The sequence below is a fragment of the Coturnix japonica genome, chromosome 2 (assembly GCF_054131305.1).
Source record: "Coturnix japonica strain WE chromosome 2, WE-NBRP24, whole genome shotgun sequence".
Classification (NCBI taxonomy): Eukaryota; Metazoa; Chordata; class Aves; order Galliformes; family Phasianidae; genus Coturnix; species Coturnix japonica.
In genome coordinates this window covers 34,550,196-34,662,659 of record NC_140664.1, presented here as the reverse complement: position 1 = coordinate 34,662,659, position 112,464 = coordinate 34,550,196, and the positions used below count along the sequence as shown (strand labels likewise).

Sequence of the window (112,464 nt, the reverse complement as noted above, 5' to 3'; positions counted from 1 at the left end):
GATCCTCAAAAGGTTTCTGACCTCTCCGCTCCTTCTGACCTTCCTTGTGACCTTAGGAGGAGGTACGACTGTTTACTAGGGTGGATAGTGATAGGACAAGGGGGAATGGTTTTAAGCTCAGATGGGAGGTTTAGGTTAGATATCAGGAGGAAGTTTTTCACACAGAGTGTGATGATGCACTGGAACAGGTTGCCCAAGGAGGCTGTGGATGCCCCATCCCTGGAGGCATTCAAGGCCAGGCTGGATGTGGCTCTGGGCAGCCTGGTCTGGTGGTTGGCGACCCTGCACATAGCAGGGGGTTGAATCCAGATGATCATTGTGGTCCTTTTCAACCCAGGCCATTCTATGAAAGAATCCACATTTACTTCATTATCAGCTATTCCAATTTCCTGAGGAAATTTTCCATCCTACAAGCATTCTATATTTGTCACTCTTAAGTGCATAACCACACACTGACCACACTGAAACACTTAATTTTCCAGTAATTCAAATGGTTCTCAATCAGCCGTCTTGCTATGCTGTTTAATTGCAGCTTCGATGAATGTTAGTACAGAACTGTATTTCCTAATAAACTGATAAAATATTAAGTAGCTTAGTGCCAAGAACTAATTCTAGTGGGATTCAATTAGAAAGACATCTGTCCAATTCCTTACAACACAGACCTGTAGCCTTGGTTTTTATTTACCTGCAACATGGCTATTTAGTTTTGTTTTTACCTGGGAATGCTACAAAATTGACAGTAAACTCCTGATTTTTTTCCTTTCTTCTGCTTTTATATATATGTGTGTGTGTATATATGTATGTATATATATATATATATATGTATGTATGTATTGGCACAACCTCAGCTTTCTGTTAGACTTCTTTTTTTTTTTTGGTTGGTTTTTTTTTTTTTTTTTTGTTGGTTTTTTTTTTGAGCTTCCCCAGATTTCTCAAAGCTTATGGAAAATCCACATTAACAGCACTCAAGTCTCCTTTGCCAGCTCTTAAAATTCTTGGACGCCAGCTATCTGGAGCTGCTGATTTAAAAAACGTCTTCCTTTAGTTGCTATGTTTAAGGCTTTCCTTAGTTATTGTCAGAGCTTTGTGATATTTGTTGTTTTTCTCCCCTCCTCATTCCCTTCTCCCCCCACCCCCCCAAAAAAACCCCACCCAACAAGTAGAACAGCAATTTATATAAAATTTGTGCATTCTCTGCCATACATTAGCTAAGAAAAGAATAAAAATTATTCCTTCCAGCTTCTTCACACAGGTAAGTAAATATCCATTATCAAAATAACTTTTTGCTTGCCTTCTCTCAGCAGTTCTTAGCTCCCAGTTCACGTGTTGTACTACACCTATTTCTCTTCTATTAAAACCCATTAAATTCAAGTTATACTTCCAAATCAATAATTCAGTTGCTCCTGTTAATTAACTATTTAGGAGTTGGGAGTAGTTTTCTTGCCATCAGTCGTGGTCCTCTGCTTAATTTTAGCTTGAACATCTCTAATTTGTGATGCCATCCTATTTTTTAGCTGTTTGTTGCCATTGAATTTAATCTTGCCAGGTTTTGCCTTGGAAGATTTTCCAGGTGACTGGGTCTAAATCATAGACTTTTATCCAAAAAAAAAAAAAAATGATGTTCCAGTATTCTACAAATCTAAATCCCTTTAGTCTAGACATCTGCTGACCTTCTGTTTTCCTTTGCTCATGTGACAGAAAGAATCTTTGAGGAGACTTCCTATATGTCCGACCCAGAGCTAGGGTGGTCACAGCTCTAGTGTGTGTCCACCTACACGACTGAACAAGCAGCATGTGCTGGCTCTCAGCACACTCTGAAGGACTACAGTGACTGCTATTGAAGCAAACGTTTGTGCTGCCTTCTGGTAAGTGCTGATCTCTGAAGTCCAACTTCACTTTTGAGTGGTTCAAAGGACAGATATACTCGGCAGGTTCTGTAGATTGGCTTGTTAACGCCACTGCTCCTGTGGTTTAGATTTATTCTAATGTCATGCCCCTTCTGACAGCGTGCACAGTAGCTTCCTTAAATTTGCTGTGTTGTTTTTCATAGTGATGATATGATGCTGGCAGCTCACTAGAGACAGGGCCTGGATTACGCCTGCCTAAGCCTGTAGTCTTCACTTTCAGTGGTGATAAACACATTGCCAAAATATATTCATATTTACTTTGAAAATCATAGAACGGTTTAGGTTGGAAGGGACCTTTAAAATCATATAGTTCCAGTCCCCTGCTACAGGCAGGGACAACTCCCTCTAGACCAGGTTGCTCACAGCCCCATCCAGCCTGGCCTTGAGCGCTGGTGAAAGCATGGATCTGGCTATGGCTTTGTCCTGAATGTCCCCCTGCCCATACCCCTATAATGGGGTGGATCAGCAGGAACGTGCAGTGTGCAATAGGGAGAATACTTCCTTTCAAGTTAACTTCTTTTCTCTTGCTAATCCCTTGGTTACTGTTTAAGCTGGGTGATCATTGTCTTAAACAAACTTTGTTATTGTCAGATTCCCCTTAGCGTTATCAGTTTTTGGACAAACAACCTCTCAGAAGGGCCAGATTTGGGTATCTGTTCACACGCACTATTGACACTTGCATTCCTGCCATGCCATCTGTTGTTATCCAGGCCACGCTACCACGAGGCAGGGAGCCATGCAGTTCCTGTACAAAAACCCCTAGCACCCAGTTCAGTAAAAGCAGATCTAGTGGACACAAACAAAACTGCTGATTCTGCACCCAGTTTTCATTTTAGAAATCTCCAGAGAAGACTTAGTGTGCAGAAAGGTTAATCAAGTATGAAAACAATATTCCAAACAACACAGTTCTTTTCAATTCTGCTTCTGCTACTTCAGGCTCTACTATTTGGCACTGCTTGTCACGATCTAAGACTCTGAAAAAACAGACCATGCAGGAGGACTGCAGTGGTTTGCAGCACAACATGAAGAGCTGCACCTATGTACCTTAAACTGATGTGATCTCAGCAAGCTGCTCTAACTGAACTGGAAGTGGCTTCCATCACAGGTGTTGATTTGCTGCTTTTCTGCAGGTTCTGTACTCAGAAGACTGAGGAATTAGCACTGTGTATACAAGCTCCCACAGTGCATTTTGTGCTAATAAAATACTGTAGCAGTTGTCTTTCATCCTGATGTCTGTGGAAAGCTACCAATGGCAGGGGATTTACCTGGTTAATGTGTGTCTCTGAGGAAAAAAACAATGTAGTAACTATGTTTACTAATATATATAGCACTCATACATTTTGCTGGTGATGTCTCTTGTTATGAAGTCACCGATTACAGTTTTTTCTCTCAAAGACCAGTTTAATCTAATTTAATTCTTTGTCGAGACAGAGTAGGAGGGAATAGTTTCACAGTTCTTGTGCTGCCTCACTGTCACAGAGCATGGATAATGTAAGGAATGATTTTGACCTCACATTGCATTATGATTCAAGGGCTGATATCAAATGCATTGCCGCATCATGTTTTCTATGTTGATTTTTTTTCCTCTAAAGTGTTTTCTTCCTCATCACTTCAAGATTAGTTTCCTTCCTGCAATATTCTTGAGCCACCTGGTCTTCAGATGATGAATGTTCACAAGCACCAGGAAAAAACTGTAAATCCTTGCTATAGATGACAAAATGGGAAATCATCATCTTGATGGTCCAAGACTGTTAAATCAGGAGACTTGTTGCATCTCACATTTTTATTGAGGTTATGTTCCATTGTGAGGCTGAGTTCTGTGGGACTTGTGAAGAGATGCCCTTCCCAGCCCTCCCATCTGTAAGGGAAAACAAAAGGCAGTACAGTTATGCATCTTCCATTGTGGCCTGACCCTGTGTGAATTAGCAAAGGTAAATTACTCAAAAACTGTCAGAAACAAGAGTAATAACATAAAACCTAGAATCTGGAACAAAATGGGATACTTTGGTCTTGGAGTTGTTCTTTAGAAACAGGAATTAGTAGCTACTGAGGAAATCATTGCACTGTGATTGTTCAGAACAGATGGTCAGATCCACAACGTAACATGAAAGTGATCCAAGAGGCATCAATGATTAAGAAGTTTTGGTTTCAAAGGGCTTGCTAACTTCTCAGAAAGCTAATGTGGCAGAGTGGCAGCTGCAGCCTACTGCTTAGACATTATAAGGTTGTGACTGGGGCAGGAACAACTGAAGAGTTTATAATGTTCCATAGAAGAATCAGTTCTGCTGAGAACTTAAGGTAGCCAAAGGGAAGTCTATTGAACATGTCCTCAACCTAAATACACAGCAGAAGTTCCTGATTGCCTTATAATGAAAATGTAGGCTGTACATTTCCTTTCATATTAGTGTGTTAAACATCATCATTACAAACAAAGAATATAGTTTTGTTGGTGTCCCAGGAAATGTACTATTAAAAGCACTAGAAAGTAAAATAATAATAATTTTTAAAAAATGGTATTTTCCCTTGCAGCAAAAGCTTAAATTGTTCTAAAAGCAACTATACTTGGGTGCACATGACTGCAGAATCATAGAGTGGTTTGAGTTAGAAGGAACATTAAAGATCATCTAGTTCTATCCCCCTGCCATGGGCAGGACTGCCAAGATCCCACCATATCAGGCTGCCCAGGGTCCCATCCAACCTGGCCTTAAGTGCCTCCAGGGATGGGTCATCCACAGCTTCTGTGTGGGCCTGTGCCAGTACCTCACCAATCTCTGAGTAAAGAATTTCCTCGTATGTCCCTTCTTGTACTTTAAAACCATTCCCCCTTGTCCTTTTACTATATGCCTGTAACAATCAGAAAGACCAACTTGTTAGAATAGTAGTAATACAAGAGGTGTAAATGCCAAATGTACTACTGCAATAGAAATGCATTATAAAGGATGGAAAAAGGACTGCTCACCTGCTTCCAAAGACATAAGCTCACAGGGGAAAACTCCACAAAGGAGAAACCTCCAGAAAAAGATCCTTCCCCACTGGCAGTCTAATGGTGTCTAAGAGAGGTACCAGCCAGGCTCCACCCCTTCCAGTCACACAGCTGAATTGCCTTCACCTGTGCTCCCAGGGCTGACCAGGTCCTTTCCCCAGGTGCTCAATCAGTGGTTCAGGCCCTTACTTAACAGTTGCCATGCAGTGCCTAAGTAAAAAGTCCTTCTCCATAGGGATGATCTCAGTGAGCTTTTCTCTCCGTCAGTACACATATCTGAGATTGCCCTGTCCCACCTGCAACACCTTGCACTTGGCTTTCTTGAACCTCATGAAATTGAGATGGACCCACTTTACCAGCTAGTCGAGGTCCCTGTGGGTGGTTTCCCTTCCTTCTGTCAATCACTCATCTGTTCCAAACAACCATTTCTGTGTGGAGTAATAACACTAGCAATAGGTTTTTTATCTGTGGAACAAGGGGAGCAGTATTATCTACCTGTAGAAAACTGAGGAATAGACAGCATAACATCAGAGGACTATGGTCAAGTATATTCAGTTTTTATGCAGCAAAAGTTAAATTTTGTCCTATACATAGAAGGGGGTTTTGAGTATTGCAGCCATCCTGCCTGCAAAGCATTAAATAAATATCAATACCTGCAGTTTTTTCAGCATTATGATCTCATGTTTTTATTTTAAGTATAAAATATTACAACATAATCTTTCAATAACTATGACTGTTTGAAGACAGTTCTGAGACCACCCAGCCTCTACTTATTTCTATCAATGGCTCTCTTTCCATAAACTTGCATCAGGTATATTTCCTTTTTGAGAGTCCCCGACGTGTTCAGAGGAAAAACTGTTTCAAATACACTCTTGTGTAATATTCCTGGTGTGAGGTAAAGCCAATCACTTTGTTCTGGCTGGCACAAATGTATATGCTAATGCCTATAGGGACTGCTTCTGTTTCCTGAAAAAAAAAACCCAAAACAAACCAACACACCTTTGATGCAGAAATTGAACTCTTTACTCTCTTCTGTATATAAATTTCTTTTTCAGTGATGAATCCACTATTATTGATGTGCTTGTATACACTGCTAAGCTATTTATCACCTCAAAGCATAGCAGTAATTTGTCATACCAAGTAGCTCATAGTGAAGTCATCAAGGAAAGAAAGAAAAAGATCTCTCAGGTAGCTTGGGGCTTGGTACTGGTAGGCAGAATGAGTCCAGTTGCTCACTTCTTTGTTGTGATGATCTAGGGCAGTAGGGTTTGGAGGTTTGGGGGTGAGGGGGAGGCTGTGCTGCTTTCAGCTGAACCAGACTGCTGTAGCCCGTGGTCGCCAGTGACCTCTGAGCTGAGTTTGTGGGCTTGCTCAGTTTTAAGCATGGCTTCAAATCTCTTAGATCCAGTGATATAGGGTCCTGCTGGTCCATTCAGCAGGCACCTCTAGGATACAAGACAGAAGTTCAAGCACCATCATTGTGTGCCCCGGTGGCGCAGTGGTAGGAATGCCGCTTTGCAACACCGGGGCCTGGGTTCCAATCCCCCTGTGGCGCAAGTGGTAGAAGTGCCGCTCTGCTACACAGAAGGCTCGAATCCCGGGGGTTGGACTCAATGATCTCTAAGGTCCCTTCCAACCCGCACGAGACTATGACTATGATACTATGATGATAATATGTTGTTTCAGTAAGAACCTCACTGTCTGTAGCTTGTAGGAAATCACTTGTTTAGTTGCCTCCTCCAGCCACCCCTCGCTCAGCACAAATGGCTCTTTCATACCGCCCTCATCACGGCTTTGTCAGGTTGTGCTCATCTTTATTGTTACGGCACTTTCACAAATGCTGTTTGCAATTCAACACGTGACTTTTCAACACACAAACAAAAGCAATATTAAAGTACACAAGGCTAAAAAATAATTTCAAAAGCAATCAAAGATATGGGTTTCTTCTGAAAGTCAGCCACTGAGGGGACTCAAGCAACTCCTTTTTAAGAACATCCATTTGCTCCCCTTTAAGTCTGAAAACAACTTACAGCAGTCATTTCATTCCTCAGAGGTCCACAGGGAATGACAGCTGTAGGTGTCTGGAGGTCTGGAGAAGTTCTGCCACTTTATGTGCAAAGAGAAGCTCAGGGGACCTGAGCTGTGATATATTCCTTTGAACGCCCTGTGTGTGGCTTTCGTGTTGTCTGCAAATCATTTTAATGAAACTCTTGGATTAGAAAAACGAGGAGGAGGCCAGAGCGTATGGTGTCTGTCTGTCTAAACTTGCTGTATTACATGATACACATTATGAACTGCCACTAAAAAAAAAAAAATACAGCCTGCCCAGTGTATCAACTGCCGTATTTATACTCAGCTATTTTAATACCCCAGTTAAGGTGCAGCTTTCCTTACTTGTCTCTGGGGCCAGTTCCACTGGCGGCACGTGAATCAAAAGCCTTTCACCATTTTTGAAGTGGCTGAAAACAACACATGGCTTGAAAATAAAACTGCCTTTCCTTCCGCCCTTTTTGCGGGGGGGTAACTTAAAAAGAGAGGGGCATTTACATTTCCAATATTCAGCCTACTTCACTCTTTGTAGCCTGGCACATATGCAGGAGAATATTTATTAAGTTATGAATTACCCTATTATCCCAGGTGCCCTGCAAAGGCAAATGCAGTCACCTCCCTGCTCTGCCGAACACTCGGGCTATTGAACTTCAGTCTGGGTAGGGAGCACAGCAGCTCAGCCTCGTGCACTGGCAAGTCCAGGTCCAATGGTGCCTCTGCTATCAAATTGTCCCGTGGTATCCTGAGCTGATGGCATACTGGGACAGAAGCCAGAAGGCTTTTTGTTGTTGTTGTTCCGTTTTCTTTCTTCAATTGGTTTTAAGGCTGCTCGTTTGACAGGCAGACAAATATTTGGCAGCTGGGCTAACTGAAATATAGAAAGAGGCTCTTTGAACACTGTGTAAGATATCTGTAGCAGATGAATGGCTAAAATAAAGTATAATATTCAATGTATAGTTCATTTTTAAACACGGTCATTTTCTACCGCTGTTTTTGTCTTTGCTCCAGAGGAGGAATTTGTAAACATAGGTAAGAGTGGTGGGAAAAAGAACAAGACAAGTCAAATGTGAAGCATCCACTTAAGCTGTATTGAATTCACAAATAGTTGTGGTGTGCTGTAAAGCAGTTTTTTCGTTTTCTTTGCTGCAGAGAATAAAACTGGGTGCCTGTGTTTGTATTATAATCATAGAAGGTAAAAATAGAGAGCTAAAAGAAACTGGATCATGAGTACTGAAATGGTTTGCATTTGAGTTCTCTGATAAGTGAAATGCAGTGCAGTTCACATTATAAAGGTCCAGAACTTCAGAAGAAGCCTCAAAGGAAAGAGAAGCAAACGACACAAGCTATATAAAGGTGAAATAAATAACCATCGCTGCTTAATTAGCAAATGTGCTTAATAGCAATGCTCCCACCTCCACCCTGCCAGAAAAAAAGTAAAACATAAAGCACTACTTCCATCCTCTCTCTTTTCTTTTCTCATTCTTCCTAGGAATTGTTCATTACAATTGCATGCTGCCTGTGCTTCCATCCATTTTTCTTGCCTTTAAATCCAATTGCTAAAGGAACTGTCAGATCTTAGAGCTTCACAGAGCTCAAGAGAGCACATGGAAGTTGCTTTTCATCATGGACAAAAGTATTTGATTTTGATCTAAAACCACTTCAGTACTCCCTACTACTGGCTGTTGTGAAGACTGAGTTCAAATTAGATAAATCTAGATAAAATTCTGAAATCACAGAATCATACAGGTTGGAAGAAACTACTAAGAAGAACATCCAGTCCAACTGTCAGCCAACCCCTACAGTGCCCACTAACTATATCCCTCAGTGCCACACCTCCATGGTTCTTGAATGCCTGCAGGGACAGTGACCACCACTCCCTGGGCAGCTTGTGCCAATGCCTCAGCACTCTTTCTGAGAAGAAACATTTCCTAATATGCAACCTGAACCTTTCCTGGTGCAACTTGAGGTTATTACATCTCGTCCTGTTGCTGTTATCAGCATGAGGAGGCTGATACCCTCCTTGCCACAACCAAGGAGGTTTCCTTTCAAGTCGTGGTAGAGAGCTACAAGGCCTCCCTTTAGTGTTCTCCTCTCCAGACTAAACAGTCCAGTTCCCTGCGCTGCATCAACTATATCAAACTTAGTTGATGGTAAGACATGAGAGATCTGGCATTTACCAATTGGGACAAATGAGGCTTTATTCCTTCTGAAAAGCGCAGCCCAGATGCTGCAGCCACTCTTGCTGGAGGAGGTCTGGCCCACTCTTAGTATCGCTTTTACACTGAACAGAGCACACTGGCTGGCAGATGGCTGGAGGGCAGAGCCCACGGGTACACTGCAGTACCAGTGATGCTGCATTATCTGAACCCATGCAATACTGAGCCCCATACTTCCAAATCTGCAAGACCCTACAGAGCTGATCAGGACAAGAATGCTTGTCCAGCCTTTCAAGCTCATTATATCTTCATATATACCCTGCTGAGGCATTTAGTGCACAGATTGAAAAACTGGTGTTCCATTTTATGTTTTGCATCATGGCAAACGCTGCTATCAGCACCCTCCTTCCACCAAAAGCAATAATAAAACAGAAAAAAATTCTCCAACCTTCTTTGACCTCTGCCTCCCAAACTGAAAGTGAAAGGATCATCAGTACTGGTTTAATAAATATATCATGCTCAGTAACTACAAAAAGAAGTTGATAAACTACAATTACCTGGTTGTAGCACTTTCTCCAGGTCTTCAATAGAACCTATGTTTAGGTTCATCAGCTGCTGGCAGTCAGCTTCAGGAATGCAGAAAATAAACCAGGGGTGAGGAGCCCTTAAGATTTATCCTGACGTACAACCATAAGTGTGGTTTGAATTTGCAACAATCCTATGTGAAGTAAGCAGTTGGACTCAATGATCCTCATGGATGACTGTCCCACTCTACTCTGCCCTCACGAGGGCCCATTTGGAGTACTGCACTCAGGCCCAGGGCCCCCAGCACAAGAAGGATGTGGAGCAGTTGCAGCAGGTTCAGCACAGGGCCATGATGAGGATCAGAGGATTGGACAACCTCTCCTATGAAAACAGGCTGAGAGAGATGGGCTTGTTCAGTCTGGAGATGAGGAGGATCCAAGGAGAACTTATTGTATCTTTCTAGTATTTAAAAGGAGATTCTGAACAGGAGGGAGACCACTTTTTTACTTGGGCATATAGTAAAAGGACACAGGAAAATGATTTTAAAGTACAAGAGGGGAGATTTAAATTAGATGTTAGAAAGAAATTACTTACTCAGAGACTGGTGAGGCACTGGCCCATAGAGAAGCTGTGGGATCCCCACCCCTGGGTGCCCAGGGCCAGGTTGGATGGGGCCCTGGGCAGCTTGGTGTGGTGTTGGCCCACAGATCCCAAACACATCTCTTCAGCTCTGAGCTGAACGGAATAATCACATCTGTTGATCTTCTGGAGGAGCTCAAAATGCCCTCCACGGTGCAGCCCAAGATGCTGTTGGCCTTCTTCGCCACAAGGGCGCATTGCTAGTTCACGTTCAACTTGGGATCTGGAACTCTGGGTCCTTTCCTGCACATCTGCTTCCTGGACAATTGGCCGTGAGCCTGTAATGGTGTCTAGGTCTCTTTTTGCTCAGTCGCTGGACTTCACATTTCCCTTTGCTGATCCCCATTGATGGATTTCTCCAGCCTGGCCAGACTCCACTGAATAGCAGCAAAACCATTTGCTTAATCAACCACTCTAACCCATTCAGTATCACCTGCAGACTTGCTGATGGTACTCACACTCCAGTCATCCACATTACTAACAGAGATTTTAAAGTGTACTATCCCCAGGATTAGCATTCAGCATACACCACTGGTGAGTGACCTCCAGCTGGTCTCCATAAATCCATGCTGACTACACCTGATTACTTTCTTGTCCTTCATGTGCTTGGAATTGTTCCCAGGATCAGTTGTTTCACCACTTCAGGAAGTGATGTTAACTGTCTTATAGGTTTCCTAGGTCCTCATTATTGATGATCTGCAGTTAGCAGTGACATTACTCTCTGCGAGTCTGGCAGAGCCTCTCTCACCTGCCATGTCCTTTCAAGATTGGCATGGCCTAACAGTGACATCAGCCAGATCCCTTGGCACATGTGTATGCACTCAAGGCCCATGGACTTGTGTGTGACATTTGAATGTTCCCTAACCTGTTCCTTCCTACACCAAGTGATCCTTGCTCTGTATTTCCCATTGGTCCCAGTGGTACCTAAGATTCCTTAATGCAGGTCTTTGCATCAAGAACTGAAGTGAAGAAACAATAGGTGAATACCTTGTCCTTCTCCCAGGGTTTTGTTTCTTTTTTCTTTCTAATTTTTGTCACCAGCTCCCTTGCCCCAGTCACCAGTGGGCCCAGATTCAACCTACTGTTCCTTTTGCTGTTGATGTACCTATAAAAACCTTCACATTGCTCTTCACAAACCTCACCAGATTCAACCCAAGATGGGCTTTCGCTTCTCTAACCCAGCTCTGCATGCTCTAACAGATCCTTCTATTCCTTCTGGGAAAACCCCATTATTTAAAAAGAAATAAAGCATCCCCACTGTTATGACATCACATTACAAAGTACCCATATATTAAGTAGCATGCAGAGTTCTTAGTCTAACCCGAAAGAAAATCCACTGCAGCTTAAAGTTAATGTGAGATGCACCCATGGCTTCATCTGACAATTTATTTTACGTGCCCTCGGCTAAATCATTTTGAAGAGGAATTGGCTCATTATAACAACTCCTGTAAGATAGTGACTGTTCATCATCAAGAGAAGTTATGCAACATGTGAAACAAGTTCTGGTTTTATAGCATGATTATTTTGACAGGAAAAACAAAGAAAATTACAACGTAGTTCTAGAAGCCATTTCACAACTCTTTTAGGAGGGACAGGAAAGAAAGAAACAGTTAAGCTTAGCTCTGCTTTTCAAAGCATGAATTTCAAGGAAAAACCCAAACACCATAAAGACCTATAGAATCATCTCAAATGTACATAGTTGCTCCTTCCCAGGCTTTCACAGGGCTGAGAACAGATGCATGTCAGAAACCAGGAAAATGGCTCAATGCCTTTGGGATTTTTTCTTTTTTCTTTCTTTCTTTTTCTTCCCCTCCAGAATGGAAGAAATGGTGAGGAAAGGGAAAGAAAAACAATTGGACCCAAACTTCACTCTTGCTCTCTTATGAAGTATAGTTTCTGAGAATGACAGTATCTGCTACAGCAGACAGATTTTTATAGTTCCAGCTAAGGGCCAAGATCTAGACAGATCTATAATGACTAGTTTTGATAAATGAAAAACCAGAGCTCTCTGTCTCTAGTATTGCCTAGAGCAGTTCCTCTCCCAGACACGTTACAACCAGATTAGGAAAGACATTAGATAAGAAACAGCGCAATCACAAGCAGAGGTTTGTACAACAACGTACATTTCAAGCACTAGCTAAGTATTATTATTACTTCTTTAAGCAACCTTCCTTTTCAGTCTCTTTGGTATCTTATCTGGTACTGACCCACATATTAAGAAAAAAGAGTGATTTCTTGCACTCCTTCCCCAGTTTGAGGTTTCTGTATCTCTCTGTCAGCTCATATTATCTTTTTTTTTTTTAAATCTATTCTATCTCCAAGATCTAGGAACTTTCTGTTCCACACAAGATGCTTTTGTGATCCTTCAGATACTGCAGTTTACAATATACCAGCTAGCGAGTTCCAACAAACACCCAGTAGCACAGAAAGACTGGAAACTTGGAAAAGAACAGCTTGTTAGGATGTTCATCATCTTGTCAAACAGAAGCTATTAAATGTAAGAAGGTTCCTCCTTTCAACAGAGAGATAAGGTATTTTACATTTTCCACTCTGGAAACAACATACTTACATCTGAGAACAGGAAAAGAATAGATGACTACAAACACTGGTACTCCGTATTCAGATATGAAAATCTCATATGCCCAGGCCTAGTTAATCTAACAAGATTAATCAAGAACTACATTTGTCTCATATGTGGAAATACCAGACAATATTATATACAAAACGCTATCCAGAAGCAGCACTCTTTTGTACTTGAAAACAATTTTTCTTTGTCCCCAGCTTTTCCTCTAAGTGATGGAGCTCACCAGAGATAACTAAAAAAGAGCCACTAAAAAAAAAGTAAGCTATATATATTCTCACCAACACCTGGATCCTTGCCTCTCCATCCCCTCTGTAATTTAAAAACCAAATTCGTTCAATTTCTTTATTTATTTTCTTATAACAAAACATCCTTTTTTTTTTTTTTAAATATAAAATATATCAAAGAAGCCACAGTCATTATTTTTGAAGAAAAAGTGGAGGGGAAAAAGATGAGAGTAACCTTGAGCTCCTTTAGAGGTTCCCCTTCAGGGCCCTGAGGCTGGGGAGCAGCTGGGCCGCGCTGAGGCGCTCCTCTACGTCAGCCTTCCAGCAGCAGCTGATGATGCTCTGAAGCCTTTGGCCCATTGGTGACTCATGGAAGATGGCGGCCGACAAAGAAGGGCGCAAGTTGTAGGCTACCACAGCATAGAGCACGTACTGCCGCTCGCCCAGGTAGGGCTGCTCCCGCATGATGATCTGCCAGAGTGTGATGGCAAAGGAGTAGATGTCTGCTTTGGCAGTGACCCTCTCACCCTTGAGGAGCTCAGGCGCACGGTGGGTGTATGTGCCCCCTTGCTGGCAAACATGGTGGCTCTGGGACAAGCCTTCCTCCAGTCTCTGGGAGCAGCCAAAGTCTCCGATCTTGCATACTCCATGCTCAGTGATGAGGATATTGGCAGGCTTCAGGTCGAGGTGCACGATGCCCTGCGAGTGAAGGAAGGCTAAGCCAGTCACAATGTCACACGAGTAGCACACAGCCTCCTCCATGCTCAGAGCCTTCCTCCCACATCCTCCTTCTTCCTCCTCGCCCTGCCTCCATGCATCTTGAGTGCCATAGATGACATGGTGCAGGGTGATGTTGCCAACATATTCCATGATGATGGTGCCCAGGCTGTTCTGGCTGGCAGGGGCACACGTGCTGGCAGCCACCACACGCACCACATTATCATGCTGCAGTCGGGCTACATTCAGCTCAGCCCAGAAGCTCTGTCGGGACGCCAGACGGTTTTTGCTGCTCTTCTTCACCTGCTTCACAGCCACAGTCACACCATGGTAGGTGGCTTTGTAGACAGCCCCAAAGCCTCCAGATCCCAAGGGCTGCAGAAGGCAGAGTCGGTCCCAGTCAATGGAGCACCAAGCCAAACGTGGGGGCAGGCGGCGTGTCCTGGGTGAGGGGGTCCCTCCTAGGAAGGCTTTTCCATCTTTGCCAGGGATAACTACAGGGCTGCTGCAAGGTCTCAAGTCTGCAGATGGGGAGAGCTCTAAAGGAAGAAAGCTATTAAAAGGAATAGGTGATGGCATAATAAGATGCCAGAAACAGTTAGGAGGACAAGAGACTGGAAAGCTTCCTTGTGGCATTTTCCAAAGGCTCTTTTATCCTCTCTGCACAATTTTCCCCTCCTACCCCCTAATGATCTGCATCTGTCTCAATGAGCTAACCCCATAATCAGGTTCATCTGAGAACATTCTTCTTCCACCCTTATGTAAATCTCTAGAAGGTAAAGGTCTATGGATTTAAAACTAAAACAGATTAGTTTGTGTATATTTTGCATGATTTTTAATCACAAGAGATAAGAAAGATACTTTGCTCAGTGAATATCTCTAGCAAAATGCCCTGGTAGTAAATAAAGTGAGTGCATTTTGCTGGGGTTGTAGGAAAATGATAATTGTCAGATGCATTAGAGAACCTGGGGTCATTCTCAGAGGACACAGCTGAGTAGTAACCACTAACATTTGATAGGCCTATGGCAGGCATAACTAAATGTAAAAGTGAGTTTAAAGGGACCTGCAACTTGTGTTTGACAGGAGGAGGTGTCAACAGAAGAATGAGAATGGGAAACCTGGATTATCACCCAGTGATGTGAAACAGATTGGCTAGGGGAGATTTAGATAAATAGGTGTTAATGTGTGGTAGGAGTTGCTATCAAGGTAGAGGTTGGAGAGAGGTCTCATAGGGGCAGGGTCCAGCTCTGACATCAGCTATGCTGGGACACCTGGGGGCATTGGAAGACACCAACAAGGAACCTCTCTGCAGTTTTAAATATGCTGCAAAGCAACCAGTACAGACAACAGGTTGCAGCAGTGCTGGGGTTGTATACCTGTGTGGTGGCTCCACTTAAAATCTTCAGAAGGTGAGCTGTGACGATAACAGAAAGCTGCAATAAGTAAATCCATCTATACTGCAGATGGAAATGACAGCTGCTTCCCTTGAGACACAACCACTGCAGGACGTCCTTGCCACACCTCCCAGCTGCGTTCAGCTCCACTATCCCTGCTCAGAAGCAGGGTGCTGGGCTGGCAGCCCCACTCATCCCAGTGCCTTCGCCAGGAGAGCCCACACTGGGCACCCAGGAAGGCCTTCAGCTCTGCTGTTCCCATGTCGCTGCTATTCCCACAGCAATATAAGGAAAAAGGAAGCTGTGTGAACCAGTGCTTACCGGCAGGGAACTTTAGCATGTCTTGAGCTCTGGCTGCTGCAAGTGTCATTAAGAGCAAGCACGTAATAAGAACTTTTAGAAGTAATAACAGCAAAGCATGCAGCCTGTGTCCTGAGGGCTGCAACATGAGGCAGTGCCAATAACTTGTGGCAGGATCCTGATATTCCCAGCTTCTGTGACACACTTTTACAGTAAAATGTACGTCTGATGCTGCAGTAGCTTCCCAGCCTCAGCTATGCTTCAAGCTGAGGAGCACAGCATCACCCATGGGCATCTCAGCTGTACTCCAGGAACTCCATCTGCCAGTACTGTTAGCTACTACCACTGTTCATAGACTTGCAAAACAGAGCCTGTCCTGCAAACATCTTCAGGGATGGGGCACCCACCACCTCTCTGGGCAACATATTCCAGTGCCTCACCACCCTTATCGTAACAAACTTTTCACTTATATCCAGTCTAAATCTCTTTTCATTCTGCCTGAAACCATTTCCCTCTGTGCTATCACAACAGTTCCTGCTAAAGAGTCTGTCCCCTTTGTTCTTAAAGCATATGGTTAAATTCTTCTCCACGACCATTAGTTTATTTATTTGTGCATCTGCTCAGTGAAAAAAGCACCCCTTTTAGGCCTGTGTGTTCAGTGTCTTCTAAGAAGTGCTTTCTAGTATTAAGGTAGCACTGTTTCTTTTAAATTCCTGCATTTTTCTCCTAAGTACTTATTCTGCTCTAAAAACAACATGGCTCCTTAGCCTGTACCTTTGTGACTTCTGAATTTTCTTTACCCTTTCTAAAGCAAAGCTTTCTTTTTTTCCGCTTGCTGTCAGTCTCTGTGATCTCACTTTGGGGTTTGATGACAAACTGACGTTCCTTCTCACTTCTATCCTCATTTCACAGTGCAAGTGTTGCTTCCAGTCACACTTCATAGACCTCTTAACGGTATTCTAAGTTGCATGAAAGCAGTTCTGATAAAATCAATTGTGCAGGCGTAAGCGACATCATCATTTGAAGCCAGTCCATACACACAGCCTGCTCTGAGGATGGGCCACAGACGACTGTTTATTTTAACTGCAAGGACGAGCCAGAAGTGAATAGTTTGTATTTTGGAGTTATGGTTGCTTTGCAAATGACACCTTGTAGTAGCAAATGTAGACAAGTTTTCATTAAAGCGCTGAGAGGTAAACCTTAATGCCAAGAACAAGCGCATCCGCGGGAGTTGCAATGCGATCTTACAGCCCTTCTTTAGAAAAGAGCCATAATAATAAACATTTTAAAAGGTTAAATCCTGGTTTATAAATAATAAGATCAAGTTTCAAACACACACTGCCAAACAGTCGCTCCATATTTTTTTATTTTCATCCCCAAAAGGTTACTGTGTTTCAGAGCAGCAAGCAGAGGCTCTCCCTGCTGCAATGCTCTGAGGTGTTACCTGGAGGCAGCTGGAGGAAAGCAGGGGGGGGTCTCATGGCCCATTCACTATGAACACAATTGGACCAGGGATAACAACTTGGAACCTGGTGCTGTGGGTTAATATCACAGTTGCAGAAGAGCACCCTTGAGACGAGATGGTCTAAATATAGGTGTGAGGGTGATAAAGGTGAAACTCTGGACCGCAGAACACTTTCAGGTGACACAGAGATGGGTGCCTCTCCCTGTGGGATTACTGCTGTATAAGGCAGGCACATCATGCAGTGCTTCCAGCCACATTGGCCAAGAGTGTTTTTGCAGTCCTGCCCCTGTAGCGCAGCTAACAAACAGCTTTGCTGGGTTGTGGGGTGATAACAAAGAGCATTGGTGGAATTTGAGAGTTGTAGGTCAGGGAATAGAAAATGGCTTCTGTGCTTAATGAGCAATGTGAATCAGCCGCAGCAAAGGGCCAACGGGACAGCATTAGTGCTACGCAACCACTAGGTGATAGATGATTTCCCAGGCACAGCAGATGTAATGCTGATGCTTGGGACTGAACCCTTGCTGTTGCAGGTGATGTGTGGAAGGGTCAGTGATCCCAGCATCCCACAAAACCCCTGACCACTGATAACACCCAGTTCCATGATCGTAATGATCGCTAGGCTGCAGCAGGACAGAATTCACTGAGTTTGGCAAGTTAGTCTATGCTTACTTGTCCTCAGTGTTAGATAACTCCTGCTCCTACGTTAGAGTTTAAAGGTTGCTCCTTTATCTTATGTCCTCTTAGTCGTATAGCATCTATATTTTCATTTTCAGTGTAAGTACTTGCAAGAGAAACTTAAGGATGTACCCATGACCACATGTGCAATCATTTAATAAAAAGGCAATAAACCAGAGGTGAGCTTAAATTCAAAGGCGCTGCCAACAAGGACTCTTCTACTGAATATCTATCTAATGCTACACAGGGGTAGCTGACAAACACCTTCCTCACAGGAGGCTGTGCACCCTGCAGATAAGCTGCTGCCTCTCGTAGATAAATCGAGGAATTGGGAGAAACTCTTCCAATGTGTCTGGGAAACCAAGCACTGTGTTAAGTGGGAGATACCTTTACCAATAGCGTGATTCACTTTGGACTTGAAAAACGCTGAAGTTCCATACTTACATTTTTTGAAGTGAAACAAAATGTATTTCTCAACTTTGGAAAGTTTCCCCATGCATGCACACATGTACACACACACACACACACACACACCACACACACGCTTTTGTATATATATATAGTATATTTGTATATATATATAGTATATATAATTATATATATATATAGTTAGTGTGCCCCGGTGGCGCAGTGGTAGGAATGCCGCGTTGCAACACCGGGGCCCGGGTTTGAATCCCCTGTGGCGCAAGTGGTAGAAGTGCCGCTCTGCTACACAGAGGCTTGAATCCCGGGGGTTGGACTCGATGATCTCTAAGGTCCCTTCCAACCCACACGAGACTGTGATACTATGATACGATGATATTTATACTCAAAAGTTTAGGCAATATACTGATTTCAGATTAATCAGAAATTGTGATTAACAGGAGCTCAGGGGCACAGGTTTAGATTTCTCTGTCAAAAAAAAAACCCAAACATTCTGTATGTTAGGGTACACTTATTAAATGGAAGAAAAGAAGGGAAAGCAAAGGGACAAAGTATAACAGATCTTTTTCTTCCATTCCTTTCTTCTACACCTTTCAAGCAAATCTGGACAAGAAGCAGTTGAAGACAGGTACCACCTCTTCCTCCATCTGTAGAGCTGTTGACTCTTACCATGGCCAACTCTCTCAAGTCAGTTAGAAACCTGTGACACAGAAGTGACAAGTCAGTTCAGAGGCGACAGCTGGGAGTCGCAAGAAAGCAAAAGTGTCTGTATGACACAGTTAGTGACTCTGGAAAGATCCTTTCTTTCAGACTGGTGAACAGGAGAAAATCTAAAAATTAAAGAATTGGAAGAGCAGGGCATTAGTAATATACATTTTGAAGAGCAAGGAAATGCAAATTTGAAGCAGCTTAACAGCAAACGCTAATTCTTTTCCTTTCCTGGCAAACAATTCATGCTAGGAAAATGGCTACATGGAAAAAGAGCACTTTCTTCTGCAGCTTTCTGCAACTGTGGGTAGGCTGCTGGTTTCGTGGTACTTCTTCACTTAGTGCATTAGTCAGACTTGTTAGCGAGGCTTCCACAGCAGTGTCACAGGCAGACGGGAGGTGTGTGGTATCAAAACAGTGAAGTTTCTCCTGGAAGCGTGTCAAGAGAGGCAACCCACACACTGTGCCTGGAACACATGCCACAGTCTCACAGTTTATCCTACGATCTATGACAACAAAAATAAATCACTTGCATTCATCTGAAGTGATGGAGAGAATCGCTCACCCATTTCTCCCACGAGACCCCCAAACTCACCTTCCAGCTTCTCAAAAGGGCAGCTTGATGGCAAATGCGACTGCTTGCTTCTATTAGGATCTGTCTTGTCACAGACACAGTAGCATCATCCAGTCTGTTCCTTGGTAAAATCATGAAAGGCAGAAACTTCTGCTCATTAGAGTTGCTGCAAAACTGACATTTTACCAGTCATCAGTCAGGAACACAGTTACACCTTTGCTAAATCAGAATAACTACACCCAGGAAAACTGGATGTATGTAAAATCACTCCTTGCAATCCCAAGCATGCAGACCGAGATTATCTATTGAAATGCCAGGCATAAGTTATTCATTAACTAAAACCATTCTGTAATTTTATTGATATATTTTGTGGAGTTCACATATTTTTGTACAGCAAACATAACACTGTAGGCCACAAGAAGCTGCAGCACTATTGTTTAATAGCAGCAAGGTATATTTTATAATCAGGGTATGTGGACAATAAATAGTCTGTTTCTTTGGATGTGAATGTTTAAAATGAAGTTCTGCTGCAGCTTCATAATGTGATTGCTATTTTACAGAGCTTATACACAAAAATATATACGCAATCTTTTTGTCTATATTTTATACAAATACAACAGTAGTTTGTGAATACATTTTAAAGTACATATACATGATAAGCAACTCAATTTCCCATATCACAGGATAGCAAATTTTAAATGCAAGAAACATACACAAATTCTGTCTGGAATGCAGGGTTTTCTGTGTTCTTTTTTTTTTTTTTTTTTTTCTCTGTTTTCGACTCAAAAATTTGATCATTCAAACATTTTAGCATTCGAGTCCAAACGATTTTCCCACTATCTATAAAATAGAATTTCAGCAATCCAAGCCAGGTTTGGGTGTGTCATCATTCCCCAATATACTCTTTCCCAGTTTTTGTCTAAATTCAGAAGCTTTTAGTAATATATAGTATGTTCTTCACTCCACACCATATAAAAAGCCCACGTTTAATTGTAACTAAATCATCTATTTTTTTTATCTTTTTTTTATGTGAACAAGAGCTGGGCTTGTCAGCGTTTAAATTTGCATGTCCAACATTTTAATTCTGCAAGTGCATATGAATACATTGTGGTGTTGTACAAAGTTCATTAATGACAAATTAAGTCACAGTATAAAAATATATCATACAACTATAGGTCTAGTATAGTCCTTTTTTTCTATGGGTAAAAATACATCTGAATGAGACAGGGAGGTTTGTAGCACCATGAGAGGAGTTGTATCCCAAGTTACATTAGCAGCATGATCCAATATAACAATATTGCAGGAGTGTTTCTGAGGAGATAAACATTCACTCTGGTTCAACTGTACCACTGAAGCTTATACTGAAAAGTGTTTACATATGATTAGCAATAGTTCTGTGTCACTTCCAGGGCTAGATAACTGTTATCAAAAGACACTGCCTTCCAACAAAGTAAGACACCCTTATTACATAAAGCTTTGGGACAATCCAAACACATTTTTGAACCACTGTGGCATTGTTTGTATGCTGAGTGTAATGCTAATGCCTATGGTTTTAATTGTACACTGGGAAGATGCAGAATGGGCAGCAAAGTCTATACAGTTTACTACATACCAGGTAAGTACATTTATTTCGGAGGCTTATCTATAGACTGAGAAGAATATAGGATGAGCTGCTAAACCAGTGTATGAGACAGACATAACGAAGGATGCAGCCCTGCTCCCCTTGACGTTTACGGATGCAGGATCAGGCCCTTAGTTAACTTCAGACAGCAGCATAGCGTTGAGAGCATATGTTAAAAAAATCTGCATCAAATACTGCGTGTTAAATATTTTTGCAATAGTTACCACCCAGAACTCCAGAGGACACAATTTACAATTGGTGATTGAGGACAAACTCTTTTTCTTTTTTCTTTTTCTTTTTTCCTTTTTTTTTTCTTTTTTTCTTTTTTTTTTTCTTTTTTTTTGGACTGGTATTCAAAATGGCAGTAGAAGACAGTGTAGTTTGAAACATGTAAACCTAGTAAAAACCATTGTAAAACCCTTAAGAAAGACACACTGGTTCTGTGCAATATAGCAAATTGATAAGAAAACACTGTAAAAATGTACCTGTTTAAAATTACAATGTCTACCATTTTGTACACAAAGCATTATACCAAAGGCCTACATATATGTCATCTAATGGCACTTGAAACAAATTATAATAAAAAGGTTTTATAATAAAAAGCATAACCTGTAAGAAACTTTCTTAAAAGGTTTAGGTTTTTCTTTTGAAAGTGCTATATCTTGTAATATGTGTAACATAGAGGTTGACCAAGCTTTATTTTAAAAAATATTGGCCTATAATACATGTTTAGCTCACTAGGCAAATGATCCTGAAAATATGTACTCTTAACATTCATTATTAGCTTAATAAAGCAATCAGCTCTGGCTCATGTTTCAGTCAGTATATGGTTTTAAAAAACCGCTACTGCCAAATTAACAATAAATCACTCTATTCCACAATTTACTACTAAATTAAGCACAAGCAACAAGTACACAAAAAATATATATTTAAAAAAAAAACAAAAACAAAAAAACACAACAAAACAGAACAAAAAGAAGGAAAAAAAAAAGAAAAACAACAACAAAAAACCAACAAACCTCGCTAGAAGTTTCCAAGTTGCACAAAGAGTGGTGCACAATCAGCCAGCCCTCCCCACCCCCCTCCAAAAACCAATCTGAAACCTAGAAAACAGGGTTTAAAAAACCAATTTTTTAATAGTGGCCAATACTGACTCTGCCTAAATAATATCCAAAAGCACTAATGTGTTAATATTGCTTACAGTGTCACATCTGCTTCCATACTGTCCTACATCCTAGCTCAGCGGCACAGGCCCAGCGCAGCTGCTGGCTGCAGCCCTGACTGAATGAGGTTCAATACCTTGTCTGAGGTCCCTGCTCCTCCACTGAAATGTACGTCTATCTCTTAAGTGAAATGTCAACCCCTTCTCGGGAAGCTAAGGCACTAACCAAGTAGTAAGGACTCCGGCTAAGTACTAAGAACTGGGTGTTGGCCAAGTGTTTGTTGGAGTTTTTTAATCGAGTCTGATCAGCAGCTGGGACTGATAAGCAGGTGGCGCTGTCCTGTGCTGAGTGTCAGATGTGCCACATTGAGTCACCTCCGCGAGCAGCCTGGACAAGTTATCTGGTAGTGGCCGAGGAGACTGAACTTATTTGTGACACTCAACCAAGGAACTCCCTCCAGGCCATCCAAAAACTGCTCACAGTGATGAAGCTCCCAAGACCTGTGTGCCAGGAAGAAGAGCGTGGCCTACCCACTCCACAGCGGCTGCCAGAGCTGAGCGTCACGGCATCCCTCTGCTCACAAGGGAACAGAGCTCACAGGAGCAAGGGAGGCCGTCTCTTCATCCCCAATGGTCTGAAAAGACTCAGAAGAAAGCCAAGTTGTCCCTACGTGCATTGTGATTGCTGATTTCTAACCAGAAATACATTCTGTGGTGTTCACCTTGTGCTCTGTTCACCTGTGTTTTTCTTTCTTTTAGAAAGGTGATGAGAAAGAAAAAAATAAAAAATAATAAAAAAAGCAATATTGAACAAATCATTCAACTAAAGATGTAAGTAAGCAAGCGATCTGTTTCATAGAAACCAGAGGAAGCAGTCATGAAGCAGAGCTAAAAGCCCACTTTGAGATAGCAAGCTCCTAAACCCAAAATCTAGGAGCAGTTTGTAGAATTTCAAAAGGTATTTTCCTTATTAATACATCCTTATTTTAATGCCTTTGGAACACGAACACGTTTATAAAAATGTTATCTTTCAGTAATAAAATTTAAATACATATATGTATAAAATAGTAAAACTACACCTGCATATTGCTCCTGGGATTAAAAAAAAACAAGTAGGAGCTACTGATAAAACATTTGGAGCACGAGCTCCTTAAATGGGAGCAACTTTTGTTTCTGTGAAGTATATTTAGTTTAACCACTTAAAACCTCATATGAGTCCTCATTGTTGTTTGGGAGATACTAATGTACTCAGTTTCTAGTTTTTAATTCCTTGTACACAAATGACAAGGAAAAAGCGTCTTATTGTTGAATTACAGCAACTCGAGTTTGCTTTCATGCATCACAGGTTTGTTTTTGTGGTTGTTTTTTTTTTTTTTGTGGGTTTTTTTTTTTTCTTTTTTTCCTCTTTTGGTTAGTAGGGGTTGGGGAATAGAAAATATTGCATTAGGCAAAAGTGGTGTAAGCAATATGCTTTTACTTCACTCCTAAGAGTCCTGTCTTTAAATCTTGGCAGTGGGCAAGAAGTCCCTAACCAAGTACCCAGGTGTAGAAAGTATGATTAACATCTAACTGGTTCCTTAGGAGGACATAACACACCATGTAACATGACTGAAAAGTTCATTCCGATAAAAAAACAAAACAAAACAAAAAACCCAAAAATGGTATTTGTAAATTTACATTCACTCTGACTGCACACTAATATTGAATTGAAAATAGATACACACTTTCTGGCTGGACTTGATCCACCCTTTGATGGTGGCAGCTGGGAGAAGACTGATGCCTACAAACGTCAGTACACTATTGGAAGATTCCTATGCAGTACTCTTTCTATGCTACTAAAGAGAAAACAAACAAGGAAACAAACAAACAAACAAACAGCAAGTTAAGAATTAAAAACTGCGGCAAAATATTCTGCGTTACTAAATTACAACACTTTTCTATTTCAAGATCAGCCATTAAATTTGCTTGTTTTCCTCTACCAGAGTCATGAAAGCGCAACACAGTTCCAAATTCAACTTGAAACTTTTGTCAGTTAGGCAAGCAGAGATTCCCTGTTGAAGTTCCGTTCAGCCACGATTTTAGAAAATTAAACTGTATTTCTTTTTTTTTCTCTTCCAATATTCATAACAAGCCACAAAAATTTAAGCCAGAAAACGGCAAAATTCTTAACACCTTTTATAATGACTTCAATATAAGTCAAACTGTATATATATATATATACACACATATATATATGTATATATACATGTACATGTGTATATATGGGCTTCTATATATACACATCCAAATTTTCAGAAAAATCTGAATCTTTATTTAAAAATTAAAATTTGTCATTATAAAACAGATCAGATGTCACCATTTGGGAAGAGAAAAGGGACCAGAGAAACTTCCTCCCCAATCTTCAGGAACCTTTGTGATTACACGTTTGAATCGGATCCTTTGCAAATGTTGTGAAAGGTTAAAATGGTGGTTCCGCCACTGTCATCAATAGAACAGAGTGGCTGTAAAGGTTGAAGAAGGTTTATAAAAAGGGATGCGCGTTGAACGCTTGCTTGGGATGACTTTCTAGTGGACATTTTAAATGTGTCATTTGGCAGTGAAAATGAAAACAATACAAGGAGACTTTAAAAAAAAAAAAAACAACAACAAAACAAAACAAAAAAAAACCCCAAACAATGAAGTAAACACAGCTGAGAATAAACACTTTCAAAACATGTTTAAAAATTTAACTTTCTTACTGGCTTCATGAGATTGGTACTGTACAAAAGCAGAGAACTGATAATGTCTTATAGTAGGCACTAAGTTAAAAATGGTCACCTAAGGCATTTCTACAAATAGACAGTAACAAGCCAGCTTTGTACATCCTATTGGAAAGCTTGATGAAATCGCGGTAGGGTGGTGGTTGTGCTTAGACTGCTCGTGAAAGCTGCTGACAATGAGTGCAGAGACCCAAGACCTATACTATTGCTAGGATCTTGTGGATCCTGTGTCTGTGGTGGAAGTTGAGTCATAGAAGAATGTGCCTCCTCCTGTGTGTAACTCATTCCAAGGTTTCCCACTGAAACAGAAGGATTATAGGGAGGGCCGTTGATGGGTATGAAGTTGAACAGCTGAGAAAAGTCCAATGACGGGGTGTTTAGAGGTTCACTAATAGGAACGGAGCCCTTGGAAAGGGAAACCTCCCCAGACCCATCATCTAGTGGCCCTACTTGTGGATCCAGCCCTAGTTTTGACGAAGACGCTTGAGAATCCTGGGACGAAGAAGGCATACCACTTTGCAACTCCATTAAGTAACTTTCGATTTCCCCTTTCAAAGGCTGTTCCTTTTCAGGCATAGAAACTGCATATGAGGTAGAACTGAGCGGATATTTCAATGATAGCTGGTGCGAAGGGTGGACAGACTCCATATCTATTGGACAAGGCATTCCCAATGGTAACGATGTGGCAACCATTTGGTGTGCAGATGCAGAACTCTGCATGGACTGAATCTGAGTGTTGTAGAGATTTAATTGCAAAGTGTTTGTAAATGGCTTTGATGTCAGTTCACTGGAAGGTAACGACATCACTGGAAGCAGCTCATCCTTGATAGGCACAGAAACGTTGCAGGTAAAGGGATCTAGAAGGTCCATTGGCTCTGTTTTGACCTTCAAAAGTTCTTGGTTGTGACTTTTCTTCATGTGGCGCGTTAGGTGATCCTTCCGCCCAAATCTCTGTGCACAGTACTGACAGAGGAAGTCCTTTCTTCCAGTGTGCACTACCATGTGTCTACGGACATCCTTTCGGGTGTAGAACCGACGATCACAGTGTTCACACTGGTGTTTTTTCTCCTTCACTCCACCCGATGACTTGCCTGCATGAGTTTTTAGGTGCTCCAGCAGCACTCCTGTGCTTTCGAAAGTCTGCAAACATACCTTACAGGTGAGGTCACCGCTTGTTGCAGCGTGCAAAGCCAGGTGACGTTTGAACCCAAGCTTGGTATTGTAGTTCTTTCCACATTCTTCACACTTAAAGGCCTCTTTGTTGGGATTGTGTGTATGTAGGTGATTCTTTAGGTGATCTTTTCGGTGAAACATTTTCTCACAATAATTACACTTGTGGGTTTTCTCAGGAGAATGAGTAGCCATATGCCTTTAAACACAGATATATTCTGTAAGTAATTATTTTGATCAAAAAACACACGTGCTCATTTCTTTTTTAATGGCAGCTAAATACTACACTAAGGTTGCTTTTCAACAGAACCTTTTAACTGAAAGCATGACACTACAAAGACAGTTTGACAAATTAAAATATAGCAAAACACGAGCCATTTCTCTTAAATCGACACTTTAGTTTTGGTGGGTTTTAGCTACTGTAACAGGGGTATATGGGCAAGTATGAAAGTACTTGTGTAAAAGTCCATAGCCAAAAATTTTCAGTCCATACTCTTTTCTTGTGACAATTCCTTATACAAATGAAAATTCTATTCTCATTAAGAAAACAAACAAACAGAAAACAAAAACAGAAAACAAATTAAGAAACAAAATCAAAGACAATAGCTTGCAAACTTATGTAATTTAGATTTCTAGAAACAATCCAATGGCTACTTTTAATTAACACATCCTCTCTGCAATCAGCTGAAGGCGTACACAAATATATACTTTTACACGGCTTAACACGGCCAACATAAAATAGATAATATAATCTGAAAGATAAATAGAGTTTAATACCTTAGTAATTTGTACTTAGAAACAAAGGCCTTGGTGCAGTCTTGTTGTGTGCACTTGTAGGGCCTCTCTCCTGTGTGAGAGTATGAGTGAACCTTTAATTTCTCAACACTGTTAAAGGCCTTGTCACACAGTTGGCAAGGAAAGTTTTTTCTTGGTTTGGTTTCACCACGCTTACGTTTCCCTGAAGGGACTTTCTGGGTATCTCTTACTTCTGACAAATCACCAGGAATGACAGTGGCCATCGCAGCCTAAACCAGGCCTTCTTGTTGGACACTTGGGAATTGCCCAACTCCACTAAATGATTTAGCTTTAGATGGCTTCTCAAGTTTCATGTGGTCGTAAAAGAAAGCAAAAGGGGACTGGAAAAAAAAAATAAGAAACAACTAGTTTGTAACTAAACTTAAATTCTGAAGTTTACTTGCTATGTGATGCTTCTGAATAAAAGTTAAAAATAAAATTAGGTTCAGCTGGTCTAATGTAATACCTATAGGTTTCTTTACACTATTTGCTGCAATTCTTATAATGCATTGCTCAGGATGAACAGATCCACATATGCCCTGAAATTACACCTCACAACCTTCCCCTCAGGCATTGATGGAGAACAGCAAAGTTTCTGTCAGGTTTCGGGAGGCATCAGACAAAGAACTCACTTCAGAACGTATGAAGAAGGCTTTTGGCAGCTTCAGGTTTCAAAGGAATTAAAGTTGTGCCTGTGGTGTTTGTACAGACATACACACACATGCACGCACACATGCACATACACGGTTATCAAAATGAAAATCTGTACATCTTGAAATGCAACTGGGAGTTTGAAAACCTACATGAAAAGCAGCTTTTTGGCAGTTCAAGGTGGGTGGGGGGGAGGGGGTGCGAAGCTCACACTCTCTGGTAAACTGGCTAATTTTGGTTACTGTTTGTGTGTCTATTCTAGCAAAAAATGCAAACATTTCCAATAATTTCTAATGCCAAGGGAAATTCTCCTCTGTTATTGGAGATGTGATATGTCAGTAACAGATACTTCATGGATTAGGCTTTTTATCAGCCCAGCATGGGAAACCTGCATTTTCCTCACACTACCCTGCAAGGTGCAAGGTGATGAGGTTGAGGTTAGCTTGGGGTGAAGGCTCTTGGTCCTCCAGGAGGAACCTAGACCCTCCTGATGCATTGCAAACCGTGAATGAAACCAGCAGCCTTTGGCTACAGGAGGTGTGCGATGCTCACATCTGATCTGTTGGCAAGGATGACTTTAAATTCATGATCTGGTAACGTATAGTAGCAACTGGGTGCCTGCGACTACAGGGCACTCAACGATCCTCTGTTGTCAGAAGTCACCGACAGAATCATCGGAGCACAGTTGCTACGTTAGATACCCAAACCAGCTCTATCCATCGCGGGAAGGGCCAAATGTGAGGTCTACAGCAGCATGGACAGAGAGGAGGGCTGCGCTCAATGCAAACAGTGGGCAGGGCTGAAAAGCCCCATGTTAGGCCTTTCTCCCACAACAGTGGCAATTCCCCCCCACCCTGGTGTCACAGCCCTGCAGCTGCCATCCAGCCCGGCCTCCACCAGCACAGCTGTGCAAGAACAGGCTGGGCTGGGCCGGACTGCAGCAAGGCTGGGGGCAGAGGCTGAGCCGGGGGCCTGGTGGCCGGCTGTCCCCATGTCTGCTTCCAGCGGGGCCAGGAAAGCCAGCAGCTGCTGGGACAGGTGGAGCAGAGCAGCCAGGAATCAGGCAGGGAGCAGCAGGCAGCAGCTGCTCCGGCCTCGTGCCACCTCCCCAGTAAGCAAAGCAAACTCATCCCAACCAGCAGCAGGGGAGGCCTGGTAGGTTCTGAGGTCCCTGCCACAGCCCAGCGCCGTGCTGGAAGAAAGCGAGGAAGGAAGGCCTGTGTTTTCATCAGGCTGTGACAGGACAGGAGGGCTGTGTCAGCAGGGAGGTAGAGAAGAAGGGAATGTGCCTTTTTAAAACCTGCATGTGCATTTTTGTGAATGCCTCAGCTTTGAGATTTCCATTTGAAACACATATACAGAGTAACGTCTTTGTCTATGCCTCTTCCTCCCTCCTTCCCATAACTTCTCCCTTGTCTTTGTAAAAGGAAAGAAACACTGGCAGACCAAGATGGCTACTTTTCAACCCTATAGTCTTTGAACAGCAGATCAAGCTGTACCAACCTCCTAAAGCAAGAAGTTTTCTAAGACCACCTTTCCTCCCCCCCAGATCTACATGGAACCACTAACCTCTTTAAAGATACCCAGCAACAGTAAAGGTGTTTCTTTAAGGACTCTTATTTGCCTCTGACTCATTCTCACTCATGGGATGAAGCCTGGGGACAACAATTCCATGACTGGGAATGTGCAGAGGGCTTCAAAGAATCAGCTTAATTTCAGTTTCTGTCTCATAAGCAATTTTCTAGCTTAAAAGAAAAGAAATTGAAGAGTTGTTTGGAGACTTGAAATCAAAGAACTTCATCAAGGGTAAATGAAGACCAATTCCAAAGACTTCAATGGAGCTGCTAATGTAATGAAGAAGAGAATCTCATTCACACGATGAATTTGTAGGTCAAAAGATTTTTCAATATACACTTTAATCATGATCTGGTATTATAATTTACTGTGCCTTCCCATAAACAAACACACTGGTCTTCTATGTACATTGGCCTGAAGATAGAATGAAACTTGTTCTACCCACTTTCACAGAATCACAGAACTGTAAGGGCTGGAAGGGACCGCTAGAGATCATCTAATCCTCCTGACAGATGAAGTTCTGGGGAAGGAAAAGATAACAGCACCCTCTATATAGTATTTTCAGATCTTGTGGGCAACTACATGGCTTTACTGCACAGCAGCATCTTCAGGAGTGTCCTGAAGCATCTGCTTCCTTGATGTGGGCCACCGCTCCTCTACAAAATCCCCACCTAGCCTGGGAAGGGCAGGCAGCATTAGTACAAATAGCGAAGGGAACTACCTCTACTGCTTGCTGTAGGGGAGCATGATTAATTTGACCCTGCTGAAACACAGCAGCAGGTGGCCTCCATGTGACAAGGGAAAAAGCAGGCAGGGCTGGTGGGATGCAGGGAAGGTTAGCTGCTGGGTGAAGAGTGAACAAAACCTTGAGGCATGGGGCACTGACAGTTGTGGGGAGCACTGCATATGGGTAGGAGCATCCAAGGACAAGACAATGGGGTAATCTGGTAATGCTGAGGGGCACATGGTGGGGAGCTGAACATGCGTCAAGCTGGAGAGACTCAGAACATTATTAGGTCATGCAAAGGGCGATGCGCAGGATCTGATGCAAAGCCATGCTTATGGTGGAACAGCACATGAAGTTTAACTCCTAATGTAAACAGCACTGACAACATCTCACTTGTGTTCTAACTGCAAGGATCACATCCCAGGCTTGAGGCCATCCTATATTCAGGCCAATATTATGTTACTTTGATCTTCTCCAAAACCCCAGGTAACTTAGTTGCCATACCAGATGTAACTCAGCACATCTGTGTGAATGAAGAATTCAAGTTTTGTTTCTCTACGATCAAAACTAATTAAGCTGATTTTGAACTGTGTTTAAGCGTCCTTAAAAATGCATTATTAGAACAAATATAGTATGGATTCAATCTTTGGCAATGACAGTGTTTTATTAAAAAAAAAAAACACACCATGTAAGCACTCTTTATCTCAGTATCGTTTCTCAACAGATGAGGCAATTAAGAACTTCAGTATTGATTTCTGAATAGTAAATCATCACCTTTTTCTTTCTTTTCTTGTGGATATATAGACTGAGCAATGGTGATACAACTTAAAAAACCACTGATCCTCAAATATTACACTTTCCAAAGACCAGCTGAAAGAATTTTTTTGAGTAATATTGCCTGTTTGTGTCTCAACATAATTATCACTTAACACCCTCATTCTTACTGGTGCTTTCACAACTGCAGGATGAATGATTATATGCAGTATCAAATATAACAAACACATCACACAAAAGCTCATACGTAATACTATTTTTAAAGAAGCATATACTTAAAGCAGGAATAAAGTAGCTTCTGTTCAATGCACACCTGATGTTTGCCCACTAAAGTCCTCAGATTTTGGTCTTAACCAGTTCCGCTGACTCTTCTTGGAGGAAACCAGAATCCAGTACTTCCCATTTTTACTGGTCTGAAAAAGAAAAGGAAGAACGGACTAGACTCCAGCTAAACCAGGATATTCAGAAAGGCTGGAATGTGGCAAGACTGGGAGTTGGAAAGAATCAGAAAGGAAAAGTTAAAAGGGATAGAGCCAATCCATGCACTGAACATTATTTACTGTTAATTATAAACTGTATGAATCAATTGCTCTTGCAGTATCAGTAGCATTTATGCACTTCAATTTCCAATATACTTACATCATTTCAACTAACGCTATGCTGGACAGCAATACAGAGAGATTATTAGACAAAAGCATAGAAGTTTTCAATCAAGTTAAAAACAAAAAAACCCACAGACCATAAATAATTTAGAAATAACAGTAAAACATGTAAAACACTGGGCCCGGACTTGAGTTTCTTACTTAGAAAAGACTGAATAAGAGAAGATTTCTGGATTAGGCCCAACTCTACTAGAACCTAATGCCTTCATTCTGCTTAATTATACAGGAAATAGCAGCTTAAAAGGTGACCTGCAAAGGAAAATAAAATTAATTTTAAAAATAATAAAGCATCTTAATGATGTACATGCTACAGGTAAATCCCAATAGAGGGCAAGTCTAGGTGTGCCTGAGCTAATCCAGAGGGCCTTTCTGGAATTTCCCTTACATCTCCCTTTTCCCTGCCACTACCCTTTTATGAAATTGCAGTACATCTCCCATTTCCTGCTAGAAGGCCTCCTGGATGATGTAGGAATATACTGGAAACACGCTCAGCACCTCATTCTAAGGGATAGGCTTACCCCCTCCAACTTATCCAGGTATGCAGGGGAAAAGCTCTGTATAGCACACGTACACTTGGTCTTATATTAGGCTGAAGGTACCCAGTAGGAGCTGTGGCATCATGCAACATTGCCCCCTGTACAATTTGCTCATCCCATTTTCCATTCTCTCTGCTACAGTTTTCTTTTTGGGTACCAAGTTCAGCTTTGCGCCACCCCGACTTCCTCTGCTGGTAATGGATGTGAGTGAATAAGTGTGCTTGAAAGCCTAGCAAAGGTGAAAGTGCTTTTCAGTAACCCACCAAAGCTTTCTGGCAGACAACGGGAGTTTATCTGGGGTTTTTTACATGCAGGTATGGGGTAGAAACAGGTCCAGTACCCAAACCCAAACAGAAAGCCTTGTTTTTAACTAACAAGAAAGTGTGGGGACACAACTCTCATCAAAATCACTTCGTTTTGGGGAGAAAATGCTGATGACTCCTTGCGTATTCTCTCAGCACGACCATTACTCTATGACTCTATGATTATAATCTAGATACCCTATGATGCCTACCTCGATATCTCCCACTCTGTCACAGCAGAAAGTGCTTCGTAATCCAAAAGTTTCTACTATAGCAGTTCATAATAAGCAGACAGCAATTCAGACAGTTCCAAACATTTAATGAACTATGTCTTAAGGGACTTAGCCCATTCACTATTGGTATTTACAGACTATTTCCAGTAATATAATGCCTCCTCAACTCTTAAATGATTATTGTGTTGAACTTTCATATCTGAAGGAACTCTAGCAAAAAGCAGATGGCTTCAGGGACCGGTCATCAGAGGCACGGGAAGACTATCAAAGCAGGTGAAACTGGAGCAACTGGAATACGTAAATAAGGAAAGTAAATGCCAGATGTACTTGAAATGCTGAACTGAATGAAGGAGGAAAGTCAGGTACTCTTATTCATTGTCTTACAAACAAAGCACAATTGCAATGCAGTGGATCCAGATGTGGGCGATTCTGTACCTACAATTAGCTGGGATCTCAGATTCTACAAGACCAATGCCTAGTCAAAGAGCTTAGATATAAATTCTATATTCTACAGCAGTAAATCTACTAAGAGACTTTCTTATGCACAGAATGCCAAAGTTGCCCACCACAATGCTCATTTTTAGACCACCTTCCTCAGAATCTTCCGGTGCTAGAAAATCTCTAAGGTAAAATAGTGAACAAAGATGCACCATTCTTCTTGTACCTGCCTGTGGTGTTACTAAGTTCTCAATCAGATGAGATAAGAACCAGTTTTTAATCAATACTAAAGTTTAAATTATCCATGTGAGGCAGAAAGCACCACACTGCAAAATGTGCCTGAAATCCACGTAGGAACTTAAAAGACTTCTGTAATTTGCCACATTATAATTCTAGGAATTTTTCAGATCTTCTGGTATCTGCCCGGCCTTAACTTTGCTGACCCATCCAGATCATTGTCAGTTAGACTATACTTGAATGTACAGCATCTAAAGGGTCAAAGGTCTTTCAAAACAGGGTTATAATGTGAGCACAGTATTGACAACACAGTATCTGTCAGGAAGTGTCATTACACTTCACATATAGAACAGTGCATGGAGTTCCGATTCTTGAAACTAATCTGTCTGTGAAGCAGAAAAAGGGTCCTAAAATATTAGTTGTGATAATGAGAGAATAAAAGATTTAAGGGTAATACATGGTCATCTTGGGTTTTAAATATTTCTTGAAGCGAACAGAATGAAAAGGGGTTATTTACCCTGTGAATGGTGTGATTCCTTAAGAAGGGCTGTCCACACAGATCCCAGGTGAGCATGTACTCACATGAACAGGATCAAGTTCTCTGAAGACACTTACATCCCTCCAGGCTGGGCCTGTGAACCCTCACAACCGCTGCCATGAGTGGTATAAGGGAAACAACTCCCCAGCTGCGCTGTGCCCATCACTATTACACCTAGTGTAAGATGGAAGTATGTGGGCAGAAGTTGATGCTGGAATCTACCGCCTTCGGACATCCCCCGGATCATCAAAGGACCATCACGCCTACTGCAGGCTTATAGTGACTGTGGGACAAATGGTAGGTTTCACTCCCTGAATCATGTAGAAAAATGCTGCAGTTTTGCAGCAGGACAAACATCCTAAAGTAGCTGCAGAAGGTCTAGCCTCCAACCTCAGTCTTCCTGAGACAGATGCTACTGACAGTGACCTTATGTTATGGGGAGATCTCAGCTTGAAGAGTTGACCAATGAAAAAGGTCAAGCTTGCAACCAAAATTCATGTTTAACTGGCAAAGATGCTGAAGTATTGATGATTTTGGGGCTGCCTTTCTCGGTGTCCAATTAAAATCAGTCTTCTGACAGATGCAGGTGTCTACATCACTATTTGTTCTTGGCAGGTGATCCGATACACACTTATTTGAACAGCATGTCACTTCTTAAAGGCATCAGATAGCAAAGCCTGCTCACCTTTGCTGCCAGTATTTAGAAGGACAAGGATAGGAAGATGGATGCTGATTCTCCCCAGTTTGTTCTTGTGAGATTTATAACCAGAAGTTGGTTTAATCAGGGTGCCACCCTATACCAGAAGGGCTCGCGCCTGCAGTTCCACAAGATTATACTTCATTTAATTTTCTGTCTGCTTTATTGTGTAATTTGGAAGAGATGTGAACAGCGAGCAACATGTATACACATGTTTCACCCCTAAGCAAAGAAGACACCTGGCACGACTGTCTATAAACACGGCACTGCCAAATGGCGGGATGGACGGATTTCAAAGCCCAGAGCACTGCCTTCGGCCATTGTGCAGGATGGCACTGAGAGGAAGAGAGCTAACAGGTATGTTATCTTGTACTAGCAGAGAACTGGTTAAGGTTTTTTATGTTGCTCTTCTCTCATAAGCCTAAAGAATGATGTGAAAAAACCAAAGAACACATACGGAGGCCCCAGTGGGTGATGAGATGACACTGAGAGGTGGGTGGCCACTTGGCCTTCTACAGGTTTGGATAAGAGATACTGTAAATAGCTGTTCAAAGATGTAGGCACTGGCCCAACTTTAAAGAAGCATTTCATGTAAGAGAAGCATGTGTACATACACAAACTCATCACAAAAGAAACAACGATGTTTTGAGTTTTTGTTTTGTTTTGTGTTTTTTAATACAAGGCTGTATTTATCTTATCATGAAATTCAGGGCTTTCCCTTTTTATCAGGAAGCCGATATCAGAAGAATCTTTTAGCTTGAATTCACATTCCAGTCTATCCCCTGTGCAGGGATAGCTGAAGGACCATGGCAGCAAGAGCACATGCAGACTGCAGGAAGACAAAACAAAACCCAAGCACGCAGCAGGAGAAAAGCTACCGCAGGAGAATGGAATGATGTGGGCAAAACAACGAAACTATCTATCTGGTGATCTTGGGTATAAACATAAGAGTGACTTGAAATAATAATGCATAGGACTTCACCCTTGGGGGAAACAGTCTAGTAGCTAAAACATAACACATTAGCATAAGCACTGAAACTAATGTGAGGCAATCACCTTAGTCTACTGTCAGTGATAGCACATTGCTAATGCCTATCACAGAATGGCTTGGGTTGGAAGGGACCTCAAGGATCACTTAGTTCTAACAGCCCTACCATAAGCAATATTGCCAGCTGCTACATCAAGCACTGGCTCACACTGCCCTTGGCCCCATCCAACCTGGCCTTGAGCGCCTCCAGGGATGGGGCACCTACAGCTTCTCTGAGGTGAGCAAGGTGAACAGATGTCCCAGCCTATTATTTTTTCTCACCAGTAAAGATCTGATAGACATATGTCATCTTAAGAAATCTATCCATTATTATTTTAAACTTACTAAAGCAAACTCCCTGGGGCAAAACATCTCTAAGTTGCTCGGGATAATTAATGGCAATTATGCGGAGATGAGCATTTATCTTGATGCAACTGCTATATACACCAGTTTTTTTCCTCGATTATAAAACTAGCTGCAACTCTACAAGGCTGTACCACAGCCATCAACTGTGAACAACTAGCTTCTTAATTTTAGACAACAACTCATTCTTATACTATGCAACACTAGTAAGAGTATTACATAAAATCCTGTTGTGTTTGGCTGCTTTTTTTCCTCCTTAAGTTTCTGGAAAAGTAGAACATGATTTTACCAAAGTTGATTTCATTGTGACTTAATGGTCTGTAACTTCAAAACAACAACAACAACAAACTATCACAACACTACCCAGCATCTCTCTGTGGGCTTCCATCTTTTAAGTTGCTTATGTTCACTTCAAATCTTGAGAGCTTAGTTTTGGTTACTAAATATTCCTAAGGATTCCTGCTTACGTAATAAATCAAGGAAAGCAAGAACTGACCAGAGATAACCCATCTGATGCTCAAGGTTTTTATATGCTTTAAGAATTTCTAAAACACTGCACAGATATTTTCCTAAAACCTTTGGAAAGGCTGTGATGCAAACAGTGCTGATGTTGTAATTACTTTTAGAATGTTTTAAACGTGTAAAAGTCCCTTTATGTATTTTAGAGCTAAAAAAAAAAAAACACAAAAAAACAAACAAATAAAAACACACACAAAAACCCCCAAACCCTAAAACCTGCCAGGAACAATCTGCATTCATCCTTAAACTGATGAAAGCAAACTCTGTGTAGAAATCAACCTTGCATACAGGACCATGGCATTCTAACAGTAAACTCTAATCAAAAGCAAATCCCATACGTGTACCAGTAAACACAAACACATACCCAAAGAGTATCTATGAGGTCCTACACTAATACAATTAAGAATTAATTCATGTTCATAAGTAGTTACTTTTGTTTGTCCCAGGAGTAAAACAAGACACTCAGACTTCTTAAGATGAGAGTTAAGTGTGTGAGACAAATTAATGGTACATCCTCTCCAGCATTCTCTCTCAGGAAATAGCCAAAACAGGTGATGAATGTGTGATATCTCCCACCAGCACTCCTCTGGCTTCCAACTACCTTGATGTCAAGGACTTCCTAAACCACTACATGGTTCCTATTTTAGCAATTTTCAGTACATTCTCCTTTCAAGCCCTTTCCGTTCAGCCTCCCCTTAGAAATCATACCCATTTTTAATATCCACTGCACTGATGTTAGTGGGAGATATCATCTCACAGGTCTCTCCACTACCAGTTTTATGGAGATTCTCTTACTTTCAAAGGCTTGGAAGTGGCCTTCACTCTTAGCTTGGTATGTTCTTGTTCTAAAAGACAGTGGCTCTTTCCTAATATCTCCTATCAGTCAAGTTGTGCTTTGGTGATCAATTATTCAGAATCATCCCCAAGTCTTACACATTTGTGATAACACTGAGATCAAACTCATAATCATGTATGAGCTCCTCAGTTATTGTCATTTATCTATATTGAATTTCATCTCTCATTTTGTTTCAGTCTTCAGAACTTTCAGTGTCCTTCTACTGTCCTTCACAGACGCTTCCCTTCTTGACAGCAAACATGCTAATCCACTTGCTCATCCCTTGCTTATATCATTTATGAACGCAAGGAATGGCATAGACCTCTGTGGAACTCAACTGGGATACATCTTTAATAGAGAATTTTCTTTTCATTTCTACCCTTTGGTCTCACCTTCTAATTTGTTATTCATCTGTGCAAAGACCTACAAGCATCCCCTCTTACACTGCAACTTTTTAGCTTCCTCAAAAAGCTTTTGGTACATTTTACCTGGAGTTTCAAACCAGAACATCTTTAAGTCTTGCTGATGCCTTCAAAGAACAGGACCCTAAGACACGGTTCTCTTAAAAACATCACTCTGACTCCTCCAGGATAATCATGGTCAGCAAGGTGACCATCAATTCTGTGCTTAATTATGGCTTCAACCAAAATTAACCAAGCGCAAACCAAGTAAAGAAGTTTCTGGTGCTTGGTTTGCAAGGTGGGATTCACAAGGATACTGCTGAACTGAAGATAAACTCCACTCATGTTTATCACCGTGCAACATAATCTTGTGCAGTTCAGACAGAGAGGGATGGTGCTATTTCAATTAAAACCTTGATCATGTCTGCCCTTTCTCCTCCGCATCTTTTATCCCAGCCCCAGTTAAAGATGAAAACTAAGAAAGAGCGTACAATTTCCAAGCAGCAGCAAATCCTCCAAGATACCTCACAGCCGAGGAAGCACTGCTCTATCTGAAAAGAAAATAACTTAATAGATTACTGTAACTTTACATTAAACGAAGCGTCACTTACATTTAGTCAAGATGGCCTTGCTACTACCGCTATAGCTCTGATGTTGGATGATCGTATCACAAAACCTTATGAGATAAAACACAAAAGCCTTAGGAAAGAGTAACTGAAGAAGCAAAATACTTAGGGTACACATAGCACATACATTCTTAGAGATGCAATAAGTTACGCTGCTTTATGTCTCGGGCAATACTCCATTGCCAGGTGTACGTGAATGACTTCAGAGAGCACAGAACAAGGGATAATTTGAAGCAACAAAGCAGATCTCTCTCCAAACTGGTCAGTTGCCTACAACAAACTGCCATCAAAGAGCCATTCAGAGCCTGCCCAAATCAGGCACTGAAGGTAATTTTGGTTTGGTTCCTCTATACCAGCTTAATCTAAGCAGTGACACTAGCATATACACAACCAGCTTGCTCTACTTACACAGAATTCAGTGTTTGCCTGCTGTTTTGTTAAGAGAGCATCTCTGTTAATGAGACAAGGGCATAGCTCTGCATTTATGCACAAGTGAATTGGTAAGAATTCTGAGATTTGATGTCAGATTAGGGAATAATTTTAAATAATAGTAATAATAATGCACAATTTAGACCTAAACCACTGAAAGCAGTGAGGGGAAATGAAGCCAAGCACTTAGCATCCAGAGTAGTCACCTGGACAGTGATTTTTGGAATAAGGTGATTGGCAGCTGCTACAGATTTCAAGTAAGAAAGGCAGAAGTTCCCCAAAGTCCATATAAAGTCTACCCTGGAGCTGCACCAACAGCAAGCTAATCTGGGAGCTCCTATCAGCCTGATGAAATGTCATCAGCACGCAACCACCAAACAGCTTTACAATTAATCATTAGATAATTGGCTCATTACCGGCAGGGCAACCAAGCCAGTAAGGCTCCCAAGCAGCATGAAGAGGCTGTTCCGTGTCACATCAGTGCACAGCAGGTCACATATAGGGACAGGGATCCTCACTGGTACGGAAGCAGGTGATGAGACACATACCTGTTACCCTGCTCTACCTCCACCTCTCAGACACACAGGCTTAAGACAAGCACATTCCTTCACATTCTGCCAGACACAGCTGACCACAGTAAGCATTCACCAGTATCAGTACTGAGTGGTCTGTGACGAAAGATGTGTCACGTTTGCTCTCCGCAGTCCAAGACACACCAGAGTGCAGAGTTTTGTTTGTTTGGCTTTTAAAGCAACACAGTTTAGACACTGCCTCCCTGATTTCCAAACCTACATTAAGCGATGGGAAAAAAACATACGCGAGACTTTGCCTCGAACAGCTGCAGACTGCCAACAGGGCAGGCTTCCAGAAAGGTGGAAGGAAGACGGTGACAAAAAAGGATGGAATAAAAACAGTCTTCTGACTGTATGGTATGCAGCAATATTTCATGCACATTATGGGAAAAAACCCTGGAGGGCAGATGGAAACATGGAGATGCTTTTGTGAGTCCCAGAGAGTTCATTCTTCTAATGTGCTCTCCAACGAGACGCTTGAGCTCCTTTCCTGCTGTGGGAAAGTAGCTGTAGATTAGAGAACAATTTGCAATCGAGAAGGTTTTAGTTTAATTTTATTTTTAAAATGTGAAGGGATAAGTTTTACATTGGTCATGTATTCAGTTCATGTTTCAGACCGGTACTCAGAACTTAGTTACTGATACAGATGATGGTGCTTTTTCAAAGCTGGAAAAACAAAAAGACCTTAAAAACAAAGTAGGTACTGCAAGGAGTGCTCCTCTAGATGACACACACGGTTCCAAACACTGTCAGAAAATACTACTACTTAATCCAGCTAATAAAGCAGTCTTAACATGGAACATCTCTATGTATTGCTGGGTGCTTGGAGGTAGAGGTGAAGCACGTGACCAGTGTTGTGTTATAACTGTTTATGTTTAGCACCTTTGTATTGCCCGTTTCTTGTCCCCTTCCAGAATTGCACAATCCATTTCAATCTTCTTGGGAGTTCTGCAGGAGACCCTCCTTTCACCACTCTGCCTTTGCAACCTCCTGCTGAGCTGACAATTTCAAGGTTCAGATCCACCTTTCATTTATCTTCCGAAATCTGACGGCTATCTTTTAGCTAATAATTCCCCTCTTCATATGGGCTGCAGCTTTTTATGTGCTAAGAGAAATCAGAAAAAAACAAAAGACGTTACTACACACCCCACTCATCACAAACTGCTTTAATAACACTAACTAGCTTCCTCCCTCAACCACATTCAGATTCTTTTCCCCCAACATTTCTTTTCACCACGTCCTGTTCAAAACTGCAGGATGCTTTTCAGATTGCTTTCATGTACTATATATGCTCTTATAGGTTCTCCTGGGGCACACGTGATGGGGTAAGTTGGTCGCTATTGTTTCCATTCTCAAAATCATCAGACTCTGTTGGATGGGCATTTGAAAATAAAGGGATTTTGGTTGTATTAAGGATAAAAAAAGACATTAGGCGTTATATCTGTGACTGCACACATGTGCAACCAGCCTTCCTTGTGCTGAAGGATACTGGGAGATTTAAGGGTTTCATTTCTACAAAAGGTAAGCTGAGATAACACACTGTAAGGCTGCCTATTAACAAGCTCCATCCTCGACTAGTAGATGTGCATTTCCTAGAAGGAAGGGGTTAAGAAAAAAGAAAGGAAAAGAAAAGAAAGAAAGAAAGCAAAAAAAAAGGAACTCCTTTACCTTGCAACATTTGTATTAAACCTCCCTCCCACAGCCTCATTGTGGCTCCTACAAGTTACTGTAAAGCACACTGCAAAATTAAGACAAATCTGCACTAGTAGTTACATATACACAAGTCCGCTATGCTAAATAAAGTTTTAGGAAAGCAAAGCAGTTTGAAATTCCTTGAGTGCTTCGCCCTCAGCAGAGATTGAGCTCGCTAACGAAACTCAGCGACAGCACGGCTTCATATTTGAGGCTGCATTCAGATTTATAAACACTCTGAGCATGACTAAGGTCTGGAGCAGGGGGGCAGCATAACCAAAGCTGGGAAAGGCTGCGATTAGCAAGGAGGAAATGAGAAAAGATCAGATCAGCTGAGAGAGGAGGCAGAAAAGCGCAGCTCACATCTGGGACCTGGCACAGCAAAGAAATGAGCTGACTGAAACACAGACTGAGGAGGGGGGATGCTGTTTTGATTGATGGAGGGGGCAAGAGAAAGAAAACCACACAGCGTGAAAAATGCGTAAGCATCAAGAAGTGTGATCAAGAACTCTTCTATTTGTGATGTCTGGTACCAAAGAGTGAACGCTAATAAATCCCACGTCAACAGTGCAGATTTGTCACAGACGACACTGAGGAGTACGGAGGTGAGGGGTGCAGCCAGGAGGAGGAAACACAGAGAGTCCCACATAACATCGTCCATCCACTGCATCTGTGCCTCCCCTACAACAACCAACCCCTTCCCTCCAGCCTCTGAACCCTCTACTCCTTCTACCCAGGCGAGGAGCTGAGATGCCAGGGAGCATGAAGGAGAGCTGTGCCACGGCTCTAGCTCAGCAGGGAAGTATTTGCTCCTTGCTGTGTCTAGCCTTGAGCCCTCTCTACAGCACCCTGGCTCCCCTATGCAGGCAGAGAGAGAGAGCCATGAGCTCCTGAGATCAAAAGCAGAGTCACCTCTCTGGTCCTTCTAGTGATCTCTAGACTTCCCAAACAAGGTAGGGAACTATGGGATGGGCTGTAGAGACTTGGGAACTTCATTATGGGGTGGGTCTCTTACACAGAGGGTAGGGAGCAAAGATAACAAGGGGAAGGAGAAGAAGGAGGTACAGGGAAACTGACAGTAAAGTTTCCAAGTAGTAATTCAGCAAACCAGGGCTAGTAATTTAGGCAAGGTTAGCTGAGTGACGGCTGTGTGGCATTTACTGTGTTTGACATCAAATAATTTGAGATGGGAAAGGAGTACCAATAGTAAAGTTGTTATTCTTCAGGTGAGAGGATAAGAGAAGCAAAGACACGTAGGAATCACAGCTGGAGCACAGAAGGTTGGAGGTGGCCAGTGAGCAAGAGCATGTATGTGTGGGTGAGGAACCCACGGCTAATAAATAAAGACATGCCTGACCTGCATTTGAGAACTGCCAAGTGGAATTGCAAGTGGAAGGCCGCTACCTGAGCCAGAGCTCTCCACTCCAGAAAAAGTAGTTCAAACCCTACTGTGAAATTATTGTGCAATTGGGCATGCAGTACTTACTGGATCGGCTTCATCCTCCAGCCTCTGCGGGATCCTGTGGTTGTTTCTTGGGTATTGCTCGCATCTGATGAGTCAGTGCTTCCAGCAAGCCCAGGCCAGGCTGGACAGTATGGCATAGGTGAGGCTACTGACCTTTACTGCTGGGCTTTTACCTGGCTGCCTCAGGCCTCTGCTGTGGCACTGTGCACCATCCGGGGAAAAAAATAAATAGGTCACTCCTGGATCTGGTGGCAATGTCACGGGCAGAACCCCAGCACAAAGAATTTCTGAGGGCGTGTAGCGCAAATCTCTTTACGCCTCCTTGTCATCTGACAGATCCACTACAGCCTTTTTTGTTGATTCATCCCTGAGGCCAGCTCCAGGTGCACCCTCTGGCTTTAATTTCTGTGGGCACTGGCCTGTATCTGTACATCCCGACATGATTTTCATCTGAGTAGCATCAGACATGAACAAACCAGAGGACACACAATACCAGAGACTACGCAGACCCTTCATAACCAATAAATCACCACAACCAACCTGTTCGTTATCATAAGCAAGTGCCAACATGTATAGAGCATTTACCTCTAATCAGGATGATCCTGGAGTAAAGAAGGGCATGGGTAGGGAGCCAGGTGGGAAGAAACACAGTGCAGAGAACAAACTAGCACTCTATAACCAGTAACTCAAAGACACCTTAGAGAGGAATCTTAACTCACTGCAGCGTGCATTTACTGCACCTACTGCAGCAAGTAGCCCTTGTCTGACACAACTTGCAGGATTCAGTTCAGCACGGACACACGATGCCACGAGGGGAACTAACATGTTCAAAGTAGCAGCCTACTGTAGACGAAACCATGGTAAATAGGATGTCTAGACTGCTGATCACAAAGGCTTTCTCACTACCTCTGTTCTAAGGTTGACAAAACGGACAGTTCTACCCATTATTTGCTTGAGTGAATCCTATGTTTCCGTACATAGAAAAGCCTAACAGAAGTAAAAGAAACGCAGTAATTTTTTTTCATGCGCTTTCTGCTTGTTAGGGCAAATCTTTATTACAACATACAGGAGGTAAAAGCAGATCATTTCTCATCCTCTAAGAGCCTGCTCTAGCACATGGCAGAAATGGGTTTAGGCAGCTGTTTTTGAGCACTGAGATGCCCAAAGTCAAGTCAGGTAGATGTACATTTCAAATCAGGCAAATCCTGGTCCCTTCTCTCTCATACTTTTCTGTAACTCCAAGTGAAAGGGGCCCATATGTCCTGCCTATCAGCTGGTGCATTTTTACCAGCTTCCATCCGTTGCTTAAATAAAGAAACAAAACCACTTAAATAAATCCAGCCCACCTTTCTGTCAAGGATCCCCTTCCCATGCAACCTGACCTGACAATCCCACTGGGCTCCTGCAGATTCTCCAGCACAGTGCTACCGCCATTCTGCAAAGATTTCACCTCTTTAATGGCAAAACATACGAACCTCTGCAGCTCTGAGCTGCAGGTCACTCTGCACTATGAAACAACTGTTTGACTTTTCTCTTAGATATCCAGGCTGCTCTTTATTTAAAAAGCCTGGATGTTGAGATCACACCACCACAAACAAAAACATGTATTTATTTACAGATACCATTAGTGATTTGCAAGAAAACATAATAAGCAGATCACATATGAACATGGGTTTGAAAACATCTGAGCCACTCATCGCTTCAGCTGCTGATATTTCAGCCATCTTTATTAACTTCAGCATTGCATCCAATGCTGTACGACAACGACAGATTACTAATGCCGAGTTAGTCATTTTCAGTAACAGTTCTCATGGAATTTTTCCCTTCTAAATAATCAAAACAATTGGTCATTGGACCTTATAAGGAAAAGTGCCATACCAAACAGAACTGCACAAAATGCAACTGCTTTAACTTCACCGTTCCCTCCAGCACCTGAATCTGGGGACTATGTTAAATAATAAAACAAAAACAACAACAAACAAACAAGCCAAATGAATAAAGAACAACAACCCAAGACCACAAGTGAATACTATTAAAACAGCAGTAGACTGACTTGGTGACACAGTTTCAGCTGCTCTTACAACGGTGAGAGATGCCCATTAACACCACAGCATAGCAAATTTTTAACTAATAAGCACAAATATCTTATTTTTAACAGCAATTAGCCTGTGAGATGCAGTGCCAGGAGGCAGCACACAGTTATGCAGACAACACTCATCTCTAACACGATCATCTAGAATTGTATCGCGATTTTAAGAAGGCTTCAGAGAAAAATAATAGTGGCTTCTTTTTCCAGAACAGAATCCAAACCAGCAGAGAGTTAAAAGAGGATTTTCTCCTCTCTGTCTTACGGTTATGCCACCCCTCGAAGCGTCTGATAGAAGTTAATACCAAGATCAACTACAGGACTAGACAGAACAGTAGTCAGGATTCTTGTTGCGTAAGATCTAGGGAGGATAACACCTTTGTGAACTCCCAGAAGCCTCCCATTGCTCCAGAGCGTCTCTTGAAACACGGAGCTGAGCTTGCCTCGAGTATAGCAATGTATATGTTCTGAGACCTCAGGCGCTGGGATACCTGCCAAGTCACAACAAATATGTACACACAATCTAATCTACTTAAATTTTGAGTGGAAACTCTGTGCCCTTTAGATATATCCCTCAAGGCTACGAATAGCTTACTTGTTGGACAGGATGAAGTTTTCCTATGTAAGTAATAACCAAGCCCGTCTGGCATACAACCACGTCTCCCAGCTCCTTCCAAAACCAAAGACTGTGAAGGGAGGAGAGATGGGGATGAAGGTGAGAAGATGACGAGATAGGCTCAAAATAGAGAAAGGAAGGGAAAGCAAATTATAGGTGGATAAGGAACAGTTATAAGGAAGCAATCTCTTCCATACCCTTTGTTTGGCAGATGACAAGTTGGTTAAGAAAATGAAACAAAACAAACTGAATAATGTGACGAGGAAAGGGGGCCCCAAAAAGCAAAGTGCAGTGAAGCAGAGGCAAGAAAGCAAAGTGTAAATGCAAGGCAATGCTTGCTGTTTGACAGATCTCAACACAGAGAGGTTTATTCACAGCCCTGGTATGATCACCCTTTCTTAGGAAAAGAAGCGTGCAGAAAGCAAGCCAGTGATATCTTCAGGTGCCCGTGCTGGCTTCTGCAGCTCAAAATAAAACTAACAAAGGAATAATCCAAACAGTGCAGCATACAGATGGATGCGAATGAGCAGAGGCATATCGTGACAGCACAACACAGAAGTTAAATAACTGTGTTGCTTTCTGAAATGAGCTAATGCTCCTGTTTTCCTTTAAAAGCAGGTGACCACTGGGTTTGAAATTTCATTCAACACTTGTTTCTGTGACCTATGAACCTTCTGCTAAGAGAAGCAAAACAGCTAGATATATTTTAATAAGGGATCTTTGCATTTGGATGCTCAGAGAAAAATTTCATTTCCTACCACAGACCAATCTCTTATAACAGCTATTAATAGTTTAAAAAGCTCTAATTGCACACAGGAGTAGAGAGACTTATCTGAAGTACAGCCGGTGTAATTTACACTGCTTGCTTTAGTAGGATTTACTCTACTCTTAAGAGATAACGTTACGAGTACAAATTTCACAGTGCTCTGCATACACAAATCTGAACAGCAGAGGACTCGTGCCCGTGCCACACTGTTTGTACCCACACAAACCTGCAGCCCTTCAGGAAATAGGAACACAGTGCTTGTGAGCATGGAGTGTGGACTCCTGACAGCGAGCGCTGGGTAATCCGGTCTGACAGCACGGCACCCGCCCAAGCTTTCCGTCATCAACAACACATGAGAAAGTAACACACAGAGACTTGGCTGTAGAAATTCAACTTCTTTCCCGCCTCCTATCAGATCGCAGAAATCTGCAGAAGTTAATGAAAGGTATGCATCCCCTTCTCCTGCAGAGAGAGCTGGAAGCTCATCTTACTAAACCACGCGTGCTACATATTATCGACCACACACAAGAAGCTTATTTCTGACCCCTGGTGATGAAAATCTTCCTCCCTCATCCCAAGCACACGGCTCTCCCTGCCTGGCCAGGCTGCAACGGGTGCTGGGGGCCAACATCTGCTGGCAGGATGAATATGAAGTGGCCAGAAAGGGCTACGGTAAGGAGCGACTGCACCAAAGCAAGCACCTTGCTCCCTGGGCCAGCTGTGGGCACAGGACATGGTGCCCAGCTCATGCTGCAGGTCGGCCGTGGGCCACCTCCTGGCTGCAAGTCAGTGCCAGCAGCACCGGGCTCAGGGGACCCCCAGCAGACATAAGACAGTGCTAACAGCTCCTGTGCTGCTCCCAGAGTGATAGCCAAGGGGCTGGGACAGACCAGTGTCTGCACAGCTGTCCCACTGAGTGAAGCAGGATGATACATCTCTGCAATTTTGAAGAGACTTAGGCACTGAAACACATCAGTGGTGCTCCCTCCTGCCTCGCTTCCCTTCTCACACTGGTGCTCATCTGACCACACACAGTACTGGGACAGAGAGTTAAGGCAGTCCAATGAATTGCAGGAAAAAGCAGTTCATTCCCATACAGGTTTGGCCTTTGGAGGGGGCTTACTGCCAGCTGGAGGGAAGATGAGAGAATAGCCTCTCAGGTAAAGCACCCCATCTCCGATTGGGATTCCTGCTGTTCTTGCTGTGGACCACCACCAAACCACACCTAGAGATTCCATGTGGCAACTCGACATCAAGGAACAGCAGAAGTTTTAGCACCTGCCAAACGAGCAGTTTTGGCACCACCCCCACCCCGCAGGCATGAAGGCCCCAACCCCTGCAAAGCAGATGGAGCACAGAGAACTGACCGGGCACCACGGCCCAGCGAGGTGCCTGGCCTCAGCAGGGGTGACAAGTGGCACTAAGTGGCTAAATCCCTGCCACTGCAGGCATCTCCCTGAATGAACTTGGCCAGAACTAAGCTTGCCAAACATCCACAGCAATTACTAACACCAAGGAGAAGCAACAGCAACTGTTTCAATTTGCTACTCCCACTACAGAGAAAACAAGATAAAGACTTAACAGCCCTACACTCTAGAGGCTGTGCCAGCCTCACAGACGGGCACAGAGGCTTCTGAAAGATGAATTAAGTGAAAGCGTCTAGCATACAAACAGAGCACTGCCTCCCGTATTTCAGGACCATCATCTGATTTAACTGGAAGCAACACTGCCACATGATGAGATGGAAGAGTCTCAGAACAGCATCAGATCCAAAAAGTTTCTGTCTCATTTCAGCATTAAGGAAAGGTGGAAAAAAACCTATCTGGCCTCACAGTACCTGATGATAGCACAGCTTCTTGCTTGGATCACATTTTGGATGAAAGAATGAAAACATGAAGGTAAAGAGAAAATACAATAAAATATAACATGGTTTTTAAAAGCTGAAACCGTGTCAAACATCCAACTTTCCTTCAACATGACAAAATATTCTTTATAGAAAGGAAGCTCAACAGCTCCGGTCCAACTCAGTCAGACATCTGATATACCACCACCTGAGAAGAAGTTTGCTGAGCCGAGAGGAGAGGGGTTAGTTCCAGAATTGCAAAGCAGGAAAAGCAGAAGATCAAGAGGAGATGAAAACAGTTTTCTTTCTGAAAGGAGGAAGGGTGTTATTCATGGAATTCTGCCAACACTACCTGTCAGTCTTTTCTGATTCAACGTTTTCCTCTATATTTCTTGTTACACCTTTACATGAGCACTACCAACATTTGTTTACAATACAAACCTAAGGGGTACTACAAGTACTGTGCAGTCTGAAACAACCCGCAAGAGAAGCTGTGCCAAATCTTAAGGACAGCTGCGACAGAAATGGGATGAAAAGTAACAGCAAAGGACAGAATATCGCACTTAGAGACCAGTGATTCATTACTTGGAAGTAGCAGAGATGCAAAACATCTGTGTACGACCATCATATAAGTAGCTACTAAAACTCACTGAAGAGAGCTGTCGGAGAAGAAAAAAAACTACTATTATGCATAAAAGCATCTCTACTTCCAGGGAAGAAAGAGACATACAGATACCATTACAGCGGATTACCACATTCTCGCTAGGAACACTGTGTATAGATCTGGTAATACATATTAACAAAACAATCTATTTGGGGTAGCAAAACAAAACATCTGACCAAAAAAATAATACCAACCTCCATTATTTCTCTTAATTCTCAATAACTTTGCTCATCCTTTATCAACGCTGTGGATGCCCCACCTCTGAAGGCATTCAAGACCAGGTCAGATGGGGCCCTGGGCAGCCTGACCTGTTGGGAGGCCACCCTGCCCATGACAGGGGGGTTGGAACCTGAGGTGCTTTAAGGTCCCTTTTAACCTAAGCCGTGCAAGGCTTCTATGTCACTCATTACACCTTTATGATCCTCTGTCTGTGATATGGAACCTGTATTGCATTCTCTCTGTAGTAGTCTCTCGTTAGGCTGAAGAATCTAAGGCCTAAGAACTCACGCCTTCTTTGTGTGGAAGCTGTTTCACTACTTTGTTCATATTCGTCACCGTCTGCATTTTCTCCCTTTCACACATACCTCTTGTTTGGTATTCAAGACAAATACACCACAGGTTGCTGCCTGTTTTATTCCATTCTTAATAATTCAGAGCATTCACTGAAATACTTCAGAAGAGTAAGATTAAGCCTTAAATCAGGCAAACTAGCAGAAGATTAAGCTAACAATGAGTGTCCGGGAGGACAAGGAAACCAAGCTCCACAAAGCAAGTGGAATCAGTAAACATAGGTGAGAGAGATGCAACTGAAATGGCACATAGGTATATCTGCACTGAAATGGCTAGAGAACAAGAGGGGAATCTGGACAGACTGGTAGGTAGTGCCTTTACCAAGGAAAGAGCTGGAGACATGACATGGAATCACCAGGACATAGGCTCAAGAAGGAAGCATATGTGTTCTTCACATCTTTGCTGTGGAACTTCTTGCTGCAGAGTGTTTAGGCACTTAAGGTACTGAATGAAGAGGTCACAGGAAAATGGTCATGGAAAAGTCTAGTAAATATAAAAACACTGTGTCTGGCTCAGGAAGCCTTTGACTAGTGAATTACTGGCAACTAGAATACATGGGAAAAGCTATCATGACATGCCTCCTGCCAAGCCTGCCCTCGCACATTTGGTTTTACAACTGGCAGATGCAGATTCTGAGCTTTGATATGCACACAAGTATAATCATTTTCACTAAACAACATCTGATCGCCATTTTATCACATTGATTTAAAGTTGTATTTTTCATCTTGGGCCTTAATTTGGCTGGTAAGACCAGAGATATGGTCACTTACCAAGTCATTACTTAAAGCAAGACCATTCTGTTAATCCACATAAGAACTGACTGCTGTCAGTAGGTACAAATGCTAACTCAAATCCAACATGTTTCACTAGTGCAGAATTCCTAGTATCACATTTCACTACGCTGCCAAACACATGCCATTATAAGACAAACTTCTCTATATAAGACAAGAGGTGACTTTGCCAAACTACCATTGTTTGGGCTGAGATTTTACAAGTTAGTGTCTGCTTTGGTATTTTTTATTTATTTTTTCTCATTCAAGACCTTAGAGCCATTATTAAAAACAAAAAAAAAAAAAAGGAAGGGAAAAAAAAAGTTTTTCCTTCATCAAAAAGTCCTGGCAGACTTCTCCCACTTATCCTTTTCCTACAGTTTTGAACCCCCGTCCTTTGGAATGGAGATGTGAAATTAGACAGAAATAGTGGTCTAGCTGTCGTTCCTGTGAACTCTACCCAAATTTGGCTAGTTTCTTGATTACTTTTTCCACAACCCCTTTAGTCATTCAGAAACCAGTCCTTCTGAATCAGATAATTGAATGCTGTCATACAGAGCTAAGAATCTACTAGAGATCTCCGTCATTTAAACTATATAAACACTATAAAAGCAATCACTAATTTTCCAGGACCTTGGCAGGTATGTCCAAGGGTTGATTTGCAGAAATACCTAACGCCTGCAGTTGCAGTGGAAGGCAGTGAAAGACATGCCCTCAAGAGATTATTAAGACCGTGGTTTTGAATAAAACTAGGCCTAGTCACCTCAAAACAGGTTATCCCGAAAAATGCCACAAAACCTGATCCTTAATAAATGACCCTTATTATATTTTCACACTGGATTTTACCCTGGGACCGCATTGCAAGCTGACTGGCTTTGATATTCAGCTGCCCACCATACAAGTCCTATGGTCTAGGCTGGGCACCACAGGAGCCAGATTCACAAGGGTGCAGACTGAGGCTGCAGGCAGGATTTCTGAAAGCATCCAGAGCCTGAGGCAAAACATCAAATGTGCTAGAGAGCATACCAGAACACTGTATAAATATGTTCCATTGTCAAGATCCATGTATAAGTTTCCAGCCAGCCAACTGGCTTGTGAACTCCCATCTGTGCGATCCATACAGCTCTGTGAACTAGCGTCCCACTGGTAAGCGACTTCAGATATAGGGCCTGAAATGTGAGCGGAGCCCAGGAGTGCACATGGCTGTATATCTTTACTTTGTGCAAACGGGGGACAGCCAACTTTACTTCTTGATTTAAAAAACGTCATGTCAGCCACCACTGCTAAGTTGACAAACAAATTTAAACAGCAAACATATATACACAACTGTGAGTGCTTTAACTGTTTCCGTCCCTTCCGCTCTCCTCTGAGCCTGTCAGAGGAGGGACAGACTCCCGCTGTGTTTCCCTTTTCAGTCTCTAGAACATATATTTTGTTTTTATCACATTAACAAAGCAACGCAACTCCTAAAGCCTCCTTTAGTTCTAGTTATTCTTACATGGTCATCAGCACTTAGAAACAAACATTCTTCATGTCCACAGCTCTCCTGTGAAAGCCCACAGTATCTATAGTTACTGGAGAAGAGTGTTCCAGCTATCTAGGCTCTGCTTCTTCCCATGCTTTACTTTTGAGCTTGCCCCAGAAGGCTTTCTTACACAGAGGATATCAGAACCATGATTTCACTCTTTTTGAAGGCAGCAACAGCAACTCTAGCTCTAAGAGCAGAGCACAGGCAGAGAAAAAAAAGAAATATATATATTTATATAAATAAATACATCAAAAAACAGCCACCAACTTCTCCCAGCCCGTTTTCTTTTCTTCTTCAGTTGTAGGCCTTCCTGTCGAAGGAAAGCATAGTGGGTAGGTGGCACACACCACCGCAGTAACACTGCGAAATTCTCACTGCAGGACAGAAATAGCATCAGGAACAGCACCTCCACTTCCTTCAGAGCATCCATGATTTACTCACAGCCCTGAGAAGCCAACACCACAATGATTCTGCTTTTAAGAATGGAGTGGCAGGAAGGTGTGAGGGGAGAAGGACAATATGAAGCCAGATGCTTTCCTGCTCCCACATTCCTTAAACTATGCCTTTTTACAGAAGGTGACCTCACACAAATATGAGACACTTCTGACTGATTTTGCTGGGCTGTACCCCATGGCCATCTAAAGTTAAAATTTATCAAGAACATATAGTATTTCTAGCCAGAAGTAGCTTAAGAGAATTCCTCCTTCTGAGAGGGCACAGCCTTTTGTTTCAGTAGGGCAGCAGAAATTTGTCCCCTGCAAAATTTTGTGAGCCTATGTGTAAGAAGTAAACAACCCAGGTCTTGTTCAGGCAAATATCCTCTCAGGACAGCTGTTTGCTTGATCCTTCCAGTGATGCAAAAGGTGCTCTGAGCAAACACAGCATGCTGCAGGACAGGGAAGCAGCCCCGTGCAATCTGTGTGCTGCAGCAGTTCTTTGGCATGAGAGAGGTCAGAGCACAGGGGACCAGTGCTGTGGGCAGCGCAGGACAGCAGAGCTCAGAACTCAAAACTCTCCTGGAAGATGGATGTTTCTGGTGGCTCACCTCAAGGAAAGCACACAAGAATCCACGAATGCATATGAGTGGTTGCTGCTTTTCAGAGGACTGATGCATTCTGCAGGTATATGTTTAGCCACAGTCTCCTCACATGGCAACTCTAAGCTCCTTACTGACAGACAGGTACCCCCTCTGTTTGCTCATGCTCCAGTGCCACAGAGCACCATCCAACTAAGCAGTGAAGAAATAAGAACACACACTTTCTTTTTGCAACTGATGAGTAACATGTGACAAAAAAAAAAAAAAAAAAAATGATGACAGCAATTTGATATGGGAAAATAGTACGTGAAAAAAAATAGTAACCAGAAGAGGGCGAATCAAAACTAATCTAAAAAGAAACCAAACCAAAAAGCAAAAAAAAAAAACCCAAAACAACCAATATAGAGTGCCTATAAATCACAGGTTTCAAGACACTGAACTGTAAGAGACTTCATTACAGAGAAATAATCAACATATGCACAGATAAAAGGACTGTATCAACGAGGAGCTGCACACTGTTATTAAAGGGAAGGTGATACACTGTGCCTGATACACTGACAACTTCAGGCAATTTTATATGATGTTCTACATTGTTATTACAGATGTAAATCAAAACTTGCTGAGAAACAGTCACAAACTTGCAGAGAACGTGAAAGAGAGAAACAAATAGGAAAACAGTCATTTCTAAACAGGAAAAGGAAAAGCAGAAATCAGAAAACCTGAAGCAGACCAAAAAAAAACCAATCAGTTGATAGTATTTAAAGGCAGCAGGATGCAGTGGTGATGGTTAGGAACACATGTCTGGTCCTCTTTTACTATAATGAATTGATCAAGAGCTTGACCTCTCGTCCACCTGGTCTTTTCAAACACAAAAACTCCTCTTCGGTAAATAAATTCTCATCTGTAAGACATAATAATGGCCCAAATGTTGATGCTAAAAACGGTGCTAAGGAGCTTCATATTTGTGTCTTATTGATTTCTGTATCAGTTTACTGGATTGCAACCATCATGTGCATGACCGCTGGTCCTCAAGACTGAAAGGAGTTCTTGGGAGGTTTAGTCTTGCAGCGGTATTTGACAGGGCAACAACTTTGAGTTTACATCCATAAACGATATATTAAACACCTACGTGTAACTGTAAATATGTATCCATAAAAGACAAAGCATTCACAAATGTTTTTGTAACTTCCTAGCAAAAAGCATCTGAGTTTAAAAAAAAAAAAAGAAAAAGAAAAAGAAAGGGAAAAAAAAAATTGAAAAAAACCCACCAAAATAACACAAAAAGAACATGTATTCCACTAATCCATACTGGCATGCCAGGAAAACTTAAAGACAATTTGGAACAAACTTCACAAATTCTTACAATTAGGAAATACATGAGGAATAACATCATGAATAAGTCTTCAAATTAGCAAGCGACCAAGAAGTGCACGCTTTGCCAATTTCAGTTCAAATCAAAATACTTTGAGATACAAGCATATTTTTAGTACTCTTACAAATAAAGGATTTCTTTGGAATAAGATTCTTCACTCGCTAACATTTTCATTTTTTCCTGCCTTGTCAGGATCAGCCATTCCAAGATGACTTTTACATATCTGCAAACTTAAAGGGACAACAGATACATAATGACGTATGAAGTTGACGTGTTGGGGGGGTGGGGGGAGAAGAAGACAAAAATCTTTAAAACAGAAACCTTGAGAAATGTTTCTTCACTCTAAAGACCATCTGAAAGGACCGCTGAGGTAACCTTATGATACATTTATTTACTATCCTTTATGCCCGTTATTCAGTTGTTGGCAGTAACACAACTTCATTTAGCAATAGCTTGGACACCCCCCCCCCCCCCCAAGGGAATGTGTACATAGTAGCTCTCTAATCTTGCTGCCCAGCTGCTAAGACAGTCACATGAGTCACTTGCTGCCTTTAGAGCAACACACACCACTTGCTGAATTTAGAGACATTCTCTGTTTCTGCGCTGGCCGTACGCATGCACACAGTAATACCTATCCTAATCACGCACAAGAATATCTCGGTGGTGGTGGGTTTTCGTTTGTTTGTTTGCACTCAAAATGGTGACCCAAAGAATGTTTTTTACTAGTACAGTTAACAACCCAGATCCACAAAGTGATTTATGTCCTGTTTTGCAGCCATTCGAGTTAGGCTAACTCCAGGAATTAGCTCAAAGGTAGGTGACTGCATCTAACTGTCCAGCAAGAATACAGCCTTAGAGGAATAAGAACTACCTGCCGGGATGACTAAGCATACAGCTTTGGAACAAAACCATTCACAATGATTCCTTCCTTATCAGGTTTTCAAACTGCGGCTGTTTGGAACGCCGTCCTTTCAACAGTCTACTTAAAAAACACTTTATGTAAAGACCGGCATAGTTACTTCTGTGCAGCACTACAGAATTCCTTGTTGAAAGCATTACAATCACCAACAAACTATACGCACTCTATAGGAAGTATTTCCACACAGGAACAGTAGACAGACATACAGCAATCCACGGTTCCTTAGTTCCTTGGGCTGTCTCTGCACACTTGGTGTAGGCCCTACAATGTCTCACTTACCCTACACCACATGCCACCTTCTTTCCCATATTCTCCCTTCCTCTCCTTATTCATCCTGTCTCTCATGTATCTTCCCATCTCACTGCTCTTTGCAATGGCTGCACAGCACAGAGTATTGTGCTACGGCTGCACGTGTAACTACTTCTGTAACAACAACAAAAACAACAACCACCAAGCCATACTTCAAGTTACAGAGCTAATCCCATCAGAAACGAGGAATCGTTTACATTATATAATACTATATACTTCTCCAGCTCAAAAATATATTGGCCGAAAATGCCAATATATTCAGCGAGCCCTACTGAGCTCTGCTAGTTTTAAGCACAGCCAAGCTTCTCTGAAAATGTTCTTTATAGATTACTTGCCTATAGGAAATCACAGCAACATCCCAGCTCACCAGTCAGACAGCAGCAAATTTTCAAGCACCCTGATCTGACAGACAAAATCAAATAGAGTTCTATCACTAGCCAGAGCAGATTCTTTTAGTTAGTTATTACTACTTGATATCCTGTGTTGTACCGCTCTGACTTAGCATTTGTAAAGCAAAATGAAATTGTCACTGCTAAGCTTTCTCAGCAAATTTTATATATCTAAGCAGAAGCAAATTCTTTTAGTATTTAACAATTAAAGAAGCTGCAGTAAACCCATAGCTGAATTTCCATCTCACACACCTACCTACTGTTCTTACAAGTGTAACACCCAGGATTCCTGAATTCAGAAGTTAAGACAGTTTACTTTTCAGCCTTATTTTGTGCGCTTTACACATGTAACTGCAAAGTCAGTACTGCTGTTTCCAACCTTTGCGCACCTCTCCGTGGGGATGATATAGAATTACAAAGATCGAATGAGGAAAATGCAACTTTGAAAAACAAAGGGTCAGAAGAACTTGGGCAAGATTAGCGACCAGAATTCAGATGCGTTTCCCAGTCTCCAATCCATCTGGCACAAATTTTCATCGTTCTTTATCTTTCATGTAATCAGGAAAGCATTCCACTCAGATATTTGGCTATCACAATGCAATATCCTACATTCAAATTAGGAATTGTTAACACCCCCTCGCTGAGAAAAGCTTTTAACAAGTGCCGCCTTAAATCATCAATTTGTCTCAAAATAGCCAGAATGCCCTAAAACAGGCCAAACAACACTGACACGTAAAACAATTCCTGGAAAAAGAAAGGCTGCTATTTGATGATGCCCACATCACAGAATCTATTAAAGAAGCCTCTCTCGGGTTTATGGGTGTATTTCTGCAATAACCTGAAACCTTTCAGATGGACTCTGGTAAGAGACAGCTGCCTGGCATAAAAACACTCCCTGCAGAATGATGTACGATGGCTTAATGGATTAGCATGTTAAAAGCATAATCTCTTTCGACACAGCTATTTTTAAGCTGTTAAAAAAATACGAGATATTAATTCTGTTTTCCAACAAACATAACTTTTGATCTGCTGAGTCAGAGGTGTTATGCATAATCATCTCAGCAGGAGGACAAGGCGACGTGTGTTCATTTGAAGGAAAAATATGAGCCCGACTCTGAGCAAATAATAATAACAAAATTACAGAGCAGAATTTGATTACGAGCAAATAAACCAGAGGGAAATAGTAATTCTGACAAAGCAAAATGCTCTTACTCTTAGGAACACCCCACAGCACTAGGAAGAGAAGTCCAAAGCCACATAATGTTTACACTCATCTTTTGTAAAACACACTCTGATCACTGGACTAAAATACCAGGTTGTACCGAAGTCAGTATCATAAAGTCACATCTCATGTTTAATTCCGAACTCTAAGACCCAGAGCCAAGAAATTCAGGAACCTCCGAAAGCACAGGACTATATGCTATATATATGCTAGCTGAGTGTAGAGGAGCTTTGTGTTTGTACAGCTCCTACATATGAGGGCAGAGCTCTGAAAACCTGTGCAACCTGGGTGCCTAACCTCTCCACCTCAGAGAAATCTTATGGATATATACAGATACAACCTTTTTTCCCCATCAAGTTCTGATGGCTTTGTTACAGAAAACACTATTCCTTCACGCATACATTACGTATTATCTTTTATAAATCTACCACTGTAATACACATTCCCTTACTGAAGGTTTCAAACTGTTGCTAAACTAAACCCAATGACATCTGCACATTATCTACTCGGCTAAAAAATACCATCAGCTTACTACAGTGGTCATTTTTCTTTGCTTTCAATACAGTTAACACTTCTCCAAGATTTTTATCGGGAGGATTTCTGTCCTTTTCAAACACTCTGATTTCATATGTGGTTACACATACTTGCTCTTCCAAGTCAGCAGACTTGTAAAAATTATCCTGAAGTGTCCATTTATGATACCGTAGGAAAAAAAAGGAAAGTGTGAGCGAGCGAAGGATCTTATTCCAGAGATTCATTTATTTGTAAAAGCCAGAGTAAAGCGGTTCCCTGTTCACGCTGTAGAAAGAGACCGTTCCTTCACTGCAAAGTCCACTCCTCCCAAATTCAGGACATTGCAGTGCCATCATTAAGCAGCATCCCCTGCTGAGAAGCACATGACTCTACTGTTCCATAATATACCCTGAATGGCCACTGGTTTCCAAATGATGCTTAAGTAAATACTAACTTTAACCTATAAAATCCTGAGCAGCTTGATTCTCGGCAACCTGAAAGATCACCCCTTTTCATGAATGCCACCTGAAACGATCTCAAATGCATGTTAGAATAATAATAAAAATGATGGGAAAACACCACTTGCTCCCTGAGAAGCGTGTCAGCTTTAACATAAATCTCTTGTCCCGCAGAGGGCTCAAACAGGCTTATACAGACAGTACAGTTACTACTCCGTGTTTACCAGTGATGCAGCTAGAATGAGACAGACGGAAATCAAGATATCAGGAGAGAATGAAGTAGAGGTTGAATAACTTGGGAGACTGCTGTGAAGAAGAGTTGTCAGCATTGAACTGTGTTTTAAGCTCCACCAGAGGAATCTGGGACATGAGTTTTTATGGACTTTTTGTTCAACTTCATTTACTTTGATTTATAGCAAAGCACTGCTGAAGAGGCCAAGGAATCACGCAAATAAATCTGGTCGGAATCAGAAGGAAAAAAGTTTCCCTCTTCCATCCTCAAATTGTGTCGTTCAGAATTGGTCGTTTAATAACTTTGCCAACCACTATAATATACTTCTCAAAAGCCCCATGAAGAAATAGACTTCTTAAACAACCAAAGAATGCAACAGGTGGAAAGAAATAAAAAACACAAATTTTTCCTCCACAGAACAAGCCCGAACATCCACTGTAAGGAGGCAGAACAGCTGAAGCTCTGCACCCAGCTTTGACTGAGTGTAGCTTTGACTCAGCTATTCCCCCAAACATGAAATCCTACAATGAATTTGCAAAGTTCCTAAACAGCATAAGAGGGATGCAAACATCCATAAAGGGATGCAAACATCATCTCCATCTATGAGACCTCTCCTATTTCTTACAAAGGCCTAAGTTACAAGAAGGCTGGATGCGCACATTTTACACGTACCACAGATACCGCTGTTAGCAGCAAAAATGGTGGCAAGCGTTTATTTGTATTTGGGGCAGAATTAAGGCATGAGTTAAAGCTCCATCTTCTCCAAACTACAAGTCTTCCTATCTCAATGAAACAAGTATCATTGAAATACCACCACACAACAGTTTCAGAGCGCTTGTGAACTGATAGCTGATTTCTGCTGCCTTTAAGGTCTTTTGTTAACCTATCTACAGAAAACCTTTATGATAAAACCACCACAGGATATCAAACTGCTGCCTTGCTGATAAAGGCTGAAAGCCTAGGAGGAAAGAATATTTTACCTTCAAGAACAGTTTAACAACTAAAACTATACGAGGAATAGCCCCAAAGAGAGGTTTAGGACATCTCCAAAGTCTTTGAGAGTTTGCTCCAAGAAGGGTGACTTTCTAAGGCTTCATTCCTGGTGAAAACTTTACACACACTGGGAAAAGAAAAACCAGCACACTACTGAAGCACTTCCTGAGACAAAACCTTTCGGGTCTGTCTAACAACAAACTCTGAGGTTCACCTCACGATTGCCGAACATATTACGATTTTCAAGGTTGCAACCTGACTGTACCACTGACACCGTGAATTCATAGGACTCAAATATTTACTGAGACTGAGGGCCAGCAATTCCAGCCATCAAAGCCCCTTCTTGACCACATCTCTCTTTTCACTTGGGGCTTGAGAAAAGATCCTTACATCCACTGTCTTTACTAGGCTTAACAACTACAGAAAAATGGAAATTAACATTGCACGCTCAACCCCCCCAACCCAAAGCACCTTTCTGCTCCAATCAAATGCACGACTAATCAACACAGTTAAAGCTTCTCGAACACACTTCTTTCAGTACAAATATTTCAGTACAGTGAGGACATGAAGTTTGCTTTACACAAGGCACAGATAGAAACTGTACCAGAAACTGAAATTATTGCTCAAAGCAGACTTAACTTTCTTGTCCTCAAATACTCTGCACTGGTCAAGTTCTCGAAGGTGAAATAACATTACACTACAGGGGATACCTCTATAAACAGCATTTTTCAAAGAAACTGACTTCATAGCTTCCCATTTCTGAAAGCATGATCTAGATTCCTGTTTGCCTCCTATGATTCATGCTAGCAGAGTGTTTGAGCATTTCTTATGATACCATTCATCACCAATTCGATTAGTGTTACGAGGCTGCAGAACTGAGCATCTCTTCCTCACAGGTCAGTTCAACATTCATTCAGTCTGTTCATTCATCCTCATCATTCAGACACCACCATGATTAAGTTTTCCACGTCATTCTACGCTTCAGTTTTTACACTTGCAGCATCACCAGCAGAAGTTCATTTCACAGCCCTCCTCAACACTATTTTTGTAGCACAAAAATGATCGATATCAACACTTTGTGAGACACAGATTCATCTCAGCAGAATGGATGAGTTTAAAACAGATGAATGAACTGGATTTTCAGACCAAAAGGAAAGGATCTGCTTGCACAGGTAAGACAGAACCTCTTTAAAAAGTTACAACTGGGAAACGTATGTTTTACAAGTAATGAGAAATTAAACTAGTTTGATAGAAATATTTCACATATACTTTTTAAAGCTATTTCAACACATATTAAAAACAGCCCAAATCATTAGGATAATTAATATATTATGATTCTCAGTAACTTTTTAAAGTAACAAATAATGTAACTTTGTTATTTAGGAATGGAACTGATTTCATTGTACTGGTATGCTTATAACCATACTTAAACACCATTTAAAATAGCATGTAGCAACACCATCCTTTGGCATATGCAATAATATTTTTATTACTTTTTCTGAAACTGATTAAAATATAGCCATAAGCAATATGTTTGTGCTGGGGTATAATTAGAAGTGGTTTAGCCTAAACACAATCCCAGCATTCAGAAGAATCAAAGAAAACTGTCAAGTAACAGAGGGGGGGGAAAAAAAACAACCTAGATTCAAATTAACTGGCATCTATTGTGATCAGCTATGCCGAGGCTCTTCCCTAAGCTACGAGGCTCACAGCTTCTTAGCATCCTAGATGAAACAAATTATGCTCGTATTGACCACAATAGCTTCCAGAGAACAAAATAAGCTCGAACAATGTCTACATTTGGCTTTTAAGCAAAGTACAGAACCTCACAAGGATTTTATATTGGTTTTATTTCAGTTTCATACTCATTCTGTCTTGTGAGGACAAGAGCACCAGCAACTGATAACAGGTAGTTTAACACCAGAAATGCACACCTTTGCAGTGTATCATTTTATGGGAACATCAAAATAGCAATAGGTGATTTCTAGTTTTATATACTTGTACCTCATCTGTACTTCAATGTGACAAGTACAGACTGACTGTGAAGCTGTGAATGTAGGCAGCTGCACAAAATGGACAATTAGTATAAATGAAAATTCCACACATGACAGTAAGAGTTTGAAGAAAATTAACATTTACAAACTCGTAAACGTTTTATTACTAACTATACAGGCTTGATTGAAATTTAATAGTAAGCTGCCAGAATCTTTCCTTCTGGTCTTTTCTATTTCTTTTTTTTTTCCTATTTTTTTTTCTATTTTTTTTTCTTTTATTTGTAATAAGATCGCTGGTTTCTTTTCAAAAATGCCTCTTTTCAATAACAAAAATTCCTATATTACAATTGATTCAAAAGACATGACATTCCTCCCCACCAGCCAGATGTTTCCTTCAAATATCCACACATATTTGAAGGAAACATCGCACAACAGCCTGATGGGAAGTGACAAGCACTTGGTCCAGCAACATCTCATTTACATAGAGGGTTTTTCTGCTGTTCAAACATTTAGTGTAATGAGATCTCATTAATTCAGAATCAGATGACTTGCAGGGCTTTTTAAAGTACTCAGGCACTAGTAAATCTGATATCCCGTAGTATACAAATACATACTCAATGAGTGAAGAGGGAAGATAAGCTTTCTTTTTTTTTTTCCTTGCTGTTTGATAGGTGCATGAGACAAAATCAACCACCTACACCTCGATTCTTGAGGGATACTTCAGATTTGGCACTCTCAATGGTGTAAAGTGACCGCAACCACAGAGAAGCTTTCAGGGTGAAATTAGTGCCAGTGTCGGGCTGCCAGGTAAATTACCTGTACTGTACATAGCAAAGTTACAGTCTGCATGCAATCCACACGATTAAATGATAGGAAATAAAGTTAAATCAATAAAATAGAGGCACGGAGGAGATTATTATTAGTTATCTTAACTTCAGTAAAAAAAAATAAAAAAAATTAAAAAAAACCCCAACACTTTGACTAATAATTCCCTTTAAACACTTTCTAATCTGATTTCTAGGGATATTTTCCTCTGAGAGAGGAATTTAGCACATTAAGTGCAAAAGAAGATTATAACAATTCAGTTTACTGTAACAGACGCTTCTTGCATTTTTCCAACTTCCATTACACCGTTATTTCTTAATTGCATTTGATGGCAATTCGAGGTTTTACTTTCCTGATTCCCACTTGGCTCCTCAAAGCTGATTGGAGCTATTTTAACTCAGAGTTTTGAGTTACTGCTCTGTGGATTATAGCCACACTTGTCTATGCTGATTTGTTCTATCTGTCTCACTTTTTGGTTTTACACTGGTTCAGCCCTGGATAGACAGATTATAGATATATTTTTTACATTTTCTTGCCTTTAAACAAACAAACAAACAAAGAAGAATGCTACACATCAGGATGCATTCTGCTCTCTTCTGGCCCCTACAAGCCTACAAAACTGCCAGGGCTGAGCATGTGCAACTGAGCCCACCAGTCTGTCCATGGTTTTTGATGTATTTGACAAGGTATCTCTACAACCTGAGCAGCCAATGAGTTAGAAAAGGAACAGAAGTTATAATGAAGAAGACTAGCATATAAATGGATTTATTCCTTCGATACAAGAAGAACTATTTCAGCTTTCCCACTCTTTGCTGTCAGCTCTGTACAAATGCTGTCCTCTCAACTCACTGCCACATACTGCAATGCCATGACCCTAAAATAACCATTTATAAGACACACGGGGTCCATTTTAATACTAACAATTTTAATACACTCTGTGAGAAGGCCCCATCACTGATAACTTACAACTTTTCTCCTAAAGCACGTTATGTCCCGTAAAAAAATCTTTTAAATATAATTCGGTTAATTTCGGCCAATTCATCCCTATAGGACAACAACAAAGAAACACCAACACTGAAAGCAGACAAGGAATAGCTCAACAAGCCTGTTTAAACCAAACTCAGCCTCACAGTAATGGTCACTGGTTGCATTTAGCCTTAAGTTCTCAGAACTCTGCACACAATCTGAGTTTTTCACATTTGATGTTTGGTGGAAAACGGTTCACCTAATATTCATCAGTAATTGGCAGCTGCCCCAATGCAGGCAGAGGGCTGCTATGCTCCTTGGGAAGTTAAGAATAAAATATAGGCAGCTGCGCAAATGGTTCTGCCGAGGGCTAATCAATATGGTTCACATCCGAGTTACAAGTTTGCACAATTTAGAAAAATCAATATAAATTTAATTAAATTCTGGACGTGATTTTTTGATGCTCAGGAATGACACACAATTCCTTATCATCAAAATGCTCAGGTGAAAGCAAGAAAAAAGCCCCCCCAACGCTTCAGAAATTTAAACATTTTACATTTGATCGACAGAAAAATGTTGCTTCGCTCTCATATTCGAATTAGTTTTAAACAGTTTTTTAAGGCTACCTAAACATTTGGTAATTGGATAAAGATGCTGAGCAGCTCAGCAGACAGATCCTGCACCTTTCCTTCAAGTGCCATACAAGCTAAAGCCTCCCTAGTTGCAGGTAACTGGAGTAGCCCTCCTTGAAGCAAGCACTCTGTCCCTGTGCTAGAGGTGGCTGCTAGCTCTTTTTAGCTCTACACTGCATTGAGAATGGGCTCGGTGCTGCAACATACTTCACATTTTCCAGCATATTTTCCCTTGGTAAACAGATAAACTTGTTTAAGAACCCTCCCTAGAGGTGTTTGCCTGCTCACAGGTACCAGTTTTCAATACACCAGAGGTTACTGACAAACTGCAGAAACTTTGTTTTAGAGTGAAACAAAACATCCCTTTTAACAAAACAACCTGAAACAGTTACAAACAGTGGTTTATTTAGGGTGGGAGTAGTGCCCCCTTTAACCCTTTACGTTTAAAACACACTGGCTGCCCTCAAAGGAGGGGATTGAAGGGCACCATTTTGACTGCCTACGTGTGCAGATGGACGACCATTAGGAGCGGCTGCACTTGGGATATGGGGACTTTTGGAATTCCACATGCTTTTCCAAAGTTTTTTGTAAGTTTTAAATCTCAAAGTTCTACGTTGAAAAACTCATTTTTTTTTTTCAGAATAATTACAATGTAAAACATAGGCATCAAGAAATAGGCTTGAACCAAGTGCTCAAGAGAAGTTCAATACGTGTCAGTTCACATTCCTGTATTTGCTGCACTGCTGTAGAATACTGAAGTTATTAACTTTTAAACACTACTGAATAGGATTGATAAATAGCTAAGTAGGACTTCAATACATTTCCAGCTCTCCACTTCCCCAGCAGGAACTCGGGTAGTTTTACCCATAACTGCCCCATAGTATTGGTTCCTTCGGGTGATTTAATTTCAAAAAATTATGAAAAAATGAAGGAAATTACATACAACCAAAGCAACTCACAATAGAGAAGATTAGCTCAACTCTTACAAGTAAAGGAGCTTGGAAATTACTTCTGTTTTTATTAGAACATCCCCATCATCCCTGTGAGAATTCAGCTTTCTACAAAAAGAGAGTGATTCCATTTGTAAAATAACATTGATCTGCTTCTATTGCCCTCATCATCTGGATTACAGCTTAAAAGTAAATCCATTTCAGAAGAGCATCACAGTCTGTGAGAACACCCTTCCTCCTTCCTATGTCCTGAGTTTTGTGCTACAGCTGGATACACTGAATTTACTCTGTAATGCATAGCTGTAGGTCAAGAGCCATCCCCCACGACATGTGTTTCTGTCCTATTGCTAGGATGGGAGCCTATACCTATCCTCAGCATCACCAAATTGATGATTCAGGAGCCCTGAAGGAGGTGAAAAGGCTGTAACATCTTTAATGCTTCGCACTGACTGTCACAGATGTGCTGTTTTAAGAGCTCTTAAATACAGCTCTCAGCACCACCATTGAGTTCCCTGCACTTGGTTCTGTGCAGCCACTGCTCCCTGCCATGGTACATTAAAAATAACCAAACACCACCATGCAGTGTACTGCTATTAATTTATCAGCTTCCTACAAACTTCAGGACAAAGTACCCTCACAGCCTATAAAAAGAAGAGATGGGTGTGGAAAAAAAAAAAAGAAAGAAAAAAAAAAAAAAGAGTTTGGGAAGGAATTTTGAAGCACGAACAAAAAAAGATCTCTCACCCACAAAAGACAGCTGTGGAAATACGTTCAGTTTCATTCCTTTACACAAACTGATTAATCTTCCTTTCCTTAACGAGCTCCTTTTTGAGCCTAGGAGTAGCCGATGTGATTTAATTTTCACAACTGTGACTCAGTGGAAAACTTGGAGCTTTCTTCCAAAAATCTCCGACCACAAGGCTGCCCCAGTCAACAGCCACTGTACAACAGCTCTTTGGTCACACTTGCGAGGAAGGTACGGACCATTTGCGAACACATGCCATCAAACACAAAGGGCTGCCACAACTGATATTCAAATTCCAGAGGTTCAAAGCAAACATTTGCTCCAGCAGCCTCCCTACCAGCTGAGCGCACCATCTTCCCTCATCCAATACCCCATACCTGTGTTCAGCTTCTAACCTGATAGCCAACATGGAGCGCGAGAGCAAAGCGCGTGCAAAGGCAACGCTGCAACTCCGCGCACAGACACCCAACCGCCACCCAACCGCCACCGCCAGAGGTGATGCTGATTTCCTTCAAATAGCTTGTTTTCCTGAAAATCAGAACCCACAGGCGACCATCCAAAGAAGCAGAGCTCACCTTTTCAACGTTTTCAAGTTAAAAACTGAGTGAAAGACCCATAGCAGCCCGAACGGACGTGAAAAGTACGCGTGCACACTCAGATGCACACATACACACACCATGAAACCAGACCTCGGTTAGGATAATTTTTCCTTTCCTTAACCAAAGCCAGAGGCGATTCTCCCAAGTGATGTGATTACATGGCCAAGGTGTACTTGTAAGAAAAAGAAAGCCCCTCATTCGGCCAATTAAAGCCTACAGTTCTTTGCACCATTCTCAAAACCTTTTGGAACTGCTCAGATGGTTTTGGCGTACAACACGGGCCGCAATGCTGCTCAACAAACTCAGGTGTCCCCAACGACACTGAAGTTACTTGCAGTAAAAATAATGCACTTTGCAGCTCCTATGAAAGAGCCACAAAACAGCGCTGCGCACATAGGTCTCCTCCCAGGGAGCTCGCAGATAGCACAGCAAGGTCAGGTTTTAATGGAACAACGTGGGACTCCTCCATTCCTGCAACACCCACTCCAAAAAGAGCTCTCCAAAACACAGCCTTCTCCTGAACACACCAAGAAAAGCCTCGTGACGCGCAACCGAACCGCTTCGATCCGAACGAATCTGGGCATTTCCCCCTGTTATCTATGGTTACTTTTTCAGACCAGGGCTGATTTGATACCTTTCCATTAAAAAAAAAAAACCCTCAACCAACGAACCGTCCCTCTGCCACGGGCAGAGGTGCTGAGAACCATAGGAAAAGTGAAGCTGTCTCTTTAAAATGCCCTGATCCCACGTGGAACCAACATCAGCAGCACTTTCGCATCAACTTCAACGTGAGGCGAGATGAGGCATCCTCATTTCATATAAACACAACGAGGGGAGCGCAGAACGCCCGCCTGGTGGGACGCAGACAGGTGAAGGGACGTGGCAGGCAGGGCAACGGGCAGAGCAGGAGGGGTGACTGTGTGGAGCACAGAGCCTTCCCCGTGGAGCATTACCTCAGCCCCACACTGCTCCGCAGGATCCAGTTTAAAAAGAGAGGAGGGGAGCCACCAGGAAAAGTCGAGATTGAAAGGCAACGAAAACGCACTTCATAAACCGGAAAGGTTTACACTTTGCCTCACACATCCTAATTAGATCAGGAAAGTGACACTACAAAGGCACTGCATTCCGCCCCGAAAAAAATCATCACAAAAAGGATAGAAAAAGAAGGCAGAAAAAAGGAGAGAAGCCCCCCACCTCCAACCCCACCCCCCCACAACTCCGACCCCCCCCCAAACACCCGAAAAGCATTAAAAAGGGAAGTTATCCAGCAGCACATGCAGCATTTATCTTATCTGGGATCGCTGCGCATTGCCCCAAAGTTGTGCACTTTCTGCACTCCCCATCTCCCCCTACCTCTGCCTCCCGAAAGGGATTTGCACGTTTCCCCATTGTCGGTGGCGACTGAGAGGAGGCTTTTGCCTTCCCAAAGAATTCATCAACAGAAAAAAAAAATAATAAATATTAACTCCTTGCTCCCTGAAACCCGAAAACGGCCTCGGGAAGCCCCGGGTTTTATTCTGTCACCTCGAGGGGGAAAAGGGGGAGCAGCCCCGATTTTTAGGTATTTTTTGGCATTTTTTTCTGATTTTTATTTTGTTATATGCCTCAGTTCTCCCTCCATTTTGGTTGTTTATGATACTGACAACAAGCTGTCCCTGCTCTCTCTCTCTCTCTCTCTCTCTCCGGATCTCTCCTGCTTTCAGTTAGCGATCCCCCTCCCCAGCGCGAGCCCGGCTCGGCGCTCCTCGGCTCCGCAACTGTGCTCCCAACACGAGCCGATGGGGCAGGGAAAGGCTCCCGGGCCACCCGGAGGGGGAGAGCGGGCAAATTCGTTGCTTTACCCCGAAAAAAAAAACCACTTTTGTCCAAAAAGCCGAAGGGAAGGGGGGGGGCGAGCGCCCCAAAGTCGCTCCGGATACCCCCTAAAGCGGCGGCCGCCGGGGCCGGGGGACCCCCTCCGGATAGCCGGGTCCGCGGGGGAAATTTCTGTGCGAAATTCGGCCGCTTTGAAGCGGGGGGCGAATTTATATTAATTTTTTCCCTCATTTTTCGGCACCGCCGCCTCTAATGTCTTCCGCTCCCTCTCGCCGCTCTCGCCGCTGTCACTGCCTTCGCAGCACAGGCTCCGCTCGGGCGAGGAGGGGAGGGGGGCGGCCGCGCGGCTCCCGCTCCTGCCCCGGCCCCGGCCCCGGCGGGGGTCCGCGCCGGGCACCCCGCGCCCTCCCTCCTTCCCTCCCGCCGGCCCCGGGCAGCGCGCTGCCTCGCCCGCTCTCTCGCGAACCACCAGAGCGCCGCGGGGAGGGAGGGGAGGAGTGGAGGAAACTCCTGAGAGAGGTTTTGCCGAAAATCATCGCTTTCTCCCTCCGAGGGAGGAGGGCGGGGGGCAGCGCGAGCCTCCCCTCCCCTGTTTTTTTTTCACCCCCCTCCGGGGCGAGGTTGGGGGGGGGGGAGGCAGTTAGGGGGTTGGGGGGGTGGGGGTCCGGCGCGGGGCGGCGGGGGGCTGAGGGCGGCGGGGGGAGAAGGATGGACGCGGGGATGATTAACACCAACTTTTCCTCGCCGCTCGCCGCTCCTCGCTCCTCTCCCCCCTCCTTCTCCTCCTCCCCCTTCATAATTTAAATAACCCTGATATTTCCCTGCTAAACCCCGGCGCCTGCCCCCCAAACCCGCAGCAGACTCACCGCGGGAGCCTCAGCATCCCCTCTGCGCCCCGTTTCCACCCTTTACAGTGTTCTCCGATTTTTCTGTAATTTTTTCCCCATATTTCGGGCTGGACGCGGCGGGCCTGGAAATTGTTTGCTTTCCCGTCCTTCCAGCAGCCATTGTAGTGTATGCGCTGCGGTGCAGCCCAGCCTGCCGCACACGCCGCGCCCACACCGCCCGCCGCCCACACGCACCGCGGGTTGGACGCCTCCCCCCGTCACTCAGCCCCACGGCCGCGCCCCGCCGCCGGCGCCTGCGGCCCGCTCAGCCCGCCCCGTTGGTGGAAGGAGGCGCCGCTCAAGGCCGGGGCGGGCCCGGAGCCGCCGCCATTGGCCGCCCGTCCCCGCCACTCAGCTCCGCCGGGGCGTGGGCGGCGGCGGCGCTGGGCCGGGGGGAGCCGCGAGGCCGGGAGCGGGGTAGGCTGCGCCCGTACTTAAGCGCTCTGCCCGAGCCGCTGACGTCTTTCGAATTGGAGACGGGGCTGTCCCCCCTCCCGCCTCGGGCTCCCGCGGACGCGGCCGGGGACGGAGGTGAGTGCCGCCGGCGGGACGGGCCGCCCGTCGCCCCCCGTTCTCGGGGGCTCGTTCGGTTCCGCTGGGTGACGGCCGAGCGGCGCCGGGGTCGGGCGCTCCGCTCTGCTCAGGCGGCAGGTGGGGCCGGGGCTGCCCGCGGGGCGCCGCGCTGAGGCCCCGCCGCTCCTCGGGCCCCGCCGCTGCCCGCGCCCTCAGCGCCGTCCCAGCCTACGGCCCCTCGTTGCGGCTGGAGCCTCCCGCCCGGTGTTACGGCGCTTTGTCGAGTGCGGGCTTTGCGTGCGAGCTTCGCTCCGCGCCGTGCTGCTTCAGAACCGTGCTGCGTGTGGTGAAGAGAATAGCGCGGAGGTATCCCGGTGGGCTGACAGAGCTCTAGGGTTAAACAGCACCGGCGACGAGTAACTTTCTGCCTGGCGTGACATTAGAGCCGCAGCGCAGGGGCTGCTGGCTGTGTCTGTGCTCGGCCCCGCATACAGCACGGGATGGCGGTGGGGGGCGGCTTCCTGCCCGGCTGCCGCTTCGGGTGAAGGCGGCTTTCCGGTGTGAGCCGCCTGCCCTGCCCGGCTGAGAGCGCTGGAGAGAGGGGGAGAGTGTGGGGGAGCCTGAGCTGAGTGATTGTGGAGTGGGTACGGTGCGCTTCGCTGCCCCGTGTGGGGACGGGCTCTGGCGGTGTGGTTAAAGTGAAGGTGGTGACGGCTGTGAGCTCGGTGAGGTGTGCTGGGCTGAGGTCGGTCTGGCTCCGAACGCTTTCAGAAGTACTTGCTTTGGTTGTGTTTTTACGGAGCTGTGCTACGTGTGTGCAGTTCCTTTTCAGACAGAGGTTTCTCATCCGAATCCTTTAGTGCTCACAGAAGTTAGTGTTTGCCTGGCTTGTTAAGGCACCTCAGACCCCAGGCAAGATCTTTATGGAATGTTGGAGGTGCTACTGATGCTGTTTTCTGTGTAGCACAGAAAATACTTCAAGTACCTTGTGAATGTAATTCCACAGGAGATAGAAATCTAAGGCTTGTTCCTGTGGAATATCTTCCTTCTTCACCAAGAATCTCCATTTAAAGTACTGTGTGAGTTCATGAGAGTATTTGCCTTGTTGGGTTTATGTTTTGGAACTGATATCAAGCAAAGGTGGATTTTCTCTGTAGATGTGTCCGTCTCCAACGTGAACAGAAAGAAGCTTGAGCTCAAACTGCAACTGTATCTCTAAGCTAAATAAGTTTGAACAAGAGTATCTGTACTTCAGTTCGTTTGCAAAGGTGTTTCTTCCTCAGTCCTGTATTTCTGCTTGCATTGGCTCAAGTAAACACTTGATCAAGATACTTTGTATTTCTGCTTAGAACTGTTCTATCTGGAACAAATACTTGCATGGTCACATCTGTGCTGGAGGCAATGCATGGGGAGCAATAAGGAGGGTCTGCTGCTCTTATTGATGCCTTCGTATTGGATCCCTGTAGGTTACTGGTGCTGCAATCTCTTCAGCTTACAGTTCCTAGAGCCTGTGTCAAAGCAGTGGATTGGTGAAAATGTGATTTGAGCTGACCTGCCTGCCATAGGGAAATCTGGTCCTCCTTACAATGGATTAATTTCTTTGTTAATTTGCCTGATGCAGCAGGAAGGCTGGGCACTTCTGTGCATGTGGGTATGTGTGATGGGATTCAGCTAAGGAGCAGGCACAGATCTGTTCCCTTGCTGTGTTCATTGAGGTTTCTCAAGTGTATTGGTTTGAAGAGTTTCCACAAAACTGTTTCTCCCAGATGTTTGCTTTCTCAGTGTGATAGTCTAGTAAAAGAGTGGTTCCATTCGCTGAAGGAACTTATCTAGGAGCAAGCAGTCCTGGTGACAGGCTAAACTTGCCTGAGCCGTCTCGTTGTTGGAGCTTTGGAATTTCACTAAAGAAGCTCACTTAAAGAAGAACAAACAGAAAAAATCTTGTAAGAAACCAACCCACAAAACCTGTTTGTGTGCACTGCTGACGTCTTTTACTAGATGCCGAAGCTCAAACTTAATATTCTGTCACTGTTAAAAGCTGATACTTAACTCATTTCTCTTCTGTTTCTAGCCAGGGTGCGAGTGTCTAGAATGCCCAAGTATGCACAGCAGCTTAGAGATCATGACAGAAATCCTTGCATAGCGGTAAGATCATCAAATTGGGATTTCTGTTTGTGTGGTTTTAGGTCAAAATGCAAGAATAATTCCTCTAGAAATTACATTGATAGCACTCCTCCATTGGAAGTATGCATTGAATGTTTCTTAGAGCCTGAAAAAGGGGGAAAACTGAAAAACATGCATTGTAAAATATGTATGAAATAATGATCTGTAGTTACTTACAAATGGGTGTGATACAACTTACTGCTTTATTGCTCTGTCCATGAAACCAGTCCGAAATCCCAGTTAGACCAAGTTGATGGATAATCTTAATATTCTTTTATGGGTTATTCTGTGGATCTCTATAAAGAACTACTTTGTGGATGCTCTTCTTACTATTTAAGGAGTACTAATGTTTGCTACAGTCTCCCATTGCTTGAGGATTACTGATTATCTGTTTTGGTAGATGTTCCCTTTGATACAGTTCTTTCATCTGAGAAGCCATCCACTATTTTCATAGATAATCTGAGACTTGTTAGAATATTTTTAGACCCCGAGTACAGTCACTTCTCTCAGCTCTGAAGCTTGTTTTTCCTATTAAAGGAAACAGATGCCTCTAGAAAATGTATGGATGACAACAACTATAAAAAGGATATGTGTACTGATTATTTTTTGAAGTACAAAAACTGCAGGAAATTCTGGGTAAGCAGGTTTTCTTAAGCACCATAGATACTATTTTCTCCTCAATTTTACTCCTTATCTTGTTTTAAGTATATTATTTCTGACAGTGCCTTCTGAACACTTGGGACTGTGGCACTTTCTACTGCTGTTCTTATGCTCACGTGGAGATGTTAGATTCCTAAATACTTAGTATGTGCTGCAGGAAGACTTAAGCTTTACCCTCCAACATTGTGAGTCGGTGTTCTTGCAGTGTATTCCCTTCTAAGTTAGTCAGATATTTTTTGTCATTAAGTTGTGTTAAATCTGTGTAAAGAAAGTGAGGCAAGCCAAGTTGATCTGGTTTTGTTGTTTCGGCTCGTCTTTGCCTCAACCTAAGATAACCCTCAGGAAGAGTTCAATATTTGGTGGTGATCTTAGTGTTTTCTTGTCCTATATTGTGGTGGGAAAGGGTTATGGGGAACTGGGCATTTCTGGTGCTCATGTGTACAGGTGACATGATCCCATGCAATTCAGCTGTTGTCTGCTGTCTTTAGTCCTTATGCCACTGTAATTGTCTTTTAGCTTATGCCTTTAAATACTTGTATAAACCTTAAAAAAAAAATCCCACCTGTTTACAGACAATTGCATAGTAGTCTGTGTCATGGGAATGCTGTAACGTGAAGCTGCAAGGTGAGTTATCAGATAGCTGCAGTTAAATACTAGTACGTTTAGTTGTCAGCTAATCAGATCTAGAATATCAGGCTCCTTGTATATAAGAGGACTTCTGTTGAAGGATCTTATTCAGTAGGAGCTCAGGGGCAGAAACTTTTGAGAACACAGATTTCTCATGCTTACTTTCTTCTATTTTCAGCATGACATTATGATGCAAAGGAAAAGAAGCGGTGTGAAACCGGAGATGCCCTCAGCAGAGGAGAGAAAGAAAATCTTGGAATCTGTGGAGAAGCCGTACTGACTACAAACTGGCTTTGTTTTACTGTTGTCACTGTACATACGAAGACTTGTCAGCATCTGGTTGCCCTTTTGTAAACTGGACTTCAACGTTGCCATATCTTGGATTAAAGTAAGCTCTTACGTTTTGAAGCGTATGAGCTTTCTACTATAGGACTGGATTCTATTTGTATTCTTCCTCATTGGTACTTAGTGTCTCAATAAAAGACATGGGTACCAACACAGCTTGTCCAGAGACCTTGGAAGTAGAAGCTAACGTGCTGTGAAATACTAACGGCTCCTAAGATTTGCAATTCTAAGTTCTAACTCTTCTGATAGTTGTAAGTTTTAAGGGCTGAGTAAATTTAGACTAGTAAAGGACTAGTATGTGGAGAATCTCTTGTATATAGCTACTCTGACTAGTATTCTAAGCTTATCATGGGTAGTCCTATCACTGTTTTCACGAGTTGTTTGCGGTGTCCCTTCTTTAAATAACACTATCCATGAACTAAAATCCCCAATCCAACAAGCTGTCATTAAGCTTACAGCACTTCATCAGTGTATAGCAGAAGGTTGCTATAAATCAGATGTGCAGGCTTTGCTTGGTACAAGGTTAGAGAGGTTGGTGAAGAGGGAAATGAACTTGTCTCAGCTGAATAGTACCTTTGGTGGATAGTAAATAGATACTTGGCTGCTGGAGGAGGTTGGGGACTTTGTAGGCATGTAAACATGCACTTGGAGTGACATAGCAGGTTTAACTATAGTACAACTATCTAAGACTCTGGACAGCTGAAGCCCTGGGTTTGGAAATGCTTACTCATACGACACTACAAAGCTCAGTTTGAATAGGTACTCCAGTCTTGAGACTGATTCCTTATCTAAACTGGGCAGCTATTAAGTGTAATCAGATTGCTGTCTAGAAATGCTTGTTTTCTTTACCTTTGGTATTTTCTGGTGTCCTGGCTTAAAGAAATCACACCCTTTGGTAAAATGGAAAAACGACTATCATGAGCTCAAGTTCCATGTGAAAACCTTTTGAGACATACTGCGATTAAGTTGGCAGAACTCTGGCTGACCTCTTGGAAGATGGTGTAAAAGTGTTGTCTCTCTATTTAGACTGTTTTGGAAAGACTTCATAGCTTCCTGTTTTTCTCTCTGTCTGGCTTGTCTCATTGCTTTCTACTCAAGGCCTATTTCTATGTTAGCAGCAGTTTTATGCTATTTTTCACCTTCCCCCTCACCATCTGACCAACTAGTAACTAATGGGAGCTACTTTGACTCCTGTCTTTCTGGCTGCTCTCCTTTTATACCTGAGTTTTGAAGCGAGTTGATCGTGCCCTTTTTGTTACTGGAAAGAGTGTAACTCTATGCCTCTTGAGCGCGCAGTTCTCTGAGAATAGCTGTCTGGCCTCCAAACCATGTCATAAGTTCTCTTGTGTGTTCCTGGCAAGCGAAGTAGACCTTCTTCAGGGAAGATCATGAGATTCTTTATTTTGGATTATTTTGACTCCACTTAAAATTCAGCCTTTGCAGTCAGTGATTGTGTTTTTGTTTGGTGCGGAGGAGAAGCTTCCATACTAGATTCAAGGGCTCTACCTTGCCCACCGCTTCTAAATTGTTTCAATACCGTCCCATTTAGCAGCTTTTTCCAGTTTGGCACAAATTCTTCTGTTTAGTAGTTTGAACGTTTTTAGTCTGTTCCAATTCCAACATTTTTCTAGTAACTTTGTTCTTTCTCTGCCCCAATGATCTAGTTCTGCAATGACTTTCTAATACAGCTCTTCCTGAAGATCCTGTGTTCTTCGTCTGAGTGGAGAATTCCTTGCTTTCATTAGTTAGGCTTAATGGTGCTACTTCTTCATTGGCCATGTCTCTATTTAATCCTCCTGCTCTCTGAGTTTTGGTTAGCTGGTTCTTTGATTATATCTGGACTTTTCTGGTCTTGCTGCTTTGCTTGTGTGAGCTTACCTTCTCTCCCCCTTGGCACAGGTTTGTCATTTGGCAACTTTGCTACATCTTTAGGCATGGTGTCTTTGCTTTTATGGCTTTACTTACTATTCTAGTGCTTGCTGTTTGTGCTACACTCCAGTACTGGACTTGCACTTAAATCTGTTTTCTTTCATGAGTTCAAGTTTCTTAAAGCTGTCTCACTTATCCTGAGCTTTTCTTTCAGATGTGGGTGTAAGAATAGCCATATTCCTAGTGGTTTTTTTACATTTCCACTCTTTTCCTGCTACTGTTTCCTGGGGAAGTTTCTGCTCCTCTCCTCTGAAAGGATGGTTGGCGTGTGGCAGTTCAGGGTATGTGCTATCCTGTGTCTAGAGAACTAGGACTTGAATTCAGGATGTTAGAGGAAGAGCTGTATTCCCTGCTGAAACTATTTCACAGTGCAAAAATATGGGATTGCAGGGCAAATTTAAGGCATCGGTGGACATACAAGGTAAGTTCCTTTCAGGTTTTATGGCAAGCCTGATCTTTTTTGATGAAGAAGCGACGTCGGTGTAAGCAGTGACTTTAAGCATTTCATTCAAATAACATTCATCTGCTGTGGGGGATGTTGCTTACTCGGTTATGTATATTCACGTGCCTTATTATACTTCGTTCTAGAAGAAATCTGGAGAAGCAAGAAGTTTTGTCATAATGCCTTTCATTGTAATCCATTAATTAAGTCTGAGTCTTTGTTTTCTACCATTCGCTTCAGGTTATTGTTCCTAGTTTCATTTCTGAGGCTGAGGAGCGGTAAATTATGACAGTAAAAACATAAGCTGTTATTTATGAAACAGGTTATTTTGGTTAGTTTTTGTAGTGTGGTTAACTGTCTTTGGTTGTGAGCCAAAGGTAATGGTCTCAGAGCTGATATTCTACACATCAAGCACTGAGGTAAGTAGTAGACTGCCAGACTTAGCAGGCAGAAACAAATTGGGTTGGACTCCTTGCTTCACTAAAGCAAGTATACAATCTTATGTGTTAACACAGGAACAAAACATAAAGGACCAATGCAATTCATGTGGAAGGGGGAAGGCTTCTTGTGGGTTTTGTTCACCAGTTTTAACTCTTAATTTTTGGTGGTACAAAACTAAATCTGGATCGTGCTGGTGAATTGTTTCATTTTTTTGTTTGACAGCTGGATGGTGCTGTTGTACAACAGAGACTGTGTGAAAACAACATCGCTAACCACTGCTGTCTTTCTAGGGTTTTTCTGAGCCTCTTCCACAGATGTAAAACAAGAAATTCATTCAGGAGAAAGGAAGGTTGGGTGTTGCCTCTACACTATTAAGAGAAGAGGAAGATGAGGGTCTAGAATCTAGAATGCTGGAGATAAGAAGTTTGCGTAGCCTCAGAAGCCTTCAAGTATGGTACTCCAGAGTATTTTCTTGTTTTCACTGAAGTTTCTTGCTCAGAGCTGAGCACTGAACCAGCAGTAGCTCTGGGCTCTCTGCCAGGCCCAGGTGAATGTCCAGATGTCCTTGTTTTACTGTCTTGTGGCTCCTGTGATCCTACAGTGCAAAACTGCTGTGATGCGTTCTGTTCCCATGGTGGGTATGACTTAGTGCTCCTGTAGGTGTTAGTAATTTAGCTCCAGAGTCCTGGAAACCTCTTCAGGTTTGGTAGGTAAAGTTCTGACAGGGAGGGGGTTGTATGTGCTGCAGCTCTGGGTGTTCTTGGTCTTCTCTGACTAGTTCCTTAAGTATGGAAAGAAATAGATCTGACTACTTCAAATGTGTATATTTAAAATTGTTATTGCTACCTATTGGATAGCAAACTGTAGAATTACTACATTTATACCCACTAAATGCAGTGGACTAGTAAGGCTTCAGTATGTTTCTCTGTCTCTATACATAACTAAGACTCATCAGATTTGGAATAAATTGTCCTTTGGGGCTCTGTCTTGATACCTTCTTTGTCCTTTTGTGAGTGACTGCAGTTCTAACACATTAATACAGTTGAAGTCTTTAAATCACATCTGTACTTCCCACTTGACACTCAAGATGCTGAACTAAATGCAATTGACCTGAAACTTTTAAAATTGGCCTGCCTTCCTATCAGCATTCTATTGAATAATGTCAGCCTCTTACCTTGCACTAGTGCCAGTCCTGCCCTTAGATTCCCATTTTCCTTTGACTTCACTTTTGTGGATTTTTCCTCATCTCCTGACTTGCATCTTGCTTTTTTGCTTTTTATTAATTGATTTGCTTCTTAGTTTGTCTTGTGACTTCAGGATCAACATCTGTGTATGTGGTACTGACTTTGTTGTGGAGGTTTCCAGTCTTCACTTTCACAACTGATTTGTTAACTCTTCCTGGAGCATCTTTCCTGCTTATCTGTTTCTTACAACACTGGCTTCCTCTTCAGCCCCAAAATGTACTTCCATAGCTTGTGCCCAGGGATTGAAAAGAAAGTCTGTCTCCAGCAGCAGACACCAAGGTGGGATATCTATCTATATGAAATGCAACTGAACACCTAGTGAAAACATCAGGTTTTTTAGAAGTTCTAGTAGCTCTTTAAGTGCTTTTTGGGACTGATTTGTTTTATGGTGGTGTGTTGTGTTTAATTTGGGCTGTCAACTCTTTCAGCAGCAGCCTGCAGAATGCTGCATGCAGCTGTGGCACTGCAGAAGCAAATACTGAAACTTCAGAGGCTGAGAACCGCAACAGATCACAGAATTGTAGGGGTTGGAAGGGACCTCTAGAGATCGAGTTCAACCCTCCTGCCAAAGCAGGTTCCCTACACCATGTTGCACAGGTAGGCGTCCAGGCGGGTCTTGAATATCTCCAGAGAAGGAGACTCCACCACCTCCCTGGGCAGCAGCAGATACTTGTGTCTTTTAGATCCTGAAGTAATATGGTGGCTGTCTTAATAATAATTAACATTTCCTTCCCTAGAAAATGTCTTCTGAATAGATGTGAGGCCATTCAGTCATAGACTCATAGACTATCCTGAACTGGGAGGGACTCACAAGGATCGTAGTCTGAACACTTTCTCCTTATGCTGTCTGTGGGAGTTATTGCAATTTATTATGTCTTATTTTACAAAACCAAAGTAGTTGGAGTAGCATGAATCTTCTGTAAATAAGATGAGTTTCTTTTGGTGGTGGTTTTAAGGGTGAATAAAATCTTTCATAGTAACTGGAGTCAGGCATACAGCTATTGTGTTCTAAAAACATTAATTAATTAATAACAGTTCTTAGAATTGGTTTCTTTATTTATATACGCTTCTGCCAAGCTGATGCAAAGCTTCCAATTTACTCTTAGGTCCTTACTGCTTGTAAAGGATTACTCGTATTCACAGTGCCTATTTCAGGGCTGCAGGAGTTATGTAGTGTTCAGTTTGAGTGGAGTCCATGTGAAGCCCAATCCTAACCTATTCAGTCTGTTTCAGGAGTTGTTCTGCAACCTGCTATTTATTTGAAACTCAGACCTAGTCGATGAATTAATTTTTGCTATTGCTATGCACGCTGAAGTGCTGCTACCCTTGGATTACTGCTTTACTTGTTTTGCTTTGATAAGCAGCTGTACACTGGAAACATTTCCTTACAGTTAAGTGCCTTGGCAGTATGCAGACTCATAACAAGAATGAAAATCTCTAATTGCTCAATCGTTGCTACTTTTCAAGCAGTTAGTTTCTGTTTCAGTTTGAGAAACATGTTGCTTCCTTTTACTTCATTTGAGTTACTTCAGTGGACAGGAGCTGTGGTCCACCTCCTGAAGCTACAACTTTAACAAATGCTTTCAGTTGATGCCAAATTTGTGTTTTACCTGGGAAATGTTTTTACCATTTTATGAGCGTTACCACAGACAGTTCCTTCTGTTGTAGCTCTTTTTACTGTATAATGTCACTTCTTGTAGTGTAGAGACACTTGTTTCTAACAGCCTCATGGCATAGGAATGTATGCATCTTTTACTATCAATGCCTTGTATCTCAACACCTAATATTCTTAACTTACACCTTCTACGCTGTATTTTGTATTTATTTTTTTCTTGAGGGCTATTAAATTCAGCCATTCCTTTTGGAGAGCGCTGTTAAATTCCTTCACTTCACTACCTTTAAGGATGATGATGGCATTCTATTTTCTTAATGCTTCTCATGACACGTTCTTGGCACAATACCTTGCCCTGTGTGCCAGGGAATATTGATGTCATCCATTGTCCTGTAAAATAAGATTAATGACCCTCAATTATTGCAAAACACCATTCTGTGCATGCTATGGATCAGCAATTTTAAGTAGAAAGTAACCAAACAATCAATAACAACTTTCAATGCTCTATTTATTTTTACTAGAAGTAAAGAATACGGAACATTTGAACTGCTTTTCATTAGAAGCAGTTAAACATCCCCCCCCCCCCCATCATTCATATTCAAGAAATAAAAACCCTCCAAACTATATAATTGAGAACCCCATGGGTCAAGGGTCAGATTTTTGTTTTAAGTACTTAAAATTGAACTATTACCTATGAGATATCAGTGTTACATGAATAGGTAATAGTTAGCCACGTTATATAAGCGAGATGATCTTGTAGGTCCTTTCCAACCTTCTGATTCTATGATTCTTTGAACTTAGTATATGTATAACAGTGGCACACAGACATTGGTTTCTAAACTCAGAGTAATGTGCTAACTAAAAATGTTATGAAGTCTTAATATATGATTTTGTTTGCAATCCTCTATTAGGTATAGATCCGGCATTCACCTGCAGAGAATGGTTTTTTGCGCATGTATTTCCTCATGCTGTATCTGCAGCTCAGCATTCGTGCTGCTGGGAGAGAGAAACAGAACCTGCTGTTCAGTCAGGATTTGATGCCTCTGACAGGGCGACTGCAGGTGTTGTTCTGTCAGCCTTTAGGACACTCAACACGTGGCACTGCAAGAACTGTTTCGTCAAACTTTAGGTAAGCAAATTGACCTAATTTAATAAACCACTTTTCATCAAGTGAGGTGGAGCCAAATCAAGTGCTTTGCCAAGAACTGTATTTTTATTAGCGTGGTACAATTGGTTGCTTATTAAGCAGCCTGTGTTCACAGTGTGTGCTGGGGGCAGGGAGCAGAGCTGCGGCCTTGGGGTTTCCCACCCAGAGAGGGAAGGTGGGGGAGGTGGCTCTAGGCTTCCTGCACTGGACTTGGTATGGAACTGGACACTTCAAAATGAATTAAAATGCTACCTCGTTGTCCTTTATGTTTGTATTTTTATTTTCATTTTGTTTAGCAATATTACCTCTACTGTATCCTGAAGAGACATCTCAATAATCATATCTATAATGGATTCATTAGAAGGCATCCCTGTCCTTGTAACCTATTCTAATGTATTGTGCTAGCAGACAGGATCCTCTTTAGAGGTCTTTTCCAGTCATAATGATTCAACCTCTAACAATCAGCTTTATTATTAAATGAAAATGTCCACCTCTGAGCTTTCCCCCCCCCCCCCAGCACAGCTGCAGTATCTTTAGATTCAGCAGAGGTGCTAATAGGAAACCAAAGTAATATTTTCTGTTCCTGAGAAGGCAGTTTACACAATTGTTACTCTTCTTCCTCAGGTACTATAAAAACCAGACATTTACTTGTCAGCGTTCAGTGCATGCATATGATTGTGTGCTGGTTTCCTCTCTGTCAAGGCAATCACATTTTAGTTCTCAAGATGAAGCATTTTTTTCCCCTTCTTCTTTGAGACCTGGTTAAACTATTTGGATGTTGTTAAGCTTAGTATCATTTATAAGGATAATTCAAGCCAATAGGAGACTGAATGGAAAAATAGAATAGCTTGAGAGCATTTGCAGACTTTAAGACACTATATCTTGTTTTAAAATTTAATAATAATTTTGTTTTTATCTTTAAATAAAATCTTTCAGAAAACAATGTTATTGCCAATCTAAGATCAGACTTCATTTAGAAATAAAGAGAAGCATCTTGGCCAAAGCACTTGATATTTTTGAATAACACTTAAAACTTCTCTTACCCCGTAATATCAGAGCTCCCAAGTCAGAGGATGAAGTCTGTCTCAGTCACAGCGGTTGCATGTGGGCAAGGAAGATGCAGTCTGTTCCCTGTTCTTTGTAGGCCTGGGGCATCCCCAGTGCTGCCACTGGCTCTTGAATGTGTAGCTTCAGGCACACACACTTCAGATGAGGTTCTCAGAATGGAATACTGTGCTCTTAGGCAGTGTTTCTTCCCTATGAGTGTTGGGCTCTTAGCATATGTCTCAGTCTGTGGTTGTAGTATGGAGGTGCACAGCTGCTTGATATGCCTTGTATCCTGTTATTCCCCTGTTGATATCACACTCCTGATGTTTGTATGCTTTCATGTAGCTTCCTCCAGAACCTGCAGCACATACTAAGTTCTCAACTTCTCTTCCTGTCTGAGGAAGTGGAGGCAGAAAGCAAAGACTGTGGGATTACCTTGCCTCTATTCCTGTACCCTTACAGAATCCAGGAGCCTCGTTCTCATCCAATCCCCTTGTACTTAAGAGTAGACTGCAGTGCATCTTTCCTTAGAGAAAACAAACTCGTCCATTCCCTCACCAAGTCTTTATGGCAGAAATTCAGCCTACCCCATGTCAGGGTGGAACTGCAACGGATGGCCCCTTATGGTGGAAACAACAGATCAAAGTGATTTTTCAAGGCATGTTTTGATTGTAACCAAGTGTTCTAAAGTGTTACTTTGTTTGTAAATTTGGCTTTTCTGTGCTATGGGTTAATGAGTAATCCACTGTGTACATTTACCTTGCAGCATTTTGTTTGATTATTGGTTGTATTAGAAGAAAAGCAACTTATTTTTACTGAGATCTGGAAAGTGTTGTGTGAGTTAAATTGGAGGGCTGAGCTATTGAACAGCTCTGTGTTGCCATACGGTAGAGACCCTGCCCCTTTCACCAACCTTTCTGCCCTTACCTAGATGTGCCTAAAGCCATCTGCTAGTTCTCACACCTGCGGGTTCCTTCACTTGATCAGAACTGCCAACCCTGCAGCTTAAGGAGAAGTTTTGGTAGGGTTAATGCTGGTTTTATGTAATTTTGCACTTCAAGTGATTGTGCAAGTGCTGGAACACGTGAGCTGCAGGCACTGCTCAGTGTCTGCTTGCAGTGGATCATCTGTGTTTGTTGCCTTTCTATTACAAGCTCTTAGGCCAAGAGACCTCCCGTACAAGCTTGGATTACCACCAGCAAAATTGATGAGTCAAGGCTGCGACAGCTCATATCCTTTGTGGCTCACCGAAGAGCCCTCTCACACCAAAAGACTCCAACTGCATGACACTGGGTTCCATTCCAGTTTTCCCATCTAATTGTTTGACATCTTACCAACAATAGTCTGGAAAAAAAAAAGGCCCGAGAAACCAATCTTATGAGTATTGCTTCCTGTTTTCTGAAGCTGAATGCTGAACAACAGTTTGTGTAATGATGATGAACTGTTAAAATATAATTAAGTCTTATTCCCTATAGTCTTTGTAATAAAAATTGTAAACAATATTTTGCAAATAAAGCTGCAGGCCCACAGGCTGTTGCTTCCAGATGGCATGAATTAGCAGCGGAAGATTTGTTGTGCTTCCTTTTCCCCAGCAATCCACCCCTCCCCTGGTTTGGGATGTGGTAGCCCTGGACAGGGATGACTCAGCTGCTGGTTAATCACCTGCTGAAGTGCTAAAAGTGATAGCTTGGCTATGTTTCCTCAAGCAACGGTGAGCTGTCAAGGCTGACCAGCAAGAAAATGTTCTGCAGCTAGAGGAGAATTCCCCTGCCATCCCATTTGGAGTCATTGCAATTAAGACTTGCTGCTTTCATCTGCATAGATTTTACTGTGGCCCAACAGTCTGTGTTGAGATCTTGTTTAATAAATGGTTCCTTGTGCACAAATTGCCCATACAGCATACTTCTCACCAGCATGTCTGGAGAAATACTGGTCAAGGATGTTTCACTGTTTTCCAGTTGGTAAAGTGGAAAGTAACAGAATATTTCCAACCAGAGAAACCATGCCCCAAAAGAAATTGCATCTAGAAGAGTGTTCTGTAATCTTGAAGTTTCAAATGGCTGTTTTCCAGGTTGCTGATGGTAGAGAAAGACAGAAGAAAAACAACTACAAGCCATGTGGAAAACCTTACCAAACTCTGCCCCCCGCTATAGGGCCTGTACATGTCCAGTCAGCTGTCGGGGAAAAAGCATGGAGAACCTATTGCTGTGATGTGACAAGTCTTAGCATCCTTTGCAAACAAAAAAGCTTTGTGAGAGATAAAGACCAACCTCACTTTACCAGTGTAAGTTTTAACTAATGCAATCCAAGTGCTTTGAAGACTCTTTCAGTGTTGGTAACTACTTCTTCCAGATGCCAGACAAAAAGCATAAGCCTGTTCTCAGCAGCAGTAATAGCAGCTGCCCTGCTGACAAGCAAGCAAACACTGTGAGAAGATCATCTCCAAATCATTGTTGTATCTTGCCAAAGCTCACAGCATGTGTTTCATTCTCCACCTGCTGTGATGCAGATCTGTACTGTTTAGCCCAACCAGAGATGGTTCCCTCATTGCCTGAAGAAAACATCATCACAGTTACCTCAGTGGATTGCTGACAAGAGGACAGAATCTACTAAGTGCAAAGGGGGAAAACTAAGCTTTTATCTTCAATTGCAAATACTTCACTGGATGTTGTTTACTTTGACCTCTGATATAGTTTTGTGTATTCTGGGATACTGGCTCCGTGCTCAAGAGAAGCCCATTTTCAGCTCTCCTCCATCCTGCATGGATAGCAGCAGCAGTATCTCAGCCTCTCTGCATCCTTACCCAACAGATTTTTCTTATCCTCATTGTCAGGGTGTTCTGAGACAAAATCCTCCAGCAAGCCCCTGGCTGCACTCTGCTGGTTAAACTCTCAGTCCTGGAGAGCAGAGAAAAAGTGCCAAAAAGGATTATTCAAAGTTACTGGTCTGTGTAACTTCTTGTTGTAGCAATGCTGTTGCAGCAAAGGTTCATCACCTGGCAGGGTCAATCCGAATGAACAAGTGTGCAATTCTCTTTGCTCTTGTTTTTGGAATAAGTGTGATTGTTATTAACATTTTTATATAGGAAGGTCCAAGGACATGGCTGAATTACAAGCCAGGTTTGCTCATCTAACCATGCTTGCTATCTCTCATAAGCTGTCAGAGTCATCTTGTGATTGTGTTGTTTGCAGAACAGATCTGAGATGTATTCAAAGACATTCTTTCACATATTTTTTCCATAAACATCCCACATCTTCAACACTAAACTATATTTGTTTGCTTTAGTAGATGGTGAACTTGATGATTCCCGGAATTCTTACCTGCGGAGGTGATATTCAGAACATCACCACATGCAAAATGCAGATATCCACATGCTGGCAGAAGAACACAAGGGCTCACGTATGTCTCTAAGCGGTACATAATCCTGTATACTTTTAAGTCACTCAGTGGGAAGCCACTGCTAAGTTGTGATCTTCCTTGGATCACGGCAGATACAAATCTTAAGAGCCAAGTGAGTATTATCAACACTGTACTGACTGTGACTTGCCTTTTTTATTAGTATTTCTACCTCAACTCGTTTTCAAAGCATCAGTCATGAGTGCCAGAAGCCTCCAGACTGATGAAGTTAACTACTTACCATCCTATTAACTTCATCCTAAAATTAGGCACAACGTGCACGCACGTAGATTTACAAGTTTTTGTTTCTTTAAGAAAATTTCTTTTCTGGAATGATCTTATACTTTATGGGCTGATAGTCCATTTAAAATCAATCCATTCTGCTAATCTCCTTTAAAATATCCAAGCTAGCAGCAGTCAATTTATAGCAATTCTTTTCCCTACGCAGACAAAACACAAAGGTTGTTAATATTTTCCAGCCAAGTTTCCTTGTATTCCAACTTGGGAGTGGTAATAGGAGGAGAGCCAAGGAATTTCCAGAAATCTTGAAGTGCTAGTAAGTCATTACTGACACCGTGCCACGAACAGTTGGTTGAAGGAACTTAGATGTAGGATAAAGTAAGTTAGATGCAGGATAAAGTAAAGAGGATAACTCTGCCTCTGATTAGCAGCTGTTATCAGTGCATCCCACCAGAAATAAAAGCTTCCTTACAGAGTGGGAAAAGAAGGGTAGCTACTTTCACAGTTATGAACAAACTTAAGCTTTGCCCTCAAAGTGGGCTCTGCAAGGAACCATTTAAGCTACTGCCCTGCCCCTTCTGAGACTCTTTGCCACCTCAAGTCATTGGTTTAGGTTACATTTGTTTTACACTTTAGTGATTTTGGTCTTATTGGCATGAAAACAATCTAAAAATATTCGTACATGTTTACCATCTAGGCACTGATCCCGTGGCAGAGGGTAACTTACAAGACAGGTTACGTGGAAAGCACGAATACGAAGCTGCAGATCTTCAGTCAGCCCACTCAGAAGCTTTAAGGTTTCACACTTGGGAACGTAAGCACAGGGTTATTCAGGATTATTTCCTGCATTTAGAAGTGGCAGAATGAGATACTTCAAAATTGTGAAGAAAGCTCATATTTGGTTGATAAAAGCACGGCTTGTTCTGTTACATCTCCTTCAAAATCCTCAGCCAACAAATGATGTGATTCCTGAACATCTCTCCTTGTTTGTTCCCTTGAACTACATGTAATTTTAGTGCTCCTTTTTCACAGTCTCGTGCGGGTTGGAAGGGACCTTAGAGATCATCAAGTCCAACCCCCAGGATTTGAGCCTCCTGTGTAGCAGAGCGGCACTTCGACCACTTGCGCCACAGCGGGGATTTGAACCCGGGCCTCCGGTGTTGCAACGCGCCATTCCTACCACTGCGCTTGTTATTAAGAGAACACCATTGAAAGGAGAAAAATACAGTGATCCACCTAAGGTGGAGAACATGTAAATATTCATGATGAGGCTTGCATTTTGTCTGGTGTTTTTTTCCCCCATGAGTTGCAGTTGCTATTCTTGTCACTACAGAATCACACGAATAACCTTGTATCAGATGCAGGTAATCTTGGCCTTAAGCTCAGGTGCAATTATATTCACATTTATGTAGAGCAAATCCTTAACTGTGCAGTGTTATCTGTACCAAAGAAATACAGATCAGGCTGAAAAACAATGCATTACCTGAAGCTCAGTATGTTTTTTTTAGTACATAATTTTTTCTGTGTGTGAAATTAACTCGGTGTTCACTTTATAGGGAGTTGTAACACAGAAGATTTCAACTTGATGCCTTCCTCTCATCCCGTTACAGTCTGACTCAATGCCAGAGCAGAGCAATCACATTATATCCTAAAGGAAATAATTCGAGCATCTCGCCTGGCAATTCTGCTGAGATTTGTTCCTTCTGGACACACAGCCTTTATTTGGCACTGTCGGCTCTCGCCCAAATTGTTAGTTAGGAGCTTCCCAAAACACAGGTATGCTGTTTTACCATAACCATAGGATAACTGGAATCGGATGCGCAGTTTAACTGTACATGATGCATTGCCTCAGGGACAACCATTAACATGCCAGAAATATACAGACAGATCAGTAAGTAATGCAAAGAGTATTGGTTAAAATTAATGTAGGGAAAACTCACCTTGTTAGCTCTCCACCAGCATTTCCCACTTCCAGGCAATGTTCTTTGAAGACTGCACACACAATAGACACCTCAGCTATCACATCTCACCATGTTAATTTCTGAGCGAGCTTCTTTTAGATGCAAACTCACCCCAATAGGGCTGCACCATCACCAAGGTTTCACCACCCGTATAACAGCGCTGACATTTACAGTGCCAACACACAAAATTTGCTCTGCAAGAACTTTGGTTCTCAGCTGTTAGATTTCTGTTTTATTTTCTCCTCAGTCTTATTCACCAGTCAGCACCAAGGAAAATGGTGTTCTCCATATTTTGAAGCAGTAGGGAATAGTAAGATCTTTGCTACCACAAGAATAAGAACTTGCATGTGGAAAAGTAACAGCGAGCAGCACAACACCACATCCATGACTGTCTTTGAGTCACTGTATCAATGACTTTCAAGCCAACTTTGCCATCCAAGTCAACATTGTTCTAATACAATGACTGGGTCTCAGCATTAAGAGTTTCAAACAGTGGTCATAAAAACAGTAATCTCTTTGTGGGAGTTGCCTGATGTGTCTCAGAAGGCAGCTCTGTGCTATTGTCAGCTATGACACTGTCACAACAAAGATGCTTTTCCATTTTGCGTTCTGCCTTCTTGCTTGGTTCTCACAGAGATATTTCTGTGAGGACTTTCCTTGCTGGGTGCAGGAGGAAAATGCACTTCCTGGCATCAGGAAACTAATCAAAACTATTGTCCTGCTGGAATAGAGCCACCTGTGATCTTAAGTTCATACGGTAGCTGAAGACCCAAGCACAGACCTCATAGCTCCTCCTGAACATGGAAGAAGTCTCTCTTGACCACCAAGACACATCTTTACATACCTGTCATGATGTCTCATTTAGATGTGCTTGGTATTTATGGAGGCAGGATGTTACCTTCCAGTCACACAAAGCAACCATCACACCTGTGCTAGTACTGTAAACACTTGAGCAATAAAGATCTTGTATTGTTTGGCAATAAAGCTTGTTTGCCTCTTGCTACCATTCAATCCTATGATGAAGAAAGTCTCTTTTCAGAAAAGTACCAGGTGAACTCCAGCTGTCTAGATCGTTATGACAAGATCCATTTCTCCCAGCTGCACAAGCAGGTAACAGAGCCATCGTTTTCTATTTTGAAACAAATACAGAACAGAAACTTAGTTTTATGTCAGCAAGCAGACTGAATTGATTCATCAGATCACCATCTCTAAATTGCAAACCTGGACTATGAGGTGGCTTGAGAAGCAATTTACACCCACACCTACAGATCAAAGATGCTGTCTCAGTCTGTTTGCTCTCAGGAATAATCCTGCTTAATGAAGCTGCTTGTTAAAGAGACCAGGAGTAGAAAAAAAGAAAAAACAGACAAAATGAATTTTTTTGATAGCTAAATTGATGTTAATTGCTGTCACGCAGCTGAAGTAGTTTCGTTTCTGGACATGAATCTTGCTTATGTGATCAATACAATTTTTACTACTGCCTCAGCTTCGCGCCAGATGGCTCTTCCCTTCACAATTTTTAAATGGCTACAGCAGACTTTTCTTAATGGCATCCAATGAGAAGACAAGAAGCAATGGACACAAACTGGAAAACAAACAAATCAACCATCCCCAAACATTCCACATTAGCATTTTTTTGTTTTAAACTGTATGTAGTCACACACTGGAACAGGCCGTCCCACAGTGCTTATGAAGTCTATTGGAGTATGGAGACAGTACTGACTGACCTTGCTCTGAGTACTGCTACCTCAGTATTGCAAACTCAGTGATTCTGCATGATCCCTATGGAGACGTATTTCTCCAGCACATTCCCAGGGAAGATCCTCCACATCAAGAGGGAAAATGCACCCTGTTAACATAAGGAGGTGAGGAGCCTGCAAGACGCACGTACACCATGTGGTTAAACTAGTGATTGACTTTATTGCTAGCAAACAGTGCTGTGTACATATGACAGAATTTATAGGCATATATTTTCTCATTAACAACTTACTTCCTGAGTTGTGCTGCAAAGCGAGCAGTATCCCTGAAACAGAACTGCAGGTCTGAGAGATCAGCCCTGAATTCTACCTCCCAGCAATCCATCCTAACTGTAAAGCTACTCCTAACATTCTTGTTTGACCCAGTGTTTCTTGCTCATCATTAGCAAAACAGTTCAACTTCTTCTCGATCAGTCAAAACATCATTAATTGTATAGGCATGGAAAATGATGCTAGTTTCTAGGCCATCATGGAAAAACAATTTATTCTATTTTTGTTCTTTTGAATCTCATAATCATAGAACTGTAGGGGTTGGAAGGGACCTCTAGAGACCATCGAGTCCAACCCCGATCACCCTTTTCTCTATGCTGTCTGTAATTAATTTCATGCTAAAGCATGTTATAGTCTTAGTTTGTAGGCACTGCTAATTGCCAGTGGAGTACTGTGACATGAGTCTTTGTCTTTTTAGTCTGACTTTTAGTCTGGGGAAAAGGAGGCTGAGGGGAGACCTTATTGCCCTCTTCCAGTTCCTGAAAGGTTCTTACAGTGAGAGTGGGGCAGGTCTCTTCTCACTAGTGACAAGTGACAGGACGAGGGGAAATGGCCTCAAGTTGCACCACGGCAAGTTTAGGTTGGATATTAGGAAGAACTTCTTTACAGAAAGGGTAGTTATGTACTGGAATAGGCTCCCCAGGGAGGTGGTTGAATCGCCATCCCTGGTTGTGTTTAAGAGCCATTTGGATGTGGTACTTAGGGATATGAATTAATGTAGGACTTTTAGAGTTAGGGTACTATGGTTAGGTTTCGGTTGGACTTGATGATCTTCAAAGTCTTTTCCAACCTGGGTAATTCTATGATTCTATGAGAGACTGGTTTAACCAGCCTATATATGTAAATAGCATAATATATCATCTTCCTTTTTCTTGTTTTGGATTTAATGAAAGACAAACAAGGGGAGGGGGGGCTCTAAGTGGTCATCGACAAGGTCTCCTCAGCATACCTGAGGACAGTCCTAAGAGTAAATGCAAATAAAACAAGTCTCTGTAGATGGAAAACAGCCTGCTGCCCTGTTCAGGAGCAAAACATTGTGCAGTTACTCAAGCTATAGTTCTATTTATACCATTCACACAGCAACATTCCTTTCTGAAAAAGTCCCAGGAGAAACCCCAGTTACACCACATAATACGTTCGGTTTTAGTAGCAAAGGTATTTCTATTGTCTTACTTGGCACGATGTTTGACAGCCCATCTTGACTGGTAGTATTATGCTTTGTAACTACAGACTCTGCAAAGGACATGAAAAGTTAAAATTGTTCCTAAAATATTGCACTCATGAGATACAAAGATCTCCATTGCAAAGTTATGGGCATAGTATTAGCTTTTAAAATAAATTAGGCAAGAAGTCAATTAGCAGCACAAATGTCATTTACATTCTTTTGTTCCCCAAGAGATCCATAGTCACACCTGTGAGTCCTGAGATCATCTCATTATATTGCCGAAGGAATGCATTTCAATATCCCTGCTTTCAGAACAAGGGGAGAAGAAAACAGTTTGTTGAACAAAAAAAAAAAAAAAAAAAAAGCTTACGTAAAAGCAGTTAATTAAGATCCAATTAAAAATTAATTTCCTTAAAAACATTAAGCAGAAGTGAGGCACCTTCAGTTCGCAGCTGCTGGAGAAGCAGACCTTTCCCACCACCACCGTTAACAAGGTCTGCTTTGCAGTTGCTGAGTTTGTGCAATTTTCAGTCCTTCTTCACTCGACCTCTGAAGCTATCCATGAAATGGAGGGCTCCAACAAAGTCCACAAGGAGAACGCCCACTTTCACTGGTAGGATACTGCAATGTAGAAGAAACAGATCTCAGAAGATTTTTGTAGTTTATACAGAAATCAAATCATTTCACATGGCTATTACTTGCAAGGAAATTATAATCTCCCAACAGCACTCACAAAGTACTGGTTACACTCATTTTGCTGCCTCAGTTGCTACCTTAGGTGAGTTCACCAGCCTGGCTTGCAAGAGCCAGATGTACCCTAATGCAGGGGGGCAAAGATTCCAGTGGTGCATTTCCTGAGGAGCAGGCCCAGTTTCTACAGCCCACAGTAACACTGCAGCTTAGGGAGAAAAAAGAGCGAGGTAAAGAAGGAAGGACACAACTTACTTTTTCAAAGCAAAGAAGAAATACAAAATGCGTGGTAGTAACAAAATGGCTTGGTCTCGTCGAATAGCAGTCATTATCTTTTCAGCCACATAATCTGGGTCTAAAATGGGGAGAAGAAATGGCCACCTAGAAATAAAGATGTTTATTTTAATACAAATTCCTTTAGATTCACATTTTATTCAAGCAGATACTAATTTTTGAAGATAATTAAAAGAGAAATACCATAAATCACATGAACCAGCAAACCTTTGTTATGTTAGCCTAAAGAAAGGAAGGAGTTGTTATTTTTCCTCTGTGTGATCCCTCACAAGACAGATCCACATATTGACACACCAGGCTTTTACTCCGCTCCTGAGTTTTGTAATTATAGAAGTGCACTGAGCAAAGCTATGCCAGTGACTTCAGGAGGTGACCAGATGGGACAACTGGAGCATTTGACTTCCACAGAGGATTGGAATAGGGGAAAGGACAGGAATTACATTTCATGCTTCAGCTTAAATGAATACTTAAATACTGAAGGCTTTGCCACGTACAATGCCTGGTGACTGGATGGCATATTACCCACGTGAGGCCCTAAAACATAATGCAAGCAGGGCAAAGTCTAGCTTGTAAGTGTCATAAAAGAAACGAGACCACGTGTTCAAATTGCATAACAACATCACAGAAGCTTACTCACTTGGTGCTGCAGCCATCAAACATCCCCGTGTTTATGAAGTAAGGACACACAGTTGTGGTTTTAACACCAGTCTTTCCCAGAGCTCTCATCTCTAAACTAATAGACTCTGCAAAACCAACGGCTGCAAACTTACTGGCACAGTAATCTGTAAAACAAATAGAATAGCAATTGCAGTTAAACATTTTAATTTACTAAACCTTGCTTAAAAAAAAAGAGTCCCAGTTTTTGACAGAGAACAGGGACAATGGCTATGCTTGAGGAGACAAACAGCAGCACTACAGAATGGTATACACACAATATACATGCAGTACCCAGGAAATTACTGTCCTGTAATAAAACTCTTTACAACAAAAGTAAGAAGCAATTTCATAGGCCACTAATAAAACTTGCTTTTGATGCGACTCATTCTTTTACTTTTCCTCTTCTAAATGAGCTGTTGGTGTTACACTGGCAGCAAGAGGGTTCCTCATCACATCTCTGCTATAACCTCCCTGGTCGCTATCTGCTAACAGCAGATGATAAAGACTGGCATGAAAAGATAATTTCATCAAATCCACATATTAGTTTCTTAAGCCTCAAACTTAGGATTTCAAGACCCTCTAAAGTGTTTTCAGCTTGCAGTTCTTTTTGTTTTCATTATCACTATCTCGAAGCTAGATTTCTTCTACTGTTATGCCACTTATTTCAATTTTCTCCCCCTCGTTTGCATGCACTTTGCAGGAATTCCATCTGAGTTTGCTGTAATCTCAACACTGAGAGGCTTCTCCTGAATGAATGGCAAAGAGAATGCAAAATGAGATACTGTCTATCTACCACAGCACCACGTTGGATTTTAGTGACAGTTAGGGAAGTCCATACAGGATGCTGCATAGCTTGAGAATGTATCTGCAAGGAAAGTTGCCTCAAAGCCACCAAACGTCTGCAGGTCAACTTTAATAGTACAGAAGTTCTCAGTTTCTTAAGTTCCATGTGAAGCTCTTGGATCCTCTTACTGCCTTGCCAGAAAAGCCTGTTTCACAGCTCTGCTGAGCATCTGGAAAGCTTTTTGAACAAAATGTCTATTTAAGGTCAACTGGTTTGAAGTTATCGCCATTTGCTTTACTTATATATAACGGAGCATAGATTGCTGAGTTTAAATCAAGCTAATTGATTTAACTAAACAAACATCAGCTTTAATACCCTACCTGCAAGACGATTGACTCCAATCAGTCCTGCTGAGCTTGCAATGCTAACCAAGTGTCCATGGTTAGAGGCTATCATTGCTGGAAGGAAGGCTTTATAAGTCTGCAATGTAAGTCAGAGTTGCAATGAAACATTTCAGTAAGTGAAGTACTTGCTATAATATTCCAAAGGCGTTATTTGTAGAAAAATTCTGCCTGCATTTTAAGTGAGAACTTCCCAACTATTATACAAGAGAGGAGAAAAAAAAGTAGTTTGTTGTTTGAACACTGAACTAATCCAGGATGCTCCATGTTCCCATCAGTACCATTTTCTCAGCACTACAGACAGATTCCAAGTTACTCAAAGCAGAAAGCACAGCTTCAGCAAGCTGTTCAGCTGCTGTCACTCAAATGGAAACTGAAGACTTACTACAAGTTTAGTAAAATGGCAAAACTTGGAATTTCACATCTTCCTTCTATCTAAGTTTACTTAATGTTTGTGGTTAAATTTATTTATGAAGAAACTGAAGCGTGTTCTAATATCTCATTGATAATTCTCTATGGTAAGAACACAGCAGAGATGGCCCTTCTCCCCTGAAAGGAGGAAAAGCACGTTAAGTTACTCTTTTTGGACAGCCCCACTTACTTAGTAGTATAAGAACATGGTCTGGACATGTGGTATTCCTTACTATAACTATCATAACCACAAAGTAACTAAAACAATAACAATTCAACACTTCTGTTGCTAGAGCAGCAACTTCTAAGCTAGACCTGTTTCACATCAATGAATATGGAGGGATATGGCATCTGACTAGCTTAAGAATTTAGCAGAATGACAAACTTCAGTTCTTAGAAGCATTTCTAAATGCTAAGCAGTTTTGCTTCCATTTACCTACCTAGAAGTTCCTAAAGGATCCATTCTTCACCCTTTTTAAATTTCACATACTCCAAGACATAGAAAATAAGTTCTCATATCATTTCTGACTCAACTTCTCCATATTTTACTCAATTCCAAATAGCAAAAATAAAGACTGAAAACGTGTTAGAAGGATGATTCTGTATGTATATACAAGGACAGCATTACCCAAAAGTGTGCCATTGTGTTCACTTCCATAGTTTTTTCCACAAGCGAATCTGGAGATTCAATAAAGCTCCTTCCTGTTACAATACCAGCGTTGTTGACCAGGATGCTGACATCGCCAACTTCTTTTTTAACCTGCAACAACAAACCTTGAGATTATTCTTCAATAAATAGAAAACATGCTTTCCAAATTTTATACTTAAGAATATAACAAACAGAAGTGTTGCACATCTCAACCAAGAACACGTTGTGCTTGTTACAGATGCCAATACTACAGGTTCTTGCACTTTCCCACTTGATGCCTATTTAGGTCTGAGCTCACCCATGGACTTTGGAGCCCAGCAGCTCACAGCTCCTAGGAGGTGCCTGCTTTCAGAGAACTATGGTTCTCACTATGACTGTTCCAGATAAATCCCTACAGCAGAGACCTTTACTAATGTAAGTACTTTCCTATATTAACTCCATCACAAAACCAATGGGCAATTCTGTATTTAGCACCATTTCTATGCTGTGCTGAAACGCACAGTATATAAACCCTCATGCCAAGTAAATGGAACCAGGTACACCAAAATCTACATGAGGGTTATGATAGCTAAACTTTCACTTGTGAGGTTATTCGCTCTATACTCAACCCTCTTACATATTCCAGTTACTTGTATTCAGAAGCACTGCTGCCATACAGCTTCAGATTGATGGTAGCTTTTATACTACCGGTCTTCTAATGAAGAGAAGGAAAAGGGTGTTACCTGCTGGTAACGTAAGCTGCCTTTGTCCAAACAATCCAGTAATCTATCTACCATTGCACAGGACAGCAGCAACTTAAAAGCATTGTGGTATTTCAGATATTTCAAGACTCTTTGTGCTGTTCTCCACAGGCTCCATTTCTTCTGACTGCCACCATTACGCACTCGTATGTATTTCACTGCAGCTTCTCCCTAGCAGTACACCTCCACTTGTACATCACAAGAGCTTTCCTGTTAAACCAAACCTCCCTGCACCCTTCCTGAAGAGCACAGTTCTCTACCTCAGCACCTTAGAATGAGCAAACAATCACTTTTCATTAGAAATATTCCATATGTGCATATGCAGTGAGCAAGACAGCTTATAAAATCATTTTCCATCTTACAGCCATTTCCTTTATTCTTGACTGCCTCAAGCAGCTTCACGGATCAGGAATTTAACAGTTTCTCTTACCAGATGAAGGTGTTTATTTATTTTGTATATCTACAGTTCAGGTAGGGGAGTGAAAAACACATAAAAACACATGCTTTCACAGAATGCAAAAGAACCTCAGGAGCCTTCCGGGGCAGCAGACGACAAGCAATTTGTTTCTAGTATATTTGCTTTGATTGTAACAGTGAGCCAGAAACCTTTTGAAATGGTTCCAGAAAATAAGTTGGCTAAAAAATAATTTAGTTCAGTAAGTGGAAGCATAGTTCTCATTTTAGCTCCACAATGGTAATAGACTAAGCTGACAGTACAGCTACAGGCCAGCTGATATCATCAAGATATCATACCAGTTTTCATGAAAGAAGAATTAAAGTATTTAGTGCGGTATTTCAAGTATAGGTCTTTCATCTCCGCTATCCAGGAAACAGGAGACAAGTTCCCTATTTTTGTTTAATTTGTTGCTTCCAGATCAAGTGCTAAAACACTGCTGGTGAGTAGCTTAGGGAAAGCACCTTCTTATGCCCCCCGGCCATCTAATTCCGGATCACAGGAAACTCATTTCTCAGTGAGATGTCCTATGCAACTGAACAGAGCATGAGGAGGCCACACTGAATAGTTTGTGTAAGAGCAAGTTCTTCCTTTATTCCTGTTTAAGGACAGCCAAGCTTTCCAAAATACATTTGCACCTTGGATAACAAAGCAGATATTCAAAGTGGACTTGAGTGCCTTGGTGCAACCCATACACTTCAGCTGTACAACACCTCTGGTCATGCTGCATCACAGAATCACAGAATGACCCGGGTTGGGACCTCAAGGATCATGTAGTTCCAACCCCCCTGCCTGGCAGGGCCACCAAACATACACCTTTACTAGATCAGGTTGCCCAGGGCCCCGTCCAACCTGGCCTTGAACACCTTCAAGGACGGGGCATCCACAACCTCCCTGGGCAGCCTGTTCCAGGACCTAACCACTCTCCTAGTAAAGAACTTCCCCCTAACATCCAACCTAAATCTTCCCTCTTCCAACTTAAAACCATTTCCCTGTGTCCTGCTATTGTCAGCCCTTTCAAAGAGCTTACTCCCCTCCTGGGTGTATGTTCCCTTCAGGTATTGAAAGGCTGCAACGAGGTCACCCCACAGCCTTCTCTTCAGGCTGAGCAAACCCAACTCCCTCAGCCTGTCCTCATAGGGGAGGTGCTCCAGCCCCCTGATCATCTTCGTGGCCCTCCTCTGGACCCCTTCCAAAATCTCTATGTCTTTCCTGATAACTAGATGCAGCAGCTCCTTGTTCACACACCTGGCTGTTCTAGTTCCCTCCTCACAGCTACCCTATGTAAGACAGAGAGCCAGGACATTCAGACCAGGCTTCCACATTCCGCTCTCAGAACAGAACGCCTTTACTGAGTATTCTAATGGCGCAGGGAATGTCATCTTTCCAGATTTATAAGCCTCTCCACTATGCAGAGCAGGAAAGGATGCTCCAGGTGTTTGTTTTATTCTTAGGTAAGCTGAGCATTATGCAAACAGCTGACTTAGTTAAACATCTTTTTCAAGCACGAGCACCATTTCCTGTTTGTTGCTGCACTTCAACTATATATAGAAGTTTGGCCGTAGTTCCATGTATCACAGAGAGCATCCCAAAGTGCCAGTTTTCCATGGACAAAGACCATTTCCCATAACTTCCTACAAGGTGGGGAGGGCAGCACTAGATGTGTATTTGGCAACATAAAATACCACTGAGAAACACACTTCTGCTGCACAAGGGAGCAAAATAGAAGGTTCATACAGAAGTAGAAACTGTCTGCAAACTCTCACGTTGGCAAGCAATCAGTAACAACAAAAAACAAAACAGAACATAAGCAGAGCAGTAACATGCAAGAGGATCTCGAAGCAGGTGTGAGCCCATATGCAATTTGTAATATGACAATGAGGAAAAGGCTGTTTCCTTCCAAATAGGAGACCCGTAAAAGTTACTTCTCTCTTTCAAAGCCCCAAATGCCCAATGTTAAGCTAAACTCTAAGTAAGGGAGTTGAGTCAAAGAAGGCCACATTCCTTTTGAGGGGTGGTGGTGCAATGGGGACACTTTGAACACATCTTAAGCCGTAGCTCTCAGCAGCCTGTTGGTACAGGAAATCCATAAGGACTCCACACACCCAGCATTTTTTGTTTTTCTTCCTACTGAAATGCTTTTTGATTCCTCTGTGGCTGATGAAGTACCCAAAGCAGGTAGTTAAGGATCACTTGCATTTCCATTTTGACACCGAGAGTACAGAAAATATACTGTGCAAAACAACGTTCCATACTGACTGCATGAATTTAGTTCAGTATTGTCTCGCACCACTCCAAGTTACTGCGTGTGTAGCTGAACCACAGGAATAAAAAGAAACCTTGGAACAGTTCTACCTCAAGTTGCAAAGACTGAGGCAGCACACTAAGCCAGGACCTACTACACAGTACAAAATAGCAGCACCAAGCACCGATTAATACTAAGGTCTTGCTGCTAATAAGAACACTTTCAGTGTGGGTCTACATCAGCTGCCAGGAGGACATGCTGTATCTAAAATAACAGCAGTGATAGTCTGTTTTCTTCTCTGTGGCTCAGCTGTTAGTGAACTTCTGACAGGATCACACAATGACCCGGGTTGGAAGGGACCTCAAGGATCATGTAGTTCCACCCCCCCTGCCTGGCAGGGCCACCAAACATACACCTTTACTAGATCAGGTTGCCCAGGGCCCCATCCAACCTGGCCTTGAACACCTCCAAGGACGGGGCATCCACAACCTCCCTGGGCAGCCTGTTCCAGGACCTAACCACTCTCCTAGTGAAGAACTTCCCCCTAACATCCAACCTAAATCTTCCCTCAAGATACTGTAAAGTGAGGAGTACTGAAATCTTCCCTCAGGATACTGTAAAGTGAGGAGTCCTGCAATGCATGGTTACAAGACCCTCCCCCCCTTAACACCTTCCTCACTCCCATCTCCCCCTGCTTTCATCATCCTTAACCTATACTACACCCATAGCCACATCCTCTATGCTTGTCCACGAAGGTTCTTCTGCTGCTTTTCTCCATGGTACTGAAGTGTCAGCCCTCAGGCCCTTCAAACTGAAGGCTGGGTCCCATCTTCATTTCAGTGCCCTTCACACCACAATACTTTCCCTACCTTCCCCAAATCAACCTCTGAAAAGCTCCAAGACATATGCAGGCTTCACTCAGAGTTTGTTCTACTGTCATTTCCACAGATAGAAAAAACAAAGAAGGCTGGAGCTTCTTAAGCAGGACAAATTAGGAGCATTACTTCAGCCAACAGGCAACTGAAATTCTTTTTTCTTGTTAAGAATTCATCCTCAAGCAAACACCGGCTGTGGAAATTTTCTAGTCCAACACTTAAGTTTAGCAACACCTTAAGCAAATGAAAGCAGGTTGTTATAATGGAAATTGTTAGGCAACTTTAGCTTTGGGCACCTCAGCTAGTCCTGCCCAAGATATCTAACACATGATATATTTACAAAGCTCTTTAGAAAGATGCAAACTAATGAAGCCTTCAAGTTATATTTATTAATTCTGTTCATGTGCGCTTGCAAAAGTATATTCACAGCCAGGGAACTAGTCTAAACTGACCTAAGTTTATTATATATATTTATATATATAATATATTATATATATTTATTATTATACCTTCTCACAAGGTATAATCATCAGGGTTTACTTTTTTTTTGGTAAAGTGCTTCCAGAACTTGAAATACTGCTTTAATTTCAATAAGCTCTAAGTGTACTTCACCAACAGGTGCTGCACAAACATGAAGCCACTCAGCTGAGATTTGTAAAGAGAACCAGCTCTTTTTATCTGTAAAGGACAAAGGTACAAAAGCCAACTCTAAACATCGCTACTCTTAAAAACAGGTAGTATATGCAACAAATAAAATGAAATCTTTTCTTGACCTGACACGGATAAAGTGAATCATAGCATACCCAACACCTCAGAATGGTGTGAAAGCCACAAGTGCGATACTTTACCTGATCTGCTACTCTGTAGACTTCCTGCCTTTTGCTGCAGTCACAGATGTAAGAATGTATTCTTACTGCTCCATTTTCTTTGGCCAGTCTAAGTGTCTCCTGGAGTCCATCTTGGTTAATGTCCCAAAGAACCAGTGTGGCTCCAAGTTTGGCAAATTTTAAGGATAAGAGTCTTCCGATTCCACTTCCTGCTCCCGTTATTAATACTGTTTCACCACTCACATTCTTCTTACGTTTAGGCACAAACAAAAACACCAGTGATTCCAGCATGTAATATGTTGAAAGTCCAATGACTTTGAGCAGCTCCAGGAAGAAGTTCATCTTGAGGCTATTTTTTTCTGATATCTGATTGAAGAGAACGCAAACATTAACATTTCCAAACAGAAAAGCATTTTCCAATCTATTCTAAGTATTTTGAACACAGAAGCAGCCTAGAGAATACGTGGGCTTACATCTGCATGTCTGACTCACCTACTCTGTTTCTATATTGCCTCGAGGGCGTTCCTATTCTCTTCCAGAAATACAAGAAGAGATTTGTTGTTTGGGAGAGGGAAGAAATACTTGCTTTGGATATTCTCCACCCCTCACAACACGGCTTTCCACTGCCACTCCAACAGAACACAGACACCTTAAGAAAGGCAACATTTGCCCTTTCAACATCTGGATCAATATTCACTGGAACAGGCTGCCCAGGGAGGTGGTGGAGTCTCCTTCTCTGGAGATATTCAAGACCCGACTGGACACCTACCTGTGCGACGTGGTGTATGGAACCTGCTTTGGCAGGGGGGTTGGACTCAATGATCTCTAGAGGTCCCTTCCAACCCCTACAATTCTGTGATCTGAAGCCAAAATGTACGGCAATTACAAATCAACACTTAAGGCTTGAGCACTTCAGTTCTCAAGCTGCCACTTTAGGTCAGGAATTATTTTTCTTTTAGGCCCATGGCTGTTTGTGCTTGCAGGCACTCCTTACTGTCAAGAAGTTATGTGCAGAAGGTGGCACAGTCTCAAATCCATTGAAAAACTATATCAGTATAGGAAGCTTCAGCATATGGTAGATTTAAGTCTTCAATAAGTTACTGGCTGTCACCACAAGCCTTTCAATTACTAGTACTACCACTTCAGTTCAACTTCAAGAGCAGGCTCTCCTTAGAGCATTCACTTAGGAATGACTTTCTTCTCCTCACCTCTTCATATTAAGCAAGATGTCACAGGCTTGAATCGCAAGTATGTGTTTAGCTACAGTCCATACTCATCACAGTAACTCTGAGCAGGCATTTAAGTCCATCCCCCAGCATATGAATGCTATGCAAGAAGCATGCCCTTGATCAAAGCAAGTTTTTATCTTTAACTTAATTACAGTGCAAAAGATTAATACTGTCCTTTGGAGCTAAAGGCACAGCTTACTAGTGCTTACACTTCAACTTTTAGCACTACATGCCTGATTCAATCACTTCATCAATGCTGGTATCTAGGTATATAGCCACGTTTGACAATTGCTTAAAGATAAGTTACTTATATCTCTGCAGCTCTGAGCAAAGTTCACAAAGTGTAGCATTTTGATTTACATGCTGCCAGGAGCATCAAGTTTTGGTACATGGCAAACAGCTCAATGCCTACCTACTTAGAAAGGGGAAGTAACATACTTTATTTGCATGAAAGAAGATTAGTATCTCCAGAGGAAATATGAGAGTTACAGAGAACTGCAACAGAGTTCTTAATCCCTACAGAAAACACAAGAGAGGTAACAGCCTTCAGAGTATAATACACTATGTTTGATCTAAAACCAGTTCCGAGTGTGTCAGCAATTTAGTAAGCAATATAATCAAGTTCCAGGCTTATACAGGGCAGAGACACACTAGAGCTCAGAGAACTTGTTTTCTCCTGTGGAAGTGGCATTGGTTTAGGCATAGGGGCTGTTCTGCCAACTCACAACAGAGAGCTGATCTGACAGCAGCCACACTAACTAGAAACACACAAGAGGAAATGGATTTACAGGTGAATGAGCCACAGATACCTTTGGCACACATAGAAAAAGCAGACCTCTGCATCTCCTCACCAGTCATTCCAGTGACACGCATTGCTTTCAATACCCTCCCCCTCCCGACATCAGGACAAAGGGCTTCTATGCAGTAGCAAAGATTCAGGAGGTTTCACAACAACTTATCAGTCAGATTGCTTTCCAGCCACAGTTTCCAAAACATACTTATACATGGAGGTGTTGGTGCTGAGCAGCCCCTGCAGACTCCCCACTCTATCAGCCGCCCAGGTCCAGCCTGGCCTTGATTCCCTCCAGAGATGGGGCATCACAGCCTGTCTGGGCAGCTGGTCCTCATTGTGTAAAGGATTTCTTCCTACTATCTAAACGAAGTTCCCCGTCTTGTAATTAAAAGCCATTCCCCCCTGCCCTATCACTGCCAGAGTGTGTGTGCATATATATATACACGCATATATACACATACGCAATGCTTTCCAGACCCACCCGTCCGTCCTGGCCCCCCTCACCCCGCTGTATAACGCTAGAATCCAGCCCACAGACGGCTCGGAGCAGCAGGGAGCTGCTCGCCGACCCCTCCCCGCGCTGAATACCATCAGGTTCCCGGCACCCGCAGGGCTCACCCGGCAACGTCCCCCCTCAGCACCCCGGGTACCTCTGCTTGCCGGGCTGAAGAACGAAGGTAACTCAACACAGAGGCCGCACCCCGCGGAAGAAGCGCAGCATAGAGAGCGGGGCGGTGGGCCGAGCCCAGCCTTTATGCAGCAGCCCGCCCCGGAGCGGGGCTGACCGGATACCCGGGGGCGGGCCGGAAGGGCCGCGGGTCGGCGGTGGGGGGAGAGGGTCAGGCCGGGTTGGAGCCCGTGGGAAGCCGGGCACGGGTGGTCTTTCGTGCTTGGTCTGGAGCTGCCAGGCTGTGTGGGATGTGGGGGAGCTCGCCGGGCGGAGTTTGCATGAGGAAGGGACGTTACACTGTTACACTCCTGTGAAACGCAGAGCGCGCAGCTTCCTGAGCCTTCACTTTTTACCTGCTGCGTAAGGCAGTCAGTCCCTTATCAAGCGCTGAGTTCATTGTACAGTGTAATTACTATGCCGTATTTACTATTAATCACAGAATCACAGAATTGTAGGGGTTGGAAGGGACCTCTAGAGATCATCGAGTCCAACCCCCCTGCCAAAGCAGGCTCCCTACACCACGTCACACAGGTAGGCGTCCAGGCGGGTCTTGAATATCTCCAGAGAAGGAGACTCCACCACCTCCCTGGGCAGCCTGTTCCAGTGCTCCGTCACCCTCACTGTAAAGAAGTTCTTCCGCACATTCGTGTGGAACTTCCTATGCTGTAGTTTCATCCCATTACCCCTAGTCCTGTCCCCACGCACTACTGAAAAGAGACCAGCAGTAACACGTCTCTGGGCAACTTTGAAAATCTGAGGTGTGACCCATCATCTCCAAGTAAATGCTCAGAGCTCTGCTTGAAGGACCATTTTCAAGTGGGGATGGAGGCAGTGCTTTGATACACACAGGTATGAGTAGGTTGCTTTGCTTGCCAGCTTGGGAACAAATGGCACCCTGTGGTCACAAAGAGACAGGGTTTGAAAGCGGCAGTGCTGTTTAAATGAATACATTTCCTGCTTTCACAACCAACTCGAAGGACTGTTGAAAGGGCTCATGAGTTCTTTCAGGTATGCAGTGCTGGGTCAGGGTACAGGCTCTTGACAATACAGGCAGTGCTGAACCCTCAGGATCAACCCACAGAAGGGAAAGTATCTGCTGAATTAAAATATTCCACTGAGTTAATGTTTTATTGTAATAATAAAGTAAATCCAGGAGGCTGATGATAGCCAAACAGTAACATCGATGAAATTTGGTTTTGGCTGCGACTTTCTTTTGTGGATTGTATTGTTTGCAGTGGTTCGTTTGCAACAAGGAAGTGTGGAAAACCATTCATTTAATTTTCAGAAATGTTTAAATAAAATATGTGCTTCGTAGTAATGCTTGCAAATTAGAAATGTTTAACACTGAGCCCGACCTCATGATACAAGTAGGAAGCTACAAATATGGATCCTTGACGCCTTGACTGGGTTTCATAAAGTAAATAATAAAAGTCACTGAAATGCCTGAATGTCTCCAGATTGCTTATCTACATGATGAAAAGTTACGATTTAGTCTTTAAGAGACTTTCTTCAGGGCTGTCAAACTACTGGTTTCCATGGTTTGGGGTTGGAGCAGACCCAAGTAGAATCTTGATTCAAATCCAGACATGGAACTACTGGAGTGACTTGGTAAGAGCTTTGCCTTGTCTGTACTCTTGCTACATAAGTGTCCTGCAATTGTCAACTGTTTTCAAGGACTTCTCTTTATTTTGGCCAACATGAATTCCCATAAAGCTCTTGGCATTTTCTGTAGAGTAGATAGTGGTGCTGTTAGTGGAGCCACGTAATCAGGTGCACAATTAATTGTTTTATAAGCCTCATGTGAAGCTGTGATAGTCTTTATTGCATTAATATTGACTTTAGCTTTTAATCTTTAATATCAATATGTCACAATAAATGAGGGTTAAGTAAACAGACTAAGGTTTGGCCTAAGCCAGATAAATGCAGCTGCATGGTGACTGGGACACCCAGCCTTGCCTCAGCATTGAACTACAACAACAACCTGCCTTGCTCAAGCCGTGTTCTTTCAAAAGCACTCCTCTTATTGTTTTGTTTTGTAAGAGCACTCAAAATGTGTTAAATGTTTGATGTTAGACCACTGATGATTCCCCGCCCACTGCAGCTGTTTAAGTGAAGTAGTGTAATATGCTGATAGCATGACCTACGCCCAGACAAAAATACCTGCGTGTGTCTGCAATGCCGAAGTTCAGCTGCTCACTGAGGATGTAGGTGACTAAATCAGCTCTTGTGAGTAGCTGATGTTTGTGAGTGGTTGAAGTGCTATATGCCCCTCAGTCACAGAAAAGTCTGCCAGTTTCTGTTATGCAATTATGACAATGGCGGTGCAAAGGGCTTCAAACCACATTTCCCACCTTCTCAGAAGAATGCTCCAAATACCTTTCTAAATTCCTTTATCAAATCTGCAGAGCCTTGAATGATGTGGGACAAGAGGGTTTCTCTTGTCCTATGTACGTATCCCACCCTTACTACACATTATATAAATAACAGTAGCATCACCTCTTTGAAGTGACGTTTGCTAAGGCTGCTGTGCTTTACTTAACTCGCCGCTCTGGGGATGGAATTGGCACACTGCAGCCCTCTCTGACTACTCGGGTGTTTGGATTATTGGTGCCAAAGAGGTTATTGCATGCAATTGCTGGGAGTGGCAGCTGAAGGCTCCATTGGGTAAGCAAGCAGCATTGGCTGAGCTTCCTTCTGCCTCCAGAACTGGCTCGCTTTAATTGGAACCGTGAAATGAAAGAAAGAGAAGGTGTGAGTAATTCTACTGTGACACAGAAGTATTAAAGCATGAGTTCAAATATTGGTTATGTGTCCAAGTGTTGTAAAGCAGACCCTCATTTAGCACCTTCATGTTTTCTGATCCTTCCACTGGGATTTCAGTTGGTAATACACAAGCTATTGTGTTGATACACAAAGAACAGAGGTACCAGTAGCTTACTGTAGTCAGTAAGCAAAGAAATTGCTGCTGTGTAGTCCTCTGCTCACTGCTTTTTCATATTCCCCTATGTACCTGCATTAGATATTCCCCATAGTACCTCTGCTTCTAAGAGAGCCTTCCTGCACTTCAAGTGGAAGCATCCCGCAAGGGGCTTCTCTCTCTCCTCTCAGCAAAGAAAGATTCTAAGTGGTTAGTTAGGAAGTCTGGACCAAACATCATCTATAATATACGCTGTAAGAATGGATTTAAAGGGAGATGATGATGATGAGAAAAGAAGAAAAATGGTAATTCATTGTAATCTAATTTTGAGTGGTAAACAGAACGAGGCACCTTTCTACCATCTGGGACTTGAAAAACTTTATTCTTAGTGAAGAGAAGTGCAGCGTTTCTGACATGAAAATACAAGAGGCTCAGCAGGGAAGCAGAATTAGCAAAAGAGATCAGGTCTGCAGTGATGCTGGGAAATGGAGCAGCACTGTTGATGGCCAGCTAACAAGAAGAAAAGTTAGCAAGTTTTTAATTAATTGAGTGTATATGAAAGCAGTGGGTGGGAGAGTGTGTTCTAATAAGGGAATAAGCAGGGACTGGAGGAGAAATTGGAACGGGAACAGCAGGCTATAACCCCTCAGAGAGCTAATTTAAAACTCCACGTATTGTAAGGAAAGCTCCAGGTGAGGCTGTGATGAGATCCTCAGCTGGGCTTTTCTTTCAGGAAGTCAGGGATGTAGGGGCTATGTGTGGAACTAATGGTAAGGGAGAAGAAGGCATGAAGGATGATACAGTCATAATGATTCTGTGTGAGACCCAGCCCTTACTCCTCTGCTTTTCTGAATTTTCAAAGCTCTGAAGGCAGCGAGGAGCAGAACTTTTAACGTATTCTAATGCACTCTGTAACAGGTGGCCACTAATTCTCTGAGTGTTCAGTCTCACTTCATATTTGTGCTATTATGAGTCACTCTTAAATAGGTAAATTGCTCTTTTGCCACCCCATCCTTTCATTACTTTGTTTTCTGTTGGCTTCGAGGAAAGAGTTTCTACACAGCTGAGGTGATTACCAAGCATCAGGTTTTCTTTTGGCCTCTCAATAAGAAGTACCCTCTCATTCTCTCAAAGAAATGTGAAAATAAGAACTTGCTTGTGCATCTTGATGGTCAAGTTTGGATTGTGTGTATCCCAGAGGTTGAGATAATGCAGCAAAAGATTGTGAGAGGAGTAAAAGGCACTGCCTTAATTGGTGACCTGTAAACTGAAGAAAAATACTAAGAAGGGAAAAATTTTTCATACTTTAATATTGACTTCTAGGTCCAGAATTTGATACTTAGTCAACAGTTGCAATTATAGTCATAGAATCACAGAATGTTTTGGGTTGGACCTTAAAACCCACCCAGTTCAAACCCTTGTGATGGGCAGGGCTGCCACCTACTAGATCATCCAACCTGACCATGAACACCTCCAGGGATGGGGCATTTGGTGTATTCACATGTATTATACATAAGTTTCATATTTAAAAAAATCACTGTTTTTGCGCTTCATTTCTGGTTTTAGTGCCTATACACAGTTTTTATGCTTGCAACTGAATGCCATGTCATTGGACGACAAAGATGCCTGTGGTATCGCAGCAACAAAGAGTGGCATTATATAGAATCTCACATTTGAAAATATGTCTACACCAATGAAGCCTGTGAAGAAATGAAGCTTGTCCAGGAGATCTTTACTGCCCAGTAACCCTACGGAAAATAACTCATGGTTGCTTTGGTAGTCCTTTCTCTGCATTGTATTTTATACTAGAAAACCTTAAAAAAAACAGTGCTAAATGAAAAGATTTTTCCTCTTCTGACTTTGAATAGCCCTGGGAGATTTTGATTTTTGTGATCTGCTTTTCAGCCATCACTTGTCTAAGTGTGAAACCATCACCCACAGAGAATCCTGTTATGTGAGCTCAATAATAGAGGCAGGAATTACTGCCCTTTTTGTTATATTTGAATTCAGGATATGATCTTAGTATGCACTCTAGCATTTTTCATCTATCGGAATATGAATTCCGCTCCTTATATTTTCTAAAATGGCTTCATTTCATATTGCTTATTTAATTTCTGAAATATTTTTCTGCACTAGAGTTGAAATCTATAATGTGTTAATTCCATACCTCAAAGCCAAACTAAACGGCTTTTAAAAAGCTTTACTGTTGCCCACTTAACTTCCTGTAGCTGAAGGATAGTTCCACTAACATTATTTTCCTCACCCTGCTTCCCTTTCCTTGAAAAGTGTGATTGGACAAAACATGACCACTGATGCTGTTTATAGATTCCTTCTAAAATATCAGGATTTTGGATAGTGCTGTTGTGAGCTGAGAAGCGATGGATGTGACAGAGGACCACAGAATCTCTAATGATGTGGATGACACAAATTACAATAAATATGTAGGTTTTCACAAGTGATCATCATCCTCACATTTCAAATGAAACTTCACTTAACAGCTTAGTCCCAGAAACCTCTTTTCAGAAATAGAGCAATTAGCTACTTGATGGATGAGTATTTGTCATTTGATAAAGTGACTGTGAAGAATATTCTTCTTCAAAGCAGCCATTTAAAGAAAGAAGCATGTCCTTCTAAAAAGCTAAGTTACACAGTTGATTTGACATGGCAGATTCTATACCGTCTGCAAATCACTTCTTCATTGAAGACCAGCCATACTGTGTTAGTCAAATATTTAATTAACCTAGTATTTTACTTCTTTGGTAATCTGCAGCATGTACTTTGAAATATAGCATAAGAACAGGCAAAGCCTATAAGGGATATTTCCCCAGTGCACACAGACACATTCAGTTCAGGGACTTCAGAAGCCACAGCAAATAGTTTTGTACTTAATGGTCCCGGTGGTTAAATGGAGAAAAGTCAGCTGATGGTCTATACTGGTCTCAGAGTTTATCTAATTTACCTCTTTTAAAGGTACGAGAGTATAGAGACATCATATTTATACTGCGGCAACTGAAGGAAGTGACTAATTGTTGCAACTACCACTGAAGCAGAGAGCAATTTAGATTAACATACTTGCTGCATTTCAAACTGCGATCCACAGATGGTGTAACCTGTGGATTATGTGTGACAGAGGTAACTAAAATGGTAAACCTCTTAAATTTGCTGTAGCAAACATAGCACATGTACCTTCAGTGGGAAGTCTACAAGCATCTCAGGTAACGTAGGGGGTGGTTTGCACAAGGATATACAGTGAGAATGGTGCACTTACAAAACTTACTCCCCCTCTTTTCTCTGGTGTATATCAGAACCTTCACACTTTACAAAACATACCAACCTACACCGAGCTCCACACAGCCCAGCAGCCCAACCCTTAACTCCCCTCATGGGTGACCGCGGTGACGCGCCCTGCTAATGGCTCTCCCGGTGGCCTCAGGGGCAGACATGGCGCCTTTCAGGCCCAACGCTGCTGGGAAGTGTAGTGCAAGCGGGGTGCCCAGACATGGCGGCTGGTGGTGCTCACGGTGTCATGAAACAGCTGTAGTTAAAGCAGGAAGAACAAAGCACAATGAAAACCTGCTTTGCCAACCTGTGTTATGCAGGTCAGGGCTGCAGTACAAGAGAACTTTTTGCTGTGTGGGCCCGAACAGGATTTGGGGAGGAGAAAAGCGGTAGCAGCAACATTTTACTGGCACTGGTCCTTGATTTCTTATCACTGGAACTGGAAAAGGGCCTGAAAGATGCCAGCCCATTTAGTTAAGTTACTGTAACCTGCTGAAAGATTACTGTTAAGTGGGGAACTCCTCTTATAACAAATTATGGGAGCACCTTGCCCACAGGCTGAATTCTTTCTAAACCCATACAATTAAGGACAGACACTACTCTCCACACATCTTGCCAAACATTCAAATGTTGAAATGTCACCACAATTTGCTGGTTGGTTTTGTCCAAGTCTTCATTATTCCCATTTCTGTTCTATTTCCCTTCCATAGCATTGTTTCTGTGTGTAAAAAGAAGTGAATCAAATTTGGGTGGGAGGCGAAGTGCTGCAGAGGAATTCACCCAGTGTTTTCCTTGCTTTGTGCTTTTAGAGAAAACAGACCTGTGTTTCTTCATCTGCCACATATTTATCAGACCATCACGATGTTCATGTGTGATAGGAAAGGAAATCCATTAGGTTTTATTTCATGTGCTCCCCTGAAAACCACCTGTATGTTTGGCAGTCTTGCTTTGCTGTGTGGAAAACTGAACTGTAAATACTTTGAAACTAGCTCTTGTCTTTTTAAACATTCCTCTGAAGCCTTTAGCACATTCCCTAGTGACATTTATAATACTGAATGTTATTTCCTGATGGCACCATAGTGGAAAAAAAAACTCATGGTTTTCTGAGTGCTGTGACTCAGATGTAGCGGCTGTTTGAAGAGGTGATAGTCATTAGGTGTTGCTAGAAATCAGAAATGACTGTCTTTGAATGGCACGTGCTGGATGGAGGCACAAAAAACAGCAGATGAATCACACTTAGTGAAAACGAAAACAATAAAAGTCAGAGAATGAGGATTATGTTGAAAAATCCAGTTTTGATCTCCTGCCTATATATTTAGACTTATTGTGCTGTTGTGTGAATGGACCATAAGAGGTCTAAACCTGGAAACAGTTGAAGGTCAATGCATTACACAGGCTTCAGATTTCGTGATAATATGATTCACAAAAAAATCTAATTGTAACGTTTTATTTGTAGTAGCATTGAGCTATTTCCTCTGCACTTTAAGCATTATAATTAAATCTCTTATGACTATGAAATCACATGTAGAAAACTGACACACTGAAGGGCATAATGCTACTGGAGCAGCTGAGCCAGAAGTTGTCTATCGTCAATAACTGAACCCATGCTGTATAGTTTTCAGTTCTAATGTCCAGACTGTTAGTTAGTCTTTCCAATGGAGCCATTAATTGCTTATCAGTTCTCAACATTTTATCACTGGTACTTCTTTGTGGAAATTTCCTCTTTACTTTAGTTCTTCAGAATAGTTCACATAGGGAAATTGTAAACTTGTTACACATACTGCCTTTATAGCAAACAAGAATACTGTGCATAAGCTCATAAACCAGAAAAACAGGGTCAGCAGTGCATTAAAGTTTTATGAGAGATAACCTGCCTTATTTTTTTTCCTTCTGAGTGTTATGGCTACACAAAGGAAGAGAGGCTTGCATGAAGAAGGGTGGAGAGGAAGCAGGTGATTTTGTGATTTGAAAAGCTTGACCATTAGCTTTATAATCCCACTGGTTTCACTGCAGAAAAATGTGTTAACACATTGTCAAGATTACTTTGTAATGTCTCATACTCTTTCAGGATGTGCAGTTAAGAAACACTCTGAGAACCAGAGAGTGAGGAATTAAGGTACTTTCTAATGCAACCTTAGCTCTGCTTCCTGAAACTGGTAATAATCACTTGGAATTATCTGTTGGTATCCAGCTGTGTCCCTTGTGTTAGGTAATGCTAATTTGAGGGGTCGAGGGATTAGTTGAGGCAGCCTGAGAGAGCTGTTATTGGGGAATGAGATGATTCCCCGAGGAATCCAGAATTGCCACAGCCAAGTATTATGCTGTATGTCTGTGGACTCTTGTGGTCTTGTAGGAGCTGCTGTTCTACAGTGAAGAGTGGGTTGTGGGGGTTCCTAGTGGGCCTGTGAAAGCGTAGCTTTGTGTAAGAGTAACGTGGCTGAGAATAAAATATCTGGTTGTAAAATCTAGCAGAGGTAGGGTTACTTCTGGGCACCAGCTTGAATGTTTGAGTGCGCAACCGTGTGGGACACTTTGGTTTGATATTTCTTATGTAAACGTGTGTATAGATGTAGAAATGAGATAGAATCAGACTCAAAGACTTAATTTTAGAACTGAATGCGTAAACTTTAAAGTCAAAAGATACGTATGTGAATTAAAGTACAAATCCTCAAAGAGAGCAGAGCTAAGGTGATTTTGGTGAGTATCTTAACAAAGTATTGCCTGACTGCGGAAGTGTGAGTGACACTGAGCACAGTGTATAGTTGGTAAATGATCCTGTCTGATCCTTCCCCTCCCTGTAGGCTTTACTATAGTGGAACTGGGGCAATGGTCATGCTTTGAAATAGCTGTAATATTTTAGGTTCAGTGAGAGAAGTTAAAAAAACTTGATCTATTTCTGCCAAATCCTGACAGTATACTGGGGATATCCCTTTCCTTTTCACTTGCATGTTCACATTTGTCTGAGATACATTGTGCACAATGCCTGGTAGCATTCACAAATAGCTCTCTTTCGTTCCCATTAAATTGTACCCATTTAATATGAATTCCCACTGAATAAGCATTGAAGTTCTATATCTGTAAAAGCTGGTGCATTCCATCTCTCGTCTTCTGTTGCTGGACACATACCACTGATATCAGTTTGGCTTTGAGTACAGTAGTTGCAGGCTACCTGCAGTACCAATGGGTTGTAGCTGGGCCCAGCTGCCCTCAGGTGTTCCTCAGGATCATATATTTTTATGAAGGTGTAATTAGCTTGTTTGCCTTTGAATAGTAAAGGATGAGATTCTTCTTGAGTTAAGCTTATTGCATTTGTACTGAGACATGAATGAAGAAACAGAGATTACATTCCAGTGGTTAAACCACTTCCTCTGTCAGGTTAGATCCGTGCATTGAGTGGAACATGAGCCCAGGCCAGTGACAACTTATTTATGTATGACAGAGGTGTGTTAACAAAGAGACTGTGATCACTATGGTCACCCAAATAGTTTATAACCATGTGGTTTTGAAATGCTCCAGGAAAGAATGAAAGAAAGAAAAAAGGGAGGAGAGGAGAGGAGAGGAGAGGAGAGGAGAGGAGAGGAGAGGAGAGGAGAGGAGAGGAGAGGAGAGGAGAGGAGAGGAGAGGAGAGGAGAGGAGAGGAGAGGAGAGGAGAGGAGAGGAGAGGAGAGGAGAGGAGAGGAGAGGAGAGGAGAGGAGAGGAGAGGAGAGGAGAGGAGAGGAGAGGAGAGGAGAGGAGAGGAGAGGAGAGGAGAGGAGAGGAGAGGAGGGTTCAAGACCTTCTGGAAGGAACAGAGCTGAGCTCTCTGATGGCTTATGAAAGCTCTGTTTGCTCATCTGTGGCAAGGAGGAGGCTTTTTTAAATCTCATGAAAGTGGAATGTGCTCTAGATTTGTCCTTCCCATTCTGAGGGTTAAATTTGCATTTCTCTTACTGTCTTTCCAGCTAACATGCAAATGACTTCCATGTGTCACTTCTTTTTTTTCTTTAAAAATAGTTGGAGTTTCTTCTGAATTATGTTTAGTATTCAGAGTATACCCCAAAAATGTCCTAAAACTCTTGAATGTTGTTTTAATTTCTTCATAGCATAGTTCTTGAGTTAAAAGACCTACTCTGTTCTTTCTTCAGTGTTGAAGAACAGCAGTCTCCCACTATGCAGCCAGTGCCTTAAACCTCAAATACCTTTCTGAGCTTTAGATAGGTTATTTCACATTTCTGTTACATAGACAGACTGGGAGGGAGATGAAGTGGCTTTGTGGAGAGCACAGGGAAAGCCAGTTCTCAGTTTGAATTGAATCCCTGGGGCTGTCGTCTCACGGGCCTGGTTTCTGATCACAGTGAAACACCACCAGTCAGGCCGTCTTTTTGGATGCCCTGCCCATAATCTGTTGGGTGATCTCAGGAATATTTGACAGAGATATGGAGGTTACTTTTCCATATTTTTGCAGGTACTTGCATGAGAGATGAGGGAAATGTAGGAGGAACTGTGTCACTATCTGCTCCCAGAGGCAGCTGAGGTTCAGCCAGGCCTCCCGCACTGTCCAACGTGTGCTGTTGGGTCCAGGCAGGCAAGCAGGAGGTATGAAGAGGAGACAGACCTGGAGACAATCAAAGCAATAACTAAGCATCCAGATCTGGGAATGCAGCAGTGGACTGAAGATCTTACAGGGCCCTGTGTTGACAGCAGGAGTTGGGAGAGCTGCACTGTGGAACAGAGGGGACGTAGGACAGATAGAAGGTGCAGGGATGGTGCTGCTAGGGAAGCGTAGGGTGTGGTGCAGGGCCCACTGGTTCTTCTGTCCATGGGAGAATTTATACATTAAGAGCTCTTATTAGCATTCCTAGAAAGAGGAGTGAGGAGAACGGGGATGGCAGGGAATAGTTTTGTTTCTTTTCATGCTAAAGTGGGATTTCAATGAAAGGCACAAGATCACATTCAGGGCCAATAGAGCTTTGCAGGCACTTTCACCAAGAATGTTTTTATTTCTTTGAAGATGAGATTACTAGTTTCTGTCAGAGCTGTTTGTCTCCATGGTAGCAGAGCAGGCTATGGAGGGGACAAATGCAAACCCAAGTTTTTACTTCATCTAACTCTGTTTTCTTAGGACTTGCCTTCAGTGAGATACTTAGGAATGTTAAATGAAATAAACTAATGCACATATGCTTGGCTGCATTAAACGTCTATATGGATGCTGTCATTCATTGTAACATTGTAACTATGTCTTAGCCTGCTGTGCAATAAAACTGCCTTTCTTTTGAATGTAATAAAGCCTCACTTATGCACACTGACTAGTTAATTTGTCTTGACTAGATATTTTCCTTAGTGTCCCCATGTAAATGAAGCATTAAGTGAAGACTGTACTGAGACCACATTGTTGGGCAATGAAGATCCCAAACTTAGCTGGGAATGTTGTTAGGATACGATAGAACCAGGCACCAAATTCTCTTTAGGAAGCCCTTGTTAACACAAACCTAAAAATATCTTCTTCTTGATGCAAACAGTCAGATCTATTATAAGACATTTCAATCTGCCTTTTTGAAAAAGTTTATAGTGAGGCAATTCCAGAAATATTTGGAGGCTTCATATTTCCTTGATCCCAGCCAAATTGGTTTCAGGCCTCATTATGGTACGGAAACTATAAGACCATCTGTCTTATTAGCTTACTGGCAATAGCCGAAGACTGAGTTTATACATCAATTATCTTCAAAAAGCAGAGTAGTGGATTTCTGGGACATCTGTGGTAGACAAATATACTTCATTGGC

General features: G+C 42.3%; 4 protein-coding genes and 2 long non-coding RNA genes across 48 annotated transcripts; 2 read left to right on the top strand and 4 right to left on the bottom strand.

Moving 5' to 3' along the window:
* The first annotated feature begins 1,698 nt into the window (after nucleotides 1-1,698).
* LOC107310163 (uncharacterized) lies at nucleotides 1,699-22,924 on the top strand. Of its 2 annotated transcripts, none has more exons than XR_014943380.1 (2): nucleotides 1,699-1,865; nucleotides 22,148-22,832. It is a non-coding gene; the product is annotated as an uncharacterized LOC107310163 (long non-coding RNA). The 2 variants fall into 2 exon arrangements; XR_014943379.1 differs by lacking the exon at nucleotides 1,699-1,865 and adding an exon at nucleotides 20,799-20,938 and having other exon boundaries at nucleotides 22,148-22,924.
* MOS (MOS proto-oncogene, serine/threonine kinase) lies at nucleotides 13,172-15,305 on the bottom strand. The gene has a single exon (XM_015855594.3). It carries the CDS (start codon nucleotides 14,418-14,420, stop codon nucleotides 13,314-13,316), a length of 1,107 nt encoding a protein of 368 aa, XP_015711080.2. The 5' UTR covers nucleotides 14,421-15,305; the 3' UTR covers nucleotides 13,172-13,313.
* Nucleotides 18,538-22,094, bottom strand: LOC146761767 (uncharacterized). 2 transcript variants are annotated; one of them, XR_014943382.1, is made up of 3 exons: nucleotides 21,964-22,094; nucleotides 19,345-19,444; nucleotides 18,538-18,741 (listed from the first exon to the last, which is right to left on the bottom strand). It is a non-coding gene; the product is annotated as an uncharacterized LOC146761767 (long non-coding RNA). The 2 variants fall into 2 exon arrangements; XR_014943381.1 differs by lacking the exon at nucleotides 21,964-22,094 and having other exon boundaries at nucleotides 19,345-19,481.
* Nucleotides 22,925-24,182: 1,258 nt separating the features above from the next.
* On the bottom strand, nucleotides 24,183-67,990 carry PLAG1 (PLAG1 zinc finger). Of its 15 annotated transcripts, none has more exons than XM_015855582.3 (7): nucleotides 67,808-67,990; nucleotides 42,151-42,330; nucleotides 39,855-40,077; nucleotides 37,957-38,021; nucleotides 30,871-30,970; nucleotides 26,813-27,171; nucleotides 24,183-26,234 (listed from the first exon to the last, which is right to left on the bottom strand). In XM_015855582.3, exons 6-7 carry the CDS (start codon nucleotides 27,052-27,054, stop codon nucleotides 24,971-24,973), a joined length of 1,506 nt encoding a protein of 501 aa, XP_015711068.1. In that variant the 5' UTR covers nucleotides 27,055-27,171; nucleotides 30,871-30,970; nucleotides 37,957-38,021; nucleotides 39,855-40,077; nucleotides 42,151-42,330; nucleotides 67,808-67,990; the 3' UTR covers nucleotides 24,183-24,970. The 15 variants fall into 15 exon arrangements, 14 of the variants coding, with proteins under 14 accessions (XP_015711068.1, XP_085395674.1, XP_015711075.1 ...); XM_085539548.1 differs by lacking the exon at nucleotides 42,151-42,330 and adding an exon at nucleotides 31,361-31,468; XM_015855589.3 differs by lacking the exon at nucleotides 26,813-27,171.
* A 298-nt stretch (nucleotides 67,991-68,288) lies between these two features.
* Nucleotides 68,289-92,735, top strand: CHCHD7 (coiled-coil-helix-coiled-coil-helix domain containing 7). Of its 25 annotated transcripts, none has more exons than XR_014943371.1 (9): nucleotides 68,289-68,359; nucleotides 70,413-70,486; nucleotides 71,042-71,140; nucleotides 71,970-72,179; nucleotides 76,624-76,789; nucleotides 78,716-78,933; nucleotides 84,667-84,875; nucleotides 85,191-85,410; nucleotides 91,129-92,735. XR_014943371.1 is itself a non-coding variant. In XM_015855593.3 (4 exons), the coding sequence occupies exons 2-4, from the start codon at nucleotides 70,433-70,435 to the stop codon at nucleotides 72,069-72,071; spliced, it is 255 nt and encodes an 84-aa protein (XP_015711079.1). In that variant the 5' UTR covers nucleotides 68,289-68,359; nucleotides 70,413-70,432; the 3' UTR covers nucleotides 72,072-72,289. The 25 variants fall into 25 exon arrangements, 1 of the variants encoding a protein (XP_015711079.1); XR_014943356.1 differs by lacking the exon at nucleotides 91,129-92,735 and adding exons at nucleotides 82,070-82,282; nucleotides 83,284-83,397 and having other exon boundaries at nucleotides 84,667-86,579; XR_014943359.1 differs by lacking the exon at nucleotides 91,129-92,735 and adding exons at nucleotides 75,239-75,402; nucleotides 83,287-83,397 and having other exon boundaries at nucleotides 84,667-86,579.
* On the bottom strand, nucleotides 87,496-100,784 carry SDR16C5 (short chain dehydrogenase/reductase family 16C member 5). Of its 3 annotated transcripts, none has more exons than XM_015855592.3 (7): nucleotides 100,487-100,784; nucleotides 97,836-98,180; nucleotides 92,653-92,784; nucleotides 91,593-91,692; nucleotides 90,409-90,553; nucleotides 89,733-89,858; nucleotides 87,496-89,408 (listed from the first exon to the last, which is right to left on the bottom strand). In XM_015855592.3, exons 2-7 carry the CDS (start codon nucleotides 98,154-98,156, stop codon nucleotides 89,315-89,317), a joined length of 918 nt encoding a protein of 305 aa, XP_015711078.1. In that variant the 5' UTR covers nucleotides 98,157-98,180; nucleotides 100,487-100,784; the 3' UTR covers nucleotides 87,496-89,314. The 3 variants fall into 3 exon arrangements, 2 of the variants coding, with proteins under 2 accessions (XP_015711078.1, XP_015711077.1); XM_015855591.3 differs by having other exon boundaries at nucleotides 100,455-100,698; XR_014943354.1 differs by lacking the exon at nucleotides 91,593-91,692 and having other exon boundaries at nucleotides 100,487-100,629.
* Between the last annotated feature and the right edge of the window lie 11,680 nt (nucleotides 100,785-112,464).

Bases quoted from the DNA above. Each gene is read 5' to 3' on its own strand.
- MOS (XM_015855594.3), bottom strand. From the start codon at position 14,420: ATGCCACAAGGAAGCTTTCCAGTCTCTTGTCCTCCTAACTGTTTCTGG.
- PLAG1 (XM_015855582.3), bottom strand. From the start codon at position 27,054: ATGGCCACTGTCATTCCTGGTGATTTGTCAGAAGTAAGAGATACCCAG. The intron at 26,235-26,812 runs GTATTAAACTCT...CTGTGTTTAAAG, and splicing joins TCTAAGTACAAATTACTAAG to GCATATGGCTACTCATTCTC.
- CHCHD7 (XM_015855593.3), top strand. From the start codon at position 70,433: ATGCCCAAGTATGCACAGCAGCTTAGAGATCATGACAGAAATCCTTGC. The intron at 70,487-71,041 runs GTAAGATCATCA...TTCCTATTAAAG, and splicing joins ACAGAAATCCTTGCATAGCG to GAAACAGATGCCTCTAGAAA. The intron at 71,141-71,969 runs GTAAGCAGGTTT...TTCTATTTTCAG, and splicing joins AAAACTGCAGGAAATTCTGG to CATGACATTATGATGCAAAG.
- SDR16C5 (XM_015855592.3), bottom strand. From the start codon at position 98,156: ATGAACTTCTTCCTGGAGCTGCTCAAAGTCATTGGACTTTCAACATAT. The intron at 92,785-97,835 runs GTAAAGTATCGC...TTGTTGTTGCAG, and splicing joins TCTACAGAGTAGCAGATCAG to GTTAAAAAAGAAGTTGGCGA. The intron at 90,554-91,592 runs GTAGGGTATTAA...TTTGTTTTACAG, and splicing joins TGGAGTCAATCGTCTTGCAG to ATTACTGTGCCAGTAAGTTT.